Raw genomic sequence first — 140657 nt, forward strand, 5'->3', positions numbered from 1 at the left:
GGTAGGACTTACCAAAAATTTCCTGCACTGAAAACACGCTTCTATAAGCATCCCCTTATTCCTCCCACGTTACTACAATATAATTCCACAAATTTACAGCACTCCAAAAGAATAACAGGGAATCAATGCAATATTTAATAAAATGCGTCCAATACAGTATACAGAGCATTTTACAAATAAATATGGAATTAATACAATGACAGATGAAACAGTACAAGATGAAGAGGAAAAAGGAAAGGAAATACTTTTTAGACTTTCGGCAATGAACTGAGACGTCGAGCTCTCCCCGAATGATCAAAGTCTCCCAACCTGGACCTAGGGGAACGGAATTTAAAAAACGTGAGATTCTAATCATCTCAGGGAGTGACCCTATCTACTGAACACCTTTAATATTTATCATATAACAAATAAAGGAATTTAATTAATACCAACAATTAAATAAATAAATAATAATAACAACTGAAGTAATATTTTCTCTCAAAACCCTCACTATTCACTCCGTTGGAAATGTTCCCCTTTTAAAACATTTTCACAAAACCCGATATTCGTATTTCCCGAAAACTAAGGGATCAATTAATTTAATAAACAATAAATAAATACCCAAAATATAAATAAAATGTAATAAGATATAATAAATAAATTTTTAATACTTTGGGGTTTGAAATTTCTGTATCCGAAAATTTATACTTGACGCACCACACCATATACCAGTGATGCCCTCCGATACCCAGCGTCCCGAGCACCGACTGGCGGGAGATTAAAGAGAGAAACTTGCATACGGCACTTCGGCGTCCCGACAGTACCGCTGCTGAAACCGTCATCCCGGCCAAGGAGGGGGGCGGCTGATGCGCAATATATAAGACTTGCCTGCCTTCGGTCCAATGGCAACTCACGGGAGACATAATACTTGCGCGCTAACCACATATACACCGGAACACCAATACTGTATGAGTGCGTCTAAAATAATTATTAATTAGTTATTACCGTACCGATTTTCCAAAAATCACCATGGGAAATATACTAGTTTTCAAATTTACCATCCCACATATTTTCCTTTAACATACCTGGTACGAAAACATCGATAACAATATACAAATAATTTTTCTCGTAACACGAGGTTTAACAAATAATATTCCACTGGCATAATTATAAAATTTAAACCACCAATTAAACAAATAATTTTCTTAAAATATTTAAACCAATTATGCCCAAAAATAATATTAAAACCACATACGATTTATTTCTGAAAATACCTTGCTCATGCGTAATAAATAAAATTAAATCACCATAATAAAAATCGGGGTTTTTAGATAATCCAAAATTTCATTTAGCACCAATAAACGTACACGTACTTATAAAATAATAATTTTCCACAATTATAATTAAATTGCACCACATGAGCATAATTTCAAATATCAATTAACCACCAATTAAGTATAATTAATTGCCCCAAAATATTTTTAAAGGTGGGTCACTCACCTGGAGCACGCAATTAAACCACGATCCACCATGGGATCAATTCCACAACTCACCCGTGCTCCTAGAACACAATTCACACACAGTCAAATAAATTAATACTTTATTCGGGTAAATAATACCCAGTACCCGGGGGGTTAAACACAAACGTTATCCAAAATTGATGAGTAATATACCGAATCGAAGCTTGAGTGACGAGGATCACGAATCCGGTCTTACTTCCCGGAGATCAGACCGGTGGTGGCCGGAATCTCGCCGGAAAGCTCTCGGCCTTTAGAGCCTCGATTCTCCCAAACCGTCGTGAATTGGAGGAAAAGGACACCGGATTTGGATTCAGGGGGTCAAAATTAGTGGAGAGGAACCGGCGGTGCAACTGGGTACTCGCCGGAACAGTGATTTCCAGCGAGCCGCCGCGGTCACCGGCAACCGTCACCTGGGCGGTGCGTCCGATGGCCGATGGCTGAGATTTTTGGGGGTTTTGTAGATCAAGGGGAGAGGGTTCCAACGGGACCGGCGGTGAGGTAAACGGAGGCCGGACGGCGAAGAGATCGGGGTTTGAAGGTTTTCGGCCCCTTGCCGGAAAATACTCCGATCCCGGCGCGTCGGAGGTCCAGTGGCCGTGAAATTTGGTGGGTAGGCCAGAATTCCCACGTGTGAGAGACCGTTCAGGCGTGTGTTGCTTGAAAGTGGCCGGAAATGGGTCAAACGGTGGTGGCCGGCGGTGGAGGGGAAAATCGCCGTCGAGCTTCGCCGGCTCGATCTGGGCGCGTCCGGTGACCGGTGGTCGTGAAATTTCGGGGTTCGGGCGAGAATGGAGAGGCGCTCCCATCTGGCCAGTGCATGTAGCAAGAATCGGTCGAAAAATTTGACAATTCCGACGGCTGGTCGTTTCTCTCTCTCCCTCTCTCTCTCCTCTCTCTCTTTCTCTCTCCTCCCCATCGTTTTTGCCAAATAAAAGCCACCGTGGGTGATACCGTTCACCCACATGGACCAATCAGGTGACAACACATGGCATTTCACTGTTTACCGACTCAAAAATATTAAAATATTACAGTATCCGGCAAACTTCACGCGTCCATAACTTTTTAACCGTACGTCCAAATTAGGCGTGCCGCTAGTCTGTGAACTCATATCGACGAGCACTTTACAACCATGCATGAGTCAAAGCTCAACTTTGCATGAATAAAAAGTCAACTTCGGCACCCCTTGGACAGTTTGGACCTCAACTTGTTTTGCTCATAACTTTCAAACTGTAGCTCCGTTTTCGACGTGCTACTAGTCTACAAACTCGTGCCAACGTGTACTTCATAACGGTACCTCAGTCAACTTAGAATTCCATCCAAGTCAAAAAGTCAACTTTTGACCTCTTGGTCAACGGTCAACGATCAAAGTCAACGGTCGACGGTCACCTCGGTCAAAGTTGGAAAATTTCCGTTATACTTTGGGACGGGGTGTTACACAATATATATCAAACCTCTATATCTATTCTTTAGCGTAGTTCCATCGACAGCTACGACTCTCCGCATATGCTGAAACCCTCTAATGCTAGCTCCAGGTGCCATGAAAAAATATAAAAATCTATTTTGATTGTCAGTTTCAATTCGAGTAAACGTGCCCGGATTTTTGCTCTTTAAAACGTGACTCCATAAAGGAAGTTTTGCATATGAATCTTCTGGCGTGCCCCACAAACCTGATAGTGCAACTTCCTTAACGGCCCATGCTTTGTTTTAGCTTATGTTTACTCCGTAATTAGAGCGAATGTCATGCATGATATCTCGGGGTTTGTATTGCCGTGAAATCCCATCAAACGTTGGTTGGATGATGTCTCTGATAACTGAACTTGTTGCTTGACGATGATCCCTTTTCATGATATTTAAAGAGCAAATATGCTCATCCTTGAAGGCCCTAATCATGAAGGCCTCTGTATTATCACCATGTAGCTTGGTAGCACACATTTGCCACATGCAATTGTTGTTTACACATACAACCTCATATCGGACCCTATCTGACTTCTTGACCTTGAATTCAAAATTTCTCCTTAGTGCATAAAGACTAAGCTTCTTCTGTAGCGCATTCTTACTCACAAAAAGTTAGTTGATTCGAATGATTTCATGGGCATTGATAGATGAGAAGCGACGGTTAACCCTATGTTCGGCCATGGATGCGGTAGAATCCTGTCAAATGTCCAAATGGTTTTCGATATAAGGAGAAGCAAGCACATCATCATTCACATTATCAATTGGTCTATTACCATAAGGAGAATCACTATGTCTACTATCACCAGCTGAAAGTCCCAAATGTTGGGTCCAACAAATGTCACGTAACCCATCTTCATTACGATCAGTGTTGACCTCAACCTCAAATTGTTCATCTTTATCATAATTATGTCCACGATATTCATTCATATCATTAATCTCAAAGCACTCATTATCATGATCATGTTCCACAGATTGCACATTGTTTTCACAAATTTGATTTTTGGAGAATCCAGGTTGAGTTTCCGGCACATGAAGTTCGATCGCTGGGGACTGCATGTCAGCATCAGAGGTACATATAGCTGTCTCTGAAACTGCAGATAGTCGGTCAATAGTCATAAATCCTGAACTTGTAGGTATCCTATTCACAACGCATCCAACAGTATTAATACTCTGTGGAACCCTGGATAACACATCAACAATAAGTGGAGATCTGTCTTGAGGTCTGTGTGAACTATACTCTTCTATAAAACTTTGTAGGTCTTCCTCATTTTCCACAATGTACGGCTCACATGACAAACACACATGGTATATAAACTTGAAGATTAATTGATGTTGTGTAGAATCTAAGTTAAGAGCGTTATAGACAACATCTTCAAGTTCTGCCAGCGTACAATTCCTTTTGATAGACATTGAGCACAAAGGGTTTACCAATTCAAAACATAATAAGTATCTCCTTGTCACAAGCTTGTGGTAATTCGTGAGGTCGTATGACTAAAAATAATTGCAATCGTAGAATCTTTACTAGAAGGTTTAACTATAATCCTGAAGCAAAAGTAATGAAAAAATACAAATACATTTTCAGTAAATGAGTACAGAAAATAAGCCAAACAATTATATTTAAATGTTGCATATTAACTCCTAGTAGAATAGCTACTCCTGACAGACATAGTGGATCAAGTAGATTCAGATGTCAAGTTTGTGGCACATGTGCTAAATCATAATATAATGTTAGCTTGAATGGATGCAATGTTGATAATGTGGTGTTCTGTGGATTATTTTGTTCAACATCATAAGTATAGTTACATTTAGCATGTCATTCGTATACAATAACATTATCAAAATGAACAAATTCGATTATCCAATCGGTTTGCTTTCAGAAAATGGAAAAATTAAATATTCCGATGGAACCGCAGTTAAATTTTCCAACAAGCAAGTGTTTCATAATTACCGATGGACGGTATGTAACAAACAAAGGTTGTAATTTTCAAATGGAATTTTCCGAACCATTTATGGATTGTTTTACATAAAATAGCACCAACATAGAACTTGCACTTATATATCATGTAAAAACGTGACAAACAATGAATCCAATATAAGGGAAAAATATATACATATCTGTACATATATTTATATATATATACACATACCAAAAAATCTTTAATCCTGATCCGCACAAACGTACACTTTAATTACACCCTTTTGAAGTCTATGGGCTCCACAATGAAGATTTTTAGTCTTGTTGTTATCACAAAAGATTGGGGGTATGTAGGGAGAGTGAACTGAACTGAAGGTGATATTGTGTTTTCTGCAATGGTTCGTCAGTGCGAAGAAAGGCTGAAAGGTACGTAACCAACAAAAGAGAAAGAGAGAGGGAGACACACAGGATTCATTGAATGTGATAGCAGGGAGAGTAATAGAGAGGAATAGAAGTTAATGAGGGTAAATGAGAAATAGGAGATGGTAAAAAAATTTGTTTAAATATTTTCCACTTTATTCGACAGTTAATGAGAAATGAAGGTAGATGAGAAATAGGAGACTGTTACATTTATTCTACACTTTCATATCCATTTATTTGAATATTTTCGACAAGTGCACAATTAATTCCCTCCTGACAACTCTCATTTGGACATACTGCCATGGAGCCGCATTTTAAAAGCGATTGGAAGAAGCTTGCAAGCTGGGAATAGTCTACAATATAAAACTAACTACATTTCAATGCATACCATTCAAACAAGTTCAAATGGTCAGAAATTAGAGAGCCAATATTTGAGAACTCAATTACCATCCATTTAAATTCTCATCCTTCTTATTTATTGCTTTTCCACATCTCAAATAATATGGAGAATTTAATAATGAAATTGGGTCCTTACACATCATCTTGATATGAGAATCATGTACAAAACCTAAAAACTAAATCTGAATTAGCAAGAGAAAATTGTACAAGTGTTTTATGAATAAAAACTAGAGAATATTATAACTCCTACAAAAAGCTCTGTTGGTATCAATCCCGAATTGACCCAATGTTCCCCATCAATGTCAAAATCTCAAACACCAACTGGCAACACAATTGGTATAATGCCAAACTTTAGTGACAGCATTAAAAGCATACGGGGCACCTCCACTAAAACGGAGACCGATTTGATACCTAGATGAAATCAAATGAAATATATGCAGTTAGTTACAATATTTAGCATATAAGTTTCAAAGAAAATAATTAAATACCTAGAGTATCCATAAAGAAGTATAAAGGTTCAAATCTAACAACTGAGGCAATAGCTCATACCCAGTAATATCCCTTGCTCTCTATGAATTGTATAGAACCAAAATCCAATCTCATAGACTGATTTGCTAAAAGATGCCCAAATCTAAAAAACAGCAAAAAAAACACCAATTTCAATCAATACATTGAGTAGATGGCCAACCTTCAACAAATATTAATCCAGACTGCCAGAAAAATATAAATATTAAAAAAAGACACTCAAGTCATTTTTAATTTTTTTTCAAGGATAAAATAGGTATAAGAGGGTAGATAAAAAAATTTTGAAAGGGAGAAGGTATATTTCATTAACATATATACATATCAACACAAGGGAGGGTATTTTTCATTAAAGCTTTCAAAATAGGGGCATTCACCCAAATTTGTTTCAAAAAATAATATCTAATTTCATACATATTCAGGAACAAAAAGAGTCAGAAAAATATGCTAAAAGGATGTCCGCAGATACATTCTATGAATTTCCTAAAGGCAAGACAAATAACATAAGATATAATTAAAAGTAACACAGGAAACATTTCCATGTCAAGTAACACCTTCACACTTGTAAACATGTCAAATTCAAATAACAGTGAAAAAATTCCATTAATGGCATGGAAAATGCTATAAATGTTGAAAGATATCTACAAATGAGTATAATGAAGGAAAAAACACTCAAAAATAAAATACACACTTACCATGAAATAAAGGAATGGAAACAGAGATGCTATTGGCAGCACTGCAAATAAATTGAGAAAGATAGTCAGTCATAAACAACTAATAAGCTGAGAAAATCATATAGATCATACATCATACAAGTGGTCCTGGACATATGTGATTCAAGCAAGAAATGAAGAAGAGATCAATTCTTAAACAAATTCTATAAAAACATGGTATAAATAAGATTGATCCAAGTAAAAAGTACCAAATGATGAAAAATATCAGTGTGATGCACAACTAAATTCTGTTTGAAAAGGAAAACAAAAGGCAATAATAAATGTCTAAGCTATTCACAGATAAAATAAAATAACTTGAAAAAAAAAAAAGAAGGATGAAGAAGAAGAAGAAGAAACAAGGCTATAAGTCGGACTTCAAAAAGGTTAACAAAACTGAATTAAAGTTAAAGATGTTTGTTGGATCTTCATTCAATCCTACTTCAAAGCATGTCTATCAAAAACAGAGTGTCAAGAAGAAGGAAGAATGTGAAAATGTTTTCCATCAAATTCTTTTGCTACTTCCTTGTCAACCTCTGCCAACCTTCCAAAGTGCAGTATCAAATTCATCCACCAATAATCTAACAAGTACAAAACATATAGCAGAGAGCAAAATACACATCACAGATGCAACAAATCAAACAAAACATCAACATGATCAATATTCAACAATACTTTGGAATGCCAATAACCAAAAATTAATAAAAATAAATAAATAACAAACAGTAGAAGAATAAGAAAAAGCATACCATTACACAACACAACAATCCAAATAAAAAGAAGGCCTCGAATTGGTAAACCATGTTGTATCTCTTTATACTGTTCCACCTTACAACCTGGGCAATTCTCATAGTAAACCACATTCTTCAGCAGCCTCTCTCTACTCTCTTCTGCCAACTTTTTTTTTCTTTTAACTTACTTCTTGGGTTTTCAATACTCTCACAGATTTCTCGTTTATATTGAGAGATTGAGATGAATGAAACTCTATTATTGCTTCACCATTAAATGGATTTTAGTAAAGCACCGACTAAGCATAGCCAATGAAGCATGGCAGACAAACACAGAGACACCTTGCTCATCCTTTATTAAGTCCCAACTTATCTGGTGAAACTATAGCAAATAACGTGTGGTTCTAACTCCTAACAATGTATATAAACTTATTCGTCTTTTTTTTTTTTCCTCCCATCTTTGTCTATTCCAGAAAGTCATATCTAGTAAAAAAAAAAATTATATATGTATATATATACCAATAATAATAATACATATTAAACACATTTTTCATTTCCTCTTTAACTATCATCATTCAATGCGTCAGCCAATTATAATTTATACAGAACCGATGGCAGATAAGCAATGGCACCAGGCAACTAAGTAAAGCAAAGACATACATTAAATAAGTATCACATGCTACTACGTAAAGCAATAAATTAAATAAGTATCACATGTAAAACCGTGACTAATGAACCCTTATTTTGCAAGAGCTCATTTGTTCTATCTATGGAGAAACCACATACATTACTTAAATTTAATAGCATCTAGCTACCATTTTTAAAGCTGTTAAGGAAGAAGATTCATACAAATCTAAAAGACCCAAGTATCCATGCAAAACAACGTACACCTAAATGCAGATAAAAAAATTGCCACTACAGTATGCATCATTTCCAATACCAAATGCAAATTATCAAACACGCAGGAACCTTAAAGGCAACAGATTTTGCATCATAATTAGATGCATAACCATAAGTAACTAACCATCATTACTTAATCAATCTTTCATACCAACCACAAATTTCCAATAAATGGACAAAATTATTCTAAATTTCATAAAATGTTTTAGAGCCTTTAGCATATATGTTGAAACATTCCTTACATAATTGACAATGAAGAGTTCACGTTAATATTCAATTTCATTTCTGCCTTGTCATTTTCCAAATAGACCTTTCAACAAAATACCAAACAAATTTTGGGTTCTTATTCAACACATATTCCACTCATTAGCCTAAAGCCACTTAAAAAAATGATTAGATAACCTTCTGCACCTTGATGTCAATGGAATAGGGTAAGCCGTAAGTCTCAATAGCTCCAAAATTGTCCATGACCCTCCAAATAGAAGTTTGAAACATCCATCTTTTAGACTAACTATTCAAAGGGCAATCTTTTCTATTTTGGAGTTGAGGAACCATATTACAAACCCCCAACTTTAACCAGTTCAGCAATCAAGCTCAATAGGAAAAAACGAACTCTTGTCCTAATAAAGTTAAAATTACTTTTACATATATATATATATATATATAATGAACAACAGACAACAAACAACAAAAACCAAATGCAACCCCTAAATCATCATAGAAGACGCTTTTGATGAGTGAGAAATAAGAGATATGAGAATCTAAACCTTTTGGTCGTTGTCTTCTCTCCTGAGATAGAAAAAGAACTCCGTGTAAAGTGAACAGCATGCCCAATTCCAAAAACTCCAACGGTCACATAAAGCGATTTACAATCATGATTTTCTATTTCCTTCGACATAAAAACAGAGGGAAAACCTCGTAAAACTCTGACTGACAGGCAAACCAATCCAAAGCTTTTGCACTGGAAGGCACAGCAACTTTCAGAAATCCTCACAAAATCACATATGAAATGAAAACCAAACAAAACGACATAGTATCAAAATAGCAAAGTCTTACGAAATTTTCCAGTACCTGAAACCGAAAGAACCCATTGGAGGTAGAAGGAGGATTCAACTTCAACTTCCCCATAGCATCTTTGATACTCTCTAATCCCTTCTCAAGCGTCAATGCCGGGGGTAGAGTATGTGTAATGCAAGTCTCCACCACAAAATCCCCGTCCTCCATTCCCGAATCCTTGCCGATTTCCATTATTAGACCGTCAAATCGCACACTGAACACTATCTAAAACAAAAATTACAAAAGCATAAGGAAAAAAATTACAGAAATAGCAAAAAAAAAAAAAAAAAAACATAACTCTAATTTCGATTCCAACTTATCCCAAAAGCAATTAGGAAAAAAAAAAAAAAAAAAACACCCCACAAATGTTTTTAAAAAAACCCTAGAAACCACTCAAATCGAAAAGTTAAAGAAAAAATGAAGCAAACAGACCAGGCATTTTATCAGAGAGGCCAAGTGAAACAGCAAGCTTGGGCATCTGCTTCCGCCATATAATACCACCCTTGAGCTTCGTATACAAATCCACGTCCTCCTTCTTCACAATACCCTAATTTCGAATTCCAAACCATCAATTTCTTTGTATGGAATTTTGGTAACCGGAGAGACGAAACGGGGCTGTTTGGCAAAAGGGCAACTAAGTGAAGAAAGCTTGATGAATGAGAAGAGATGAGCTTGATGAATGAGAATAGATGAGCCAGCTTTAGGGAAGGGTGATGAAGGAGAAGAGAACAGTCGGGTGAAGAAAAAAAAATAACATAAAATAAAAAAAAATAAAAATATTTAATTTGGATATAAGGGTATTTTGGGATTATTAAAAATTAAAAGGGTAGAAAAAAAAAAAAAAGATACCAAATAAAGGGGTAAAAATCATGAAGCTCATCCCTATGGGAGCATTGGGCCAAATTCCCAACAAAAAAAAAAGCCTAAATGAATTAACTATATTCGATTTAAAAAAAAAATCATCAGATACCTGAAAATATTAATTAAATTTTCTCCTAAATCCTTAGACCCGCGAATGCACTCAACTTTGAAAACCTACTATAATTTTACATCATCAACGAGGATTCAATAAAGATACGTTTTACTGTTTGATGAAGAATTGATGGATTCAATTATTTAAAGTATTTGAATTTGTTAAAATAAATACATGCATGAGTTGTTAGATTTTTTTTTTTTTAAAGAAATTATATTCAAAGATCAGGAAGAGGAAGGGTAAAAAAAAGGTACAAAGAATTATACTAGAAAATTGATGTCTTATTCACCCAAGTAAAAAATTATTAAACTATATAATATAACAAATCATTTATTATTGAACACTTGTAGATATTTAATTTTGTTAACTAGTTTGACATTATATATATATATATATATATATATATATTTTAAAAATGAATTACATAAAATACTTTTATTTGTTACTTTTAAAGACAATTGAATAACAAAATCATCATGTATAGTAATCAAGGTTCACAAAATCGATATTGATGAAAATATCGAAAGTTTAAAATACGAAAATTTCCATGGAAGTATCGAAAAATATCAAATATCGATAAAAAAAATTATAAAAAATGATGAAAATTTATTTTAAAAAATGAAAATTTTTATTGAAACTTTAGAATTAGCTTATTTAATTCATCAATTATCAAATTGATTATAAAACTTGCTAAAATATTGAATGGATATTATATTCTTCTTAGTGAATTTATTTATAATAAGCATTAATAACCATAGAAGAATTATTATTAATAAAAATATGTCAAAAAATACATGTATGATAAAATTATTTATGAACTAAGATATATAAAACAATTATTACAATTACATTGTAATTCATAAATATCATCTTAATACCACATAAAACTTCTGAATGGTTGAAAATCATCAGTTTCTTCCTCATTTTGATTTTAAGATGTGAAATGTAAGAAGTAGTTATTAAAATATGTATCTCCCTGATAATTTTGCATATAATTATTAATATGCCAACCATATGGATCTTGCATTATCAATTGACTATATGCATAATTAGTACTCTCTGATGGTTAAGTTTGATATGGTATCCATGAGTTGCTATTTGATGACATTTCATAAATATTTATTGAATAAGGGTTATAAAAATGACTTCCAACCCGCATAGATCCAAAATTCATAAAAATCGAATATTCTTCTTGCTGTGACATCTTCATTATAGATTTCTCTTTACGTATATAGTCTTTTCCAATAATACCGAATCCTTGATCTACATCTCTACTCTCATGATTTTCATTTTATGTTATATATGTGTAATATTGTTTACCAGTAAATGGACTTAATCCATCTTTTCGACTTGATGATTCCCTTTGGCCACTACCTCTTCTAACTTCTTCAAAAATGTTAGGAAAAAAAAAAAAAAACTTGTGAATTGTCAAGAATTTTTTTTATTTTTCAAACAAACATTATTATTTCACATGTATATATTTCATCATCTATTTACCTACATTTGTAAAACAAATATTCCTGACAATAAAATTTACCAAGTTAAAAAATATAATATACAATTTTTGTATTTTTGTTTTATCGATATTCAATAAGTAAAACTTATTAATGTTATTAAATTCAATTCATTTTATTTTATTTAAATCACCAAATGTCTAAAAAGCAATTAAAAGGTAAAAAAATAATCAATGAAGTTAATTTGATAAATTTTTTTATTGAATATCAATAATATTTATGAATTTTTAAAAAAAAATTAAAAAATTCTCTGGATATTTTTGAAATTTCAGAATTTTCATACAAATTATAGATTTTTTAACTAAATCGTTAAAGATTTGATGTGGATATTTTATAAAAATTTCCATAGAAATTTTATTGAAATTTTAAAAATTTTAATGAATATTATAGAAATTCTATCAATTTCTATTTCGAATCTAAATTTTTTTTTAACCTCATCAAAAAATAAAAATATCAAAAAAAAATTTTAAAAATATCAAATATTTTAAAACTTGACAGTTATTAGGAACTTAAATTTCAACATCTCTAACCTAACAAAACATAATAATAAATTATTGTTGAATATTGGGTGAATAGGAATGTACTCTATGTGCCAGAAATAAGGACAAATCGACTTTTCATTCACAAATTTTCCTCGTGCTCGGATAAAATTAATTAAAAAAAAAAAAAAAAAAACTCCTCGTGCTATGCATTTTTATTAGATTACGTGAACAACAAACACGGTCCAAAAATAAAAATTAGAAGCAATTTTTATAATAATTTTTCATTTGACTGGAAATTAAAAGAAAATTATCGTAATTTAAAGTTACTATTTGAAATTTGGATCCATTAAAATATTTTTGTATTTTTAAGTAAAATAGACTGTTCCTTTCTTTCTTTCTTTCTTTTTTTTTTTTTTTCACATTTCTATGTTAGTATTTTCACATCCTTTTTCTTTTAACAAGAAAATGAGAATTCTTTTTACAAGTTTTCTTTTTAATTGTCGATTTCATACTTAAAACAAATTTAATTAGATTGAATTTTCTTATGCATATAATACCAACAATAAAACAAACCGTTATATTAAATTATAATTTTGGGAGAAGCCATTAAGCAGCTGGCGTGTCACTTCAAAGCTTCACGTGTGCTAACATCCCATTTTCAAGCAACCAAAACAAAAACATATCTATCTTTGTAAATCTTAAAAGATCTGGAGGGTCTACTCACAGCAATTTAGATCCAAATCCCAGTATATATATTTATATAAATTATATGTATGATCTAGAGCCCAATTGCACCGCTTCTTATTAATTTTTGCTAGCAGATGAGACATTTGATTTTAATTAAAAAATGACAATTCAACCCGCACTCTTTATTTCTCTTTAATTCTACCCAAAGATCTATTTATCATGGAATATATATATATATATATATATACTATTTATGATCATTTTACTAGCTAATTTGGACTGATTAAAAATAAAAATATAATAAACTTAATTAAAAAGTACACACTTCAATTATTAACCACATTCTTTATATATAGACGTGTAACTCTTGGCCGTAATTTTGTTAGGATTACAAAATTCAAGGGGCCGGATTGACCCTAAAATAACTGGACCACATTCATATGATCAATATTATTAATGTTGGAGGCTACATTTCAAATGATCCGCATATATAAATATCTATATATATATATATATACATATATTTCTATCAATATATAGATTGTTAAATAAATTCGCCATGCACCGAACAATAGCTAATTTTATGTTTTCACGCATTTCATTACATTTTCGTGGGCTTAATAAATTTATTGTTTTAATCAAGCAGATAGGTTAGATAATCTGTATGTTATTAAGCATATTTATGTATATACTAATGTTTTTGGGGCATTGGGCAAGAAGACTATGGAAAGTAAAGTGAAAAATGAAGTTTTTTTTTTTTTTTTAATATATATATATATATATATATATATATATATATATATATATATATATATATATCAGTCATTTTCTCTTTAATTTTTTTTCTCCTCTATTGCTATTATTATTTTTATTGATTTTTGACAAGTGACCAAACAAAAGATAAAATAAGAAATTTCAAGGACAAATAAATATTAAAAGATGGGTTCACATTGGGTTCTGTCCATTTCCCTCATTTTACACGACTTAAATTAATTATGTACACTGTAATACAATGGGATATGATAATTCATTTAAAAAATAAAATAAAGGAGGGTTTATTAATTATTTATAGCAGTGAGGGCTTTTTAAAACTCAATCATTGCATTTGCCTTTTTCTTTAAACAGCATATTTCTTCTCTTTATCCTCTGAGCATGAACTGGCACCATCTCTCATGGATTTATTAATGTATATATGTACATGTTATATTTATAACATGACTAGTTAGCAGCTTCTTTCTTCATGCCCGTCACTTTTTCAAAACTTTCACCTTCTTTTTCATATTAAAACATCATCGATCCATGGGAAGAAAACCTTGCTGTGATAAGATTGGGTTGAAGAAAGGTTCATGGACTATAGAAGAAGACCGAAAGCTTACAACTTTCATTCTCAACAATGGCATTCATTGCTGGAGGCTTGTTCCTAAACTTGCAGGTACACATAATTTAATAACATATATATTCCCAAAAATATATCTCTGTTTTTTGAATTTCTGTCATACAGAGGAGGCTCTAATATGGACTATCCAGTTGAATATCTTATTACACAAGTCTAACGTCTTATTAGCGGCTATATGAGCTTATTACACTTAATAGATTGTTAATGGACATTATATTTAGTTCAAGAATCTGCATAAGAATTTTCCTTTTTTTTTTTTTTATATATATTATATAGATGGACTAGCTAATTAGTAGTTATACAATATATATACAAGCTCAATTATATGCTTGTTTGGTATTGATGGAAGATTTGAGGAGATGTGGAAAGAGTTGTAGATTAAGATGGATGAATTATCTGAGACCGGGTCTGAAAAGGGAAGCCATATCAGAAGAAGAAGAAGCTAAATTAACCCAACTCCAGTCTTGTCTCGGTAACAGGTCTTTAATTGTATATGCAGATTAATTTTATTAATTTTGGCTACGAAATTTCAATGCTAGTTATGATAAGGTAGAATTTGGTTGATATATGATATGCCTATATATAGGTGGTCCAAGATTGCCGCACATTTTCCAGGTCGTACGGACAATGAGATAAAAAACCACTGGAACAAGATCAAGAAAAGAGTAGTAGTAGTGTACCCTGATGATGTTGAACAGAGCCAAAAGTCCATTAATAATACACTAGAGCACCATGTTGATCAGGAAAAAACTATGGAGGGTAAGTCCAAGGATGATGATGGTGGTGGTGGTAATGGTGATCATCATGATATGTCAAACATTATTGCAGAAAATAATAATGGAGGTGATGGGAATACTAATATTATTAATATGTGTGGCTACTCAGTGTCAATGAGTGACAACACCAGTAGTGTAATATTCCAGGATGAGGCACAATCACAAAAAAGCTGGTCTGAGATACAAGTTGATTATTCTTCTTCTTCCAATACTACTACTTTTCCTGTACAAATCCCAGACTCTCTTTCCGATAAAGAATTCCATTATTGGATCGAGAATAGTCTTGAACCCATTCTGTCCTGGGATAACTTATTTTAGTCACAATCTTAATTTATTAGTGTGTATATTCCACCTGTAAATTAATATATGCCTCTGTCATTTTTTTTCATTTTTGAGTTTTTTTATTATTTTATTTTGCACCATTTATATATATATATATATATATGTAGAGATATTTTACGGTACAGACCATCTGTATACAAATCGTAACAAAAATCAATGCTTTTTGAAAAAAAGAAAAAAAAAAGCATTGACTTTTGCAGTGTATATGTATACAGCATACACAGTAAATTTGATATTTTTTTTGAAAAAACATCTTGATGCGGTCTGCCTATTGATAATCCATACTGAAAAATTACTTTATATATATATATATATATAACTTTAGTTATTTTAATATTATAGTTGGCATATAAACTTGATTTGGAATATATATATATGTAAAAGATGAGGTATATTTATATTTAGATTGCTAATTATAAACTCAATGATTTTTGCAGTTATACTAGGTAGGTTACCTGGAATTATGAGAAATACGTATGGCTGTATTGACCAACTCTTTGATGATTTAGATTACTTAGTCTTTACCATAAAAAGTAAAATCTTTTCATACATGATTCTAATAGTTTTCCAAACAAGGATGATATCTAATTCAAATCTTCACATCTTTGTATGATAAATAATTTGTGTTGAGCTGAATTACTTATTACACAAAGTTGCTTAGTTTTCTATAGATATTTGGCGCCTATGCATAGAAACAAAGACTTTAAGCCTCGTCAAACAACCTCCATGAAAATATCGAAAGAATGAAGAAATATATCTTTAAATAGTGGTAAAAATAGTCCCTTTGAAACAGCTTAGGCAAATCCACTACACTCTTGACCAAACAACCACATTGGAATCAGACCCCATTATCCCCAAACAAAAAAAAATAAAATAAAAAATAAAAAATTGGCTTAGGAATAAATATATTACTTCTTTAGCATTATTTGGCAAACTAATCAAAGGAATAAAAGGATACGGCAATTTGGCAGAGCCTTAACAATACAAAAGAAATCTTACTTTTCACTCTTTCTTTCGGCCCAGCAGAAAGCAACCAATACACTTTTTCGTCATTAGCCCAACCAGACCAATTCAATTCAAATTAAGCCCACGACTATATGTGTCTATCTCTTGGCCCACGTCAGATCTCAAAACGGCAAACCAACATATAGCGTATACAAATCAAATCAAATCAAATCAAATCAGGATGCGGTTGTCTACGATAACTATCCAATGCAGTAGCACGGAGAAAAACAACCTTTCCTGTATAGATATTAAACGACGTCGTATTACTTTTAAAATTTTTGCCCACCAAATGTCCCCATCAGGCTTTGCTCATTAGATTTCCATTTCTTATCCATTGCAGTTTTCTGGATTCCTCCAGAAAACCAATGTTCCTTCCATTCCTTTTTCCAGAATCGTCTGCAGATTCCTTTAAATACAAGCAAACCCATTTTTCTATTCACTGTAATATCTTTCTCTCTTACTGAGCCAAGCCACAAAAAAGAAAAAAAGGAACCCTCCTAATCCCTCGCGATCCTGAGAAAAACCAAGTACGAATTAGCAGAGAAAAAGAAAGATGTCGCAAGCTCTGTCAAACTTGAGCTTAGTCCTTCCTTTGTCATCTGGAAAAACCAGTAATGGAGCTAATAAGTCTCTCTATTCTTGGTATCCATCGAATACTTTCAAACCAGCTGTTTATGGAGAGGGTAGATACCGCAAGAACAGAGTCATAGCCATGGCAGGGGAAAACAGAGACAACCTTGATCACTTGCAGAGAATCAGCAGCCAGCAACCCAATCATCAACCTCAACCCAAGAAAAGGGTAGCTCCGACAGCCCCAGTAGGTAAGAAATCGAAAACCCGTCACGAAAGTTTGAAGTTTTTTCAACCATTTTATACAATGAATCGAAATTAATATTTATATATTTCATTACAGGGTTGTGGGACAGGTTTCCAACGGCAAGGACGGTTCAGCAGATGATGGAGACAATGGAGAGGATGATGGAGGATCCATTTGCGTACTCCAGTGGGTGGCCGTCGCCATCGACGAGCGAGACCGGTGGGTACAGCAGGGGAAGAACGCCATGGGAGATCAAAGAAGGTGAAGCAGAGTTCAAGATGAGGTTCGATATGCCAGGGATGACCAAAGAAGATGTCAAGGTATGGGTGGAGGAGAAAATGCTGGTTGTGAAGGCTGAGAAAGTGCCCAGGAAGAAAAGCGAGAATGGAAAGGGTCCAAATGGAGAAGAGGAGGAATGGTCTGCTAAGAGCTATGGCAGATATAGCAGTAGAATTGCCTTGCCGGAGAATATCCAGTTTGAGAAGATCAAGGCTGAGGTCAAAGATGGGGTTTTGTATATTACCATTCCTAAGGCTGCTAATACTTCAAAAATTTTGGACATCAATGTTCAATGACAATTTTGTATATTGCCAGTTTTCAATTTTGTTTCAGAGGGTTGTAAAAGACATTTTAGAAAATTCTGCTTCTAAAATGTTTGATTTACGTTTGGAAGTGCTGGAACCAAAAATGGCTTTCAGATTGACTGTTTTTTAACCATGGGCCATATGACAGAAACAGAGAATTCAGCTCCTTTACAGTCTCTTTTTACTGGAGCTTTCTTCGCCTGTGCATGGTCAATCAGTCCTTTGCTTGTTTGCACCGCGTTGTTTACTTCTTCCCTTTGGTATTAAAATATAGTAATAAATAATTCACCAGGCCTTGTTGAAAACCAAAAAAAAAAAAAAAGGAAAAAAAATCCTCTTTTAGTTCATATATATATTTATATATTTATAATTAGAGACTTGTTATCCATAGATATTGGAAATAGAATTGCTTTTTCTTTTTTTCTTTTTTTCTTTTTTTAATGATATTTTTGCTAGCGTACCCACACACCTAAACAGAAAATTGTAAAGCCCTTCAAAAGAAAAAAGAAAGAAAATGTTATAAAGATGAATATGCATAAGATGGAACGACTTTGCTCAACTTTACTTTTTTGTTTTTAATATTTAGCATTTAATCTTGTTAATTAATTTGCTTAATAAACTTCCTATAATGGAGGAGGAAAAAAAATGAAAAAGAGAAAAGGCAAACAAGGCCTAAATATCATGTGCTTTTTCTTTTTTCTTTTTTCTTTTTTCTCTTTTTTCTTGTTTTAAAATATATCTGTAACGATTTTTTTCATGTTTTTTCTTCTCTTTCAGATGGGGAAATCTCCCTCGCTTTGTACAAGAAAAATCGAACTTTATATACAATGCCGAAGATGTTTGGATCAAAGTGAAAATAAAATAAAAAGACAAATACATTTTGATATTCTTTATAATTAAGAAAATTTTAATTAAATTTTTTAATATTAATTTGGACACATTTATATACTGTTTAGGATAAAATTTTTTCCATATGGTTCAATTAAATTAAATATAACAGAATCCATCCCATTGGGACATGTGCTTCGCACGTGATCTCAACTTTCCTTTTTTATTTTTTTCATTTATTTGTCTTTTTCCTGAAATTTCTAATGGTCAAAGTTAAAATATATATATATATATATATATATATATATATGTTATATCTTAAGTTTACGACACCACAATCAAGTTGTGGATGGATGTGTTGCACATATCGCTGCCAAACTGGAGATAATAGAACCCTGCTCTTGTGTGAAAGACAGGTTCGCTTAATTTTTTTGTCATAGTCGTTTTTTACTTTTATCCTAGTGATTATGATGGTTAGCATCGTCTGCATGGTGATGACCCAAAAACTGTGGGTGTTCCTTTTGATAATTTCGGATACATCCTGATTAGCATTCTAATTTTCAGATTGGTTATGGCATGATTACGGATGCTGAAGACAAAGGCCTTATCAAACCTGGACAGGTAGTAAGGAAACTGCTCGAATAGGGGTTCTAATGTGAAGGATGTAGGCAATATAATGTGTATATATAAAGTTATATATAAAGTTATATATAAAAGAAAGAAAGGCAATCCCCTCAGTGCAGTTGGATTCTGGATAAATACACTGCCATTTTATTTCTCCAGCAGCATGGTTTTGTTTTGAATTCCTTTAGTGGTGAAAGAAAGGTTACCCAGTTGCCTTCATTTGGAATGTTTTCAATTCAAAACTCGAGTTGAATGTGCTCAATGATACGTGTGTAATGAGCTCATTAGACAGATTGGAGTCTGTAGAGAAAGTCCATATATTTTGGTTGTTTCAGTGATTACAAAATTAAAAGATAAAAATGATAAAATGAAAATTTGAGCTGTAAAATCCCCCTTGATTTTGACTGCTTAATATGTATTTGCTGAAGAGTGTCCTCATCGAGCCAACAAGTGGTAACACACGCATAGGATTAGCTTTCATAGCAGCAGCTAAGGGTTACAGGCTTATCATTACGATGCCTGCTTCAATGAGTCTAGAAAGAAGGGAAGCCATGGTGTCGTAAACTTAAGTTAAGATATAGTATTTTGCTTTTTTTTTTTTTTTTCTTTAAAACTCTGGCCACTAGAAATTTTGGAAAAAAAACAAATAAATAAAAAAAAAAAAATAAAATTGAGGTCATGTGCGAAGCAAGTGCTCCAATTGAACGGATTTCGTTATATTTAATCTAATTGGACCGTATTAAATATATCTAAATTAATATTAGAAGATCTAATTAAAATTTTTATAATTTTAAAAGGTATCCAAAAGCATTTATATCTAAAATAAAATAAAATAATATGTGATTTTCCTTCTTGTAGGCTTTGCAGAAATCTTCGCAGCAACTTGAAGAAAGATTTGGCCTTAAAAGGGTGGGTCCAGAACAACCTTTCTTATGGAGACAAAAGCCGTTGGAAAATCTCAATAATTGCAATACATTTGTCTGTCCCTGCCTTATTTTTCTGGTTTAAAATTAAAAAAATTACCAATTAAATAAATAAATTATAAAGAAAAAGTTTAGAGATTCTCTGCATCTGCATCCAAAGAAATCCACGTATATTCTTTTCATATATAAATCACAGCCATGTGTGTGTGTGTGTGTGGCTGTGTTCCATTGAAAGCTCAAAAGGAAAAAACTAGACGTTGGGATAAAAGCCTTTTTTAAATTCGAAATTATGATTTATGGGACCCAGCACGGTCTCGCAAGTCACAAAACCCTCAGTCCATAAAAGAGTTTCATATTTTTCTTTCGTGGTTGCAAAAATTTCCTTGGAGAAAGAGAGAGAGATAGCTATCCAAGATAATTGAAAAAGAAACGTACTTGGGATTTTTGAAAGTCGAGGCAGAAAAACCCACATACAGAAAAAGATTCTTCTTTGTGTTTCTGTCAATTCCTTGAAATGGACCCAAGAGGGAGCCTCTGATTTTTCCAAGTGTGGAAGCCAAATATATATTGAAACGGAGCCATTCAAGAGCTTGCATAGAAGAAAGCAGAGCGTCTGAGAAACACAGAGGGAAAAAAAAAAAGAAAAAAGTTACCGTGCTATTCTTTGTAGGAAGTTATAGGAGATGGGTGAATCAGCCTGTCTTGTGAGATCGTTCTCTCATCCTTCTGAGAGTTCGCGTGAAGCCAAACAGGTTAGTCTTTCAACTGGGTATTTTGAAAATTTTACCTTTCTTGGCTTTTCACAGGTTTTCAGTTAATGGGTTTTTGTTACTTCTTAGAAATCTTTAATAGGGTCTTGATTAAGCTACCTTGATTTTATGCCTTTTTTCCTATTTTGGGCCTAGGGTTGGTTTTGGTGGTGAGAGATTGTGGGAAAATAAGTAAGAAATGGGTGAGGATTGAAATGGTGGTTGTAAGCTTCCTAAGCTTTTCTGCTATTTCTATATGGGTTTGTTAGGAACGAAACTGCGCGTCCTGTTATTGCTTGGGCGGTGGTGGGTATTCTTTAATCCCTTAATTTTGCCATGGCAGAGAGAGAGAGAGAGAGAGAGAGAGAGAGAGAGAGAGAGAGATGGGAGATGGGACATAGCATAGTGAGATGAGAGATTTATTATCCTCCATGGAACAAAAGTCCCAGCTTTACGTTCTTTTTATTTCTTATATTAGACAGAAGAACCAAGAGGACTATTTCCTTGGCTTTCTATTTGTCTTTGTGTATATGATTTTATCATTCCTGCCCACTGATGTTTGGGGTTCTCGCATGTTCAATTTTTGATTGGCCAATGGTATAGTACCTCTGTTAAAGTCATGAACTTCTGAAATTCTGCATCACATTTTTTAGGATTTCTGCTGTGACCAACTTGATAGGTTATTGTATCATGGGTTCTCTCTCATTTGTCTTGTTAAGACCTATGCAGTTTTTTATTTTTGATTGACTTTTATTATATATTTTAGTACTTGATTTTCCAAGAAGCTTTCATTATCATATACTTGATACTGATCCTCACTTTTTTAGATTCTCTATTATGATCTTGCTAAGAAAGTTTGATGTGATTTTAATTGCAGGGCGACCCCTTTCATGCACTGGGAGAGTCTGTCTCGTTTGGTAGATTTATGACAGAACCCTTGGCTTGGGAGAAATGGTCGGCATTTTCCCATAATCGCTACTTAGAAGAAGTTGAGAGGTTCTCCAAACCAGGTTCTGTTGCTCAAAAGAAAGCTTATTTTGAAGCACATTACAAGAAGAAAGCCGCTGAAAGAGCGGCAGCTTTAAGTGAGACTGTAAGTGCTGTCGCTAGTAATGTTTTGGGGTCGGTGACTAATAACAGAAGTTGCAATAACTTTTTGCCAGACTCGGATTTGGCAAATGGAGAGAATCATGTGGATGGACAATTGGAGAAAGATGATCCAAATGATAAGGTAGTTTACCCAGCCAATATGAGTGAGTGCAACTCAAACGTTGAGAGGAATGACTTGGATGTTGACGTGGCTGAAGGAGCGGAGATGGTAGCTCCAGAAGGTTTTAGTTTGGAGAATTATAACAAGGTTGAGATTTCTAATCAGTTTGTAAATGAGGAAGACCATGACAAAATTTTAGCGAACATAGAAGAGAAGATTGTTAATAATGAGTTCGATGTTCCCAAGAATGATGGAGCAGAGATGATAATTCAGGAAGGTATTAATTTGGAAAATTCTAACCAGGTTGAAATTTCTAATCAGTTTGTAAATAAGGAAGTCCATAACAAGATTGCTGATAATGAATGGGATGTTGCTAAGGTTGAAGGAACAGAGGTAGTAATACAGGAAGGTATTGATTTGGAGAATCCTAACGAGGTTGAAACTTCTAATAAGTTTATAAGTAAGGAAAAGCATCAGAGAATTGTAGCCAACACAGAAGAGAAGATACTTAAGAAGGTAGAATTCATAGCTTTCCTATTTTTCATGCCCTCTTGTACCTCTCCATTTGTTTGGGTATAATGTTGATTCTATTTTGTTTGTTCTTCAGTTGTTATTAATACATTGGTTACTGCAGGAAACTGCTGGTCAGGAGAATGGGTTTTTATCTTTGACGAGCAAGAAAAGATTGGCCAACTCTTCCTCAAAGATATCAACTCACAATAGACCATCCAAGGTCTTGTTATCTTTGCGCAAACAATCGAACAGTATTGCTCCTAGGAGTAAGAAATCTGTGGAAGACCCTATGGACAAAAAGAAATCAAGTGTCAAATCATTCCAAAAGTCTGTTCAGTTTTCTTCTCACTTTGTTGAAAGCAATACAACTTCATCTGCTATACGAAAGTTCGGAAACTCAAGAATCTCTACAACTTCACTAAACATGTCCAAGAGTACTTCAAGTCCTCTTAAAGCAATAACCGGGGTATGTACTTATTTTACTCACATTCCTCTTATTCATTATTCTTCTTTCGTCTGCTGTTTTGTCAATATGCATATATATGAGATCATTTATTTTCATTGGAGATGATTTATTTGAGAGCTAACAAGAGCTTTATGGGCCAGCTTCAGGCATCTGTTAGCAGGGTACTGAAGAGACCTTCTGTAGACATACAGACTGAAGATAAAAGGTGTCATACTTTCTATTCAACATATTATTTAATTATCAGAGACTATTAAAACTTTCTAACTAGCTGTTCCATTAGCACTTTTATAAATGCTCTCTCTGATATATATATATATATATATGTATCATACAGGTCTAAATCACTACTTAGCAAGTCAGTTGCTGGAGGATTAACAGCAGATCAGAAATGGAAATCTCTCTCAACAGAGTAAGAATTTTGCTTCCTGAGTATATGTTTTTCTCAGTAACCCTTGGATCTCTCTAAATTGATTCTGCCATTGCTATGAAAAGTTTGGTTTTCAGCAACTAGTTGCTTAAGGAAAATTGAGGCTTGATTGATTCGTATACTTGACTAATATATGAGTTAGTTTATAAAGTCATAATATTATAGAGCTCCACATATGTCATTTGTAAATTTCTTTTTCCAGTTCCATTTTCCAATTTGGATTGAAAGTAATAGTTGATTGCAGAGATATATTGCCAGCATTTCTAGACAGAAACTCATGATCATCACTAAAAAACTTTTTTTCTTTGGCAGCTACTTGAAATATCCTAGTGGAAATGGAAGTAAAATACGATCTTCTATGACATGCTCTCCTTTTAGCTTCAGGAGTGAAGAAAGAGCGGCAAAGCGTAAAGAGGCAAGATTAAATCATGTTGTTGCTTTCATTTGACTCTGTCTCATGCTGTGACAATAAGCCCATTTTTTGGTCATTATTTGTCATTCCAGTTCTTTCAGAAGCTTGAAGAGAAAAAAATTGCAGAGGAGGCTGAAAATAAGCACCTGGAAACAAGAGTGCAGGTTGGTATTAATCGTACTTAAGTATGAAATTGATATGGTTTAAAATGTGTGAAAATTAGCAAATGGTTCTTTTGATAATTGCTTTGATGCATAATTATTACTTGCTCTATACAAACTTATGCCCGAAAAACAAGTGTAGGATGTTAAGAAAATGAGGCAGAGCACCGGATTAAAAGCCAGACCAGATGAAGATATGTGTTCTGGATCACACTTGCCCAGCAATCACATGAAGAAGGTACTTAATTATCTCTAAGCTCATTTATTTAAAATGCTATGTCACTCTAATTGGATAAATCCTGTATTGAAATTGTAGTAAATGCTTTTTCTTTTTATAAAGTCCCCGCTGCAAATTTATTATAGAGGCAGAGTTCTTAGATGGGCATGCCCTATTGTTTGTTTAGCCACTGTTTTTTGGTAGTATTTTCTTTGTAGTTTCAGGGACGTAATTTGTTTTCTCCTATCACTAGACTTAAACTTTTTATTTTATGCCATTTTGTTGTTTTCTGTTCATCATTTTTTTTATTTTTTACTATCACATGTAATGCAGATTCCTTTGACACGGCCTCGATCACCGAAGCTTGGTAGGAAATCCACTTACAGCAAGGTCCCGGATTCAAGTTCTCGGCCTTCAGTCAATGCCAAAAGTCCCAAGTGTGTTGTGGAGAAAAATAAACAGAGTACAAATAGGTCAGCCACCTCTCGTTTGCTGAAGAATGCACATGAGAATGCCTCTCCCAATATCCAGAGTTGAAGCATATTGGGATGATGTAGAGAAATTTTTTTTTTTTTTTTTCGAAATGTTAATTAACCAATCACCACCTAGAAGCTACTTCTGTATCTAGGGGAGTATGTGATTTGTGTTGTGGCCTGCCTTTCTACTTACTGTACTAGAAAATTTTGTAGGATTTATATTTCTTTGCGGAAATATTTAGGATGTTACCAGTTATGGCATTAAGATGTATTCTGGAGTAAATCCTGTAAAGATTTTGTATCGTGTACTGGTAACTGAATACGACTTTGCAATATTACCAAAAATAATAATAATAATAATAATAATAATAGGACTTTTCAATAAAACAAATTTTATTATATTTTGTGATCCAGAACTCTGTTTCCATGCCAAGCATCATTTTTGTATCCCTTAAGTAGTATCTGAATGATACTGTAGCTTGCAATATTACCAAAAAAGTAAAGAAAGACTAATGAGTATAACCATGCTATAACCATGATTTTCCACACTGAAAGGAAATGCACCTTGATTTTCCACGGTGAAAGGAAACGCCCATTTTCAAACCCTGCTATAACCTTGCTTTTCCTACACGCCAACAGATACGAGATCCTTTACTTGCTGCAATATAGTAAAAGCAAGCTTAAGTATTTTTTTTTTTTTTTTTTTATAACTCCGAATCTTGAATATGAGAATGACTAATGATATATAATTAGTCATGTCTGTGTTAACTTTTAACTTTTCCTTGGGGCCCCAGCCCGACCATATACATAAGCCAAACAGTCATTTTTTATTTATTTTTTTGTATGTATAAATACCCTTATATATTATCCATCCACGATGCAATTCCCAATGCAAACCTTGCTTGAGCCAAACTATAAATATCCTAAATAGTTATCTTCTCCTCATTTCCGTATTTTTCAAATTTTAAGAATCAAAATCACTCGAAGTCTCTCCTCTTTCTCTAAATTCCTCTATGACAGCTGATGAGAAAGAAAATCGCTTAACTATCCAAGGTTCAAAATTTGATACTGATGGAAATTTTAAATGTTTTTGAAACACATTACAATAAGAAGTTATTAGCTTGGAGGATTCTAACAAGGTTGAGATTTCTAATCAGTTTGTTAATAAGGAAGTCCATGAAAAAATTGTAGCCGACATAGGAGAGAAGATAGTAATGAATTATATTTTTCCCAAGGTTGAAGGTGATAATTCAGGAAGGTATTTGATTTGGAAAATTCCTACGAGGTTGAAGTATCCAATCAGTTTGTAACTAAGGAAGTCCATAACGAGAATGTTGCTATAAAGAAGAAGAGAAGATAGTTAATAATGAATGGGATGCTATTAAGGTTAAAGGAGCATTGTGGGTAACAAGGTTGAAACTTGAAACTTCTAATCAGTTTTTAAGTAAGGAAGACCAACACAAGATTGTAGCATATATAGAAGAGAGGATAGATAATAAGGTAAAATTTCTAGCTTGCCTATTTTTCATCCCTATTGTACCTCTCCATTGTTTGGGTATCATGTTGATTGTATTTTTATTAGTTCAGTTGTTATTAATTCATTGTTACTGCAGGAAACTGCTGGTCAGGAAAATAAGATTTTAGCTTTGACAAGCAAGAAAATGGTTGGCCAACTCTTCCACAAAGATATAAACTCAAAACAGACCATCCAAGGTCTCGTTATCTTCGTCCAAACAATCGAACGTTATTGCTTCAAATAAAGCAAGAAAACTGCGCAAGACTCAATTGACAGAAGAAATGAAGTGTCAAATCACTCCAAAAGTCCGTTCAATTCTCTTCTCACTTTGTTGATACCAGTACAACTTCATATGCTACACAAAAGTTCGGAAACTAAAGAATTTCTACAACTTCACTCAACATGTCCAAGAATATTTCTAGTCCTCTTAAAACAATAACCAGGCTTATGTACTTTGTTCACTCACATTCCTTCCATTAATTTTTCTTCTTTTGTCTACATGTTTGTCAATATGCACACTATATGAGATACCATAGTGTTATTTTCACTGGAGGAATGGTTTATTTGAGATCTAATAAGAGTTTTATGTGCCAGCTTCAGGCATCTGTTATCGGGTACTAAGAGATCTTCTGTAGTCCTGAAGACTGTAGATAAAAGGTATCATGCTTTCTGTTCAACATACTGCTTAGTACTTTCATAAATGCTGTCTCTGACATGTATATATATCACACAGGACTAAATCACTACTTAGCTAGTCAGTTGCTGGAGGATTAACGGCAAATCGGAAATGGAATTCTCTCTCAAGACAGTAAGAATTTTAAAAATTTTAAAATTAACTTGTTTAATTAATTAATTATCAAATTAACTATTAAAATTGTAAAAATATTAAATAAATATTATATTTTTTTAATTAATTAATTTAAAATAAATGTTAAAAATTAAAAACATACTATTATTAATAAAAAAATATATGCAAAAAATACAAATTTAATAAAATTATTTATTAATTAAGATATATAGAATAATTATTATAATTTTATTATATTTTATAAATATTATTTTAATACTATAAAAATCCATTGGTGGTTGAGAATTGTTTATATCTTATTTATTCTCATATAAAATATAAAATATAAGAAATAATTGTTAAAAAATATATCTTTTGATAATTTTGTACGTAATTGTTAATATACTATCGATATTAATATTTGCTAGTTAAGTTTGTATAGAATATATTCCTTGTCTATCTTTCAATTTTTATCTATGTTCTAATTTTTATCTACTTTATAATATTTATATTAATATTAAATTTATTACTGTAAAAAAAAATAATAATTGATAAATAAACTTGTAACTTGTGATACTAATTTTCTCTAAAAGTATGATTGGTAGATTTGTTTAATATAACTTTGGACATTGTTTATTAAATGTAAATTTTTTTATTTTTTATTTACTTAGTTATTGAAAGACAATTAAAAGTGAAAAAAAAATCAATAATATTAATTTAACAAAAAGTTTTATTAGACATCAATAATATTTTTAAAAATTTTTGATAAAAAAATTTAACAAAAAAATTATAGGTATTTCAAAAATTTCTATAAAAATTTATGAAAATTTTGAAAATTTCCATGAAATTATAGATTTTTTAATCAAATTGTAAAGGATTTAATGTGAATATTATGATGGCTAAAAAATTTTGATGGATATTATGAAAATTATATCCATTTCTGTTAAAAATTTAATTTTTTTTAATGTATTTAAAAAAAAATTAGAAGTTTCGTAATAAATTTCGAAATTTTAAACTATGAATACTACTTTGCAACATTTCCAAACAAAAAAAGAGTACAACTTTGCAATAAAACAAATTTATAATTTTTGGTGATCCAAAACTCTGTTTCCATGCCAAGCATCATGTTTTTCTCCCTTAGGTGGTATTTGAATGTTAATGTATCTTGCAATACCATGATCATGTTCCAGTTATCCATGATTCTAATTGTGTTTCCATTATGAGAGAGAGAGAGAAAGAGACAGAGAATAACAGTAATAATAATAAATAAATTAAAAAAAAAGCACCCTGATTTTTTGCAGTTAATTTACTTCAGGATTAATGGAAGAAACGCCCATTTTAATACCCTGCTATAATAACACTCTCCAGTGGCATACTTTTCCTACACACGAACAGATACAAGAAATCTAATGCAGATCCTATAATGGCTGTCATATAATAAAAGCAAGCTTATTAATGTTTGCCATCACTCCTATTTATACACATTCCAACAGCCAAATAACAGGTTAGAGAAACAGTGTCCCAAATCCATTAACTTGACTCTCTCCGCTCGAATACTGGTCTTTACGGGTCTAGGAAACAGAATAGCAAAACATCATTCTTCATTGAAGATGTGCAAAAAGGATTGGGAAGTGCAGGATCATGTCATGCTATGAATGAATAATCCTTGATCTATTACAGAGTATTCCGTTGGGTCACATGGATACTCGTAGCCAATCCTCAGTGAATCACACAGGTGACTAGGAACTTCATTGATGAGCCCAGCAGCATTGTACTCTGAAAATTCTACATTATGAAGTCCAAGATTCATGCCATAACAATCGTTTTGAAACAAAACTGGCAACTCATCATCGAAAGAGACATACGGTGACCCATTTCCCAAGGTTTGCGTTCTCTGGGTTGATTCCAAGTCAGTAAGGCAACTCAGGTTGAAGATTTGAGTTTTCATGCTTGATGAATTAGTGTAAATGGGTTCCAGAGGTTGATGATTTGCCATATCTGGTCTAATCTGAAAAGAGTCAATTGTACTTACTGTCGAGCTTACACAGTTCACTTGATTGCTTCCATACTCAATATTCTGAGGTTTACTCTTAATGGGTCCAGTAATGCCTCTCTCTATCGTAGTGGGCTTCGAACTAATGGATGGAATAGATTGAAGTTGATCAACATGGATGTGAGGCGGAGGATCAAGAACTGGCAGCTTGCTGAACCCATTCTCTGGCTGTATAAGTGGCTTATGTTCTTGCTTAAATTGGATATCAGGAACTTCACTCCAAGAATAATTTGTTGGAATCGTGGAACCAAATGCTGTGAGGTTCACTTCAGATTCCAGTGGGGCAAAAGAATGGTTGAAGACCATTTGTGAATTCTTGGTCTTGAGAGGGTCAGGAAGGCGACTGGCTGAGGCTCTCTTAGGTTCTGTTGTTGGCTCTGAAACAATGCTTTCACTTTCATGGTTGGTAGGATCCACATTCTGAACTAGTACATTATTGACAGAAAATTTGTAACCACCATTTACAACATCATTTTGGTGTGTGTTCATTAAGTTCTGAAGGCCAAAGCTTCCTTGAGGATCTTTAGGATCATTATGCTTCATTGCTACAAAAGAAGATTTCAGATCATTCTCCTTTTCCTTTTGTAGCCTACTCAAGTAGAGGCGATACTTCTGCAAAGGTGAAAACTTCAGAATGAGAATCCTCATCACATGCAAAACATATAGTTAGCTGTTATTAGGATCAACACTTTAGTGAGATGTCTACCTGCAAGTGGCTAGCAACATTTTCTCTTGTCAACCACGGCACATTCATCAGGTCGAGTATTTTCTTGGGACCAACTTCTGCCAAACAGACATTAGACATCATCGCTCTGTAGAAGCATAATAAAGATGGTGGCTATATCATTAAAAACAATATAAATGGAAAACATGCATTTTATATATGGCATGATATTTATCAAGATTTCTTCTTTATCATGATTGAGGACCAAGCTTCAGAAATAATTAAATAGACTTACTGTCGAATCCAATCTGATTAACTGCCTTTACAAACTTCTGATGGAGATCAACAGACCATACTACCCTAGCTTTTTTTGTAGAAGAAGTATCACTAAAGTCTTTGTCATCATGCTTGTTCTCAATATCTTTTCTTTTCTTCACCGAAGTCAGGTCTTCCATACTAAGGAACTGCACATCATCAGAATGATCTGTACCATTTCTCATCATTTGAACAGCGTCTATGCTTTCATGACTTTCCATATCTCTTATCTCATGTATCTTCTTTCTGAAGACATGTTGCCATATATTCCGCAGTTCTTTCATTCTTATAGGCTTAAGGAGATAATCACAGGCGCCGTGTTGAACACCTTTCATCACTCGACTCGTTTCACCATCAACGGACATCACTTAACAAATAAAGAAAAATTTGTCATAAAATTTAGTTAGAAAAAATATTAGGCATTTAAGACTAAGCATCTTGGCTAATAGCAGAAAACTCACTAATGACAGGAAGATCCATCTCAAGCCCAACATGCTCGAGAAGTTTGAATCCGTCCATGTCTGGCATGTTTACATCGCTGATCACAATATCATATCCATCTTTCCGTTCCCTAAGCAAACTTAAAGCATCTCTTGCTAAACCACATGTAGTCACTGTGACACACAAATGGGAGAAAGATGTCAAAAATGAGAGAACACTTGCATTTTCAGTGTAAAGCAGGTTGAAAAGCTGAAAATAAATCTTCAGACAGGATAAAACATCTTGTAAATAATTAGACAGAAGCTAAAAGTGCTCTAACAACTACTCATTCATTGCTAAATTCCAGTATTGTATGAAGACCGGAAAAAATAAATACACCACTTTTAGATTCCATAAATGTAAAAGATCAATCAATACAAACAAGTAGTTTCAATAACAAGTACAGAACATGTATTGAAAGAATACCAGAGAAAGATTACACCCATTTGCTGTAGCAGCGAAGAAATTTGTTTACATCAACAACATGGTAAGAGAAATAGGGTTTATTTAGACAACTGCTTTCTTAAAGAGAAAGGTAACAGCTTGAAAGGTCATAATAGATGGTTAGATTGAATGAAGTTTTTTGCATCATCAGAGGTACTACCCCAAATAGAAGAATATTGAATGCTACATTTGTGAAGCCTATACTATGGTTGCAAAGAACTTATAATGCATTCTGCAATATCTCAGACTCATTGAACTAATCTCACACTAGGGTGGCCAGGTTTGAGTTGGTTTATGTATGTTTTGCTGACTGCATGCTGCTTCTTGAGCCAACTTATTTTCTTCACTATCCTTGTGTTACATATATTCAGTTCCAGTTAGAATGAAACATTTTTATGAGATGCATACAATTATCCCTATCTCGAAATCTGATTAGCAGGAAATAAAAATATGCAACTATTTCTTCTCAACCATACTAGGTTTCTTTATTTCCCAACCAATAAGTTGGCTATTAGCTCAACAAGAGGTCACAATCATATTCCACAGAAAACTAGAGCTAGTGTTATTCTCCCTCGTTAATATCTTTATGTTCCCATCTCTTAAAAAAATAACATATCTTCATTTGCTTCAGTTTGCCGTTAAAACAGCCTAGACTCAAGGTTAAGCTCAAATTCAATTGAAGGTAAAGCAGCTTGAGTAACTATTATTGAGCTAAGCATTCAGCACAAATATAAGCTCGGTTTATTTTCTACGGGAAACAACCATCGTTTTATCGTTTTTTGGGTGAAATTACACTGGATCTGATCAATCATTCTTAACAACTGCAAATTGACAAAAGCAACACTTTCGAAGTACTGCTATATGACTCATGTATAGTAATTATCCTCCAGCTTACTAGCCAGTAAAAATGAACCCAATATGGGTCTGACTGTGAGTGGTAATGGATCAACAATCATCAGAACTGAAACATTTTAGGACGCCCATCTAATTAATAACGGCGGTCATGTATTCTTATGAACCTGGCCTATTTGATAATCAAAGTTCACCAATAAATGAAGCCTGAGCTTTAGCTTCTGAAAAAGTCGTGCACTTCAAGAACCTATTTACCTTTCTAGGACAAGAACCCATACTGTAAAGTTGTCAAGTAAGACGAAAACAGAGAGAGAGAGAGAGAGAGAGAGAGAGAGAGAGAGAGAGAGAGAGAAATTCAAAAGCAAACGCAGCATTAACTCACAGAAACAACATTGTGATCATCTTCAGACCAACTTTACGTTCCATTTTCACTCTTGAACATGAGATATTGTCTTAATCTAGGACTTAAACCATGTGCATAAATTCTATCTCATAAAGTACCAAGATTTTTTTTGGGTGAAACACAAAGTACCTAGATGAACTTTCCTGAAGAAAATTTATAATATAATAAGAACCAAAAATAGAAATGAAGCAATACCCACATACCATTTTCACAAAAATAGTTCAAATTAACCATAACTCAACAAACCCACCTCAGAATCAACAATTATAGCAATAGAATTAAGTAAATTCTAAAACAGGAAATAAAGGAGAAGAAAACACAAGGAATAATTCAGTACAACAAAAAAGCAGTGGCAAAGTTTATAGCTTGTGTGTGTACGTGTGTGTGTATAAGATAACCTTCATAAGAGCACTTTTTGAGCATCTTCTCTAAAATCTTAAGCCAAGTTGGATCATCATCAACAACGAGAACACGAAGACCAGCCGGAAAAGTATCGTTGTTTCTTGGGGAAGAGAAACCATTCTCCATGATGAAGATGGGAAATTGAAGTGATGGGGTGAACTCGGAGCAGATTTAAGACTATACTTCTAGAGTGTGTCCCTTGAGTTTTTGAAAAAAATGGGTTGGTTTGGGTTTTAAGAGAAGCGTTGAGAGAAGAATCAGACAGAGAATATTGGCGCCGGATAGCTAACTGTCACTGTACACAACGCCAGCCTTTAACAACCTTTCGGTTTGTCACATTTTCCTTCTGTGGGTTATTTTTTCACCATCAAAGAAATGTTAAAGAAAAGGTTTTTACAATAAAATAATATAAATATATATATATATATATATATAGAGAGAGAGAGAGAGAGAGAGAGAGAGAGAGAGAATGGTAATCTTTTCGGCTAAAAATGAGTGGGAAAAAAAAGAAAAAAAAGAACAAAAACCTGGGTTGCAATTACTTTCCGATGTGGAGGTAGAATCTTGGGTTAAAATCAAATAAATAGGTAGACTCAAAAGTTAGGGAGAGAAAAAGGTTGTGAAGGAATGTTTGAATGAATAAAAAGCATCTATTTAGGTAGCTTACTGAAGCAATCTGATCTCCCAAGTATTTTTTGACACAGAGCATTTTTTACCTCTCACTTTACTTGAAAGCATTCCAAGTTGGTTGAAAAAAACAATGAAAAAAAGGTTTGGGCTGGTGGGTTTATTGGATCTGGAGCAAAGTGCAAGATCCAATTAAGAGATGGAGGACCAGCTATCTTTTTGTTATATGTTCTTTATTGGGTACCATATTGTACAACATTCATCACTTTTCCTTCAAAAGCTTGATCATTAGCTTTCAACTTTATGACCAAATTAGGAAATTTACTATAAATTCATCCAATCTTATAATTATGAGAAAAAGGCAATCAAAATGGTTTTGAAGACTCGTGGCAACAAATTTATCAAAAAAGAAGACTGGTGGCAACAATATGGCAGGCATATTATATTTTTGTTATACAGTTTGCGCCCTTTTTTTTGTTTTTTTGGGTTCATTTTCAAGGGACAAATATGATGTGACAACATTATTTTTCGAGATATTATTAAAAAAAAAAAAAAAAAAGAAGACAAAATTTTAGACGAGCTATGCATGTCTGAAATTATTAGTTTTTAACTAATAAAAGTAAGGTGGTGCAAATATAATTTGTCATATGTATGCTTATGATCTAGTTTTTTTATGCTTATGAAAACAAAAGTCTAATAAAGAAGATTGTTTTTTTTTTTTTTTTGGCTTAACTAGTAAAGATGATTTTAACCATAGGAATTATTCTTGAAGATATTTCTAGTTAATGAATTGAAACTCCAATATCGAAATGAAAAAAGAGAAAAAGGTCAAAAATGGTATAACAAAGTGTTGAGATAATATATAAAGATAATAATGACTTATCTTCTAACAGTTTAATCTTTAAAAAAAAAATATGGTTTCTACCAAAATAAATAAGAAAAAAAATACCAAACATAATCTTTTAATTCAAAATTTAAAAATTTTCATTAAAAAATAAAAAAACATATATAAAGATCGAATTGGGTTTCTACCAAAATAAATAAGAAAAAAAATACCAAACATAATCTTTTAATTCAAAATTTAAAAATTTTCATTAAAAAATAAAAAAACATATATAAAGATCGAATTGAACTCATAACATGATCGGCCTACATGTGAAGGACACCTCCACACATAAGGAGAATAAAGAAAAAGTAAATGCTAAATAATTATTTTTTAGATATTTTATATTTTTGGTTGTTGACCACAAGTGAAAAATGAGACAAAACTGAATTACATATGGGTGAAAAGTTTGGTGAAGGGCACGTGGAATGCATTAGAGAGGCAAGAATGAAAGTTGTTCGAAGAAGAGTAGTGATGTATGAAAGTCAAAACCATCTGAATTTGGATTGATAAAATGAAACTCCATTAATGCAAAAACCAAATTTTTAATTTTATTACACATAATCAAACCCTCTTTTTTGACCTCCAAACAATACATGCATGGCATTTGCTCAAGCTCATGGACTTTATCCTAATCACCCATTTTTCCAATCCTTCAAATAAACCTTTAAATAATAGAAGTGGATGGAAGCATGAAAAACCTTTTTATTGTCCTTGATGCTCAATAATTCATATTAATTTAAAAAGCAATACTTGTGTACTTAGGGGTGGTTAATTTTTTTCAGCTAAATATTTTATTGAAAATGGATTGTCAATGTGACTCAAAAGGCCAAAACTGCAGCCTAATTAAGAATTTCCTCCTTCCTTTTTTCAGCAGGTATACTTATTGGAACCATAAAAAAGTGTCCAAGAACAAAATTCCAATCAACGAGGGACAAAACATCCTTGTCAAGTTACCAATCTTTACACAGTATGTTCTGTCCCCATATTATTGGTGCGTGATCTTCACGCCTTGATCATTTTTATCCTTTTAGGCATGAAAATGGAGCTTTAGAGAGATTCCAAAATTTTAATTGGTTAAAATTATGTACTAATTTTTTTTTTTGGTTTTCAATGATCAAGTGCATGATATTAAATGCAAAGTAATATTTAACTTTTAAAAGGTAGAAGGTTCTTAGCTAGTTTCTAATTTACTCTAAATTAGGCCTCTTAGCATATGACATCCAGTCTAATGACATAAGGTTTCATGCGTAAAATTGACCAAATTATAAGATTTTTATTGAAATATGCAAAACTCCTTAAAAAAAAAAAAGAAAAAAAAAGAAAAGAAAAAAAAGAACCGTTTGAAGGATTGATTATAAGTTAGAAATAAAAAATCACAAATACTTTGTCTGTTTGAAGCAATACATATTTATACAAGAAAAAATAAATTTAAGCTAAATATATGACAATTTTCTCCATATTGGTTCCAGATAAAGATGCAACTTCTTGAACGCTATGTTAAAAGAATTAATTTCAATGTGCCAATGATCACTAACTAAATTTAGTTTCGTGACCAACAAGAGCAAGTTTGCTAGCGCACTTTGTGATACATCCAGAGCTAAAGAATGGGATTGATTTAGGGTCAAGAACATCTTGAGCCTCATTAGTGGCAAACCCATTCTACTTTAATATTATTAATAGACTAATGTTGGTGTAATTATTTATTTTTTATTTTTTATTTTTTATTTTTGCATTTATTTTTTCTGGGTTATTGATAATGCTTATGGAGGTTTCAACTCTCAACAACAGGGGTTTAAAGGTATAGTTTTTGGGAGTGGGGTAGAGAAGCGGTTTCAAAGGAAGGAAATAAAAAATAAAAAATAAAAAAAATCAGACACTAAATGGCTCTAAAAGGAAATGCCCACTTACAAATTCTTTATGGCAAGGAGCATTATTACTTAAAAAGAGAATGGGCATGATTGGTGATTAACAACTTGGAAGGATTAACATCCATGCAACTTCTCTCAAGTGGAGTATGCTTTTTGATTAAATTATTTAAAAGTTAGAATATGGCCCTGCCTTATGCTCTCCTATGATGCTTCAGCTGTTGTTCTTTACCTGTTTATTCTTTAACCTTTTATTTCTAAATTTTTATATTTTTTTCCCACTCTTTCTTCTAACTGGTCTATGGATGCTGAGTAACGCAATAAGCAATTTGTTCCCCAGAATATGCCAAAGCCAAAGCCTAAGTTTTTAGACCCACTTATGGCCTAAGAGGGTGTTTAATTAGCATGAAGCCTTCTAGATATTTTTATTCCTTCTTTCACTCAACTTCATAGCCGTTTGAGATTAATGGAGTAAATAAGAGACTAATGCTCATGTAATGCAGGGCAAACATGTTCGGAAAACATCATGAAAGTTCTTATGGGTTTTTTAGACTTGCAAACTCGAAGTCAACACACGGATAAACTTTGGTGAGTTTATGGTACGACTTGCCTCACTAAGAAACTTTGGTGAGTTTATGGAGTACGACTTGCCTCATTAACAACTAAGTTAAGAGGCCCAAGTAAAATTCTCGTGGCCCATGGAAACCCCAATCAATCCTGTTGGAGTACCTTCCTATTGAAGACTTGCAAAAGAAACCATAAAAGTAGTAACTCAAGGAAAGTACTTATGCATGTTGCCAAAAGCGACCTTCGTTTTAAGCTTTAAAGTGAATTTCTTCCCAGGTTACACCTAGAGTTCCTTAGAGATACGGTCAGGGTAATTCAAGACATCAAATGAAGTTAAACAGCAAAGATTAAGGTAAAAGCATCATTTTTTTGCTTACAACTATGGGGATAATAATATTACTCATTGGGAAGGTAGGCATCAAAAAAAATTTTGTAAGCAGCATTTTGGAGTATCCAAAACGTTATTATGAACCAAAAATACAACTGCGAGTGAATTTGAAGGTGATATTAAAATATTAATGATGAAATCGTGGTATTGCTCAACAAAATAGATATACGATCCTGTCATATATGCACAAAAAACCTGAATTTTCTAATCTAGGTAAGTCAGTGACTATGAAAATGGAAGTTTTAGATAATTCTAATCCATTCATAAAGAAATTTAATTTCCTGTTATATAGCTTCTTACCTGCAATCGATACAACCATAGTTTCTGATGATAGCGAAACCAATATCTTTTTCTGATGATAGCGAAACCAATATCTTTCCTCAATGCCATCGTTTCTCACAAGTGGGAAAAGAACAATCAATTTTTATCATGAAGGTCAATTTGTTCATAAAAACTCAGCAAAACTACAATGCAATAGTATTTCAACAAAGAAGACTGTAAAAGGAAGTTGGCTTCCAACAGCAAACCAATTCACAATGATCAGTAAAATATTGGTTTTTTATTTATTTGAATCATGACTTTAGTAATACAATGTAAATACTAAGCATAATCCCAGAAACAAGCAAATTTCTTGCCATTTCCATTCCAAACTCAGGTTCTAAAATAGCTGAGTTGAATGCCAGGCATACCTACTATATATTTTTACACTAGATATTACTGTTTCCACAGACTTGCAATCCTAATAATCCTTGCTTTTGGGCAGGCTGATCTTTGGGGTAATGTATAAACTTCAAAGCCGCCTGCTGTGTTAAGTTCAGGATACAGTCAATCCAGGATTTTAACTGAGTATATACAGCTACCATAAATGAGCTCTTCAACCATCCATGAGCCACATAGGTGCGAATTCAATCAACTTCCCCATAACAGTCTATTTACGAGAGGTTAGTCAGCATTTTGTATAGTTTCAACCAATTTGTTCTTCTATTGTAAGTCAGAGCATGTAATCATATACAACCACATGCGAGTCCGGCACAAGGATAGGCAGGTTTTCAATATAAAGATAGAAACATCTCAGGTTTTCCTTTGCAAGAGTTACTGCATCAATAACATCAAAGGTACTAGTGAGAACCCACAAGTCTTTAGAGCTAATTTTTGTTAAGTTTCCGCGGCAAAAAGGGCAGGATTGTGATCGTGCATTCCTGAAATTCAAGAAAATATCTAAGTATATACTTTCAACTGGTCATCACCAGTCAATCTACAACTGTATACAAATTTCAATAATTGGAAAAAAAGCTGACATGGAAAATTGAAGGTAAGGTACCAGTCATGGAAGCAGCAGATGCACATGGAGTGCCCACAGCTGGGCAATACCATCTTTGTGCAGTTTTCCATGCATATCCCACATTCATCATCTCTCTCTGGATCTTTATCAGAAAGCTTCCTCTGGTTTTCCCCGCTTTTCTTGCTTAAAACATCTTGGTATTGATTTCTTGTATTAAAATCTTCTAGTTCGATAAACTCGCCTTCAAGCTGCCTAAGTGAAGGATATATTACGGCTGAAACAGTTTTCCAGTTAAAGACAATCAGAATATAAATATAAGGCCAACAGAAATTGGGTTTGGTTGTTAAATAAGATCATGAAGAGAATAACATACCATAAAATTCCCTTAGACTGGCTTTCCTTTCTTTCGAGGAAAGGGATGGCATTCCATCAACATATACCTGAGCATTAATGCAAGACTTGGTTTCAGTTTCTTTAGAGAGCGGAAGAGAAGAGGAAAGAATATATAACACATAAACAATAAATCCTTACTTTTATAAGATTAACAAAATAACAATGAAATGAAGCAAATAATAATACCTTGTGGATAAGTATGTGTAGAAGGCCTAAATAACTGGGTAGTGCATCAGTGCAACTATAATCCATCCATTCAATCAAATACATGAAAATGGGTGCAAATGGGCTGTAAGCTAATCTCATCTGTATAAAATCCCCACTATAATCTCTGGGGACAGCAGCAGCCCTGCAAAAAACCCCATTCAAAAAACTCAATCAATAATCAAAAGATCAAGTCTTTTTGGTCAAATGCCCAGCTAGGAATAGTAAATGCAACATAAACTTCATTTAAGATCCTACCAAGCACTGAAAAAAAAAAAAAAAACAATCTTGAGACTAAACCAGTTTCTACCAATTACCACAAAAATAAACTGTTTTTTAAAGGGAGCCATTAATAAATTATATAGGATTGAGACATCTCTCTCATCAAAATGTTCCTGAAGCCTGAAGGAAGCATCTGCAAAACTCATCACCATTCAAGCAACTACACACCCTTCTTCTTATAACGAAATATACCATCTAACTACCACGATTCTATTGAATTACAAGAAAACTCAATTACGCAGAAATAAAAATTACGGACTATCTATAACCCATTTCATCATTTAACAATACGGCAAATTGAAAATGGGTTTCATTTAGTTTTAAAGAATTTTAGCAATAAAAGCATACAAAAAAAACTTTTTATTTTTATTTTTATTTTTTTGGTTGAAAACTCACAGGTTGTTGGCATGTTGAATATCAGCTTCAAGGGCCTTAACAGATTCTCCAAAAGAAGATTTTTTTGCCAGTTTTTGCCGCATATGTTCCTTTGAGAGAAACGGCAAAGAAAAAGAAAAATGGAAAATGCACCAACAAGAAAAAAAGAAAAAAAAAAGGAGAAGAATAAAAGGAATAACAGGAAGACCAAAAAGGAAAAAGATGATAAAGATTTAAAAAAAGAAGAGTGTGGCTTTGTTAGAGGGCAGTGGTTGGAAGTAGCTTTTTTTTTTTTTTTTTTTTTTTTTGGTAATACAAAAGGAAATGATGGAGAGGTGATTCAGTTGTTGAGAGGATTTAAAAAGGAGAAAAAAAAAATGGAGGAAGAAATTGATAGTTTTTTTTTTTTTTTTTTTTGGGTAAATAAGAAGAAGTTGATGGTTGATAAAGAAATAAGAGAGGAGAAGATGGCAGGTTTTGTTTGCTTAATGCTTAGAGTTTCAAACCTTTCACACACAGTAGAAGAAAAGAAAGGGATACCTTCTCTTTCCCTCTTGTACGTACCTTGCCTTGCCTTCATTATTTTCTCAACCGCAATTTTTTTGTTTCTGGGCCTTTTTCCATCGCCCCTAAATTTGACATTTGCTTTTTGCCACCTTGGGCCGAAAGAAAGACCAAAGCAATTTTTTCCACATTAATTATACGCACTTTTTTTTTGGCTTTTTGGATGAATTTAGTTATTTATTTATACACTCTTTAATAATAATAATAACAATAATAAATTAATAGATGTTGATGCATAGATTTTAGCTGAAGGTTTATCCTTCTCTAATATGCGTGTTGACTAGTGGAGAATAATGCCCGGTGGCTATAAAGAAATAATAATAATAATAATATTGGAGGTGATGGTACGAAGATTTTGTTTTATTGTATACAGACCTTTTTGTGGATGTTTCTGTTTTGGGTCAGTAAAAACTAAGACTAGTTAAGGCTTTTAGGCCCATTATAGGAAGTGGCTCAGAACTGGAAAGGCTTTGATTGTTGAGACTTGAGGTAGGTGGTGCCCAAGAGGCCCAAGACTGACGCTAAAAAATTGGTTGATTTTGTAGGAGCTGGGAATTATTATAAAAAATGACGGACCCCATTTTTTTTTTTTTAGCTGAATTTAAAAAAATAAAAATAAATAAATAAATAAAAGCAACAACACCAACAACTTTTGATTTACCAGAAAAAAAAAAAAAAAGGCTTTTCCATAAAATAAAAAACAAAACAGAAGACAAAAAAACCCAAAAAGAGCTTCATGCATTGTGCAAATGTCTAGTCAATTGGACTGTATAGCATTTTGGACCTCTTGTAATATATATTGGTATTTGCCACGTCCCAATTGATGAATGAAAAGTTCAAATCCTCAATAAAAGTCCCATTTCTTTCTAGAAGTTCTATTCAATAAACTTGACTCTTGAAAAATAGCCATTTTTTTGAAAATTGTCCAGGAACATTGTATGCTTTAGGCGTCTGCTCATGAAAAATCAAACTTTATCAATCCCAAAATGCAATTACAGTAAATTAAGTAAACTCTAATCTAAAATGTGTAACTTTGGTTTTTATAAAAACAAAAAATAAACATTGGATGCCTAGCCAAACACAGCCTTAGAGGACAAAATTCGATAAAAATGGTCCCCTGCGACAATATATATATATATATATATATGTATTACTAGGGGCAAATAATCAGAAGGCTGCAATTAATTTTGCTGAAGCGAAGCAAGTTTGATATGACCGATTGAGGGCTATGTTTTTGGCGTGTGGGGACACATTTTTTTAATGACAAAATTTTGGTCTCGAATCTTGTGGACCCTCTCACTACACTTTCATCTAATCAAAGCACATGATTACTAATAACTTAGCTTAGCCTTCTCTTTGTTATTACTATATATGATTATATATGATAGCAGGAGAAAAAGAAACTATTTTTGAAGGAAAAAAAAAAAAAACACTTGTATTTTTATTTTATTTTTTAATAATAACGTTACAATGGTTATACTATTTTTTATTTTTTATTTTGTTGTTGACAGGAAAAAATAGATCCATGATAATTGCTTTGGTTCAGATTTTAGGAAATTATAAATCATTAACAGTTATAGTTTTATAACTATATAAAAATCTACAGACTGTTCTGCTTATCATAGCATAATTGTATTTATCCTCTTCTCCTATAGTATTCTACTTCGACTTGCTACTTTCTGATCTATCCTTTGGATGTAATGGTTATACTATTTCATTGCACAACAATTAACAATATATATTAAAAACTAATATTTCTTAGAACATAATCCAAATTCAAATTTTGGTTAAACATTTGTGTTTAAATTTTTCTACCTTTCACATAAAAAAAAAATCATATACATAATTAAATTTATGATCGATAATTATTCACAATTATAAATAAAGTATGTAATCCCTTTTTTTTTATATATACCTATAAAGTATGTAACCCGTAAAACTATTTATTGCATATTCGATTATAAATTGCCTTATATCACTCCAACTGTATATAAGTTCTTTCCAATAAAGTGGTCATTCCCATGCATGGCCAAGTGCTTGGTTGTCATATTATTTATTATTATTATTTTGCCGGTAGAGATATTAATTATTTTTGCTTTTTAAAGAAGGCAAAAAGTTGTCATATTATATTTAGTAGTTAACATCTACTTTCAGAGTGCCGTGCAACTGACAAAACACCATAAATGTGATTTTACAGCTCCACTCCACACAATATTTGGCTAGTGCTAAAAGCCAAACATGTAGATACAATTTTAATAAAACTCTAAAACAATCAAATGTAATTTTTTCTCTCTATATAATTTTTCAAACACAAACAAAAAAATCTGAAAAAGCAAATCCACACAACTCTACGAGTTCAGCATGATTCCACAGGATGTGAAATTCCCAAATGAGTTTTGATTGGATAGCATCGAGGAGGAAGTAGATGGGGACCAGCCAACATTCTGTCCAAGAGAAAAGGGGCATCATCTGCATACTTTCTCAAAGTTAAAAAAGCTGAAATACTAGTTGGTCCAAAGGGGGTTAGAAAAGAGATTATACTGTATGAAAGAGCAAAAAGAAAAAATTAAAGCAGAGAATATATTAAATGCCTCTTAATTGTTAATGTGATAATGTTACTCCTTTTTCTTTCTTTACAGATTTGCTTTTTGCATGGTCTATATCTCTTTGAAGGTTACGAAGCAAATAATAATAATAATAATGATAACGATAATAAAATTACAAATACAATGCAATAATTTTATCTGGTGAAGTGCTTTTTCATTTATTTTATTTGATTGCTCCTTCCCTGTCTTAGTCGTTTAGTGTTCTGCTTTTGTTCATTTTACAACCAAAACAGCCACTTTTGAAATTAACTTTTGCTTTAGTTTTGTTTTTGTTCAAGGTAACAGCTACTTTTTTTAATTTTTTATAGTAAAAACAACTGAGGTTCTGTTCAAAGTTGATTTTTCCACTTTTCAGCTTGAGCTTGTGCCACACTTTTTTTTTTTTTTTTTTCCAAAGTTAAAAGGAAAGGTTAACTTGAAATGAGCTAGAAACCATATTTTGTTTTAGGAAAAGAAGATTCCAAAAAATCACAAAAAGATACAAACGTGAATGAACATTACACAAACTCATCAATCAAAAAAAAAGTGAAAGGTAAGAGTAAAGATATGTTGACATGTTCAAGCTAACAAACAGTATTGATTTCATCACTCACAGAAATTCTAAAGCATTTGAAAAATAAAATTCAGAACCAATATTGGTTTGTCTTCCTCATCCTCAATGGGTTTATATTTTCACCACCTGTTTATTTTTCTTTTCCTTGTACCTTCTGTTGTGTGCCAAATTAAAGGTACGTTTTTTCATTTTTTTTTTTAATTATCTCATAATAATCATAAAAACCCAGATAAATTTTTCCAAACCCAAATCCTTTTTTTTTTTTTTTTTTGGGGGGGTATGAGTTATGGATGTTGAAGAATATGTTTGCTGTAGAATAACTTGTTTAATGGGTTAACTAGGAAGAACATGGATCAAAAAGCACTGATTTTGCAATAACAAATTTATAACATGCAGATTTTATCAGCATAGACTGTGGAGGTACCAGCAATTACACAGACAAAAGTACAGGTTTAATATGGATTTCAGACGTGGGAATCATGAGCCAGGGCTCATCAGTAGAGGTAGAAAATCCACAAGGAAACTTGGTGCAATATCAAAGACGCAGAGAGTTTCCAGTAGACAACAAGAAGTATTGCTACACTCTGAGAACCCAGGAGAGAAGGAGGTATCTAGTACGGGCAACATTTCTGTATGGAAGCCTGAAAGACGAAGAGACATACCCGAAATTCCAGCTCTATTTGGATGCGACTCAGTGGTCTACGGTGACCATATTTGATGCTTCAAGGACATATGTGAACGAAATGATTATCAGGGCACCGTCAGATTCCATTGATGTTTGCCTTTGCTGTGCAACAACTGGGTTTCCATTCATTTCCACTGTTGAACTTCGTCCTCTGAATCTTTCTATGTATGCCACAGATTTTGAGGATAGTTTCTTCTTGGAAGTAGCAGCTAGAGTAAACTTTGGTGCTCTAACCAAAGATGTCTTAAGGTAGATTAAGTTACCCTCTAATGAGCTTTTTTGAGAAGAAGATACTAACATTTCAATGTTTTCTTAAAAAAAATTTTTTTTTTTTTAAATTCAGGTACCCAGATGATCCTTATGACAGATTTTGGGATTCAGATCTTGATAAACGGCAAAATTATTTAGTAGGGGTCGCTCCTGGAACAGAGAGGATTCAAACTTCGAGAAATGTAGAAACAAAGTTTAAGGAATTCCCACCTGTTAAAGTAATGCAAACTGCCGTGGTTGGCACAAAAGAAAGGATTAGTTACAGATTGAATTTGGAAGGTTTTCCTGGAAATGCTCGAGCTTATGCATATTTTGCAGAAATTGAAGACTTGGGTCCAAATGAGACCAGGAAGTTCAAATTGGAGGAACCTTATATACCTGACTACAGTAATGCAGTTGTCAATATTGCTGAGAATGCCAATGGAAGCTACACTCTTTATGAACCCAGCTATATGAATGTGAGTTTGGAGTTTGTTCTCTCATTTGCCTTTGTTAAGACCCCGGATTCTACTCGAGGGCCGCTTCTAAATGCGATGGAAATATGTAAATATGTAAAGATTGCTGCAAAGACTGAAAGGCAAGATTGTAAGTCCTTGTTCTCATCTTGTTTTGTTTACATTGAACCTCACATTTTGTAATGGATAATTATTAGTATACAATTTGGTTGCGTTACCTGAAATTTTGAACTGATTAGTATTTTGTGTATAAATTAGTGGCTGTTGTCAACGCCTTTCGCTTCATGTCTGCTGCAAGTGAGTCTAGCAATGAAGGTGATCCTTGTGTTCCAACTCACTGGGATTGGGTGAATTGTAGCTCCACTGTACCACTGAGAATTACCAAAATGTAAGTCTTTGCTCATAAGTTTTTGAATGAGAACCCTGCTTCATATCAATATTTAATGAATATTTTGAAGAACTTTCAGGGTCTGGAAGTGTTTTTAGTACGTTTAAGAGAGTCTAAAGAGAATGAAACTGAATTCTACGGGGTTTGACTAGAAATGTCAAAAGTGTCTTTCTTATTGAATGTTCCTACAAAAACATTCCCAAACGAAACCTTCCAACTGGAGCAAATACTTTTCTGTAGAATTTGACACAGTAGTGTATCCGTTAATGAAATGTATAAACTTAGCTGTTAATTCCATGTCATAAAGAAAGCTGAGGTTTAATTCTGAAAGCTACACTAAAGGTGGAACCCTCTTAACGTGTTGTACAGTGACCTCTCAGGAAAAGATGTGAAGGGTGCAATCCCATCTGAAATCAACAACTTGGATAGTTTGACAGAGTTGTAAGTGCTATTTTTCTCTGTCTAAACTAACATTTCCTCTTCTTAATCAAATCTTTATGCAATTAATTGGAACTTGTTTTCATTAGATGGTTGGATGGTAACTCTATTACAGGACCACTCCCTGACATGAGTAATCTTATCAATTTAAAGATCCTGTAAGCTCTTTAGTTTACTTTTTTTCAATATTAACAATGTTCAAAACACAGGGAATTTTTTTTTATTTTTTTATTTTTTATAACCAATGCTACCAAAACCTTATGGGTGACATGCAGGCATCTAGAGAACAACAGATTGACTGGTTCTTTGCCTTCTTACCTGGGCAGTCTGCCAAGCTTACAAGAACTGTAAGTAGATATGTTCTACTTTTGCTGCAAGACAATGGAGTTTGACGCCTCATAAACCTCATAATTATATGAAAAATTTACATCTCATCTATCTAATTCAACAAAAGCATGTTTCCTCTTAATTATATATGTTCTGACTAAGCAGTAAAGGAAAAATCTATATTCACAGGTACATACAGAATAACTCTTTCAGCGGAGAGATTCCTTCAGGATTATTAAGTGGGAAAGTCGTTTTTAGGTAAGTGTGCTTTCAGCTGATGATGTATTTTGGGCTAAGGTTCATACATGCCGTTTGCATATCCAAATCTAAAACATTAGCATGTACGCACAATTTTATTTACCGAAGCATGATTCCAAAATTGTCTACACTGGGAGTCTAAGAAACAGTTGTATTGTTTCATCTTTCCAGATATGAGGATAATCCCAGCCTACACAAGGGGACACAAAGTAAGAACCATGTTAAGCTCTTAGTTGGAACTTCAGTGGGGGTACTTGTGCTTGTATCAGTTCTATTCTTGGGAAGTTTGCTATTGTTTCGTAATATTCGGAAAAAAGCATCTCATGGAAAAGGTGATGAAAAAGGTTTGTTCCTGCCCCACCGGTAATCTTTTAAATAGTGTTCTGTCTTCGTAATTGCAGTCCAAGCTTATTTGTGTATATGCATGTGGTAGGTGACTCTATGAGAGTCAGCACCAAGCCTTCAACTCCCTATTCAATTTCCAGAGGTGGGCTTTTGATGGATGAAGGCATAGCTTGCTACTTCACACTCTCTGAGCTGGAAGAAGCCACTAATAATTTTTCAAGGAAAATTGGCAAAGGAAGTTTTGGATCTGTTTATTATGGAAAGATGAAAGATGAAAAAGAGGTGGCCGTTAAGATCATGGCAGATTCATCTAGCCATGGGGACCAGCAATTTATGACTGAGGTAATGTCGTAATCACCATTTTTAATTTTGTGTACTCACTAGCCATATCTTGAGTACTCAATAATCAGGGAAATTAAGCATTAAACAAATAGGTGGCATAAACTTCCACAATTTTCCATTTCTCCATGGTAAAATTTCACACTTCTATTTGCATCAGAATGTGAAACTCACAGAGAATGGTTAAGAATAACGTTTTTAACAGAAGATAGGGATTTACTGCAACATGAAATTGCTGAAACAAATTTAAAAACTTGAAAACTAGTACACGAGTAAAGATTGCTAATATACCTTAAAAAGGTTAAAATCCTTATTAATTAATGAGTGAAAACACATATGCAGGTAGCCCTCTTGTCAAGGATTCATCATAGGAATTTGGTTCCTTTAATTGGATACTGTGAAGAAGAAAATCAACGTATTCTTGTTTATGAGTATATGCACAATGGAACACTGAGGGATCACATACATGGTTAACTCTCATCCCTTGCCTTCAGAAGTTATGCATTTCTACATATCTTCTTATTTGAGATCGATATCAACTTGACAGTATCAACCACATGCATGACATGATTTAATTGCAGGTATCAACCAGAAGCGCTTAGACTGGCTAGCTCGCCTTCGTGTTGCTGAAGATGCAGCTAAAGGTTTAGTATAGAAACTTGTAGCTACTGTCTGCATACTTTTATATTCAAGATGTTTCTGTAAACACAAGTTTAAATATCTGTAGGCCTTGAGTACTTACACACTGGATGCAACCCCAGTATCATCCACCGGGACGTGAAAACAAGCAATATTCTCCTTGACATCAATATGAGGGCAAAAGTGTCTGATTTTGGGCTGTCAAGGCAAGCTGAGGAAGATTTAACCCATATATCAAGTGTGGCACGAGGAACTGTAGGCTACCTAGACCCTGAGTAAGCCACATTTTTCATGATGTGTATATAGTTAGTTAAATATACATTCCCTCCTGCATGTACTTAGCTAATCATGTCTAAATGCTCTAATATAGGTACTATGCTAGTCAGCAACTGACTGAAAAAAGTGATGTCTATAGTTTTGGGGTTGTTCTACTTGAGCTGATTTCAGGAAGAAAGGCTGTCTCGAAAGAAGACTATGGTGCTGAATTGAACATTGTTCACTGGGTATGCAATGTAACAATTTCATTAATGTATAACCAAGTTTTGGTACCATTCCACTCAAAGAACAAGTGTACTATACATTAGGTCAATTTAGGATAAGCAGTAAGTCAACCAAAACACAGATGACATCTTAGCGAGGAAGATGATGATCAAGGGATTGATTACTTGCACAAAATTTAGTTCTGGATTCTAAGTCTCTGTGATTCAATTAAAGATAGTTATCTGTCCTACCTTTAGTGACGGTATATAGTTGCTTAAGACTTTGACCTATCTGAATATTCATAGGGGAAATCTGATCTCACTGCTTGTTTCTGGAATTACTGATCGGAAATGATCATAACCAATGAAAAATTTCATTTTGCAGGCAAGATCTTTAATTCGAAAAGGGGATGTGATAAGCATCATAGATCCTTTTATAGCAGGAAATGTGAAAACAGAATCCATATGGAGAATTGCTGAAGTTGCAATCCAATGTGTTGAACAACATGGAGTTTCAAGACCAAGAATGCAGGAAATAATCTTGGCTATACAAGATGCTATCAAGATTGAGAGAGGAACTGAAGGCAATGAAAAATTATCTTCTGGTAGTTGGAAAGCACAGTCGTCTCGAAAAACTTTACTAACAAGCTTTCTTGAAATCGAGAGCCCTGACTTATCAAATGGTTGCTTAGTCCCATCTGCAAGATAAATTCTATGCCATCACCGCCACCACCACCACCACCACCAAAGATTTGAAGATGTGGAAGTAATATATGGTGGTCCTCGATCATATGAAATACTGTTTTGCTTCTAACACACATGAACACTAGCTTTTCTCATACAAGAATTGCAATGCTTTTGCTAAGTATAAAATATGAACCAGCCAGAAAAATCAGCTTTCTTTCTTTCTGTTTGGACATAGGAAAATCAGCTTTATTTGCTAGTTGAAGTTGGACATGCATATTTTGGTTTGTAGTTTGCTGTAAATCTGTTCAACTTATATGTAGCAAATTAAGCCAAGCCAAGTTGTTTATAATTACAGTTGGTTTTGGAAATTGTCAGCAATTTGCTATTTCTTATTCCTTACGATTTCTTTTTGAGGAGGTAACATTAACATCTCTTCCAAGGGGAAAACAAACAAATTTTATTAATTCCAACCAACAGTCAAACAAGAACATCAATCAACAGCATAGGGGGCAGGCCCGCCTAAGGCATGGGCCATCATGGCCAATGCCTACGCCCCCGGCCCCCACTATGAAGCCCCTAAAAAAGAAGTATATTAAAAATATATATATTATTTAAAATATAATGTAGAATAATTTTTTCTTTGGGATATATATGAATTAACTTTTTTTTTTTTTAAATTCTACGTTAACTCAATTTACTATTTATATCCATTAATATCTTTTATTTTTGGAAAATAACATTTAATCACTCTTCATTTATTTTAACAAAAAGTTAAAAGGGTAAATTTTACTATAATCATCCTTATTTTATTATTTTTCACTGCTGTATTTCCGTTATGAAAAATATTAATATAACCTTTTACATTTCATTTTTGTTTTAACATACATTATTTTTTTTTTAAACTCTTAATGATAAAGTTAGATTTTAATTCATTTACCCTTTATTTAATGAAATTCTTTTACCCATGGTAAAAATCAAGAATAATGAAAATTAATAAATAAAAATAATGTCAAAAAACTAATAGTTAACTCTTTTTTTTTCTTTTTGAATTTAAAAAAGTTTCAAAATGTATTTAATGTGAATAAGTTTAACTTTTGAAGTTGTGTTTGAGATAATTATAATTATTATATATAATTTGTTACTTTTTGTTTTAAAAGAATTGGAGAGAGATATTTTAGCAAAGTATTTATATATATCAATTATAATTATTATATATAATTTGTTACTTTTTGTTTTAAAAGAATTGGAGAGAGATATTTTAGTAAAGTATTTATATATATATATATGTATTTGTCTAAAGTATATATATGTATTTTCTATGTGTGTTTGTTATTTATTTATTTATCTAAGTTCTTAGAAATCATTAAAAAAAAATAAAAGCAAAAAAGATCTTGTCAAAGGAAGGGTAAATGAGTCCAATTCTAATTCCATTAGTTACAATTTTAAAAAAATATGCTATATTGAAACAAACTCTGGAAATAGGTTGTAGTTATTATTTCATAATATAAATGTAGTATTCAAAAAAATAACAGACTAGAGGGTTACGGTAATAATTACTCAAAATTAAATTATTTATTTTCTATATTTGTATTAAGTTTTTAATAGTTAAAAAGAAAAAGATAGGTTGAAAAGTTTTCTCATCTTATTTTTATACCTTTTTTTTTTTCATTCATCCAATTTTTATATAAATTATTTAATCTTTTCCAATACACGATATATAATTTACAATTTTTTTTTTCAAATGACTTATAGAAGAAGGTAATCTTATTAGTTATTAGTAAGTAATCTCATTAGTTATTAGCTTTTTTTTTCACATATTACTTATTATTTATTAAATGATTTTATATTGTTTATTCTCATAATACATATATATATATATATATATATATATATATATATATATATATATATATATATATATATATATATGTATATATTTGTTTTCTATAAATTCATGTTCGTAGTTATCAATTTCCCTATAAACCATTTTTTATCATTTAAAAATATATTACATATGTTTTAATGTGTATTACTTAATTTATTTTAAAAAATTGATTAAAATTTGCTACTTGTATAATTCATTATCCATTTTAAAAAAAAAGTTTATTATCAAAATTTCCCTCAAAAATTTTAAAATAAAAAAGGTATATTTAAAATTGAAAAAAATTAATTTAAAAAAAAATTATTAACAACATTTGATAAAAGTCTTTCAACAATTTTTGGCCAATAACTTCACTAAGAGTTGATACGGCTCTGTTAGGGGGTGGCTATTTTGTCATCTGCTCTAAATTCCTACTGCCATTACTGTGGACTTTTAGTCTAATATATGAAATTAATCCCTTCGGTTTTTGTTGAACTTCCCAGCTAAAAAGGTCAAGAAAGTTGGATTATCTTTTAAATAAGCCAAAGCGCTTAGTTAGATTGTTCATTTTTTTTCTTTTTTTGAACATTAGTTAGATTGTCTTGAGAGTGGAGGAAAAGAATAAAATGTTTTATTGTAACACGCTTTGTTGATCTACATTTTATTATTATTATTATTATTATTGTTCAAAAAGAAAGGTTATTTTATGCTTTAAAGTATGGTATTCTCAACCATTTTACATATAAATTTGTAATATTAGTACAGATACTTAAAATAGCAAAATAATAATCATTGCCAAGACCTCTTCTTCATTGTTTTATTTCTTTAATAACAATAATAACATAAAACAAGTTTCAATATGATACTTTGCATCTATATAGGCGGGTGTAGAAAGTAATTAAACCTTTATAATATCATAAACAGATACCCTAAAATGATTCCTTAAATAAATAAATAAAAGTTTGACCTAATAATAAGGGATTTCTCAATATTTTAAATAAACCCAACTGTCATCAATAATACTCCGTACTCCATGATGCAAAATTTTCAAATTCTTTCCTTGTGGGATTTCCACCTAATGATGATGGATCAGTGGATAAGACCCAGGTGACAAATGGCCCTGTGGGTATTGGATAAAATTTGTATTGAGTGAGTCATATACATGGAATTAAACTCACCATAATAAAGTAATGGATGGCCAAAAAGACTAATTAGAATTGTTCATAAATAAGCCAAATCATATAAAAATAATGGTACAGGTAGTATTGTATTTTATAATATAAGTGAATTATTATATAAAAATAATGAAAAACCAGTTTGGCAATATTAAAAGCAAACCAAATTGCAAACGCAAGATTATGATAAAGAACTATTCCCCCCCCAAAAAAAAAAAAAAAAAAAAAAAAAAAAGATCATGATAAAGAAGCCTGAAGCCATACATTTTATTTTTTGGTGAATAGCCAGAAGCCATACATGTTGAACGAGAGGCATCCAAACAAACACAAAGTCCATCGTCATCATAGGAAAAAACGCCTTTTTTATTTATTCATTTCTTATACGTATTTGTTTCTGTGACCACAAAAGGCAAGCAGAAGCAGAAACCAAAAACAGTCAGTCTCTGAGCCGCCTCCAAAATTCATAAAAAGGATAAAAGCGGGCAAAGGACAATTGACTTGTCTGTCTTTTCTCTCTTTTTGCTTTTTTGGCCTTCGGTGGAGATTAGGTTGTCTTAGTCTCGGTGAAAGAGAGAGAGGGAGAAAAAAAAAAATTAAAATAAATAAAAGAAGAAAAAAAAATAATAAAGGAAGAGACTTTGTGGTTCATCTACTGAAATTTTTAGGGGGAGAGTTGTTTTGGGGCTCTCTGTATTCTTAGTTCTTGGTTACCCAAGAAAGAGAAAGAGATGGAGATGATGTGTTACCAGCTGGCTAGGTCTTCGTACCAGGACTTTTTGAAAGTTCTGGAGGCAGATGTTCAGTATGCCAATTCTCTGTGAGTTCTAACTTCTTCTTAGACTGGTTTTTTCTGTTTCTTTCTTTTTTAAAGTAATTTTTTTTTTCATAAGAAAAAAGTTAGTTCTTTTTTTTTTTTTTTTTTTTTTTTTTTTTTTAAATTTCTTTTCAAGTGGGCTATTTTATGTTTCCCTTCTCCTTTATGGGTTATGCCTTCTGATTGTTACTGTGATCAATCTCATAATCTGCTAACTGAAGGAAAAAGTAAAGGAAGAAAGAGTGAACCCATTTGGGAGTTTGTGTTGAATTTTATTTATTTATTTTTATTTTTACCTGTGGGATTTTTTTTGAATTAGAGCCTATTTGGAAATTTCGTTTCTCACCTAATTGGGTTTTTGTAAAGCATTCCTCTTTTGTCTAGTGTAAGGACTTTGTTGGAGGAGGAAATACCATCTCTTTTTTGGCGTGTCTTTCTACAATTTATGATATGTGATGCAAAAACTTTGATTCTATCTGAAACTTTTCGCTATTCTTATTGTAATTCTAAGTTTAGTTTGAATTCTGGACAGTGCTGCTGCAATTCCGAGAGGAAAGGGTGGAGCACGTCTTCAAATGAAATTGGTTTATAACAATTTGGCTCCCTTGTTTTTATTTTTGTTGCAATGGTTGGATAGCTCTTGCACATGTCTACTTCCGAGATACCTAAATTTTTTCCACATACTTGTTTACAAGGTTGTTTCCTCTTCTTCATCCTGTTACTCAATTTTTGGAAAAGTTGGCTTCTTTTAATTCTTGTTGGGGGTTTTCTTTCATTATTTGATCAAGTTTTAATTGGTTGCTGTTTTATAACTTTTATTGAAAACAGGTGTACACAGATGGAAGGCCAAATATTTCCACTCATGGAAGGAAGGCAACTATCAAGGATTTCTATGGTATGATATATAACATATCTTTGGAACTCTTTCGGTGGATATTCATGGGTTTTGCATTCTGACTTGGTCTCTTAAAACCTGAACTTACAGCTATTGCATTGCCATCCCTATATTCATGGGTTTTGCATTCTGACTTAGTTGGTCTCTTAAAAACTGAACTTACAGCTATTATATTGCCATCCCTTGAAAGGCTCCATGGAGACTTTGAGAAGTTGGATGATGCTAAAGAAGGGCATTCAAGCATTGAGAGTTCTGGCAAGAAGATGATCATGGGAGAAGGTGGTCTTGCAAATGTTGATATGGAGAGGGAAGATGAATGTGGGATTTGCTTGGAGCCTTGCACCAAGATGGTCTTGCCTAATTGCTGTCATGCTATGTGCATCAAATGCTACCGGAATTGGTAACTATGAACCATCCATCTTATAACTCTTTATATGCTCCTAGTTGCTTTTTGGTTTTTGCCATGAGAGTTTGATGCTAGAGAGTCAAACCTTGTAAACACTCATAAGGCTTACTTTTTAAATTGACACAGGAACACAAAGTCAGAATCCTGCCCTTTTTGCCGTGGTAACATAAAGAGAGTTAATTCAGAAGACTTATGGGTGCTCACTTGTAACGACGATGTGGTCGATACTGAAACGGTTTCGGAGGAGGACTTGTTGCGCTTCTACCTCTACATCAACAGCCTTCCAAAAGATCACCCGGATTCCCTTTTCTTTGTTTACTATGAGTATCTAATTTGATTTGAAGAAAATGAAGAATGTTGTACAGATAAAAAATGCCGACCCTCAAATGTAAATAGAGTCTGGTAAGGAAAATTCTCTTGGAATTTTTTCACAGAATAACATTGTCCAGTTTGCTTGTATGAATTTTATGAATCAATGCAAGACACCTTTACGAGTTACATAGAAATTATCTTTTTATGATAGTTGAGCTCTTCATGCACAAATCTGTTGGAATTTTATTAAGATGTTCATTTTTTTGGATATATAATGTTTGTCATAACTTAAAACTTATCTTATAATGATTGGTTTGCCATATTTGGTTTGGAATTTTTTTTTTCCCCCCTTTGTCTCTGTCTTTCTTTCTTTCTCCCTTGCTTAAGCTATTTGTGAAACCGTTTCCCCTCACACCACGCACCACTCGTTTAAAATTATTGTATTCCAAAATTTGGTTCTTTCACAAAAGCCTACTTTCTGCATACTTTAATAGAGAATGTGATATGTGAGAATGGCACTGTTCAGTTCACTGATGGATGATTGCAGAAATTGCTTAAACCCATTATTACAAGCATTATCAGATAGAGATATTGAAAACTTGACGGTTTTAATTGAAAAGTTACAGCTTCTTTTTTGGAATTTAAGGGCCATAAGATTCTTAAAATTTCGCACTGCCATAATGTTAAGAGCAGAAAGTAGTGAATTTGTCCGTTAGCATCAGTACCTTATTTCCACTCACCTTATAGACCACTGTGTCTTTGGTGGGCGGGGGAAAAGGAAAAAAGTGCCAAACATCATTGGCTGAGGAATGCTCGTGGGCAACTTGAAGAGCAGAATGATGCACTCTGCTAAATCCACTTTCTTAAGAATGTGAATGAACCGATGAAAAAGAATTAAACGTGGGGAAAATATGAACACAGTGAAAAACTAAATAAATAAAGAAAAATGGATTTTGATTCTTTAGAGGGTAGATGAATATCAATTACATCAAGAGAAAAACAAAAAGAAAAAAATAATGAAGAAAATTTATTCTTCAGCTCTTGGATTCATCCTTCTGGAGCTACATCTAAATCCTGAGGGAAACAGGCAAACAGCAAAGCCTTCACTGTATGCCTTTCTTCTTTCGAATCAGCTGATCGAATGAAGGCTTGCAGTAGCCTTGGTGGAAGAAGAGATCAGCAAGGTTTCGGTGCATGGCTTCCGTGAGGTGAACACCATCCCAGTTAATGTATTTGTTGGGGTCTCTGCAGGTTGTTGAACCAGCAGATCCACAAAGGGTATCCAAATCAAAGTTAAAAGCTCCTTGCCCAGCTCCACAGCATGCTTTGAATGGCTCTTCGAATTGGTACTTTTTATGATTATTCAAAATGGTTTGGTAAGCGTTCCAGTAATCAGCATATACAATCATACAATCACTGCGTTTATTTTGAATTTCTATCAACCTCTTCTGGAGAAGCTCATTATGAGCTCTTATCACGGAGTTTGCACTTGCTGAACAACCCATTTGATCACGGTCTGTCAATTGACACAAAGACATGTCTAATGGAAGACAACCTGTTGGGGGTAGCCCTTGAATCACTACATATTTGGCTCCTTTGTCCAACAATGTCTGTCAAACAAAGTAAAGTTAGGGGGAAAAGATGATCTTCATATTCTTAAAAATCGAACTTATAGGAGGTGGATTGAGAATGATTTACAATACGTACCGTTAGAAATGAGCAGATATTACCAACAGCTACCTCGGTTAGTAGCCGAGAGGCAATTGGAGATCCATATATGCGAGCATAGTCATTGCCTCCCATCTCTCCAATCCAGAATAAAGTGTCATTCATATTGACTTTGCATTCATTTTCTCCCCTTGACTTGCATTCAACATCTATAAGAAACTTGTTGAACCAATCTATCTGAGTCTTGATACTCACTGGGTTTCGTTTCCACATGAGGGAGTGACTCCTTTTGAGATGGCCAAAGAAGTCGGTGGAAAGAAGCGTTGATCCGGCGATGGCAAAGTTTGCACCATTGGAGAAGGAAGTGCCTAACTCATAAGATGGCAAATGGGGTATGGAGAGAGATTCACATAGGAAATCAATGACCAATTTTCCATTACAAAGTCTATGGCCAGGCAAATTAGTTGTTGAACCATAGAATGATCTTGAGGCAAATGCATGACCAAGAAAGGATTTGAGGCCACCTATGGAGTGAGCATTGCCAGTGTCAGTATAGGAGTCTCCAAAAGCATAGATTTTTGAGAAACAACCTTTGTAATCAACATTATTGTTCTGTCTGGGAGATGGAATGCTCTTGCGGCTTTTGTTGTGAGCAAGTGAGAAAGAGAAAGATAGGAAGAAAATGAGGATTACTACATGAATGAATAAGTAATTTGAGCTCGGCATTTTTGAAGGTTTTGGAATTTTTTTTCTTTTTTTAGTGACTAAATTTGGAATTGAAATGGGTATTATTTATACAATGTTGTTTGGTCTGTTTTTTAGGTGAAGAGGTTGTGTTGGGTTTTTTGTATGTACCTCCATAGTCTTAGGAGTAGGGGGACAAAAAAGCACAAGTGGTGGTTGGTCTAGCCGTGGCCATGAGCATGGATCATAAAGCCAAGTTTGAGAGGTTTTGACAGTCAAATTGACTGTGTCTTGGCCTGAGAACCCTCGAAGACCATGCCATGGACAATGCTAGACCATTTGGGGACCAGCCCTTTATTCTAGGAAACATATTCCACATATATATAATTTTTTTTTTCCCTTGATCAAAAATTCAAAATGCAAGTAGAGTTTTTTTTTTTTTTTTTTTTTTGCTTAAAAAAATGCAAGTAGAGTTATATGATAAGAATAATGGAATAAAGTTATGGGTTTGTATTCATATGAATGGACAAATACATAATTGACAAATGCAAAAAAGTGTCTAGAGGAGTTTTAAACAAAAAATTTACAATCATTAAATTAGTCATCGACCATTACCATAATAATAAGGATAATTTTAACTTTCTCTTGACTACCTAGAAACAGAACAAAATTGTTTAACCTAGTTTTCTACAAGACGTTGTATATTTATTTCCTTCCAAGGTCATTAAATTTGTAAGATGAAGCATAAGAATTACTCTCTCTCTCTTCACCCCTCTCCCCCCTTCAAAATAAGAGAATCGTGTATATGTAGTGTCTTATGCTAACAAAACTATAAGAACTTTGGGCGTGCTTGTTTCACCGGATTGGGCAGGTCAGGACAGGACTGTATCCCAGTCCGGTGTTTGGAAGCAACATTTAGAGAATGGGACAACTTGACCTGTACAGTGAAAGAGTCCCACTTCCGCAGGATTAAACTGACCCGTTTTCCACCTGGGTCAGTTTTGTCCCAAACTCATCGTCCCATTCTCCTCTCTCTCGCTGGTGTCTCTCGCTGGTATCTCTCGCCGAAGCAGGTCCACCAGATCGTCTCAACAATCGAAGCAGCTCTTCCCCGGTGAACGTCCATGGCCTCTCGAGCCCTCTGCATCCCTCTGAGGAAGAAACACAGCCGATTAGTATGATTTCTTCTTCTTCGTGTTCTCTCCAATGTCTGTATTTTGATTTACCGAAATTAGGGCTTGTATTCAATCACCTGTCCATCTATAAAGCCACAATATATGTGATTTCTTTGTTCAATTAGAAGATTATTGACATCCGAAAAAATAATTTTTTTTATTTAGTTTTGATTTTTTTTTTTTTTTGGTTAATGATGATTACGAAAATGTTTGACATCTTTCCTTTGATGTTTGAGATGAGTCCAATAAGATTTTGAAGAGACCAAATGTTGAGGGTGAATAATGCATCAACTACAAAATAGTCCAATCCAGTCCAATCCTGCACCAAACATAGGACAACTAGTCCATCATTCAGTCCAGAACTATACCAAACACAGTACTGTACTATTCGATCCTATCCGATCCTGTCCGATCCGAACCTATCCTGTCCGATCCCGTCCGATCCGGACCTATCCTGCGTACCAAACGTCCCCTTTGAAAACAAATTACCAAATAAATATGTATTCCAATAGTTACATTCTCTCAAATTTTACGTTTTATAAAAATATTTTTAAATGTTTAGAAATTATAGAAACACCCATCCACTTTTCAATTTTAACGGAATGTCACCCTTTTTGCGCACATGGACACACATATAACTTTCACAAGTATTTATTTTATTTTATTTTATTTTATTTTTTGTGTATTTCACGTATCAAATTGAACATATATTAAAACTGTGCAAACGTTGATTATAGTTTAATTGATTGTAAGTAACAAAAAAATGTGATTATTCACAGGTGAAAAAGCACAAAAATAAAATTAAAAGGTGTTCATGTAATTTTAAAAAATATGGATACATTTCAAAAAAAAAAAAAAAAAAAAAAACAACTATCAATATCTTCTAGGCTTAACATACGTCGCGCAGATTATTTCTATCAAAAATATATCATTCAGATTATTCAACTAAAGTTGAGTAGAACTGCAAATAAATAGTAAAATAAAGACTTCTATTTTAATAAAGAAAAAAAATATATAAAGATTGAGAAGTTTAAAAGTGAAGTAAAATTTAAGAAAGTATTCAATCTTTGCTGAAATAAGAAAGTAAAGTATTCAATCTTCTTTTGGTGGGTCTGAGATATTTTTTTAAGAAATTGTCAACCTGAAAAACATTTTTAAGAAGTATGATTATGCTTTATGTTTATGTTTGACCTTATGCTTACGTGGCGGACTCTCAGCAGCTCCCAGCTTTGTATTTCACTGACGTGGTAGCACAACCAATGAAATCGCAGCAACGCTTCTCAATCCCAACCCCACTCAACAAGAAAAACGGAAAAACAAATTAAAAATTAAAAAAAAAAAATCTGAAAATTGTATTACTCAGCTTCGTGAACTCTGCAAAAATTTCGACCGGCAAATAGTCGCTTTCTGATTCGGATCGAAGCAAATTTTATAAATCTCGAAAACTGTGCTGAAAATTCAGACATAAACCCCCAATTTATCCTCGGGTTTAATCTATTAATCCCCTCTGTGTCCCTTGAAGGCTCAGTTGTTCCCATTTCTAGGGCTTGTGTGTATGTGTGTTTTTTTTTTTTTGGGTTTTTTGTGTTGATTTGTTTATTCGTTGCAAGATTTGGAATTCCCAAAGTCGGAATTTTTTCGGGTTGTTTAAAGATCCGAATCTTGTTCGTTGAGGGAAGTGATTCGGGTTATGAGCCATTGAAATGTCTGAGAATCGTGATACTGTGAGAGGTTTTGGAGCTGTGGAAGACCGAGAGCAACCACCGAGCCCTTCGGATTCGGATCATGTAGACTCACCCGATGATCCGAATGGGTTTGTCCATGTCAAAACTCCGTCGTTCACGAACGAAAACGATGTCGGTGGATCGCTTTATCAGGTATATAAACCCAAGTTATGGAAATTGCAATTTATGAAGTTTCGGAGCTTTTCGGATTTCTTAGTTTGCGAAATTTTGATTACAAAATAAGCAGGAGGATCGCTTCGGAGACGATAATGGTGGAGAGGTTCCTTCAGGAAGAGACCCAGATGAGGGAAAGGTAACAGAGGATGCGGCTAAAGAAGATATGTTCGTGGATTGCCCGGACGAGTTGGTCGGAAATGCCGAAGGCAAAGGACCTGTGGAAATGGAAGAGAATTCGGAGGAAAAACTTGATTTTCGACGGGAAAATGTGGAGCAGCTTGGTTTTCCAGCTTTTGATGAGTTGGAACGCATTCGGGCTATGCCGGAAAAGACGGTGGGTGAGAAACAGTGATGAGGTCGAATGCGTCATGATCTGTTTTAGTTAGAAAGATTAATGCTTTTTATTTTAAGTAAGCATTTGATTTTGATTGAATTTTCTTGTGCAGGAAGAAAGAGAGGCTTTCGCTAGAGAAGTTGATAACCTCAGGAACCAGCTTAAGGCTCTCACTCATCAACTTCCAGAGTTGGTCAGTGAGGATAAGACCTCGGAGTTGGTCACTCATGCTTCGTTGTCTGTCTTGATGAATGAATGTTCAAGGGTTATTAACAGTGTTTATGAAGAACGGTTGCAGACTGAGGCCACTATAAGAGAACTTCAGTCGGTTCTTGTTATGAAGGACCAGGAGATTGAGGATCTGAATATGAAGGTTAGTGAATTCTCGGCATTGAATAAGTCCATTGAAGTGTCTTCGGAGGTTCAGCGTGAAAAGGCCATGTACTTGGAGATGGTAACAAATAGGGTTTTAGCATCTCTTGCTGGGGTAATAGGTCAACAAGGACTGTTAGATGATTCCATTGGTGGAAAATTGGATTATGTTGAAAAAGGAACTTATTTTTTGGTTGAGAAGTATAGGGAGATACTTTTTGAAGTGGATCAACTCAGGTTGTGTTTGTCTGACGACAGGGTAAATGTTGGAATTCAGGAGGAGTTTGGGACAGTTTTTGCTGCTGCACGTGAGGAGTTACTTGAGCTCAAAAGAAAGGAATTGGAATTTGCTGAGAAATTGAGCAATCTAGAAGACGAAAATAGGAAATTAGTTGAACAACTTGACAACCAGAGAAGGATGGCTGAGACAGTGAACGAAGAACTTGGGAAAACAAAAATGGAACTCGAGCAGGAAAAAGTTAGAAGTGCTAATATGAGAGAGAAGCTTAATATGGCTGTGACAAAAGGGAAAGGATTGGTACAGCAAAGGGACTCGTTAAAAAAATCCTTGGCTGAAAAAACGAGTGAGCTTGAGAAGTGCTTGGTCGAGTTACAGGAGAAGTTGAGTGCGCTGGAGGCTGCTGAGTTGAGTAAAGAGGAGTTAGTTAGGAGTGAAAATACGTTGCAAGAAACACTGTTGCAGAGGAATATTGTCATTGAGAAATTTGAAGAAATTTTGTCGGTCACTGATTTACCTGAGGAAGTTTTATCAATGGACATTGTAGAGAGACTAAGATGGCTTATTGATGACAGTAATAAATTGAAGGGTGTTTCCCTGGAATTTAACAAAGTAAAGGATGCGCTATCTCTAATGCATCTACCAGAAACTGTTTCATCATCCAGCTTGGAATCTCAAGTATGCTGGCTTCGAGAATCATTTTTGCAGGCTGAAACTGACTTAAATGTACTGCATGAGGAAATTTCTGCCGTTAGGGAGGTTGCACAAAAAGAGATAGGCCGCTTAACTGCTTCACTTTCAGCTGAACTACAGACAAAGGATTATCTTCAAGCAGAGTTGGATAATCTGACTTACAAATTCCAAGAGATTGTTGAAAAAGAGCATCAGCTTTCCCTAGAAAAGGATCAAATAGTAAAAACATTGCTTGAAGTCTCAGGAACTGCAGTGGACAATAAAGGGGTCTACCAGCCTTCTTCTGACATTCCAATGCTCATAAAAAAATGCTTTGAAAAGATGAAGGAACAGAGTGATGCATCTTTTGGTTCTTCTCATTTTGACGTGGAATTGTTTGAAGAAATAAAAAACCATTTATATTTAAGAGATCTGGAATTGATGCTCTGTGAACTTATATTGGAAGAGGAGATGGTGGTGAGGTCAGAGGTGAATAATCTGTCAAATGAGTTGAGGATGGTATCTCAAGAACTAGTTGCATTGAAGGAGGAAAAAGTGTCTCTACAGAAGGATCTTGGTCGATCAGAAGAGAAATCTGCTTTGGTGCGAGAGAAGTTAACCATTGCAGTGAAGAAAGGAAAAGGACTGGCTCAAGACCGGGAAAGCTTGAAACTTCAATTGGATGAGAAGAACTCAGAAATTGAGAAGCTAAAACATGACATCCAGCAGCAAGAATCAGCACTTGCTGACTGCAGGGACCGAATTAGTAGTTTGTCTACCGATGTAGAGTTAATCCCTAAGTTGGAGGTGGATCTTGCTGCCATAAAAGAACAAAGGGATCAAATTGAACAGTTCTTAGTTGAGAGTAATAACATGTTACAAAGAGTAATTCAATCTATTGATGAAATTAATCTTCCAGTTGATTCAGTTTTTGGAGAACCTGTAAGCAAGGTGAAATGGATTGCAGGATATATTCGTGAATGTCAGGATGCCAAGACACAGGCTGAAACAGAGTTAGTTAAAGTACAAGAGGAAGTGAGTACTCTGGCTAACGATCTAGCAGAAGCCCAAGAAAGTATAAAATCATTGGAAGTTGCATTGTCAGATGCAGAGAAAAATGTTTCTCAGCTTGCTGAAGAAAAGAGGGAAATAGAAGTTCTTAAGAACACTGTTGAACAAGAGTTGCAGAAAGCCATGGAAGAAGCTTCTTTGCATGCTAGCAAGTCTGCTGAGGTTTATGCCTCTAAGAATTCACTTGAAGAGGCCTTGTCGGTTGCAGAAAATAATATTTCTATGCTACTCAGTGAGAAAGAAAGTGCTTTAGGTAGTAAAGCTGCTGCTGAGACAGAGCTAGATGAGGTGAAAGAAGAGGTTGCTACTCAGAGCGGGAAACTAACAGAGGCCTACATGACCATAAAGTCACTTGAGGATGCATTGTCTCAGATGGAGAGCAATATTACTTTACTGACCAAACAAAATGATGATGCCCAAGTTGGCAGAACTGATTTGGAAAATGAGCTAAAGAAACTACAGGAGGAAGCTGAATCTCAGGCTAGCAAGCTAGCAGATGCAAGTTTAACTATAAAGTCACTGGAAGATGCATTGTTGAAGGCAAATAATAACATTTCTGCACTTGAAGGAGAGAAGAAAAATGCTGAAGAGATATCAATGCTCAATTCCAAGTTAAACACCTATATTGAGGAGTTGGATGGGAGCAAAGGCAGCATGAAAAGCCGGTCTGTAGAAATTACAGCTCACCTTAATGATCTTCAAGTACTTGTCAATGATGACACTCTGTTGTCCAAAGTGGAAAAATACTTTGAGAAGAAATTCAATAGCCTGAAAGACATGGATTTCATTCTTATGAACATAAGGGACCATTTTGTTGGCATGGGTTTAGAAGGGATTCGAAAACAGCAAATCATGGAGGTAAACAGATTTTTGATGAACATCGTTGTTTTGTTTGTCAAATGGTCTCAATTGTTTTTCCATTAATGCATGCTATTCGCTTCTTTCTTTTGATGTCTGCAGCTCCTTTTCTTTTGATGTTTGTCCTAAGTTTTTCTTCTCCGCCTTTTTCTATCTAAATTCATCTACTATGGAAGCACTGCTAAAATTATCTTCCTTCATGGTTAGGAATATAAGTTTCTCAGTAGTGAGTACTTTGCTGATTACCCATAAAAACATAATATGTATCTTCTCGTATATGTTGTAGATCTCTCTTTCTCGATTCCTTGCTTTTGCTACCCTTTCTTTTTTCTATTTTAACCTATAAGGCTATAACACAAAGGTTGATCTTTTTCCTCTCTAATTAATTTTTTAATTGATTTTTTTCCCCCTAATACCTCCTTTTTCATTATTCCAGGAAGATACGTATGTGACAAAATCTTTCTCAGATCATCTTAGGGATGTTTTTAACCTTGAGAAGGATAATGATGAGATCAGTATTACAGATGGTGATGATTTCTCATCTTTTAGAAAGACTGTGGAAGGGTTTCAGCTGCGGAACAAAACTTTTGCTGAAAAGTTTGAACATTGCTCTTCCTTTATAGATGACTTTCTTGCAGTTCTGTCGAGGAAGTTAGAGGCAACAAGGGATGAAGTATTGTTGATATTTGAGCACATTGAAACTTTGAAAGACAAACTAAATGACCTGGAGATCTCTAAAGAAGAACAGAAGAATACCATAGCCTTCTTAGAAAGTGATGTTACAACTTTGATTTCTGCTTGTACAGATGCTACTAAAGAACTGCAGTTTGAAGTTAAAAACAATTTACTGGAACTGAGCTTGCTTCCTGAGCTTGAAAAATTGAAACATAGCTTGTCACTAGAGATGGGAGAAATTGGGGGAGATCTTTCAGAAAAGGTTGAGCAACGTTTTAATGGCAGCAAATATCTTAAAGAAGTGGAAATGTTGCTACTTGCTACCAGAAAAGTTCGAGCTCTGAGCAAACAGTTTGAGAGCACAACTAATTTGGCAGCCTCTGCAATTGTTGATTTGCAGAATACATTGAAAGATGCTGAAACTGGTTATGAAAAAGCCATTGAAGAAAGGGATCTGAAACAGAATAGGATTTCTAAATTGGATGCTGAGCTAGAAGTGTTACAAAAGTCTTGTAGTGATTTGCAGAGTACATTGGAAGAAGCTGAAATTGGTCATAAAAAGGCCATTGAAGAAGAGGATCTGAAACAGAATAGGATTTCCAAGTTGGAGGCTGATGTAGAAGTGTTGCAGAAGTCTTGCAGTGAGTTGAATCTTATAATAGAGGATTTGAAACAAGTCGGAACTAATTATGAAAAAGCCATTGAAGAAAGGGATCTGAAACAAAATAGGGTTTCCAAGTTGGAGGCTGATGTAGAAGTGTTGCAAAATTCGTGCAGTGAGCTGAGGCTTAAGCTAGAGGATTACCAAGCTGAAGAGGATAAGCTAAAGGAAAGAGAGGCAGAAGTTTCATCATTGCTTAATTCCTTAACTAGGAAAGAACAAGGTCAGCCTTTTTTTGTTATATGTTTTTCAATTTTCCACTTTGTTTATCTGCGTGTAGGGGTTCTGATGAGTGTTTTTTTTTTTTTTTTTCCTTCATAATATTTGTTGCTTTAGAAGCAGAACACTCCTTATCAGCATCCCAACTCAAGGCCCTCTTTGACAAGATCAGTGGGATTCAGATCTCTATGGCTGAGTCAAAACTAGCAGACTTGGAGCCCCATAGTTCAACTCACGTAAAGAAACTCTTCTACATTATTGAAAATGTTCCTGACATGCAGCATCAAATAAAGCTACTATCTAATGAAAATGAAGAGCTACAGGTTACGCTTGCAGAACACACTAATGAAATACAGCATCTGAAGGAGGAGGTAGAAACACATGTTGGAGATAAACTAGATTTGGAAAAGATGAAGAATGAACTATCTGATGCCATATTTACTTTGGAAAAGATTATAGAAAGGTTGGGAGGTGATGTTTTAGTTGGAGACCAAATATCTTCTGGTGTGAAGGGACTTCTGTCGGTGCTAGAGCATCAGGTTATGGCTTTGCTTTTGGATTCTGAAAGTTCAAAATTAAAAGCCCAAGAACTTGGTGCTCAGTTGGTTGGGAGCCAAAAGGTTGTGGACGAATTATCAACAAAGGTTAAATTACTTGAAGATTCACTTCAAGGTAGGGCTGTGCAGACAGAGATCGTCCAGGAAAGGAACATAATTGAAGCACCTTCTTTGCCAACTGGCTCAGAGATATCAGAAATTGAAGATGCGGTAAACATTAATTTATCTCTTTTCTCCAACTATAAGTTTCTTATATTATTGCATTGTTGTTAATCATTCTATTTTGATGTAGAAGCCCAATGCATGTTTTCTCGGTCTTAAACTAGGGTGCGAAAAGTAATTTAATTCTACGTATGTAATTGTTACTATGGAACTTAATTATTTAGTTTCCATAGTCGTCAAAAAAATTAGTCTTCTAGTAACAGTGTGGAATTGGTCAATGCATGTTGGAAATTTTGACGTTGTCTAGCAGAGTGTTGTTCTAGTGATCTGTTCACTCTCTGTCTGGATAAGCTTGCTTGTATGCGTTGCTCATGCATTGATCATTATTTTCCTATGATTCATGAAAGAGACAGAGGCTTCATATGCAAACTACTGTTTTTAACGTTTCTTCAGGGATCACTTGGAAAACCAACGATTTCTCCAGTCGCATCAGCAGCCCATGTGCGGACTATGCGAAAGGGTTCAACTGACCATCTGGTTCTTGATATTGATTCAGAATCTAGTCGTTTAATCAACAATCAAGAAACTGATGAGGACAAAGGTTTGCATCTTTGATTACTCTCTATCATTCCAAGTAGTCTTTCACCTTGAAGAAATCACAACATATCTATAATATTTTCTTTTTCCAGGTCATGTATTCAAGTCTCTAAATACATCAGGTCTCATTCCGAAGCAAGGAAAGATGGTTGCAGATCGAATTGATGGAATCTGGTAAAGTGCATACTTGTCTACTTTTGCTAAAAGATTAAAAAACGAAAATAGAATATAGAGTTGTCCAAAACCTGCTTCCTTTAATTTGTTAAAGGTTCTGCAGATTATGTTTGAAACATAGAATAGGAAGAGAAATCCTAACGCTAACATCCATGAAGTTATCTTAGTAGGATTGAATTAGAGTTGTTTATTATGATGGCTCATGATGCTTTATAATATTAATAACCGCTTGAACTAAGCTTCTCTGTGCATATTGTGCAGGGTATCTGGTGGTCGAGTTTTAATGAGTCGCCCCGGGGCAAGGCTTGGCCTTATTGGCTATTGGTTATTTCTGCATATATGGCTATTAGCAAGCATTTTGTAACCGAGTCTTTGATCATCTACACCTTGATCAACAGCTCAGCATTTCATGTCTGCAAATTGTATCATAGATACATGACTATAGTGCCCATTTTTCCATTTTTCCACTTTTCTTTTTTCTTTTTCTTTTTTCATTTTTTTTAATACTTTAATCATTTTAGATGTGTCCGTATATAGATGTTCGTTCCCCCATTGATTCTCTGCGATCACATTTTAAGGTTTCAGAGAATGTAGCCCCGTTGCTTGTGGATGATGTTCCATATTCTTTTGACTTGTTCACTATTGAGCTATGTAGTTTCACATTAATATAGAAGAAGATGAAGAAAAATCATCATAGACAGTTATTTTTTTGACTTGCAATATCTGTTTTATCCTCCAAAAAATAAATAAATAAATAAATAAATAAACCGACCAACCGGTAATGTGTGTTTCATCTATCGAACACTTAAATTCATGTTTGATTAAGTTCCTCGAGATTTGCAACATTTGGAATCCACTTTTATATTCCATTTTTTATTGTTTGCCTTTGCAAACTCATGCCTTCAGACAGCAATTGCTAACCAGAAAAATCACACACGCACACACACACATTTATATATATATATATATATATATATATATATATTTCAAATTTATCATTTAGAAAAAATAAGTCAACAGAAATTTGATCTAAAAACAACCTTAGTAATAAGCAATGCAGATTTTACTTCCTTAATTAGCCACCATGTCTAAAGTTCTGTTGTTTACTTTTTTTTAAAACTAGATTATATTCTTTAGTAATCTACCAATTGCAGGGCAAAAATCAAGCCCATTATTCGCTATTTTACCACATGATATTGCAGTATAATATCCACCGTTTTGGTTTAAAACTTAAATGGAACTAAGGGACAACGATCCCATCTTCTTCAAATTCTCTAAAATAATCCAAATTATGACATGTCCACATAACCCAATCAAATAACTAATTTTGTTTTTGACGAAGTGGTCCAGCTCGGTTGACCAGCGTTACTATCCGTGCCAAGAATGGCACGGGCTCGAGTCACCGGATAGGGCATAGGAGACAAGCAAAAAAAAATAATAATAAATTTGTTTTTTAATCATTCAAATGGCTAGTTTTATGCCACATCTTATTCAAAAAAATATATATATATATGTCGCATCATCATTGTTAAATAGGCTTATTAATTATCAAATATTGTTAATTTCCTTTTATAGTTGAATTAAAAATAAAATAATAAAATGTGACAACTCAAAATAAAATTCTTAGTTGATTATCTAAGAAAAAAATATATGCCTAAATAATATATATATATATATATATAAATTTTATACGTTTGCAAATATAATAATTTTTGAAAAAATTATCATTTTTGTGTAATAATTAAATTTTATACATTTGCAAACACGATAATTATTCAAAAAATTGTCGTTTTTGTATAATAATATTGACTGATTTATTCAAAAATCATATTTTTTAAAATATTTACACAATTTTACGTTATAAACAAATTCAATATATATATATATATATATATATATATATATATATATAATACCTCCTCGGTCATTATATTTAAGTAATATTAAAAATTAAATAATAATATAAGTAAAGGCCAAAACGATGACAAAAAAGATAAAAAAATTATAATGTAATAATTGATAAAAGTTTTCACTTGTTTAATTAAAATTTTAATATTAAAATACTAATTTTGGTTATTATTAGCATTTGATATATCAGTAGATATCTATCTTATATTGAAATCGTATTATCAAAAGATCGTTACTTTAGTTTACCCTTATTTTTATTTTGAATTTAAACCACGTTTTTATTATTATATGCCAAAATCTTTTAAAAAAAATAATCCAAACTTGTATTTCATTTTATTGTATAATCTTAGTATTTTTTATTATTATTTAAATTAGTACGAAGGGTATTACTTTCTTTAAATTCGTTCATTTTTGGATGTGAAAAGAATAATCCAGCTTTAAGTAAAGAGTGTTAACGAAATGTTAGAAATATAAAAGGTGTACTAATTAAGATTATTTAGCAGGGTGTCGACGTAATTTACCCATAAAACAATGAAACTACAACATCAAATCAAACAATCTTGTATATTGGATCAAGTGTGTTGCATAAAATTGTTAAAAAAAATGATCAAAGGATGAAAGTGCCAAAAATAAATAAATAAATAAATAAAATTTTGAAGATTAAAATGCTAAAAGATAATAAATCAGCGGGTAAAGTGTAATAAATGAGAGGTTTAAAATATCAAAAAAAAAAAAAAAAAAAAATCAGGTCACGGTCATCACTCATCAACGGCTCCCAGGCTTGAGCTGAGCTCTGGATTTTGTGATGCTTACGAGTTCTTAGCACCGCAGTTTTCTTCTTCTTCTTCTTCTTCTTCGTTTCAGCTCAGTACACATAAAGCTGCAGAATTCACCGCGAAAAGTGGAGCCAAAAAAAAAAAAAAAAAAAAAAAGGCTCTGTTTCTCTCTGATTCCATTTGTTTAAAACTCTGAAACCATACAATTTTCAATTTTTTCCTGGTCCAGTTTGAAGTACCCACTTGGAGTTGAACGCTGTTCTTAGACTTGGTTATGGGTTCGCTCTCTGTAAACGGTTGGTGGACCAGAACAACTTCAAAATATGCTTCTTCTTCCACAAACCCCTTGCGTTTGGAACAATCTTCCTTCATCTGTTAGTATTTCTATTTGCTTTTTCTGGGTAATCTTACTTTCTAGAAGGAGGGTTATTCATATCCATGTTGTTTCTAAACAATTTTCATGACTAAATTGAAACCGTTGTTGCAAATTGTTATCTTATATATGTTTTTACTTATGACAACTTTCAAACCCGTGGATAACTGTTTTATCACTTGGATTTGTATGGGCATGTCCTTCAGTGCTTGTCATTTGGTTCATACTTTAAATTGGAAGTTGAAATTAATATATTTCAGGTGGGAATCTCATTGGCCTATATGGTGTACAAAATGTTTTACCTTCCAAATTATGCAGTGTGAGATACTCATTTCTAATTCGGAAAATTGTTGAGTTTTTCTATTTATTTCTCTGAAGACATGAATATATATTTAAATATATAAATTATGCTTTGTTGTTTGCAGGGACTCAAATTTAGCCCAAGGGCTTTTGCAAGCCGGAAATCATTCAAGAAATTGAAAAAGGATGGAACACAAAAACGTAAAAGCGTTACTGATAGTTCTTCTAGTAATGATTATGGTCAAGATGACAAGAAAGTAGATCCTTCTGAAAATTTGACTGAGCAGAAACTGATTTCAATCCCCTCAAGGAGTAGTGTGCTTCAGGCATGCACTGTTACTTCGGGTCTAATAGCTGCTTTCGGTATAATAATTCGACAGGTATAGGCTTCAATGAGGAAATAAGAAAAATGTTGATCTTTTCCATTTGACCTAAATGTCATTTTGCTTGTTCATTCCAGTTTCATTTGTGATACATGTATCCACTGTAGTCACCTTAATCTGCTTCCCTTGTGGAAATTTTTGTGTTTTTTCTTGGTCAAATCATTTGAATCGAGCAAATCTTTTTATTTGAAGAAGGATGTATTTAGATTACTATTACTACATAACTCTTCCTTCCTTTTATCACTCGCAAGAAACTGCTTGTGTTCACACCACACATCAGGAATAAGAAACCGAATGATGAATAGAACTGTAGGAGTCTATGATTAGAGGCCTTGGTTCTTGTTTCTAGTTATGACTTCTTAGTGATCTGGTGTAAAATGCTACTTTTCATTTTGTATTGATAGAAAAACAATGGTTTCTTTTAACTTTGTAAATTTGCATACTTTAGAATGTCATCTCCTTATTGTTTCTAGCAGGTATCGCATTTGGCATCAGTGGAAGGATTGCCAATACTTGACTGCTCATCAAAAGTATCGTGTATGGAGATTCAAATTCTCTTATTGCAATAAATTCGATTCTAAAGTTACCTTTTATACTTTTCCCTGAGAAGGCACATCGTTGCATCACTGTTTCATCAGAACCACCTTCTAGTAGAAAGCATTTTTTGTTTTTTTATTAAGAGCATGATATTTGATGCTTTTCTGCTGTTGACTGGATTAGAGTTTTTCATTACTTGAGAGAGCATCACTGTTTCTCCCCTTGTGTACAGTTGATTTTGAGATGTGGCATCTTGAGTTGATTACAGGACTAGTTTTACTGATATCGTCATGCCGATATCTTCTATTGAAGACATGGTTAGATTTTGCCGAGTCTAGTGAAGCTGCAAATCAGCAGGTAGCTCCACTTCCTATTCTAGCAAGGCTTCTAGAGTAATTCGAGAGAGGATGACATATGAATAGTAATAAGAGCTGGATAATCATTATATATGCAGAAATGATTTAGAAGAATAAAGAAATTTGGAACTGTCTGATCAAAGAGAAAGGCTCTTTATGAGAGCATTTAAATTGAATAACTTAGACCATGTTCTACCTACTGCCTTTGACCATCTCTATAAATGGTACTTAGCTGCTTTTGTAAATTTTTAAGTCATTGTTTTGCAATCCAATGATGCAGGTCCTTACATCTCTGGGGCCATTGGATTACATGGTCGTTGCATTTTTGCCTGGGTTTAGTGAGGCAAGCCAAAAAACTACTATCAGAACAGTTTTCTTCATTTATGTTAAATTTGTATTCCATTGTTACAGTATGTTGTGGGTTCACCAGGAACTTCTTTTTCGTGGTGCACTGCTACCGCTTTTTGGATTTGACTGGAAGAGTGTCTTGGTGGTTGCTGCCATTTTTGGTGTTCTGCACCTAGGAAGTGGACGGAAGTATTCCTTTGCTGCCTGGTACTCGTCTTCTTGGCTTATTGTGCAATGGAAAAGTTTCTTCTACAATTAAAACATGATTCAACTGCAGTTATTTACTGGCTTTCCCCATATTTCGATTCCATTACATGGTCTCTGAAAAAGAGAATGTGATTCTTCAATAGTCTGTCAGTCTAATGTTAAATTAGTATGACAGAGTAATTCCTCATTTTATGTTCGCTAACAGTCAAAAGAGTTTCCATTTCTAAATTTCTGTGAAGTTTACCCCTTATAACATGCATAAAATCAAATGGTGCACAAAGAGACACTATGTAAGCTCCAACTTTTGGAAATATGGTTAGTTTGTAATGAAATTGTCATGAAACTGTTTCAGCTATAATTAATGATTATTTGATGGATTTCAGGGCAACTTTTGTTGGTATTGCATATGGTTATGCAACAGTAATGTCTTCTAGCATTATTGTACCGATGGCTTCACATGCAGTGAACAATTTGGTGGGAGGGATTTTGTGGCGCTATGAATCGAAACCATCAGAACAAAGGTGAGAAACTGTCATCTACCTGATTTGCTATGGAGCACCAACATGGTTTCTGTTAAGAAATGGTCAATTTGAGGTAGCCTGTGATGTATCAATGCCTACTATGTTGTAAATATCAGACACTTTTTTCCCCCCTTTGGGAGGATTCTCATTTTTGTCACTGAAAAAGATACATAACGCGTAAAATACATGTAAAGGTATGTTGGTAAATTAAAATGTATAAGACTGCAGTGATTCAGAGTTTGTCTGTCCAGTTTCAATCTGATCATCAATCCTAAGAGATATGGGCATGGATATTACACGTTGTTTCAGCTCCTACGCATAATTACTCATAATTTGCTATTCAATTTCTAACCATTCTCTCATCCAATATGATTCACTTTTACCAACTCTTAAGAGCCACTCATATCTGGTCTCATTTCATTCAAAGCAGAATAAATTATATTCCATATCTCATTACCAATTTTGGGCAAGGAATGAAATGATTTGGTTATTCAATCCCCAGGACCCAGCACTAATTTTTATTGTATTTTATTTTATATTATTATTTCTTTTTTCTATCTGAGAAACCAAGGTGATGAGTATAGTAATATAATAAAAATAAGACAAATTCGTGATCATTAATGTTTACTAAATTTGAAAAATTCAAAGATAGAATGTATGGAGAAACCGAAACCTTAATTGGTCAACAATTTTTTTTTTGGCTGAAATAATTGGTCAACATTTATGTTCTACATTTTGCATCCCTTGCATGTTTCCCATTATCTCATAAGTATTTATTTTTATTTATAAAATCTGTTGTCCGGTGTCAATCTTTGAACATTTAAGGTAGTGGTTGTGGTTTTATACAAGATCTATGTGCCATTGATATTAATTAATTTTAGAGTATGAAGGATGAAAATATTTAAGTCTTTTTTTTTTTTTGGTTGAAAAAAGAAATTAAATATCTAGTTATGAAGATAAATAGATAAGTTTATGAAAAACCCTTCATATTTATTTATTTATTTTGAAAACATTGCATATATAATGTATTTATTGAATCGTCATATTTTTAAATGCTTTCTCCTACTATATATACTCAATAAAAAAATAAAAAATAAAAACTATAAAATCCTGTATTTAGCTTAAAAATTATATAAATTTATAATTAAAATGAAAGGACGCGTGGGCCCCATTGATATCCCACGGTTTGGAAAACGACACGGCGTTCAAAAAATACCGAGTGGGTGCCAGGTTGGATATTGGAAAGTTCTTTTATATTTATATATTTTTATTATTTAATTATTTAATTATTTATTTTTGATACAATTTTTTATTTATTTGAATTTGTGTTATTTTTGATATAAACATAGAAGAAATATAGTGTGTCCCGCGTATGAAACGAGTCCGATCTCCTTTAAAATAACTCCCTCTTTCTATCTTCTTAGTCATTGCAAACAGCGTCTCTTCCATATTCTGACTCCGTCGTCCGTACGCTTTTTCTTGGAGTTCTGAATCTGCTTGAAATTTCTCATTCATGGCATCGGTAATTTTCTTCCTGGCCTTCTATTCCAATTGATTTCCATTTCATCAGAAAATAGAAAAAAAATGGGTTCTTTTTGTTTGTTTTTAAATAGGAGAACCAACTGGTGTGTTGGATGGCAATGGGGGTCGTTATCAATGGTGATATTTGCTTTCATTGTCTTCCTTTTCAACAAAGCTTTTGTTTTTGCTCTGTTCTAATGGATTTTGGTATATGGGTTAACGTTTTCTGATATGAAGAATTTGTCGACTAGAGGAAGAAAAATCACTGCTTTCTTGCCCCATCAAAATTTCTGAAATGCACTAAAATGCATTTTCTAGAACCCAACATTTTATGGAATTACAGCATTGTTGTTTGCAAATGATGTCCGTTTCTTTTTCTTTTTTTTTTTTTTTTTTTTTTTTTTTTTCTTGGGATATTCCCTTGGACTTGGTTTATCAGTGTTGGGAAATAGTGCCTCAGAGGTCCAGATTTTTTAAAATTTCTATTTAGAATTATTCATTCTGGTAAAGTAAACGCATTTTTGGTTTCTTTACTTGCAGTATGAGAATGATAGGCCATTACCAAAATTTGGAGAGTGGGATGTGAATGATCCTGCTTCAGCAGATGGATTTACTGTCATATTCAACAAGGCAAGAGATGAAAAAAAATCTGGTGGGAGCTCTACAAAAAGCATGTTGAAATATGAAACCCATAAAGAAAATGATAAATACAAGTACCCCAGCAAGGTATTTTCCTCAAAGTTCAAGTGTATTTGTATTTTTACTTTTTTTGTTCATTTCTTTTGAATCTATTTGAGGCTGAATTGAAATTTTTGGTTTGGGTGCAGAGGAAGTGGTTTTGCTGCTGTGGTTATAAGTTCTGCTAAAGATTCTTTTGTCAAGCCCAAAAAGTTCTATTTGGAGGCTGCGTAAATTTTCTCTGACATTTTTTTTTCTTTTTGGGTCTGCAATTTTCTCTGACATTACCTTGGATGTAGAGAAATTAGTTTCTAATTTTTCTGTTTTTGGGATAGAGAGAAGAAAAATCTGTTCCGTTCTTGTGTATACACTGCATATACTATGGTTTTCAGTTGTGATGCATACATAATAATAACAATAATAATAATGATACAAAACACAAAGGAAGACCCTGAATTGTGTTTTGCTGTTCTTTTCTGTTTTTTGCTTTAATTTCTATTCTGATTCTATGGTCCAGATTAGATTTATACTTCTGAATTAACCTCAATGTTAATTTTTACCCAAAATAGTTAATAAATTTTTATCAATATGAACAAACAAATGTTAAACTCTGAGATTGACATTGATTCTGATTTGAGCCAAAATAACAATTAAGATACATGATACATCAATTTTCTAGGACCAGTTCACAATCTACTATTTTATTACGATTTATATCATAATGCATATGAACTGGTATTAAATAATGGAAAGTTTTAATCTTTGATAAAAATTAAGGGGGAAAAAAAAAAACTACGGAGATTAAGAAAATAAATAATTAAAATAATGTGCTTTTCCAAAGGAGGGACGTGGCTATGAAACAAAGTTCTTGGTATTGTCAAACAATGACCAAAGAATTTTCCACATTGGACCCCATTTGTCAAACATCATATGGAGATGGACTCCTCCTTTGAAGTCGAGGAGGGGGAGGAGAGCTGTACGGACGGCAACCACAACAACAACCTCAAATTCACGTTTAGATTTGAGAATCCGAATCAGATATATAGAAAAAGCTTGCCCATTTTTTCACACCTCAGCTTTGATTATTTGGAGTTTGGACAAGGGAAAGAAGATCTAAATGCTAGAGTAGAATGACGAGCTGTGCGGAGGAAGGTGGTTGTCCCAGCGACTACATAGCTATTTCCATCTCGGCAATCTGCATGATTCTGTGCGTTTTTCTTTTTTATGTTTTGATGGGTCTCTCTCTCTCATCAAGTTTTTCTCCTTGCAAGTTTTTGTACTGAGTTGGTTATTTTCTCTTCATGAGGTAGCTTTTTGTACTTACGAAGGTCATGGGTATGGGGAAAAGAAATTTTTTTTTTTTTTTTCTGTAATAGTTTTGGGGGTTTTGATTGATTTGAGATCAAAAGAAGGTCTTGATGCAAATTGGGTCTGTGTTGGGAATCGTATATAAGATTGCCCGGTGTCTGTTTGATATTACGTGTCAGTGAATATGAATATAAGCAGAAGATTAGTCACTGACCGATTCCAATCTGTTCCATTACCAACCTTTCTTGTCGTTAGAAAAGTTAAGAGCTTCGTTGGGTTGAGGAATTGCTGAAATTTCACTGTTTAAAATCCTTTGTTGACTGCTATAGAGTTAATTATGCAAAGCTCTGCTTTTAAAAGAGAAATGATAGAAGATTTAGTTGTTGAGGACGCGGTGAAATTAGCTGGTGAAAGGACAGAAAAATTTAAAGGATTTATTAGCTGGTGAAAGGACAGAAAAATTTAAAGGATTTATTTTATTTTCAAGCCACATAATTAGAATGTTCAGTAGAAAATTATTATAGAGCTAAGGATATCATAAGCTGGTACTTGAAAGGATCAACTGCTCTATTTGCTTGTGTGTGTGTGTGTGTGTGTGTGTGTGAGAGAGAGAGAGAGAGAGAGAGCTAGTCGTGGTACTGTGTTTTCACATTTGAATTGCTTTCCATGTTGTTCCGATGGGTTCCATTTGGGTACTAAAAACAATTTGCTGAAGACAGTTAAGTTTTACAACCGCATATGTACTCATCCCAATTTTGAATTGCTTCTTTTTTTTTTATTTTTTTTTATTTGCTCAAATAATAATTATATGCTTTTGTTTTCGGCTTTCCAGTGAAGAAAAAACAAAGCATCCTCTTTTCATTTTTTTTCTGGTGTTTTTCTCAGGCTCCTGTCAAGATTAATATCACCATTTGTGGTTCACAAGGTTCCTCGTTCGAAAGGCAGTGGCTTCTGGATTCCAGTAATTCAAGTTTTTGCCAGCTGTAACCTTCTATTGTCAATTGTGGTAAATTTTGATTTTTGATCAGTCAACCGATCTTGAGTTATCTTAAACTTCATCCACCAAAAGCTTGTTTGTTTTAGCTGTCTATTATAAATAAGTTAGCTGCGTTTTATGCAGCTATCCGTCAATTTTCTGGATTTCAAGAAGAAGTATTGGTGGCAGTCTTGCTATGTATGGGCAGGTTATCCACATCTTTTCTTGTTATCAGATTCTTTAAAATGACTTGTATGGTTTGTGATTAGTATTTTCTCTGTAAAATAATTTACATGGAAGTTTTGAAGTATCTTTTGCTTCCAGTCTGGGTTGAAGGTCCACTAGGTTTTGGTTTGCTGCTGAGCTGTCGCATATCACAAGCCTTCCAACTATATTACATTTTTGTCAAGTAAGATACATTTTGCATTTATTGTTAAGTTGTAGGCTGCCTGCTATCAAATCTTCGATTTACACTAGTGAATCATCCTTGACATGCATAATGGCATAACCCCCCGCTCCAAAGTGATATGAGCTATAACTGATTAACAAAGATTCTATTGGACTTTAGTTGAAGTATTGTCAATTTCTTTATTTATTTATTTTTTCTCTCCTCTTACTTCTCTATTCCTAACTTTTGCTTCATTTACATGCCATTAATTTTTCAGGAGGTGCCTACCACCAATTAGATCTTATATTTTTCTTCCTCTACTTCTCTTTCCATGGATAGCTGGGGCTGCATGTAAGATGTTTTGGTGTGATATTGCATTTTTATTCTCATTATCATTTTCTATATTCTTTTTGGAAAAAAAGATTTTGACTTTCATTATCAAAGTAAATGCTGTTTATGATTTGTTCAAAAAGCCAGGAGCTTATTGGAACTAATCATTGTTGGTAAAATTTTGAATAGTCCACTTAACTTTCAGTGCGAATAGTTTGTTTGTTTTCCAACAATTTTATCTTTCTGCTGTAGTTATACATATCAGAAAACCTCTAAACAATCTGTGCCACATGGGGACCTGGTGGATAATTCCAGTTGTGTGCCTCCACACATTGTATGTTGCCACTTTGGTTGGGTTCACTGCGGCTATTCGGCATATAGAATTCAGGTTTGATGAACTCAGAGACCTGTGGCGGGGAATTCTCATTTCAGCCTCCACTATTGGTATACTTCTTTTCTGGATTCAATACAAGGCTTAATCTGTTTTGCATATAATTATGTCATGTATGCTATACTTCTTCTTCTTATTATTATTGATGAAGGGTTTTGTATCTGTTTTAGCTTTTAGTCCTAAGTAAATATTACACTTCCTAATATATGGTACATCTCACCTCTATGTTGGCCTTTTAACTGAGGTTTCTTAATGCTTACAGGAGTGTGGACTGCAGCTTACATTTTGAATGAAGTTCATGATGATGTCTCATGGCTTCAAGCTGCCTCCAGATTTCTGCTATTGGTCACAGTATGAATTATTTTGTTTTGTGCTGCATCTTACTCTGTGGTATTATAGTTCCACTTATGAGTATTTGCTAACATGTGTCAGGTATATTCCACAGGCAAGTATTCTTATATTAGCTTTGTTCTCTCTATCAAGTTCACAACCTCTACTCTCACAAATCAGCTTGAGGAGAAGAGAACCTCTAGAATATGAGACAATGGGTCAGGCTCTTGGCATACCTGATAGTGGATTGCTATTGCAAAGAGAAAAAGCTTTAGTAATAGATCCTAGTGAACCACTAGATAAATTACTTCTGAACAAAAGATTCCGCCACTCTTTCATGGCATTTGCAGATAGGTATCATATATCTCCATAATTCCCTGTTTTTTGAAGTACTCTTTTTGTTTTTTTTTTTTTTGGATAATAGTTTTTTGAAATTCTTGAGAGGAAAAAAATGAGATTTAAGTTTGAAGGTTGTATGTTTGCTAAATTTAGCAAAACGAATTGCCTTTGCATAAGGTAGATTTATTCATATAAAATTGAAAACTAGAGAACATATATTAAATAAGTTTTCAATTTCTATTTTGCTGTAGAGCAGTTGGGAGTAAGTAGAAGTCTTATTTGATTTGTTTTCCTTAATTGCAGTTGTTTAGCTGGGGAGAATGTGCATTTTTATGATGAAGTGCATGAACTCAGTAAAATACCTGTAGAAGACACCGTGAAAAGGATTTACATGGCACGGCATATTATTGAAAAGTACATAAGTGCAGGTCTGTGATATTACTGATGTTTTACATAAGAAATTGTAACTAAAAAGGTCCACCTTGTCCTATGTGTATTATCTCTTACCTCGAGCCATGCTAACTTAATTTTCATCTGAACTTTCTATGCTGATAACCTCTCGGCTACTTTTGTCAGCACAGTTGATCTTGTTTGGAAAAACTGGCTAGAAAAAGCAAGCTTGTATTTATTTTGCTTTTTTAATTATTTTCATTTTAAGTTGAACACTTTGTTTTTTTACTGATGTTTTATGTTTATCCATATTGCAGACTAGGGGAAAAACTCATGTTCAGTTAGTTATTAAAGTAGACGTAGTTTGTTTGTACTTTTACCATTTATCTTATATTTTTACTGATGTTTCATCGTACAGGAGCAACAACGGAAGTAAACATATCTCACCGAAGCCGACAAGAAATTTTGACCACTTCTAATCTGGCATGCCCAGATCTTTTTAATAATGCATTAAATGAGTTGATACAATTGATGAAAACAGTATGTGTTTCCCTTGCTCTCTGTAACTTTTACTGGATTGATTCCATTCAAACAAGTATAATACTAAGTAAATTGGTTATTAATTATGCTTCTCTCTGTTGGTTTTGTTTTTAATTTTTGGGTCCTGCCCATCTTGAAGAATTTGGTTAGAGATTACTGGTCGTCAACGTTTTACTTGAAGTTCAAAGAAGAATCGAGCATGCGATCAAATAGCCATGAGCTGGAACAAATGAGAGGATGGAACTACTCTCCTAGGTTGAGTTCTGTACATGGTATTGATGATCCCTTTCACCAAGAACATTTTCCCAAGGGCTCTGGATGCAACTAACATTCATGACTGAGAACTTAACAGTGACCCAAGAATCCAGAATTACTATGATAGTTTTACTGGGAATTTGGTTCGTGACATGGGTATGATTTAAAACTCAACTACGCCGATATATGTTTTATTATCCTCGGCAGAAAGCACTTGGCAAGGGCAAGGAGAGGTTAGACCATATAATGCAGCCAAGAAGGTGAACGTTTTGCATTTATCAAACTCAACTGCGTAGAGATGGATGTGATTTATGCCATCAGCGGAGGGTTTTCTGATGGTGGTCTATCAATATAGCCACTTACGCATTGTACAATTATTGTTTTGCTACGCCTATTACGCAAAGCTAATAGTCTTTATCTGCTCCCCTCCCGACTCCATGACTGAAATAATTTTTGAGTAATTTGTATAAATGTCTATTGCAGTCAGTCATGACTTTGTAATTTTAAATAACGTCACCTCGTTTCTCTTTGGTGGGGATCACCTCTTCCTTTTGATCAAATAAAGCTCTTCAATTTTTCAGAAGCAAACAAAGCACCAAAATGAGTAATCATTGAAAAAGCAGAGTTAGTTAAATAGTGCAATACAATGCTGCCTAGGGAAAATGGTAGGTGTTGCTTAACTTTCTGTTGTCGTATTAATTGAAAAGCTGAAATTTTGATTGGATTCACTACTACACATACCAAATCTATTTGTTGTACAATATGCACACCTTATGGGGAAATGTACTTTCAAGAAACTTGGGATTCGTGCTATTGTTTAAGATGAAGGACCAAAAAAAAAAAAAACAAAAAAACAAAAACAAAACAAATTGTAATTTTGCCATGAATATATTCATAAAGCTGTAAATAATAATGGGGGTTGGGTCTCCAAGTCTGTTATCATTACTTTTGCTATGCCATTCAAGATTTTAATGGTTAATATGGCAATTCTATTTCCAATTCCAATGAGGTGCCAACTCAATCCCCATCACATCTAATTTGAATCGGTGCTTTCAGCTTTTAGGTGTTGAATGCAGTTGGCACGAAAATGGCGTTTTATCTCTGTATCGGCAATGTAAGAAAACTGCACTAAGGATTGAAAGTCTCCATTAATTTTCTCAACAATATATGTGTGGCTATATACCTATTACATTAAATACCTTTTCCCTTTTATTCGCCATATTGAAAATTGGCTAGTTATACTTGGTACCATAGCTCTTGCTTGAAATTAGATCAAATTGATAACCATCATTTCGGCATGCCATAATATGGTAACCAATTTTTGTACCATCAGTGCCTCAACTTGCCATCAATGAAAATAACATCAATTGGACATGTTAGCTATTTATATGAAATCTGTCTTTTTTTATAATCCAAAGTAGATTTATCATAGGAGCTAGGTGGTAAACATAAAACTTTATGTTGCATATTAGGGGCAAACTGAGCGCCCGCTTAGTAATGTCTATGCCTTTTTTTTTTTTTTAATTTATTTTTATTTTTTATGTTCTGCTTTTTATTTAACAAGAAAAAAAATTACTTTCGTTATATATAAAAATGCTGAATCTTTGAAAAAAAAAAAAAAAAAAAGGGAAAAATATATAGAAAAACGAAAAAACAAAAACTTTACCAAACAAGCTAAAAAATGAATGTATTCCATCAACCAAAAAAATTAAGAAAATTAAAAAAAATTAAAAAATAAAAAAAAAATTCATAACATTAGGCAATTGAACAACAGGGCAAATATTAATTCATAACGTGCCTTTCACTTTTATTTTGTTTTATTATTATTATTTTTTCTCGTTATAACAAGCATTGATTTCCCTGCACTGCTATATGGAGAAACTATTATTAAAGTTGGCGGTGGACCCAAGAAATGCATGGGGAATTTGCTAAATTTTTTTTTTTTTGGTAGATGGTTTGGGAATCAGAAGCTGATCCATTTGTGTTTGGATAATCTAAAACTCTAATGCATGATCCTCATAGCGACAGAGCTACAAAGTAGAAAGATAAACCATCTCACCAAACAAACAAAAATCAAGAAAATCCCTTCTTCTATAAAGTCTCTCCAAGTCTCTCAAGCTTTTCACATAAGCAGCGCCGCATGTATAAAAAAAAAAAATGTTATTTACTACATGTATTGAACATCTCAGAACCCAACCAATTTGGTTTCTTCTGATCTCATCCCTTGGTTTCTTCACCATTCTCAAAAAATCAGCTACTTTTCTCAATTGGGTTTTCATAACATTTATCAGAGACCCAAAAGATCTCAAAAGATATGGATCTTGGGCCATGGTTACTGGTTCTACCGATGGAATAGGAAAAGCTTTTGCATACCAACTTGCAAAGAAAGGGTTAAACTTGATTCTCGTCAGCAGGAATTCCAGCAAGCTCAAATCTGTCTCAAAAGAATTTCAAGCAGAATTCCCAGATACCCAGATTAAAACTATAGCTTTTGATTTCTCCAGCGATATCTTGGAAGGTGTGAAGGAAATAGAAGAGGGAATCAAAGGGTTGGAAATTGGGATTTTGATAAACAATGTTGGAGTTTCCTATCCATCCGCTGCATATTTCCATGAGGTTGACGAGCAAGTTTGGATGGATATTGTAAGAGTGAATTTGGAAGGTACAACTTGGGTTTCAAGAGCAGTTTTACCAGGTATGCTTCAGAGAAAAAGAGGTGCTATTGTTAATATTGGTTCTGGTGCTGCCATTGTTGTACCTTCACATCCTCTCTACACAACGTATGCTGCGACAAAATCGTAAGAACAAAATCATATTCATATAAAACATTTATATATATATATATATATGATCATTTTCTTGCAGATTTTTCGGGTTTTAACTTATAATTATGCAGGTTTTCAATTTTTAATTTTTAATTTTTGGATTTGATGAGCAGTTATATTGATCAACTATCAAGATGCTTGCATGTGGAATACAAGCACTGTGGAATTGATGTGCAGTGTCAGGTATATGTATATATCTATATGTAGGACCATGCATATTTGTATTATGTGGAAGAAAACAGGGCATGGAGACCTACAATGGTCAAAAATTGAAGGTGGTATTCAACAATTTATTATACATCTATTTTGTGCCCTACTATAAACCTGCATGTCTGCCTTGGTGATCTAGATCGGCTGCCCTGTTTTTGAGCTCAAGAAGATGATAATTACTCTGCCAAAGTCGAATTTACATATATACATATATATATATATATATAGTTTAATAATCTTGATGATTTGTGAATTTGCTTTCTTTGAATTAGTCTAAGCTGTTTAATTAATATTGCTATGATACATATTATTATATGGTTGTGTCTGAAATTCAGGTACCATTATATGTAGCAACAAAAATGGCATCGGATATAGCATCCATCAAAAGATCATCCTTGTTTGTACCATCACCGGACGATTATGCAGAAGCTGCAATACGCCATATCGGCTACGAAGCACGGTGCACACCATATTGGTCTCATTGGGTCCAATGGTGCTTCGCCGGCTTGCTGCCTGAGGCCATCCTTGACTCGTGGCGCCTTTCCATTGGTATCAACAGGAGGCAGGGAAAGCTACTCATCCCATGAGTCATCAGCATGTAATAAATTTTGTTGTTTGGTTTGTAAGGCACAAAGTTCTCTGCATATGTGTGTGAGAGAGATTACAAAATTTCATTAAACTTTGCATTAATTTCCAAAAAAAAAGTTGATAGCTATATGCGTGTTAGATAATTTGTAGGTAATATGTATGGTCGTAAGGTGTTTGTTACCAACAAAAAATCATTATCAGAAAAAAAATGCTAAGAGAGGGTGACAATTCAATACAGTGTTCTATTGGATACTAAGAATCAATTTATTGTTCCAACTAACTCTTGTGGAAATCACTTGTTTTCCTTTGAATTTACCTACCTGAATATATATATATATATATATATATATAAGACTGGTACTCTTAAAATCCTAAGACGATTAAAAAAATAATAAAACAAATAAAACGAAACAAAAATACTATTAGTCATAGACTCAAAGCACATATTTATTCAAGCAATTAGATATAAATTTTTTTGTTTTTTTAAAGAATTCAGTTATTAGTAAAAGTGACAAGGCATAAACTTCCGCACTGTAGATTTTTAGAGAAAATATAAATAACATGGTAGTGTATTTTTTTATTAATTTAAAATTTTAAAATAAATGACATTTCAATATAATATTAGAATTAGATTATCAAAAAAATCCTTAGAACTAAATACGAGGAAAAATATATATATATAATAATTCATTTTGGTAAGTTTAAAATGATAACTCAATTTGATATTGGAAATAAAAATTTAAAAAGATTTGAATTTAAAACTCAACAACTTAAAAAAAAAAAAAATTTAAAATCATTTTACTAGAAAACAAAAATCACTTATTTTCCTTCAAATTCTCATACCTCAATTGTAGTCTTAAAATCCTAACGAGATTTCAAAAAAAAAAAAATGAATAAATAAATAAATACTACAGTCATAGACTCAAAGCACGTACTCATTCAAGTAATTAGATATACATTTTCTGTTTTTGAAAGATTTCAGTTTATACTAAAAGTGACAAGTCATAATCTTTGGCAGTATGGATTCGAATTTAGGATCATTTCACCCCAACACAAAAATCTACTCTGTTGTTCCACATGCAATGCAGATAATCAATTCAGTGAATTTCACAATCAGTATTCAGTACTAAAACAACCAGAAACTGTGGATGCTTTTTTTTTTTTTTTTTTTTTTTTTGGTTTCCTTGGGTAAGTGTGGATGCTTAAATATCAGTAAAAGTGGCGGTTAAAAAATCAGAGATAAAATAGCTTTATAAAGCCTGATAGCATTTACCTATCATGGCAAGCTTAGACGTGATATATATATATATATATATATATAGCCTTGGACCCTAGGATTCCATAGCTTCTCATCGTATGTTTAGCTTCTAACATATTGGAACAAAGTTTAACCCCTTAAAAAGACAGTTCAGTGTGGTGAAGATCATACTGTTTGTCAGGTTTTTGGTGACAAAGAAATTAAATATTTAAACCATCCAAAATTATTATAAAAAGGTACTATTTGTTATATAACTAATAATAACTCATCGAAACGCATCTAAATTGGGTTGTTCTATATATATATATATATATATATATTTCTCTGGTGAATTAAATTGGGTTCTTTTAGGTGGAAGAGGCAGTTGACTAATCAATGATCTATGAATAACCTAATCAATGACTTCATTTGGGACCATGACGGTGGCACATGAACCACAACAATTTGAATGGTGGCAACTATGTACAATATGATCTAATTCATGCCCTTTTATTCATTTTTGCTGCCATATTACCGAAGTGGGAACTGCCAATTTCATGAAATTCTGTGCCTTGGAAATCTCATACCAATAAATAATGGAGAGGACATTGAGGTTTCCTTCCTTCCTTCCTCTCTCTTCATTCCGCAGTTCATCCTCTTCTTCCCTAAAATCCCTCAACCAACAGCTCACCACCCACCAGTTTTCCTTCTCTGCCGCCCAACAGCTTGCCGCAGCTCACCATCCTCTTCCTTCCTCTCTAATCTTATGTAAGTTTCCTTCTCTCTCACTCACTCTGCATTTTCTCTCCATTTTTTGCTCTGCCGCTTAGATTTTTTTTTTTTTTTTTTCCCCAAAAGGTGTGCCAACGCACCGTTTCATTAAAATGGAGAAAAGGAAATGGACGTCACTGTCCTCTCCATGTGGTACGGACGGATCCATTCTATAGCACTTCTGATATATGCATACAATTTTTGATATGTTAATCTAATTCTCAATATATGTTGAAAGTCTAGTAAAGTGATTTATAATAGTGAAATCAATACATTAGTACCACATAAAATGCTAGGATTACCACTTGCCATTTATGTTATCCATACCAAGCTTATCTCTTTAATATTTATTAAAGGAATGCATTTATAATACTTTAGGATCAAAAATTATATTTATATATATATATTACTCTGAAATTTTTTTTATTTTCTTTGTTTAATGTATGTAGAATTACTATTCAACATACACTGGAACAAAAGACTAACAATAAATTTTATAACGGAAGTCGTCGTTATTTGATCAACTGTCATCTAAAGAACTATATATGAAATATTCTCTCAGTAATTGAATTTCAAATACGTATGTCCTTGAAGAGAAAATCTCAAAAAAAAAAAAAAAAAAGGTAGTCTTTTTCAAATAAAATTGAATTGAATTTGCCACTAGCAAGCTTCTCTACATTTAGGTTGGACCATCAGGCAATGGCCGTCGGTGGTGCCATCCAATTTTAGCCCCTTATAAGCACGAACTCGCAGTTCCGTTGTTTTTTAATAAAACATTGATTTCCTGCACTGGTATTTATTTAAAGCTAGTGGTACGTGCAAAAGGATGCTTGAACACAATTAATGCATGAGAATTAGAACACATCAAAGTCAATGTTTTGTTTTTTTAAAACATCGATTTTTCCATATGTACTGTATACACATCTATAGTGTAAGAGTCGCACACACCTCCGCATTTTGATTATAAATACCAAGCGAAATTCATTCAGGGTCATTAGTCAAGCCCATGGTTACTTGCTTAGATTTCTAGCTTTTGTTACACAAAATAGTGCCATTATGATTTTTCGCATATTTTGATATGTATTTTTGTCGAAATGAAAATGACTCGATAAGCTCTTTGAAGGGGGATGGTTAGTCGGTGAGTTGTTAGGTTAGACCACTAGTATAGGTGAGAACTCTTGATAGCGTGCTTGTAAATCTCTCTGCTGTTCTCTCCATCGAGACCGAATAAAATGAACGCATTTCTATTTTATCGTATTGTTATCTTGTTTAGATTGTGTGATTACATGCTTTATTTTATTGCTTGTTTGGTGCATGCACAATACTAATATCGTGTGGGTTATTTGCTTGCGAGGGATATTAACGGTTGGCTTATTACCTGCTAGGGACGAGTAAGCACCGTACGATCCTGTTGTATGCTTAGAACGGTGGGACCGTGACACATAGCACATATGTCATAATTCAAATGGTCAGGCATGCCACATCAGCATATCCCACTTGTTACGCTAAAGTTTTTCTATTGCCACACTTCCCATGTACAACTAGTTAATTAATTTTTTGGTAAAGCGCAACTAATTGATTAATCTTTTACTATTGCTCAGCCATTTATATGGTTTGGTTGTTACCGAAGTCCAACTGTTCTCTCTACCAGATGGTGGATCCAACCAAGTAGTGTGAAAGAGGTAAGTATTAATCTATGCCCATTGTTTGCTGCTAATTTCTAGGTATGTTTCTGCAGAATTTCTTACTGATTATATGGAACTCTCATTTGGTTGCATTTTATCATCTAAAACCAACTTAAAATGCGGAAGAAAAGTTTATACGTTTTCTATGGCCGCCATGGAATTCGAAAACTTATTCATAATTACTACAGTAAGCGCTATAGGTTTCATCTCTGTTTTCAAATCCTTCATCAATTTCCTGAGATGGGTATGGGTCATGTTCTTGAGACCTTCAAAGAATCTCAAAGAATATGGTTCATGGGCTTTAATCACAGGTTCAACTGATGGGATTGGCAAAGCTCTAGCCTTTGATCTTGCATCAAGGGGTCTTAATTTAGTGTTGGTTGGTAGAAACCCTTTGAAACTTGAATCCACCTCGAGTGAAATACATGAAAAGTATGGTGGGAAAGTTGGGATCAAGAAAATTGTCATTGATTTGGCCAAATCTAGTGGAAAGGAGATTGCCCAAGTCATTGAGGAAGAAATAAAGGGATTAGATGTTGGGATTTTGATTAACAATGCTGGTGTGGCTTACCCTTATGCAAAATTCTTTCATGAGATTGATTCGGAGCTTGCGGAGAGCATTACTAAAGTGAACATAGAGGCAGCTACTTGGATCACTTGGTCTGTGCTTCCTGGTATGCTGAAGAAGAAGAAAGGAGCAATTGTCAATATTGGCTCAGCTTCCACTGTTGTTACCCCATCTTATCCATTATACACCATTTACGCTGCATCCAAAGCGTATGTTTGCTTTATCAATTTTTTTTTTTTTTTTTTTTTTAATGAATATTTTGCTGTTCATCATTTTTTCTTTCCAAGAATCCTAATGATTAACACCTTATATTGTGTGATCTTGATGAGCTCTGTAACAGGTACCTCGCAATGTTTTCAAGATGCATAAGTTTGGAATACAAGCAACAGGGAATTGATGTTCAGTGTCAGGTTTCTCTATTCTTCCCCTTTACCCTTTTTAATCTCTAGCTATTTCTTTTTTCAATAAGTTTTCTGATTTTTTCCTGATTACAATATATCATGAATGTATGGCTGCTTTGACCTGTGTCAACTTATCTCAAAGCAATAATATTCTTTCAAATAGAGAGTGGTTTTTTTTTTTGTTTTTTTTGTTTCTTTGTCTGAATATTTAGTAAATGATAGAGAAGACTTGATTCTACCATTTGTTGTTGGGGAAGATATTTGGGCACTTTGTTTGTTTGGTGGTGGTTGAATTAATGAAGAAGTACATCTGCATAAATACTGAACCAAAAGCAATGCCTCCCTGCTGCATCTCTACAGTTTGGATCAATGGACCTTTATGTACATGTATTTAAGCTCCTAATTTTAGATAGATTTGGAATTAAATAGTTTTGGATTACTGTAATGTTGCAGATTCCAATATTTGTGGCCACAAAGATGACAAAGTTGAAAGCAACTTCATTCTTCATATTATCACCAGAGATATATGGCAAAGCAAGCATAAAAAGTATTGGTTATGAACATTTCTGTTTGCCCTGCTGGTCTCATTCTGTGCAGTGGTTCTTGTTACGTTTATTGCCAGATGCATTGCTGAATTGGTACGTTTTTCGATATTTTCTGGGGATGCGCAAGAGAGGTCTGAAGAAGGACTCCAAGAATCAAAAGTTGAAGTAGCAGACAAAATCTATTTCTGGCAGTGTTATGTAGCAGCTTGAAGAAAACTCCTAATTTACGTTTATAATTACTAAGTGATATATATTGATCAAACTTAATTAGTGATATATATTGACCAAACTTGATTATCTGGTTTAGTGCCTGAGAACATTGTCAGTGCATTTCATGTGTTTGATACCAAACTCTCTCTCTCTCTCTCTCTCTCTCTCTCTCAGTGAGAAACAAAATATAATTTGCAAAGTTTTCCAATTTACTCTTCACTTGTACTTTTGCTGTATCAACCACTTTTCTTGTCACTGATGGACCTGTTCAATTTACCGCAGTGAATCCCACATACAAAGGCATAGAGATCGCTCTGTAAAACCATAATTCTTTCCTCATAAAACTGATGAATAAAATTAACCATGACGAGATGTGGATATGTCATTCACATGCATCAACATATTCTTCCTTCCACACTATCCATATACCCTTACAGAAAATCTGATGGGTTTCACCTACCTAATTTAACCTGATCTTGTTTATTCCACCTAATTTTAGAAAGATGCTTATAAGTTACCTTACCATATTATCTAGTTTGTACAAGAAATTGGCATGTATACTTTTTCTTTTGGTAAAATAGGATTGCTATTAAGCACAGAAGGACACCCAAAAAAGGGGAAAACAAAGTCACTCCAAAATGGAGGATTCAGACCTGATGATAGCTATAATGTTCAGGGAAAGTCTCAAAATTAAATTTAAACCCGTCAAAATGCAAATTAGCATGTTTACTTTATTCCAAGGAATTACATCTTTTACATTTCTAGCTAGCTTCACTTACCAGCTTGCATTCCATAATGTTTACCTGTCATGATCATAGGCTAGAGATCAAAACAAAGATGAACTATACCTTAATCTCGGTGCTTTCATCATCTCCATCCACTTGTCCCGTTTCCCCTCTTGGATCTACTTGTAACTTTTCTTCATTTTACAGGAAGCAACTTCCTTTTAATAGGCTTTTATAGGGCAAAATGGAAGGTACTTTTTTTAATTTTTAATTTTTTTTATTTTCTTATAAGCTATAATCCCCTATTTCACCACAGATAGGGCCATCCCACTTGGCAATTTTCAAACTTGAAAGCAGCAAAAATAATTTTTGTGTTTTCCATTTTTTGGGGCAGAACCAGTGACCAAACTCAAGGAAAATAGAGTTGCCTGCCAGTTAATTGAGTGGTCAGAAAGATAATGCTGCAAGCCAGGATATAAATGCAAAAAAGACCATACTTTTCAGGTAGGGCTAGGAGTTGAGCACTAATTGAATATGATAATCTTTAATTACAACGTAGAAGCTAATTAAAAAGTCAACAAATTTTAGTTAAACAAAACGTTTGTCTAATGTATATAGTATTTCATTATTATCAATTTCTTCTTATATTAATTTAGATAAACAATGAGCAAAATTTATCATATCCAACCATCCAAAAAAGGGAAAAAAAAAATTTTTTTTTGAATAGTTAAAGAAAAGAAAAGTTTCACTTTTTTTTTTTTTTTTTTCGTTTTTGCTAACAAAGGAAAATTCCATTTACATCTTTCAATTTTGCTTTAATTACATTTGATTGCCCTTTTAAAAATTTATGGTCAATCTTCTATTTGTAGTTAAAGACTAAATTATATTTTTATAATATTATTAAATTAGTTTATGTTACATCTTGAAAATATAGATGTATAATTTAATGTTGAGTATGTTAGTATATTAAACAACTTTTTTCTGCTCTTTTTGTTTGACGAACTTTTATGTAATAGGATTTGGTAATGAATTTTTTCAAGGACCATCCCCTTTGTAAATATCCATATAGAGGCACCCAAATATAGATACTTTGATTCGTTTCCACCTCAACTCCCAACTACTTCAAATTAAACCTTCTTTTCCTTCTCATTATTTTTAAAACTTTAAATACAATTACCTTTTATTTATATAACAATATTTATAAAATAAATCTAGATAAATTAAAAATTAAAAGTATAAAATCTCGAATATTTTGTGAAAAATTAATAACTTTTAATCAATTTTCAAAAAATTAGAACACATGCTACATTTTTTTTTTCTAATTTCCAACGATTTTTTAAATCTGCAAACATAACATTAGCAATAATTTTTAAAAATGCATGAAACTAATATGATGTGGTTATGATTTTTTATTTATTGTTTTACTTTGAATGAAAAGCAAAAGTAACAAATAAAAACAGAGCACGGCAATTTCGTCGAACAAAAAGAGCAGAAAAAAAGTTGTTTGGACGATGTAATTAAGCTGTTCCACGTTGAAAAATCATCACCGTCGTTGTAGTTCGTAGTTAAATGTGGTGGATTTCCGCTCATCAACTTCAACCACTTTCTTCCTCTCTGTCCATCCCTCTGTCTCTGTCTCTGTGACTCTGCTCTCTCTTAAATCCAACCCCTTCACTCTATCTTCCCACCATTATCTTCTCCTTCGGTGGTACTTTCTCTGTTCCTTCTTGGGAGCTCCGTCTTTTCTCTTTCTTACCCAACGTTCCCCAACCCAAAATCTACTCCGTCCTCTTGTGGGTCTCTCTCTTCACTCTCTTCCCTACAAAACCCACTTCTCGGATCGCTTTTTGTCCATCTCAGATCCGAACCACAACCATTCTCTGCAAAACATGGAGCTCTCTTTCGTAGATAATCTCAAAGCTCAGCCTTTCTGGGTTCTAGTGCTTTTCGCTTTTGGTTCTCTCTCGCTTCTCAAATGCTCTCTGTCCTTCCTCAAATGGGTCTACGTCAATTTTCTAAGACCCGGCAAGAATCTCAAAAAGTACGGTTCTTGGGCACTCGTAACCGGACCTACTGATGGTATTGGCAAAGGCTTCGCTTTTCAATTGGCTCGTAAAGGGCTTAACTTGATATTGGTGGGTCGAAACCCAGATAAGCTCAAGGACGTTTCGGATTCGATTCAGGCCAAATTCGGCAAGACCCAGATCAAGACCGTCGTCGTCGATTTCACCGGCGACCTTTCCGAGGGTATTCAGAGGATTACCGAGGCCATTGAAGGATTGGATGTTGGGGTTTTGGTTAACAATGTTGGAATATCGTATCCCTATGCTAGGTTCTTCCATGAAGTGGATGAGGAGCTTTTGAAGAACTTGATCAAGGTCAATGTTGAAGGCACTACTAAGGTTACTCAAGCTGTTCTTCCTGGGATGCTTCAGAGGAAGCGAGGTGCAATTGTAAATATCGGTTCCGGTGCTGCAATTGTGATTCCCTCAGATCCCCTTTATGCTGTTTATGCTGCCACCAAAGCGTAAGGATTTGCTTTACTGCTTCTGCTTGGTTTCTGAGATCAATATGTGTTTTTCGTTTGTTTTACATTATCAAATTAGTGTACAGAGTAATGGCTATGTGGTTCTGTTGCTTAAATTGGCTATCTTGTGCTTTTTTTCAGGTATATTGATCAGTTCTCAAGATGCCTCTATGTGGAATACAAGAAAAGTGGCATCGATGTGCAGTGTCAGGTATTGTTCCTTTTTGTTTTTCCAGATCTTATTGCTTTCAAATGGTTTGAATTCTCTTTATCTCTCTTTTTCTTGTTTTACTTCTGAAGTTTTAAGAACATATTCAACAGTAGTGCACCGTAAATATGATGAAAAGAAGTCCAAATTGGATTTGTTTATTGACGTTAGACTTTCTCTGTGATTCATCATAGTCTGTAAGGCATTTAGATATATGCCATTTTAGTGGAAAGGTGGTCAAGTCAGTTCCTGCATACTGCGAACTAGAAATATGAATTCAGAAGCTTAAGATTTGGTAACTAATCATTAAATGGCTATTTGACCATCTAACATAACTTTTAGCCACTTGAAAAGTCTGATAACGAAAGTTGTGGGGCCCAGGGGTATTTTGTTCCATGCTAAAAGATCGTGTGTGTTTGTGGATGTATAATCAAATTTTGTGCAACTTCACACTTCAAGTCTTCCTGATTTCTGATTTTGAAACTAAACTATAAATTTTTTGTATATAATATTTGTGTATTTATATATAAAGCATAACTTGCATTACTGAATTTGCTTGACAAACCAATTAGTTTGGGTTTGCATTAAATGTGCTTAGCAAACTGATTAGGTAGAATTTGTCTTTCGAACGTATTTCATATACTCTTCTATTTAATTAATGGAATCATGTGAAGAAAAGAAATTACTCTGTTCGCTAGAGTTTTCATTACTAAATGTGCTTAAGAAACCGATTAGGCAGAGCTTATCTTTCAAATCTATTTCATTTTTTTTTTTTCAATTTAATAATGGAAGCTTGTGAACAAGAGCAAGTGTAGCACACTTCTATCCATGTGATAGATGTCCATTAACATATACTTTGTGGGGTATTAGAATATTTGCCCGTAACAAACACCTCAGGGCAATCATATGAAACGATGGTGAAGTAGCTCTCAGATTACCTTTGCATCCTGCAATAATTTGTTGATACAATTCTGGGTTTATGACTAATCGATGAAAGGAGTTTTGGTGTTTGATAGACTGAGTTGAAAAGTGTTTTGGTGAATTAATACTTAATACAGGAAAAAGGAAGAAAAACCCTGTATGCCTTATAAGTTATGTCTGCTAATCTTTTCTAGTTTGTGTAAGTGATCTGTGAGTGTGAAAAGTTTGTTATGCAACCAAAATTTTCTTTTGAAGTTCATTTTTATTTGTTATTTTGGTCACTGATAAGTTTCTTTTTATTTATTTTTTTCCTTTTTAATGCAGGTTCCATTATATGTGGCAACAAAGATGGCATCAATCAAGAGATCTTCCTTCTTTGTTCCTTCAACTGACGGTTATGCCCGAGCAGCCATGCGCTGGATTGGCTATGAGCCTCGTTGCACACCTTACTGGCCCCATTCCCTTCTCTGGGGTTTGGCATACTCATTGCCCGAAAGTATAATTGATGCATGGCGGCTGTGGTTCTGCCTTGGAATCCGAAAGAGGGGACAGCTCAAAGATTCCCGGAAAAAGGAATAGACAGTCAGCTGCTGCATCATTTAGTTTTGGCTTAGGATGTGAGCAGAAGCAATGGAAAGTTTGTTTTTCTAAAATTTAGACTGAGGTTGGTCAGGAAAAGCGGTTTCAGTAGTGAATGAAACTTGAGTGAATGCTGATTTTATGCTAAGAAAACTTGCTTTTTATTTATTCCCTTTGAATTCAATGGCTCTCACAGAGTCTTTACTCCTATTCAATTTATTTATATTCTCTATCTTTTCTTGAGAATTGGTATACAAATAGGAGTTAGAGCATTTCCAATTGTTCTTTCTATTGGAGGTGGTATTGATTTTGGAAAGTGTTCATGCTTATATGATATTGTTTTTATTTAATAGATAATGTTTTGGATAATTTTTTTTCCAATGGGTTTTGTTTAAAATGTTCTGAAATATTAAATGTGTAATTTTTTATTTTAAAATTATATCTATTTAAAAAAATCAAAAATTCATACAGAAGTTATTTTTCTTTTATCAAAGTCAATTAAAATAAATAAAATTATAATTCAGCCTATCTAACAAAGCGTCCAGAAGTAAACAATGTCCTTCACAGCTTCTATTTTTTTTTGAAAATCTTATCTATTTATTTGATGTGACAAAGAATTTTTAAATGGATACAAAGCCATCGGAGATGTTCTTTGTATTTTATTGCTTATGTTGATTGTCAAACCTCTTGGCTATCAGGATTTACGAGGAGTGCCACTGTTTGGATCTTAAATCAACACCATGGAAATGGATCAAGTATAGACAATGAGACTTTATCAATGATTAGCAAGCAAGTTTTGATCTAGGGTGCTTGAAACACTATTTGCATAAACAAATAAGTGAAAGTTTCAATAATCCACTCTTATTACAAATTTAACAAAATATAAACAATAAATCAATCCAAAACTTTCTTACGTGAGTTAAGCTTAAATAATAAGTTTGACTCAAAGCAAAATTTGAAATACTATTTAACATTTTGCTGAGTTTAATTATTCGTTTGGACATGACCTTATACATTCGATTTCAATTCACTTTATATATTATCTGCTCCGAGATTTAAAACATTATATTGAAAATGGAATCTCCACTTAACCTTTGGAATTTGGGTTTTTTCGAAAAATAGCCACTTTACAACTTCATTTTAGAAAAATAGCAAAAAAAATTTTTTTTAAAAAAAATAACCACCTTTTAGTACATCAGGACCAAAATACTTTTTTGTACTTTTTTTTTTGGTCTATTTTCTCTACCGAAATGCAACTTTGTTTTAGTTTGTTGTTTTTGGTTTTTTTTTTTCCTCCATTCCCTTTTCCTTTCGAAACAGAACTAGGGCATAAAAACAAAGCTTTCCCTTTCCTTTTAGAAACACACCAGCAGCGCCATTTTCACTTCAAGCAAAAAACACACCAGCAGCGCCATTTTCCTTTTCCCTTTAGAAACACACCAGCAGCGCCATTTTTCCTTTCCTTTAGAAGCAGTGCCATTTTCCCTTTCCCTTTAGAAGCACACTAGCAGCGCCATTTTTCCTTTCCTTTTAGAAGCAGCGCCATTTTCCCTTTCCCTTTAGAAGCAGCGCCATTTTTCACGAACTGGCAGAAAAATGGCGGAAAACTGGTGGAAAATTGGCAGAAAATTGGCGAAAAACTGGCGGAAAATTGGCCGAAAAGCGGAAAATTGGCGGAAATTTTGTGAAAACTGACAAACTGGAGGAAATTGGCGGAAGTTCATCTTTTTTGCCAAATTTCCTCCGTTTTTACTGTTTTTTGTGATTTTTTAGTTTTACACAAAATTTCTCCCATTTTCAAACCATATGCCACCAAAGTATCTTTAAAATCACATATAACATCTCATAAATTAATTTCTTGCATACCCATATCAAATAAAAAGCTTAAAAAACCCTAACTAATAAAACTTACAAGAAAAAAGAGAAAGAGAAAAAACAAAAAAAACACATATTTCCTTACTTTCATCTAATAAGAAAAAAGATAAAATTTTTACCTGATTTTAGTTTGAGATATGAGAAAATACAAAAAAATGAGAGTGAGAGGCGATGAGATGCAAAGAGTGACCTTAGAGAAACCCCACGAACGACTGTGTAGAAACTCCACGAACGGTTGTGTAGAGGAAGAAAGGAAAGGGTAAAAAAAAACTTTTTGCGTAATTTTCAATTTTATCAAGGATATTTTTGTCCCAAGGTGGCTAGTTTTTAAAAAAAAAAAAAATTTTGTTATTTTTCTAAAATGGAGTTGTAAGATGGCTATTTATCGAAAAAAATCCTTGGAATTTTCCTCCAACTTGGGCCTAAAAAGGATCAAACATTGGGCTATAATAAGTGTATCGGGTTAAGACCCAAATTAGGCTTGTTTAGGAAACTGGGCAAACATTACCAACCCATTCGGTGTCGGGTTTTGGTATCATCTATTAAAAACCACCTGGCACGCACTGGCCAATCTTGTTTTCATTTGTCGTAAAACAATGATAAAATTAGTAAAGATTTAAAATTTTTTAAAAAAATAAAATTTATTTTTTTGATAATTTTTAAAAAGATGAATTTATAGTACAGTAAAAAATAAATTTTATAATGTAAAAAACTGAGAAGAAAAATAGATTTTTTAAAAAATATATCATTTTAAAATTCTCTAAGAAATTGATTTTAAATATTTTTTTAAATATAATTTTATATTTTAATTTTAATATATAAATTTATTTAATTACTTGTAAGTTCTATTTTTTTTTATAATTAATCAAATACTATAAAAAAATTCTAAAAAAATTGATTCTCTGAAAAATAAATTCTAAAAAATTGATTATTGGAAATTATTTTTTTTCAATATTTTTTTTTTTTTACCAAACAGCCCATTAGGCTAGAGAGTGTAGTGGTGATAGAATTGAAATTTCCTTTGCGGTTCACACTCCATAGAAAGGAAGCTCTGGGTTTTTTTATTTATCTTTTATTTTTATTTTTTATTTTTTATTTTAAACAGAAATACTAAATACTAACTAACGTAAAAACCTGGAGTGGTAATCATATATATATATTTTTTAATGATCGTTGAGCCCAAAAAAAAAAAAAAAAATTAGTGCTTTTTTGAGGAGACAAATAAAATACAAATTCTAGTAAGTGCTAGGAGAGGATTTTATTTATAACATAATATCAGTTACCAAACTAATGCTCCCTACTCACAAAAAATAATAATAATAATAATAATATCTGTCAAAGGCAAAACATATAGTCCAAAAAAAATTGTGAATCCTTTGTCACTTATGTCTAGTTTACTATAAAATTTATGGGGGAAAAAGCTTTCTCTACTTCTAATCAAATTAATAAAATATTTTATAACAAATTAAATAAAACACCATATAAATTATGGAAAGTTACAAACTTTCTCATAAATAACTTAAAACATGGAGATGTGTATAAAGTTACATTTTTTTTTTTTGAAAAGTAAATAGGATTTAAAATTGTTCATCGTATTTTCAATGGTAACCCACAAGATAATAATATATATTGATTTTTGTTGTACAAATCTAACATTTCTGAAAAAAAAATGAAAATGAAAAACCAAAGTGTTACCAAACAACACAGCAAGAATTTAAGATTGTCCTTTGTCAATGGTGCTTTGCTCGATCAAATGTTCACTTTGAAGTCATGTCTTGAAAAGATTGTGAAAGGTTCTTAAAAAGCCGAGGTCAAGAGTGTGGACTTTGTAACCAAGGTAATATATGTATATGTATTCTCTGTTTTTCATAGTATAATATCCAAAACTTTTTACTGCTGCATCAATTGAATTTTATGATTACCTATCTTAATTTGCTCATCACAGCAGGCCAAAGAAGTGGTAAAAAGAAGTGAATTCCTGGGCTGAAACAGCAACCAAAAGACTAACCAAAGATCTCCTCCCGATTTGTTCCCTCAACAATGATAAAGCACTCGTGCTTGCCAAATGCACTCTATTTTAAAAAGGAGCATGGGATCAAAAAGTTCCTTCATCGACTCAACTTCGAGAATGTCACCTTCTGAATGGGCAAACTGTTCAAGTTCCATCCATGCATGACCACTAGAAAGATATATGCGCCATCTTTAAGGATCATTTGAAGTTGATAACCAAGTTACTTCAAATTTCCTTACCAAAGTCGTCTTAAACATGGCCCAAAATTTTCCAAATGAAAAAAGATGGCTTGCACAATCTAATCCAAAAAGCTTTAAATTCAATCCTGGTTTTGTTAAATCAACCAATTTTAAGCTGTGGTTGGAGGATCTCCCTCGTTTTTGGATTCCAAAATTCAAATTCTCATTCGAGTTGGAAGCTTCGAAAAGCATCAAGGAAATGGAGCTTAAAACTACCATTTATGTAAGCAGGGGAGCTGACAGAAATGGTTGATACTCAGATCTCCCAACTTTCTTTTTTTATTTGATCCCTTTGAATTCAATGGTTTTCACTGATTCTTTACTTCTATTCAATTTATATTCTATTTTCTGTGTCTTCTTGAGGTTTTTTTTTTTTGACAAATAGGACTTATATTTGTTGGTAATGTTGATTGTCAACCCTCTTGGCTATCAAGAAGAGGGCACCACTCTAATTGGATTTTAACTAAGACCATAGAATTTGAAATGGGTCAGATGTAGGCAATGCGACTTTATCAATGACTAGCAAGCCAGCCTTGAGCTAGGGTGCTTGAAACACCATTTTCACTGATAGATTCGATCCAATTTCATCACCAATTTATCAAAATATAAAATGATAAATCAGTACATAAATTTTTAATTTGGTTTACACTTAACTTAGTAAATTCTCGAAACAAAATTCCAAATAAAATTAAACCTGGTTTTTTGCCAAGCTTAATTGTTCCATTAAACATGACCTTATACATGCAAATTCAAATCAATTTATATTTCATCTCCTCCGTGGTTTTTTTTTTCTTTTTTTTAATTTATTTTTTAAGGATACATTTAGAACATTATATTGAAATTAAAAAAAAAAAAAAAAAAAAAAAAAAAAAAAAAGAAGAAGAAGAAGAAGGGAAATCTCCTCTTGCTAGCCGTTGGACTTGTCCTCCAAATTTGGCCCAAAAAATATATTGGGTAGTGGCCCAAAATAGGCCTGTTTAAACTAGGGGAACATTCCCAATACGTTGGGTGTCAGGTTTGGTGTCAAGTACTACTGCGACACGGTGGAACGGTGCGTCTTCTCGTCGTGAAACCTTTGGGCTGGACAGTGTAGCCGCCATTGATATTGAAATTCTCTTCACAGTTCAAACATCACAGAGTGGAAGCTCTGGGTTTTTTTACAGAAATACTAGCGAAACCTGTAGTGATAATCATATTTTTATGATCGTTGACCCAAAAAAAAATCAATGGCGGAGATGCAGAGCCTCGTCTCCACTTCAGAAGCTTACCACGCGGTTTTCATCGACACCAGCCTCGACACCCACTTGGCCATTATCGTCTCCGACCTCGACACCGTTTCCGATCTCAAAAGTAATTGCTTCCTTTTTCTTTTTCTTTTTTTTCTTTTTTTGTTTAGTTTTATTTACTCCTAAACTGAACTAATACTGTGTTTGCTTTCGTTTTGAAGCTGAAAATTTCACACTTTTTTGAGGGTACAAATTTAGTGCTTTTGTTTTCGTTTTAATCTAACTGGGTATCCAATGTTCAAAGCCCTAAGTTTTCAGTAACTGGTCTGCATTACTTAATGACCTCCATTTTTATTTAGTTAAACATTTAAAAAATTTTTTTTGCGTGTGTGTGTGTTTGAGGTTTTTCTGATAACCATTTGGTTTTTATGTTTTTCTGGGGTCTGATTAGTTTGGGGTGAGAATGCTGGTATTTGTTTTGTCTTATAAAATGTGGTTGTCAGGACGAAATCTTGCTTCTTGTTCGCTCATAAGCAGTTGTGGCTGGTTGCTTTGTCATTCTTTCTTACTCAATATTGTTTTGTTGAAGTTGTAGATTATCCAGAGAGTGTTAATTTTCTAATTTGTCATCAGCAAAGGATTACTTAAATTTGTGGTTTTTTATTGTGAATGACATTGTGCTGTATATTGTTAATTTTCTAATTTGTGATCAGCAAAGGATCACTTAAATTTGTGGGTTTTTATTGTGAATGACATTGTGCTGTATATTGACAGGGAAAATAGAGAAGGAATATCCATTGTGCTTTCCTAACAATGGGAAAATAAAAGTTCATGCTATAAAGGTAATATTGTTTTTCCTTCATGATGAGCTTTGCTGGTTACATTCTTCTGATCAATAAGATTTTGTATGTCTGGCAGGTAAAGCGTAGAGGGCACCTTTATCACCTATCAGATTCTATGCTTGTAAAAAGTGCTTTTGTTGGGATGATTAACCAGAGCTGGTTTCTTAGAGTGGATCTCTCTAGCTTTGAGGAGCATGATGAAAATCAGCATCTGCACAACCCGGACTCAAATAACTTATTGACCTGCTTTGGCATTACCAATAATACATCTTTTGCAGGCGTTGATGTTTCTCTTGATGATTATCCAAAGGAAGGGACTAGCAATCAAAACAAGGAAATTGACATTCCACAGAATCACGTGGATTTGAAGGATAATAAATCTAAGCAAGCTGACAGCCAAAAACCTAAGAATGAGCATGGACTTTGGGATGAAAGTTTATTGAAGGAAAATATTGGTTCTGATAAAGAGCAGACTGGGGGGAATGAAGAGAAAAGTGACAATGCTGCCTTAGATAGTTTGACTGTTAACACCATGGATAATGACTATATATTGGAGAACAATTCAAGCAGTAAGAAGAGGAAAAAGAAAAAGAGAAATGAATCATCAAATAAACTTGAACAGGCAGTCAATATAGTTCCATATTCTGGGAAAGTTCTTCTGGAAGAGGATTCTATGGTAACCAAATCAATTAATCATAAAGATTCTGGCGAACCTCATATTGTATCTGTTCTTGAACAAGGGGTAACACCTTCCCAATTCTCTGGAATCCTCCTGAAGGAAAAACATGTGGATTTAGAAAATACATCTAAGCAAGCTGACAACCGAAAACGCAAGAATGAACATGGACTTGGGGATGAAAGTTTATTGAAGGAAAATATTGGTTCTGATACAGAGGCCTTCTCTCCGGAAGTTACATCTCAGCACACTGTGGGGAACAAAGAGAAAAGTGAAAATGCTGCCTTTGATAGTTTGACTGTTAACACTGAGGATGATGACCATATATTGGAGAACAGTTCAAGCAGTAAAAAGAGGAAAAAGAAAAAGAGAAAGAAATCATCAAATAAACTTGAAGAAGCAGTCACTACAGTTCCATCATCTGAGAAGGATCTTGGGGAAGAGGATTCTAGGGTACCCAAATCAATTAATCATAAAGCTTCTGGCAAACCTAATGTTGAATCTGTTCCTGAACAAGTTGAAGAAGGGATAACACCTTTCCAATTCTCTGGAATCTGCTCGAAGGAAAAACATTGCGATTCCATCCAAGCAGAGAAAAATGATACAAGGCCCTCTGCTATAGGTGAGTCTGTAGTTGTATTAACATGTTACTCAATATGGTGTTGTACTTTAATTGATTTCTTCAGAAATCTAGACAATATTCAAGATAAAAGTTTGTAATTGTTACTAATGGCTAATTCTTTTATAGATGTTGATATTACAAAGACAAATGCTGACAATGTGCTAAGCAAAGGTGAAGCAATTAAAGAACTTGAAATATCTGAAGTTAAAAAAAGGAGAAGTTCAAAGGACCAAAGTACTGTAAATGTTGAAGGTCATCTTCCCTGTGTTTTCAAAGATCCCAATAATCTCCAGATGGATGTTTGGCTATCTAGGAATGAGAATATTGGGACCGATCGGTCTGAAAGAGTGGAAGAGGAAACAGCATTGCCTCAGAAGAATGATTATAAAGGGCAGCGGTTAGAAAAGTGCAAATCACTTTGGAAGGATAAACCAGAGCTGAATATTCAAAATTTGAAAGTCACTTCTGAATCGTCAAAAGAAAATACACCTGGAAAATCTGGTAAAAGGAGAAAGAATACTAAAACCAGGGGTTCGGTTGGAGAAATTGTTGGTGGATCATGTGGAGACAATGTCAAAGACTCTAAGCCTGGAATTTCTTCGGAATTAGCTGAACGTCATGAAGCTATACATGGTGAACATCCTGGCAATGAATCTAAGAAAGAGGAAAGTAATTTTTCTCAAACAAATGATGAAGAAGTATTAAAAATGAATGCGGAAAGTACTTCTTTGGCTATGAAAAACAATGACTATATTCACAATGAGTTACAGCAAACCAGCGCAACACAGGGAAATGCAGAAAATAAGGAGGAGCAAGTGAGAAAGAAATCTAATAAGAAGCTCAAGTCAAAAGCAAAGAACCCTTCCAATTTGATAGCTGAAGTTCCAAATGTTTCTCATCAGCATTCAACAACATCAACTGATAATCCAAAGGAGGTGCTAGCTTCATCTAACAGAACAAACAGAACTAAATCGGAAGAAACAGCTTTCAAAAGCAATTCAAATGGAACGAAATTGGGGTTGGAGAAATTTGAGGTTGAAACTGATCCTGTCTCTGGTAGGTCAAAATCAGAATCTGCCAAGTCTACCAATGTACAGTCAGATACACTTGACCAAACTTACCAGGGGAGTCCTGATGAAGTTAATGTCACTGGTAACCCTTCCAATAGAAGTTGTGCTGATGAAGTTAATAACATGAAAATTTCAAGCAAGGATGATAAAATCAACATTGAAAATCATTCACCCAGTCAACACCAACGGGAAGTTGTTGATTCTGGTGTAGTGATCATTGAAAAGGAGACCAAAGGAACTAATGGAAACGAGCCAAAATCAAAGAAGAGACATAGAAAGACTGATGTACATTCAGCTGGCACCTCACCTGATTTGCAAAGTTCATCGAAGACAAATGATAAGCAGGGGATTGGAGAGTCACTATCAGTGGATAAATCTGATGAATCCATACTTCACTCTGAAAAGAAGTTGCCAAAAGCTTCTAAGGATGGAGCTAAAGCTCCTGCATTGAAGGTGTCTGATAAGTTGAACTCCGTTTCTGAAGAAGCCAGAAAGCAAAGTGTTGCCAATGTTTCTAAGACCCATAATGATTCTGATAAACAAAATAGTGAAGCTGTCGCAGTAGCAAATTCTGTACCAGTAAGATCAAAGAAGACAGTTCGCCAAAATAGAACAGTTAACAAGTCCCAGTTGGGCGTAGACCACTCTTACATGGCAGATGGAAAAGTTTTAGGTAAGGATAGTGGTGAAGTCGTGAACAGCTCAGAACAAAAGAAGAGATTGTTAGGTAAATCAGGGTCAATTTTCAAGGATGATAGTAGTGGGAGTTCTGAAGAGGAAAATGGAGATGACAGGTCAGATACGAGCACCAGGACACCATCGGATTACTCACTGTCCTCAGACTACTCAGATGGGGAAAGCAATGCAAATATGAACTCACCCCCTAATGGTAATTCAAAATGGTCCATTGTGAATTTATTTGCACATATCACTGACATGATTTTTTGGCTCACTGGGATTGGTTCACGTGTCCTTTAGCAGAGAAACTTAAGATGCTGAAGCATTGATCTTATATATTGTGTCACTTGATTTATACAAACCGTGATCTCAATTCTAGGTGGTCTAATTGACTTGCTACTGCATGCAACAGGTTCTCATTTCTCGGATAGAAAGAGAGATGGAAGGAGAAACATCACGAAATCAGTGTAAGTTCCAAAAAGCATTCTACTTCCCTCTTGGGAGAGATCTATAATACTTGAAATCCCGTTACATTGTGGATAGTTTTTCATCTTATAGCATGTATTAGATGCACATTTTTTGCATCCAAATCATGAATAAGCTTCATTAGGCTTTTTATTGTTGAAGTAAAATTTGTGCATGTCCTCTTAGCTCACATTTCTTTCTGGTTAAGAACCTCTTAACATAACTTCTTGTTCTCTAAAATATTTTCATACCAAAGTTGAAAGGTTCAGCTTAATAGTTTCATTATTGATCTTAAGGACCCTCATACATAAGTTGGTCTTCTCTAAAATATTTTCATACAAAAGTTGAAAAGTTTAACTTGATAGTTTCATTATTGATCTTAAGAATTCCAAAGCATAAAGTAGAAATTCGTCTTCTTTTTTCCTTTTATTATTATTATTATTATTATTATTAGTATTATTATTATTTTTTTTTATTAAGGTTTCTCTTTGTTTTGAAATTCTTTTGTGTATGCTTTTGTCTGTGGGGGTGAATTTCCTTTCTAAGCATCTCAGACATGCATGTGTTTGTTTTGGAGCAGCTCCTCAAACTTAAAGGATATGGGCTTTGATAAAATCCTTAGAAGTTCAAGCAGATACAAGAAAGCGAAAGTGACAGCATCACAATTACATCTAGAGAATGACACCGAGGATTTTGAGGTCGTTCCAGACAGTCAGGCCAACTTGTAGTCATTAAATTAATGATTGTTTGTGATCATTCATTTCATCTTTTTGTGGAATTGTAACTTGAAGATCAATCCAAAAAAGCTTTTTGTTTTTTCTGGGCAGTGATCTCTTTACTGTTTCGACAAGTCATATATATCACGTTAATGACGCTAGGAAGGTAGGGTATATTAAGGACAGGTGAATTGAACGACATGTCGTATGTCTCAAAATAAGTTGACTTAGGAGACAGGAAAGTTAAAACCCTACTGGGTAACAGTCAAGAGTTATATTAAAGTAAATTTCCACCTCCATGAAATGATGATCGGTGATGGTGGCAATACTCGATGGAAGGGTATCACCAAGTTTCTTTTATGTCTCTTAAAGACCCTACCAATTCCATTTTCTTTCCATTTAAGTGTTACTTTAGCCGTCTTATCTTTACGTTAGTTATACTCGACAACATTTCTCCTCTTTCTTTTTTCTGTTATCAAAATCATACCTAGGGACCCATTTTAATTTATGGATCCCAGCTTTGTTCCTATGTCATTTCAGCCTTATTCCCTTCACGTTAAAGTCTAACCCAAACATTTAAGCAATTCTTTTAAGAAAATAAAATAAAATAAACCCTGGGAAAATATATATATATATATATATATTGCTTTTGCAACAAAAAATATAATTAAAAAACCTCTCCACTTTTGTTTCCATGTTGCTCCTGCACTTCCAAAGTTGACAATGGCATATTCCAACACCTATCTAACATTGCTTACTAATTCCCACCATTGCAAAAGAAATAAATGAAAGGTAGGGTATATCTTATGTGGCTCTCTTATATAAATTACAATTTAATTTCTCAAATTTTAAAAATTATAATTAGCAATTTTTTTATTTTTTATTTTTTATAGGGGTTGTAAATGATATTAATCTATTAAGGGATATATTATGGATGAGAGAAGGGAGATTGATTATGGATGAAAGAAGGGAGATTGATGATGTTTTGAAACCTATGGGATTAAATTGCACTTATAAAAGAAAAGCTAAGGGGAAGTTGCAATCCTTAAATAAAATATTATTGGATGCATATAGATATAGATATAGCTTCCCAGTTTGGTGGTTTTGATTGCAACATTTCCATTTATTAATGTTTCATCTAGAACGTCGCAAATTAATAAATACAAGAAAACAAAAAGCAGGTTGCAAAGTTGTTTATCCTAGAGCTTATCAAATGCAAACAAATTAAGAAAAGAACCCAATCTATCCATGCATATATATGAAATTATGAATAAGCAACTCTTTCTGTTTCTTTTCTATTTGGAAAAAAATAATTAGTTAGTATTCTTGCAGGTAGATGATCAAAATAATTTAATTTTCATTGAAATATATGTATGAAAAAAAATAAATAAATAAAACAAACAAAAATTGGAAGCTTAATGAACAAAGAGGAGAGGAGAGGAGAGGCCAAAATAGGAATGACAAAAGACTTAACGGGTGAGGTTCTTTTTACGGAAGACAACCTCGGTGTCCAACCCGAACCCATCGACCTTCCTGACGTGGACAACCTCCGACTTCCTGAACATCTCCACCAAGGGTTTCACACTGTACAGGTCGTTGGCCGAGTATTTATCGGAACGACGAGACAACGCCACGTGTAGCACGCAAACCCCACCGGGTTTCAACGTGCGTTCGATCTCCGCAACGAACTTCTCCGGGTACAGCGCATGGTCGAACACGTTCGAGAACTCGAAATCAAAAGTTCCGTCACCGAACGGCTGGTGGTGGAAATCACCTCCCACCACCAGCGGCGGGTACGGCACCAGATCCATCCCCACCGAGTCCTTCACTCCTATCCGACGCAGCGCTTCCACTTCCTGACCCACTCGGGCCCCGATGCACAGGCTTCTTGACTCGTTCCACAGCAGCTTCTTCTCCTTCATCTCCTGGAAAAACCTGGCGAACACTCGGATCTTCCGGTCCCAATCTCGGGTCGTCCATATTTGTCGGAGTTTTGGATTCAAGGTCTTGTTGAGCTGGCGTTGTATGTAAGCGTCGTAGGACGAGTATCCGGGTCGGATTCTAAGACCTTGTTTTTCAGAGGTGGTTTTGGTGCTGGTGGTGGTTGTGGTACGGCGGAGCTGAAAGTTGAAAGAGAGAAGGATAAGTAGGAAAGGGATAGAGAGGAAGAGAGATAGAAGGAAGAATTTGATGATTGTCGTTCTCTTCGTTTGAGAAAGTTTCATGTCTGCATGAAGCTTGCAAATTCTCCTCTCTCTCTGTCTCTCTGTCTCTCTGTCTCTCACTCCAACAGAGACGTAAACAGATAACCGTTTTCCTTTCTCTAACCCCGAGAAGGAAAACGAAACAGAATAATACAAATCCCTTTTTTATTACAAAATCGGGTGTATATGTATATAAAGGGAGAGAGAGAAAGAGATTGAATTCTTATAGGAATTGAAGTATACATATAAGATTAAAATCCTAATATATATATATATATATACATGTATACATATATATGTAATTTTACGGCCGGTCCAAAGTTGCAGATGCACAAGGAATTAGACAATTTATGGTCCATTGCGAAATTAATATAATAATATTATATATTAATTATATTAAAACTCTTGGCGTATATACAGTCAAAAGCAGTTTTTGAGTCTTGCTTTTGAAAATTATTTAAATAATTTTAAAAAATGCTTTGGATTTTAAAATAACTTTTTAACCATCTTCAAAAACGCATTTCAAGAAGCAGAAACAAAAATTAGATGTATGCCAAACAGAGCCAAGAAGTTGGCATTTTTATTTTTGGTTGTGTAAAATATTATTAATTAGCATGCATGGCAACGGTGAATGGTGACTGGTGATCCTCTCTTCCATGTCTCCACATCCTCCATTGATCTTTCGCTGTCAACAGCCACTGCAGGTATTGCGTTGTATTGGGACCAAAACTATGGTTTTAGAAAGAAAAATAAAAAAATTACCGTGTTATTTTACAAAAATGGGAGAGCAACTGGGCCAGCAGCCAATGAGAGAAGAGCACGTGGTGGGGGTATTGCCCATGCTCGAGTCAAAGTGGCGTTTTCTGTGTTGATTACCCCATAAATATAATAACAAATTTCAAGCTCCATACTTTGGTTTCAAAGCACACGGACGGCTCTGCCTTGGGCTGTGATCAGGTATGTCCGTCTCTGCCTGCCCCATATCATATTAGGATCGTTGGATTTTATTATTACTTAATGATTATTAGGTTAATATGACAAGAAACTTACTATCTATTATATATATATATATATATATATATATTGCATATCTAATTTATTTTATATAACCAAAATCCAAAATATAGTGTTTTTAAGGTTTTTCAAATAAAACGGTCACTTTCATTTTGGTTGAGAATAAATACCGGCTACATCACACATTATGCATGGTTTATTCTTTATTGGTAAATATATAATGTTCCAAATTGGATGGATTTAATTAATATGAATGCTGTACCAATTATTTTGGACAATAATGTTATTCTATATATAAATATATATATTTTGTATATTAAATTCACTAAACAAATCCAAAATCCAAATATAATGTTTTTTTGAAGGTTTTTCAACTAAAAGGTCACTTTCATGTTGGTTGAGAATAAATACCGGCTATATCATACATTATGCATGGTTTATTCTTTATTTGGTACATATATAATGTTCCAAATTGGGCGGATTTAATCAATATGAATGTTGCACCAATTATTAGGGACAATAATATTATCAAAACTTTTATATATTAGGTGGATGACCTTCTGTCCATTCTCTTTTCCCTACATTGGATGAATTCTAGTTTCCTTTAAATAGATAATATTATATATTCCTTTACTTTAAACAACTTAGAGCTTTTGTTAACTAGAAAAATAATGAATAGGGATTAGAAAAAATAATTAAAACATACACCAACCACATCTGAAAATAATAATAATAATAATAATAACAATAAAGAGAGGATACACAAAAAGGGCAAAGGTCATGTGGAATGCTCTAGAGATTGAAATTGGAGAGAAAACGTGATTATGAGAGTGGTAGAATAAATCCACGAGTCGTTCAGCAAAAAAGTAAAAATAAATAAATAAAAATAAAACTACAAGCCAAACACGAAGTTCCCTATCCGTTGGAGGAAAAAAGAAGGATCAATATTTCTCCAAAGTGGGCCAGACTCGCGGACCCGATATTGAAAGGAACATATTGTTTACACACACACACACCCCGAACAAAAAAAAAAAAAAACCCTAGAATGTCGCTGAATTACCTACACATTAAAGGTTTGATTTAATCTTGAAAGGGAAGGCAAGGAGTAAAAAAGTTCTCTTCTTTTTAAAAAGTAAAATGTATAAATTTTTAATATTGAATATATATCTATATTATATGTTTTATAATCTCATGATTTGAAATCACGCTTTCATAGTGGAGCGGTGAACTAACTAGTGGTTGATTCATGCATGTGAGGCGTGGTCATTGGTAAGGTTTTGTTTGGCTTGGCCTTCCATTTTTTGTTGAGAAGAAGCTTGCAAATTCTCTCTCTCTCTCACTCTATACATATATATATATATATATATATATATCGGTGCTACAGAGAGACGTAAGCAGATAACCATTTCCTTTCTCTACACGAGAGGGAAAACAAAAGAGAATAATACCCCTTTTTATTACAAAATCAAAAGTATATGCATATAGGGACAGAGAGAGAGACTGAATTCTTATAGGAATAGAAGACTTATACACATAGCGCAAATTCCTTCTATAATATAAAATACATAATTATACTGTGCTGAGTCGTCGGGACAATTTATGTTGTACTATATGGTTCAGTAAAAAATTACTATGTATGTATATATTATTTTATTATTAGGTGTGGACATTATTATTAAACTGCATTAATAATATCAAGATATTATCTATATATATATGTATATTATTATGTCAAGGAGTTGAGATCTTAATCTTTATTTTATATTGTGTAAAATTAATTGTCATGCATGACAATGGTTAATGGTGATCCTCTCTCTCTCTCTATATCTTCTCTCCACACCCTCCATATTGATCTTTCGCTATCAACAGTCACCGCAGGAAATGTGGTGTATTGGGACCAAAAATATGGTTATAACAATAAAAGAATAATAAATTAATTACGGTATGAATTATTGTATAAAAATGGAGCTCATGTGGACCGGCCAAAGAGTGAAGAGCACATCGTGGGGCTAGTGCGCATGCACGAGTCAAAGTGGCGTTTCTTTTGTGGTTGGCTTTACTCTCAAATCAATAAACAAGCAGAAGATCTCCAGTGTCCATTACGTTAGTTTCAAAGCACACGGACGGCTCTGCCTTGGGTTTGGTCCTCTATGTCTGTCTCTGCCCCATATCATAATAGGATCATTGGATTTCACCATTAAAAATTGCATTTTCATATGAATATTTTATATCTATATAGCATAAATAATATTTTTGTATATTCTATAAAATATATGAATATATATATATATATATACACATTATTACTTGATGATATTATACTGGGTCTTTGATGACAGCAGTTTAATTCTAAAGGGCTGATCTAAAAGGATTTAAGTATAATATTAGTAGGTTAATATGGTAAGAAACTTACTATACATATATATTATATATTTCTGTATGTATATACAATTACTAAACATATCCAAAATCCAAATATTTTGCAAATGTTTTTCAAATAAAATGGTCACTCTCATGTTGGTTGAGAATAAATACCAGCTATGTCATACATTATGATTTCTTATTTATTTATCAGGTACATAATGTTCCAAATTGGATGGATTTAATTAATATATATGCAACCAACCGCAATGCATGGTGTACCAATTATTATGAAACAACAATGTCATCAAAACTTTTGTTAGGTGGATGACCTTCTGTCCATTATTTTCCCTGCATTGATGATTTCTAACATTTTCCTTTTAAAAGATTATAATACATATTCCTTTTCTTTAAACTGTTGGAAAAAAGAAAAAGTAATTACTAAATACACCCACCTCAGCTTCAAAATCTATATATATACACTTACCACATTTAAAAAAGAAAAAAAGAAAAAAAGATAATGATAAAAAAATAATAATAATAATAAAGAGAGGATACAAAAAGGGTAAAGCTGGTGTGGAATGCTTAGAGCACTGAAATTGGAGAGAAAAAGTGATTATTAGAGTGATAGAATAAAATTACAAGAACCCTACCCGTTGGAGGACAAAAGAAGGAATCCAAATTTCTCCATAGTGGCCCAAACTCGCCGACCTATTCAAATAAAAATACTAAACTGAAAAAAAGAAACAACTCTACTTTGTCGCTGAATCACCTACACATAAAAACTTTGATTTAATTGGTGGCAAACATGATTATAAAGAATTAAAAAAATAATAAATTAAGAAAAGAAAACCCAAAACTTGAAAAAGAATTAAAGGACAAAAAAAAAAAGTTTTCTTCTATCTAAAATGTTAATTTTTTTAATATTGATATAAAAAAATAAAAAAAATAAGGAGAAGGAAGGGGTTAGTGGGTGTATATATGTATATACATAATCTTGTGATTTGTTCACTAACTAGCTAGTGGTTGGTTCATGCATGTGACGCATGGTCATTGGTAAGGCTTTGTTTGGCTAGGACTCCAATCTTTTTAGTCTATTTCTAGACGCTTAATTAGCTACAAACCTATATTATATATGCTTATTTCTCTCTTTTCATGTATAAAAATACTCGTTTATGGTCACCAACTAATCTCCTTCATAACCTATCACGACCATGTTCAACATGGGATTGTTGGAAACAATCTGTTGGACCAGGATTGCAATGTCCACTACATCGATTGGGACCAGCACTTACTCTAGGCGGTGCTGGCAGCTGCCAAAGGCTTCATTTTGGTGTGGCCTATAAGATTTAAATACTTGTTAACTTTTATAAAATAGCTATTATTATTATTATTATTATTATTATTATTATTATTATAGTCTTGAGTGTTTTCATTTGATAAAAAAAAATATTGTTTTTTTCATTGCATGGAATTTTATTCAAGTATTTATAAAAAGTTAGCACATAAAGCTGACCTAAAAGCCTCCAAAATCTTAGGACCGACTTTTAGTTATGTTTTTGTACCTTTTTATATTAAAAAATATGGAGATATATCGTAGTTCTCCTTCTCGTCTCAATAAAATCTTTTTTCTTTAAGGGATGATGAACCAAAATCACCAAGAATGTTGTTACCCTGATCTTAAACATTGGCATTACTGAAGGAAACATTAAGTTCAAAACGACTGTTTCTTTAGTCACTTTTTATATATACAAACCATTACGTCAAAATGTTTGCTCTCCAATCACTAAATTCGAGTTCATGCAAAAATCAATAAATTTGCTCGCGGAACATAAATCTTCCTTGCTTGCTATGGCTGATCCCCGCCTTGTCCATGAAAAAGACCATCTCGAGAGTAAAGAAAGAAAACCATTTTCGATGGAGTTATAGGGGTCGCTAGCCCAATCCAAGAATGTCAACGTTGAGTGATATTAGAATACTGAATTTGTTCTCCAAATTTTGGATATAAATGATATAGTTATTAATTTTTGAATATTAAATGATATGACATTGTTTTTATTGGCTTTCATTTTCATGATTGTAGGTTTATATTAAATCTGAGACATCATTTAGAATTGAAAATTTAATAAAACAATCCAATGACTAGCATTACTATCAAGACAAGTCAATAAAAGCCTGAAACCAGCCATCCTTTGCACTCTTGAGGCCCACTAGTTGGTTTAAGCCCGATGGCTTTGTTATTCTAAACAGGCCCATAGAATCTTAAAAGCCCATAAACAATCTTGATCCCTCCTCTGTCGTTTTTGGATTGTTTTCTCCACTGACGTCCCATTCACATTATATATATATATATATATATACAGTCCGTTTATGGTACGGACGGTCCTCATGCGGACTACAGTATTGGTGACGGTTTTTCATAGTATTGGTGACGATTTTCTAAAAAACTGTCGTTAATACTATGAAAAACCGTCACTAATACTGCGGTCCTCATGCGGACCGTCCTCACCATAGAATTTCCGTATATATATATATATATATATATATATATATATATATGGGAACAGTACGGAATTGCAGAAGCAAAGAACTGAACTCAAATGTTTTTATTGATCAACTAACTGACTGAACTCAAATGTTACTAAACCTTAATCGTTACTAAAAGTATTTATATTATCTTTCACTCCAACATTGTCCACCTCCCACTTAAACCAAAACTATCCAATTTGTTCTACTTAAAAATTTTCCAATCCCCAACTCTGTAATTGGACTATTTAATGAGTATCTATTATTAGATTGTCTTGATATGAACCTGACTATATATATATATTTGCATGCATAGGCACATATTGTCTCATAGTTGACATCTTTTTTTATTGTTTCCCCTTGTTTTTTTTTTTTCCCTTTTTTTGTTATTTAATTACCTAATTAGTTCATTTTTTTTTTTATACTCTTTCAAGTTTCAACCAATGGCTTTCTACATATATGGTTAATTCAAAAGGCTGATTTGACTTTGTGTAAAATGCTGCCTAACCCGCTAAGTTTATAAGATCCACCAAGTCTTATTCATGTACGTATAACTGTTAAACTACCTGATTCTCCCACATTATGTAAACGCAATTATCTCGATTGTGGCAACAGTCTACTAACAAACCTACAATTCTCCACCCCCCATCAAAACCAATCAAATTGGATATATGCCGATGATCTAATTAGAATTAGTTAGTTTCTATGACTATAATAGTTTTCTTTTAAAGTTATAACCACATCCAAACAATCAGATTTTTTTATAAGATTTGAAAATTTTGAAACATTATCCAAATCACGCTATCTCTTTTATAAACATTAACCCAATTACACTATCTATCTCTTTTACATGTATTATATATTGGAAATAATGTATGAATATATATATATATATATATATAGATACATGTGGAAATATTAATATAAAATAAATAAAATTACATAAGATAATTAAAATATTTAGAACATGTATTTCCTTAAGACGATTTCCGTTCCATCGGTGCAGATGTTTTCTGGTAATCATCTCTCAGGATACAACGTTTGCAAAAGTTTTCAGATCTAGCACCTCAGAAGTTTTTCTCTTCGAACTTTCGGCGTATCTTCACTTTACCACACTTATCTAATTTCTGTAATTTTTCTCTCTGTGTTTTTCATGTATTTTTCTTTTTCTCTGAAAAACCCTATTTTCTATGTGTTTTCTACAACTGAAAAATACATTGAAAAGAACGTTGAAAGAACGTGTCATCTTCCACCACTTATCCCAGAGTTTTATTACCTTAAAACTCTAAACCTCTACTTTAAAATATATATATATATATATATATATATATATATATATATATATATATATATATATATTTAAATTATTTATTAAAATAAAACACTATTTTCTTCATCAACCGTATGGTACAAAAAACAAAAATAAAGGCCCAAAAGTCCATTTACAAATCATTCAAATTTTTGGCCGAAAATACAACAATCCCCCACATGAATGATTTGATTTCTAAAACAAACATAACTCTTATGGTATAGCTCTGCAGTTGGAACCTGCATAGGATAGGTAGATGTTACTCTTTAAACCTTCCTTTGTGAGACTAAATTTTCTTTACTGACTTATGGTAGATACGATATCTTTGAATCATTTCATTTTTTGTATAAATGACAACATAGCCCACACATGATTCTTTCTTGGTACACTTCATTTCTCACTGTTGTGTTCATTTTAGTCCTGAACATCTCCCTGGTTCTGCGAGAGTTTTTAAAGAATTGCACCTTTAACAATTTTTTTTTGAAACGGCCACTCTTCTCTTTCACATAGGTGATTCCTATTACTATTGTAATCAGCATGACTATGCATAGATTACCACACACACTTATAGGAATCATTAAAAGCATACTTTATGCTTAGCCTTTTTCTATCACTGTTTGTCTTAGGAATGGACGGAGGATTAACCCCCACAGTGTTCCATACCAGTCTTTACAATTGCGTTATCCCATTGAACCTAGATCTTAGGATCTCCAATCAACTACATTGGATTTCCATTGTATTGACTTTACTTACGAGCTTCAATTCCATTCCCCTCGATGACTTTTCAACTGATTCTCTATTTAACCCTTTGGTTCGTGGATCCATAATGTTATTTTTTAACTTTACATAGTCTATTGAGATAATTCCAGTTGAGATTAACTGTCTTATGGAATTATGTCTACGACGAATATGTCTAAACTTTCTATTATTCATAATATTCTATGCCCTACCAATTGCAGATTGACTATTACAATGTATACTTATTACTGGCACAGGTTTAGGCCACCTAGGAATGTCCTCTAAAAATTGATGTAGCCATTCTGCCTCTTCACCACATTTATCTAATGAGATAAACTCAGATTCCATCGTGGATCGAGCTATTACAGTTTGTTTTAAGGACTTCCATATCACGGCTGCACCCGCTAATATGAACACATAGCCACTAGTGGACTTTGAGTCCTTAATATCTGATATCCAATTTGCATCGTTGTATCCTTCTAATATAGTAGAATATCTTGTATAGTGCAAACCATATTCAAGAGTATATCGCAAGTATCTTAGTACTCTGACGATCGCTTTCCAATGATCTTCATTTGGATTACTCGTGTATCTACTCAGTCTACTTATTGCATAGGCTAAGTCTGGTCTGGTACAACTCATCAAGTACATTATACTTCCAATCATCCTAGCGTATTCTACTTGAGATACACCTTCTCCTTTATTTTTGGATAAGTGTAAACTCATGTTTATGGGTGTTTTGGCTATATTAGTATCATCATTACTAAATTTAGCCAGTATTTTATCTACATAATGCATCTAACTAAGAATGATTCCATTCGAAGTTCTCGTGATTTTGATACCTAAAATCACATCTGCAAGATCCATATCTTTCATGTCAAATTTAGGATTTAACATGGCTTTTGTAGTTCGGACTATATTGTTGTCACTACTTACTATGAGTATGTCATCTACATACAACATAGAATGACATATCCATTCTCTGTATCTTTTACATAGATACATTTGTCACATTCATTTATTTTAAATCCATCTTTTAGCATGGCATTATCAATTTTTTGATTCCATTACTTTAGAGCTTGTTTAAGTCCATATAATGACTTTACCAATCTACATACTTTCTTTTCTTGTCCTGGAGCGATGAAACTCTTAGGTTGCTTCATGTAGATCTCTTCATCTCCATTCAGAAAGGCTATTTTTACATCCATTTGATAAACTCTAAGATCCCGCAAAGCAGCGATCGCCAGTACCATCTTTATAGAATTTATTCTTATTACTGGAGAATAAGTGTCAAAATAATCAAGGCCTTCTTTTTGCTTGTATCTATCTATTGTTCCATCTGCTTTCATCTTCCTTTTAAAGATCCATTTGTAACCCAAAGGTTTACAACCTGGAGGAAGATCTACTAATTTTCAAGTGTGATTCTGCAAGATGGAATCAATCTCACTTTTTACAGCTTCTTTCCATAAATTCTCTTCATGAGAATTTACAACTTTTTGGAAGCTTTGAGGTTCATTTTCTAGCATATAAGTAAGAAAATTCAGACCATAGAATTTTTCGGTTCTTACTCTTTTACTACATCTAATCTCATCCCCAGTCTCATCTTCATTCTCTTGCTCTCGATCATTATCGTTATCATCATTACTAATAGCATCGTAAGCTCGTTTAGATGAACTCGGTCCTTCTTCCACTTTATACGGAAAAATATGTTCGAAAAATGATGCATTTCTCGATTCTATTATTGTGTTATTGTGAATATCAGAAATTTTTGACCTATACACAAGAAATCGATACGCACTAATATTCTGTGCATATCCTATGAAGATGCAATCAACAGTTTTGGAACCTATCTTCACCTTTTTAGGTGTAGGTACCACTACTTTAGTTAGACACCCCCACACTCATAAATATTTGTAGGAAGGTTGTCTTCCCTTCCACAACTCATAGGGTGTCTTTACCTGATCTTTCCGGGGCATCTTATTTAAAATGTCATTCGCCGACAAAATGGCTTTGTAACACCCTGTCCCGAACCATGTCGGAATTTTTGCACGTTGACCGAAGGGGTCAAAAGTTGACTTTTTGACCCGGTTGGAATTTTAGGTTGACTGAGGTACGGTTATGAAGTACACGTTGGCACGAGTTCGTAGACTGGTAGCACGTCGAAAACGGAGCTACGGTTTGAAAGTTTTGAGCAAAACAAGTTGGGGTCCAAACTGTCCAAGGGGTGCCGGAGTTGACTTTTTATTCATGCAAGGTTGAGTGTTGAATCATGCATGGTTGCGAAGTGCTCGTCGATACGAGTCCGTAGACTAGCGGCACGTCCGATTTGGACATGTGGTTTGAAAGTTATGGACCTGTAAAGTTTTTCAAATACTGTATTATTTTATATTATTTTTACACGCATAACGATGTGCCACGTGTGACTCAATGAAGGTGACCATGTGTCACCATGGTGAAATGCCACATGTCAACCATGTTTAAAATCAAATTATTTTTATTATTATTTTAAATAATAATATTATTATTAATATTGTTTAATTATTTTTAATTTTATTTATTTTTCTTTTTCTTTTCCTTTTTCTTTTCTTTTTCTTTTTCTTTTTCTTTTCTTTTCCCCACGTGGGAAAACACCTGTTTTTCTTTTTTTTCTTTTTTTCTTTTCCTTTTCTTTTCTTTTTTCCCTTCTTCTTCCCCGAAATACAAACACGCACAGTATTTTTTTTCTCCCCACCGGCCGTCCCTCTCTCTCCCCCGTGTTTTCTTTTTCCGGCCACCTACACAGTACACGCGCCGGCCAGTGACGTGCGGAAGGAGGAGGCGAGCTCGGCCACCAAGTTTCACGGCCAACCGCCGCCGGACGCGCGCCGATCGGGCCGGAGAAGCTGCCGGCCGCCGGATTTTCTCTCTCCTCTTTTCTTGTGTTTTCCGGCCAGCCCACTCCCAATTGAGCCTCCTATCCCCCTATTTTGGGTCCTCCGAATCCAAAAATGGCCTCCAATCCCAAAAATTCAAAGCGGTTTGCGAGATATGGAGAAGTGAACACCGGCCGAACCTTTCCGGCCAAATTCCGGCCACCTCCGGCGGAATTGGGGTCGATGGAGACTGGATTGGTGATCCTCGTTCCACGAGCTTCGATTCGGAGCACCGGTGAGTCGTGAAATTGATCTCGTGGTGGATCATGGGTTAATTGCGTGCTCCAGGTGAGTGACCCACCTTTAAAAATATTTTCGGGGTAATTAATTGTATTTATGTGGTATTAATTTGGTATCTGTAAAATTGTACTCATGTGGTGTATTTTAAATATAATCGGGAAAAATATTATTTTATATATATATTTACCATTGGTAATAAATGGAAATTTTGGGATCATTAAGAAATTCCCGATTATTATTTTATGGTGATTCAATTATGAATTATATTGTTGTTTAATTTATTATGCATGAGCAAAGTGAATTTTGGTGGTATTTGTACGTGGTTTTAAATTTGATTTTTCGGGCATAATTGGGTTAAATATTTTACGAAAATATTTGGTTATATTTTATAAATTATGCCCGCGGTATTTTTATGGTTGCATCTCGTATTTCGAGGAAAATTGTGGTTTGCTGATTATCGCTGTTTCGTACCGGGTTATTGGATAAAATATGTGGGATGGTGTTTTGTGAAATTTTGGTATACTTCCCACGGTGGTTTTTGGAAAAAACGGTACGGTTGGTTACTTATGTTTATTTTTAGACGCACTCATACAGTATTGGTGTTCTGGTATATGGTGTATGGACACGTGGTAGTGCGCGGTTATTATCTGGTTTAGCGCACGGTTTTTACTTCACCCGTGAGTTTCCATTGGACCGTGGGCAGGCAAGGTTATTGTTGTGCACAGCCGCCCCCCTCCTTGGCCGGGTGATGGTTTTTAGCAGTCGGTACTGTCGGGACGCCGAAGTGACCACTGCAGGTTTCTCTCTTTAACCCCCCGCCAGTCGGTGCTCGGGACGCTGGGTATCGGAGGGCATCACCGGTATATGGTGTGGTGCGTCAGGTGTAATTGTCGGTGTAAATTGCAATTAAAGTTTAAAACCCCAAAGGTGTTCGAAAAATTATTTATTATAATTTATTACAGAATATTTATATTTGGGGTATTTATTTATTTGTTTATTTGTTGTTTATTAATTCATTTGGTTCCTTGGTTTTTGGGAAGTACGTACAAGGGTTTTGTGAAAATGTTTTAAAAGGGGAACTTTTCCAGCTGAGAGAATTGTAAGGGTTTTGAGAGAAATTATTATTTTCCAATTAATTATTATCTATCTACTGTATTACCGTGGTATTATATTGTATAGTAGATAGGGTCACTCACTGAGATGATTAGCATCTCACACTCTTAAATTCCGTTCCCCTAGGTCCAGGTTGGAGACGTTGATTGTCCAGGACGAGCCCAACGTCTCAGTTCGTTGCCGAAGGTTCAAGAAGTTTTTCTTCCCTTTTTTCCGCTCTATCTTGTATTGCTTCTTTATCTGTCATTTTATAAATTCCACATTTGTTGTATAATGCTCTGTATACTGTATTGGACGTGTAGTTGTTGTTTATGCACTGGACTGTTGTTGTTTTTGAGAAGTGCTGGAATTTGTGGAATCAGTTTGTAGTTTGTGGGAGGAATAAGGGGATGTGTTTAGAAGTGTGTTTTCAGTGCAGGTAGTTGTGGTAAGTAAATCCCTTAGGGGAGGCTCTGTCGGATTTTCCGTTGGAGGGTCCGGTAGGGTTTCCCTGGGATCAGGGCTGTCTAGGGTTCCGGGGAAGGAATTCTGGACGGGTCCTGACAGTTGGTATCAGAGCTCTAGGTTCTAGTATTCCTTAGGGACTGTGCATTGTTGTGCATCCCATCCGTGTCTATTCTCTCGTGTTACCCGTCTTAAAGCGTTCTTTCCGTTTGTCTCGAAGTAAATTCGTTACCCGAGTTTGAATAACTCTAATCTTCGAGGGTAAATTCGTTACCCCATAAATTCTAAGGTACTTCAGAACTTATCAGCATTGCATTCATCATTTCTTTTAAAATTCTGTTTTTCCGTTCATCCACACCTTTTAATTGTGGTGAATATGGTGGAGTAACTTCATGTATTATGCAATGTTGAGCACAATACTCTCCACCACAATCAATTTTGATCACTTTAACTTTCTTGTTGAGTTGATTCTCAACTTCCGTTTTATAGAGAATAAATTTCTCTATAGCCCCATCATTGCTTTTTAGCAAGTATACATAGTAATATTTTGTGCTATCATCAATAAAGGTAATAAAATACTTATTACTACCTATAGTCGATGTGAATTTCAAATCACATACATCACTATGTATTAAATCCAAAGGTTCATTATTTCTATCAATTGTTTGACATGATAACCTCGTTAATTTTGTTTTCACACAAGTTTCGCACTTCTGATTGCAATCAATTTCAAACATGGGAATATAATTTAAGTTAATTAACCTCTGTAAAGAATTAAAATTAACATGTCCTATTATACCATGCCACAAAATGGAATACTCAAGCAAGTAAACAGAAGAAGTACTAACTTTGTTCATTTCTTTTGGTTTTACAGTCATTACATTGAGTTTAAATAAGCCATTGACTATATAGCCCTTTTCCCACAAACATCCCAAATTTGGACAAAATAACCTTATCTGACTCAAACACTAAGCGAAAATCATGTTTACTTAGCAGCGATCCAAATACCAGATTCTTGCAAATGTCTGGAATATACAGTAAATTATTCAGAGTCAACTTTTTTTCCGAGGTCATTTTCAGAATTACTTTGCCCTCACCTTGGATTTCTGACGTAGCGGAGTTCCCCATGAACAACTTCTCCCCATTCTTCTTGGGTTCGAAGGAAGTGAACATATTCCTATCTGAACACACATGGCAGGTCGCACTAGTATCTACCCACCATTCTCTGGGGTTGGATCCCACCAAGTTCACCTCAGAGATCACAGCACTAAGGTCAATGTCATCAACATCTCGAGTGATGTCCTCCATCACCTGTGCCTGGTTCCTCTTTTTTTTTTGGCAGCCTGCATTCCGTAGCTCTGTGACCCATTTTGTCACAGTTAAAGCACCTGCCTTGAAACTTGGCCTTCTTGGAGATTCCTCCTTTAGGCCCCAACTTGGAAGCTTTTCCAGTCTTCTTCTTGTTCTTGGAGCTTTGATCATGCTCCACAACATTAGCCTTCAATCCGACCTTTGAAGCTCTCTTATCAGACTTTCTATCGTCATCTTCAATGCAAAGCTTGCCAATAAGAACCTCCATATACATCTCCTTTCTTTTGTACTTCAGATAATTCCTGAAGTCACTCCAACTTGGAGGTAGCTTTTCAATCATACAAGCCACTTGTAAGGTTTCATTCATGATCATCCCTTCAGCAAGCATTTCTTGAATCAACACTTGCAACTCATGTACTTGATTCATTAATGGCTTCGTATCTACCATCATGTAGTCCAACAATCGGCCTGTAATAAACTTTCTTGAACCCGTATTCTCAGTCCTGTACTTCCAGTCCAATGTTTCCCATAGCTCCTTAGCAGAGTTCGTTCCACAGGATACACCATACAGGGCGTTCGACAAGCCATTCAGGACATAATTCCGACATAAATAATCGGAATTATTCCATGCATCTACCGCCATGAGTGTCTTCTTATCACTCTCTTCATTACTGGGTGGCACATCTTTAGTCAAGTACTTCGCAAGTTCCTAGGGTGGTTAAGTAAAATAGCATCTTCTGCTGCCACCTCTTGAAGTTTGCTCCATTAAATTTCTCAGGCTTTTCTGCATGATATGCAGAAAGAGGCATCTGAATCCCAGAAGTCTGAGTAGGCATAATCCTATTGTCTCCACTTGCCATTTCTGTAAAATTACAAAGCAAAAATCAATTAGTTATTATTTTCTATCTCAAAAAACTAATTATAAGCAATTTTCAATAGGAAAATACAAAAAATGCGATTTTTAGAGCTTTTGTATACACCATAAAAATTACTGTATATATCCAAAAACACTTTCGCATGCTACTGTTCACCCATACTATCCATACCACGTGTCACCATATAATATAACCACATGTCACCGTAAGACTTTGCCATGTGTCACATTTAAAGGCCGACACGTGTCACGCGAAGTAGGTCGACACATGTTCATCTCTGGCCAAACACGTGGCATTCTCATAAGCTGACACGTGGCACACCCAATATCAACACGTGGCACGTTTACAGGCTAACATGTGTCATGCGCAGAACTGACACATGTCATGATCTAGAACCGACATGTGGCACTCGTATAGATTGACACATGTCAACTGTAACAGATAGACACGTGTCTCCACTCAGGGAGCGACATGTGGTTGAACTTTTTGGACACGTGGCCTTGCCACGGTCCACCACTTGTCGGATTTTTATCTCGCCATGTGGCGCTATATCATCACGACACGTGGCGAGCCGTTTCAATTGGGCCTTTCTCGTGGGCCTGGGTCTGAATTGAGCCTGATTCTTGGGCTGAACAATAGCCTATTCTAACCACGAACTGGGCTTTGAAACTAGACCAGGCCCAAGATAATTTAAAATTAGGCCCATTAATCCAGAACCAGCCCAAACCCATTTTTTATCCTTCTTCAACCTTCAAATGGGTCGATTTTGACCCGTTTTTCTGGTAAACGGGTCACCCGATTCGGTTGTAATTTTCTAGCCAATTTTTACTATTCCGGCAGTTAAAAAATTTCCAAAAAATCACCAAAAGGTTTAGAAATTCATGGGCAAATCAATTTTGGAAACAATTTTTATTTAAAACAAAAATTAATAATTGCCCAAAAATTTTTAAACCCCACGGGTTTGATGCAATTTTTTTTTTTTCAATATGAAACAAACAGAAGCACATATCCCAAAAAATAAAATAATAATAATAAGTGAATAAATAAAATGTATACATATAAACGTGTACACATGTATATGCATTATAACCACAACGATCAATTAACATAATAAATAAATCAAATCTCTACATATATAAAATTTTGAAATCATCTTAAGATTATTGGAAATAATGTATGAATATATATATATATATATATATATATATATATGTAGATACATGTGAAAATATTAATATAAAATAAATAAAATTACATAAAATAATTAAAATATTTAGAACCTGTATTTCCTTAATTGATCTGCTTTCTGGAAGTCTAATCTGTGTGGTACCCATCGGTACAGATGTTTTCTGACGATTGTTTCCCTGGATACAACGGCTGCAAAAGCTTTCAGATCTAGAGCCTCAGAAGCTTTTCTTTTTGAACTTTCGGCGTACCTTCGCTTTACCACACTTATCTAATTTCTGTAAATTTTTTCTCTGTATTTTTCATGTATTTTTTTTCCTCTGAAAAACCCTATTTTTTATATGTTTCCTACAACTGAAAAATACGTTGAAAAGAACATTAAAAGAACGTGTCATTTTCCACCACTTATCTTAGAGTTTTATTACCTTACAACTCTCAACCTCTACTTCCAAAAAAATATATATATTTAAATTATTTATTAAAATAAAACACTATTTTCTTCATCAACGGTAGGGTACAAAAACAAAAATAAAGGCCCAAAAACCCATTTACAAATCATTTAAATTTTTGGCCTAAAATATAACATTATACACATATCACAATCAAACAAATTAATTAATTACGTCCAAAAAAAGAAACAAATTAATATAATTAATATAGAATCCTTTCATAAATTTCAGTTAACTAACAATACAAATATACGTTACCTAGAATAGATCTATATATATATATATATATATATATATATGTTATGCATATGTGTTATATATAAATGCTCCCAGAAACATATAATAGGAAGGCCAGAATTCACACACAATGATGGATATATAGTAAATAGGAGTTGTTAATATTAACAAAATGGCATATTGCTTAAGCTGACTACACAAACAATGAGGCACGTGCAACTTGACCCTATCATATTCAACTGCAAGTAGTTTTATTTTATTTCTTTTCAAGTCCAAAATTATGTTGAAAACGAGATTTTTGGTGGTTTTATTATTCGTAGTAGGTGTGGAAAAAGGGTATTGGATATTAGTTCCAGAATCCAAATTCGCTAAGCCATGTTGGTAATAAATAATTCATTTCAGAACCTTTTCTTATAAGCAAAATCCCCTTAGACATTTAAGATTGTGGAAATGGAAGAAAACCCATCATAAGAATTTTACCAATGATTTACCAGAACCAAATAAAACCCAAATAACCTATAAAATTTCGGGGGAAGGAGGAAAACAACCTATAATTAGATTTCAAGCATATACCTCTACCAATGACTAAACTTTTAAATCACTATCAAATACCCATTTCATTTTTGGATCTGCAGGGTTTTGCAATCTCTTTTTCCTAAAATTCATTAAGCTAAATGTTATCAATAATAATAATAATAATAATAAGTAAAATAAAAAACTAGGGTATTAGCCAACACCATTTGTTGCGGCTAAAAGTGTTATATTTTGTGCCTAAATGTTTTTAACCAGTGCTGTTATTAAGTTGTGGTCAATAATCCTTTTAGCCATAACCATTATGTAATTGCTATGTATGGTTAAAATGAATTGTTCTGGTCAAAAATAGTTTGAGCTATAATAGTTTATCATAGCTAAAATTTGTGGCAAAAACTAAACGTTTTTGTGTTCTGCTATGTCTATTACAAATGATCTTAAATATATAGATTCTGAAAATAACAAATAGATAGAAGGCAAAAGATAAATTTCTTTTGGAAAAATTTCATTTAAATTTTTTTGATTTTGCCTTAATTACACTCAAAACAATCATTGCTAGCTTTTTTTAATTTTCTATATAATTTATTTTCTTATTACGTTATTTATTTATTGTAACTAATTTATTTTTCTTTCAACAAAAAACTATAACATTTTTAATTTTTTATATTGATTATTTTAATTTCTATTTTCTTTATAAGAAAAAAATTCAAACATTTACTATTCAGTTCAATTTTTAAAGATGGTTCTATATGAAAAAAAAAATATTTTTTTTTAGATTTTTATAATTTGGAAAAGATTTTTTAAATTTTAAATTATTTTTGAAAGAAAATCTTTCAAATTTTTTATTTTCAATAAATTCAATATAATTTCTTAAAATATTAAATAATTATTAATTTTTTAAAAAATATTTTTCTTTTTGAAAAATATTTTTGACTTTTTTGATGCTTAATGCATGTAAGATTCCATAATTACGTTGAAATTGCACTTTATTCCCTCCTTTTTAATGGAATCGATCATGAATGGAACACAGCTAGGAATTACTAGTGCAAAAGAAACTAACTTTCCAGAAAAAAAAAGAAAAAAGTTGCCATATATATATATATATACATATATATTAGTGCTAAGTGTGCAAAACGCTATCAATAATCAATTGTATAAATAACTCTATATACAATATACACGCACAATACAGTTAGCTTTTATTGCCGTCGGTTTCTTTTTCATTTTGCCGTTTGCTCTTTCTATGGTTTTCTCTTGCCTCTCACATTTTACTCCAACTGTTAAATCATCTAGAAATTTATTTTTTTTAAAAATTGTAAAAATAAAAAACAAAAATCATCTAGAAAATTTTAATTCCCATCCCATGGAATGGTTCCCAATAGCAGCCATCTACACAATGGATGTACCTTTCTCACCAAGTTCTAGAAACCCATAAATAGAGAAGGGAAAAAAGAGAAAGCAAGTGGAAAAAAACCCCCACCATAGAGACACATTGTTATACTAGTGCAAAAAATAAAAATAAAAGAGATAAAGAAAATCATGGATGTGTTATATAAAGGAAGAACGAAAATGACTTGCAAATCCACTTTAGAAAACGTTTGCAAATTTAGCTGCGAAAAATCAATGCAAATAAGGAATTTTAGTAAAAATTATGCAAATGGCAAACGGAAGAGAAAGCAGGGCAGTGAAAATTATTTTACGCAAAATTCTTAAATGAGGTGGCAATACAAATTGGCCAAGCCGTGTTGGTGGATATATGGCACGATCTTCTTTTTAGAACTTTTTTATTTATTTATAAGCGATTAAAAAAAAATAAAAGAAAAAAAGAAGGAAAGAAAGAAAGAAATCACTTTAGAGTCATTTGGACAGGAACAAATGGAAAAAAGCACCGGCTGCTAGAACTAAATAAGGCCCCTTATGACATATATACCTCAATTGGATCTGGGTTTTGCCATCCCTTTGTCAAAAATTCATTATTAGTAATATATAAACCATGTTAATAGAGCAGCAATTGTTTCAAATGTAAGAAACTCGATCCCCTGCATAATATTACAAAAACACTTGCTTTGCGGATTATTTAATTCAGATGAAAACACCATCCAAGAGCTTCCTTCTTGTTTGTTCTGTTGCTGCTGAGCATGAGAATTGTACATCATCCCGTATTTTTCTTTTCTCATTATTAATAAATTAATACGTTAAAAAAGAGATGAAGCAAAATGGGCCCTGAGAAAATAATTGTCCAGCATCCGTTTGAGCTGTCGGCTGCAGGCCCGCTCATTTGCCGCCCAGAAGTCATCACCAGCATGAAAATCCCAATTGATTTCATATGTATTTTTAGCCACAGGCCCACGGTTTTGTCATTAACCAAACGGAAAAACAAATCCAGAAACCAAATGTGAAGTTTCAGCTTTGCATGTATCAGAGATTCCATCTCTCCCAAAAAACCTTAGGTGTCTTTTATTTTTAACCTTAAAAAAACCTTAGTAATGGATATGAAAAGCGGTGCCCTCTCAACACAAACTGAGCCCATGTTCACCCTGGCAATCACAATATATGACATGATGATTTGCACCACTTACAGAGAAGTAACCACTGTCTCATTCTTTTGGTCCCCTGTATATTCGTCACAAAACAAACTCATTATCTTAGATTTTGAAGCTGGTATGTAATACATAATAACTTTACATGAGTGATGATAGAGAAATGTTACTCTTAGAGAATCTCAAACAAGTGCATTATGCAAGGGAAGCAGTAAAAGGATTAGGCAACTCACTCTCCTACCAAGACAAGTTAAAAAAATAAAATAAATAAAATAAAAATTTTAAAAAATCATCATAATTAAGCTAGGAATAGAAGCCCAGAGGTTTTTAGTACAAAGCCACCAAATAGCGCAAAAAAAAGATGTAAAATGAAATAACAAAACTATTTGTCCTTTTTTTCATTTTACATGCTATATCTCTGGCTGAGGCAAAATGTACATTGAACAAATGAAGAAAAAAGTAGTAGTGCACACTCCTGGATGAAATTGGAGAAAACAGAGAAGTCACAATTGCACAATATGCAAATCATATAGAATCAAAATTGAGAGATACACGAGAAATGTGAGCAACCTTTGGTCATTTTTCCATTCTCTTTGGTTACACTGATTTAAAAATGGACATCCATTGATATGCAAAAGAGATAGAGGTGTGGGTAGATCTTCTTCTGGCAAACACTGAAGCTGACTGCAGGAATGAATCTCTAGACGTTTAAGGGATGTGAGTAGCTGAAAGGCCTTTCCTTTTAATGGTTTTTAAGATTTGTAAGTTTGTAAAACATAAGAGAAAACTAAGTGTTAGGCCCTTCCTCTGGGAATGAACCCACTATGTCTTTAGTTCCAATGATCCGTAAGGTTGTAAGGGAGGTGAGTTGTTGCAGTTTCCATTGCGTGGTTTGGGAAAAGAGCTTGCAATTCCTAAAAAACAAAAACGTTGCATTTGAGGGTAGTTCCCCCTCTGAGATTGACTCCATTGAACAATTATGGATGTAAATATTTTGTAAGAAGTGGAAATGCGGATCCATGTGTTGGCTCCTTGGAAGTGAAGTAACTAGCCGTTCACATCCCATGATCTCAAGTTCTATCAAGGATGGAAGATAATCAGGTAAGTGTACCCTGTTTAGCTTTGGACAATGGTTCAGATAAAGATGCTGAAAATGAGGAAAAGCTCCACCTTCACGTTGATCAACTGGAGCATATAACCACTCCAGCCACCCTTAACATACGTGAAAATCTTAGAGTTTCTAAACATCTAAATGGTTTCCTCACAAAACCACCATTTGAATAGAATTCTTTACCTATCTCTCCATAATAAAATTCTTTAATGCAAAGGTTTTTAAGAGAAGGTAGATTTCCAAGCTGAGTTACATGATAACAATTTGTACAACCAAATAGCTCCAGATTTACAAATGAGAAAGCAAACCATTCGTTAATCAAATTGGGAACGTTGTACATCCATACCCTGAAATGTTTAATCTCTTGATGTTCGTATGTGGTTTGAGTCCTCCAATTATTTCCTTTGCCTTGCGTTAATCATCGGTATTACTGTTCCACAACAACCTTATATAATAAATGTAATTTTTTCTCTTTTAATTTCACCTTCACACAAACTCCAGCAGCAACAACATTTTCAAGCCTTGAGATACACAACAAAAGTTGTTATTGTTTGCAAATTTTTCATGTCAAATATATGCGGTGGCATCTCTTTCAAAACAATGTAGTCATCAATATCAAAACAACGCAAAGTCTGTTAGATTTGCTATGTTGTTTGGTAGTATCAAAAGTTCAGAATATTGACACAATAATGGTGTTCGTAAATTGTACAAACTAGACTATGTATCAGGTCTCTTTTCAATTTTAGTACTAGATAAATCCAAGCACATTAGAGTTTCAGATTACCAATTGAATCAACCACCTGAGTCAAGTCTTCACATTCTCTCAACAATAAAGTATGCAAATTGTATAAAGCACAAATTGTATCTGTCAACTCTTTGAGCGCAGTGGAAGATAAATTTAGATTCCTTAAAAATTTCAACTTACTGATTGAATTAAGAAATTTTGAGATAGAAATTCCATATCCAGGTAGAGAGAGCATCATTGTAAACAAACTGAGCAAGGATGGCATTTTATGTAATACTTTCATTTCTTGTTGTCACAGTGACTTTATTTCCATATGCTCCGTATTCAGAAGTGCCCTTTAAGGCACTCCAAACATCATAGTTCTCATTCCAAACATCATCTAGAACAACTTAACAATCTGATACCAAAAACTTACAATGGCCTCTTTGTTAGCTACTTTCCATAAACATCAAAATATTCCACCAATGTTGGTGGTAATCTATGTGAAGATCTTCTTTCAACAACTTCTTTCAGACCAAGAATGGTTTTTTAGTTTAACACATAAATTATAGTCTATTAAGAATCCTCACTGGTTTGGTTTTCACTGTGTTATTAAATTCAATGAACCAAGTTGAGATGAGATTCCATACCGGACTAGCGTTGCTTTCATGTTCACCGTCCTTCTTGCATTGCAAAGCTTCAGTGCTGATTTGGTCTGTCAGGTCCTCTGCATCTTAGGTTGCTTCTTTGAGCTCATCAAGCCATTTGCTTCATAGCTTAATTCCTGATTTGCTTCTCCTCGGCATCATTGACCACTACATTAGCAGACCGCAACATAATCTTCAACTTTTTTTAGCAGCCCATCATTCAGTTTCTTTCCCTTTATCAAGTCAGTGACCTCTTGAGATATCAAACAATGACTCTAGAGAAGCAGAGAGGAAAGCTCGACCCACCAGTTCTGCAGCCATGTGAGAGCTGGAAATGAAGGCAAGCTCTCAACTGCAAATTAACAGAGTTATGATTATGTAATCTGAAATCCAGAGCAATAGATTTTTTTATTAATAAACTAAACAATTGTTGATAAATTGGGTTCTCATGGAGTAGCAAGGAGTTGACAAATAGATAATTAATAGAATCTTGAGAAATAAAAAAGTAAATAAAAAGTTGGCAGTCAGAGAGGTTTTTCAAAACTGAAGAGTTGAGAAATGTATTTTAATCTAGAAGAACTCAAATACTATGGATTAGAAGGTGTTTGAAGAGTTGAGAAATATACTTTAATGTAGAAGAACTAAAATATTATGGCTTAGGAGGTGTTTATACACTCGAATACGTATTAAAAATAGATATAGAGGCTGGTTAGAAATTCCTGGTTCATGCACCCGATAAATGAAGCAGATAAAATATGATGGATAGAACAGAAATAGCTAAAAATGTGAGCCTGCACCAAGCCAACCCATTAAGGTGTTGTTGAAAAGCAATATTACTAAACATTATATGCTGTTCAAGCCATTTAGTGATATACCAAAAAAAAAAAAAAGTGAGCCTGCACCCATTAAGTGTTGTTGAAAAGCAGTATTACTAAACATTATACATTATTCAAGCAATTTAGTGATAAACCAAAAAAAAAAAAAATGCAATTTTTGGTACCTTTATTTTTTAAACCATGTTTTTTCTATTACAACATTCGTTTTGACACATATAATGTGTCACGATCCCACCGTTCTAAGTGTACAACGGGGCCGTGCGGTGCTTACTCGCCCCTCGCGGGTAGTAAGCCAACCTTTAATGTCCCTCGCAAGTAAATAACCTACACGATATTAGTATTGTGCAAGCACCAAGCAAGCAATAAAATAAAGCATATAATCAAAATCGTTAAAAAGGGTTAGTAAACAAGGCAACAACATAATGAAATGGAAATGCATTCGTTTTATTCGGTCTCGATGGAGAGAATAGCAGAGAGGTTTACAAGCATGCTATCAAGAGTTCTCACCTATGCCAGTGGTCTAGCTCAACAACTTGCCGACTAGCCACCCCATCTAAAGATCTTATTGAGCCATTTTCTTTCCGACAGGAATATATATCAAAATATGTGAGGAATCATAATGGCTCTATTTAGTATAACAAAAGCTAGAAATCCAAGCAAGTGACCATGGGCTTGACTAATGACCATGGATGAACTTGGCTTGGTATTTACAATCAAAATGCAGAGGTGTGTGCAACTTTTACATCCTCCCCCACTCATTTTATCGACGCCGTCGACGACTCAGCTGCTTTGAACTCCTCGATCTGCTGCTTGTAGGGTGCCAAGTTGACTTCCTTCTCCCAGCTGGTTTCTTTTTCTCCTAGTCCCTTCCACTTGATGAGGTACTCTCGTACTGGCTGTCGATGCACGCATCTGGTTCTTTCTGCAAGGATCTCCTCCACTTCCTTGGTTGTCTTCGGTAGCTTGGTTTTGACTTCGGGTCTTGCTAGAGTGTTGTGCGCTGGATCCTCCTTGTCAGCATAGTGTGGCTTGAGGTTGCTGAAGTGGAATACCGGGTGCACTTTCATTTATCCTAGGGTAACCACCTTATACGACGCCCTCCCTACTTTGGCGATGATCGGCATTGATCCTCTATACTTTCTCATCAACCTGGGGTCTCTATCCCTCAGCCAGTGAAATTGCTCTCGAGTTAACTTAACCATCACCATATCCCCCGCATTGAACTCTAGGGGTCGCTTGTCTTTGTCTGCCCATTTCTTCATTCGATTTGTCGCCTTCTCCAAGTAGGTCCTGGCTATTTCCATGTTGTTCTTCCATTTTTTGGTGAAGTTGAAAGCTCTTAGGTTCTTGCCTTGATACTCATCGACTGTGTGTGGAAGTAGAGGCCTTTGGTCGTTGACTATTTCGAATGGGCACTTACTTGTGGGAGATCCCTTTTGTGCGTTGAAGCAGAATTGAGCTACATCAAAGAGTTGCACCCAATTCTTCTGGTTGGCACTAACAAAGTGTTGTAGGTACTCCTCCAACATGCCATTGAATCTTTCCGTCTGCCCATCCGTTTGCGGATGATAACTGGAGGAAATGTTCAGCGGGGACCCAAAAAGCTTGAATAGTTCCATCCAGAAAGATCCCGTGAACTTTGCATCTCTATCGCTTACAATGTGTCTGGGCACACTCCAATATTTCACCATAAACTTGAAGAATAAGCAGGCGGTTTTCTCAGCCGTATAATACTTTGAGGCAGGGATGAAGGTAGCATATTTTGAGAATCGATCTACAATAATCAAAATACTCGAAAGATCCCTGATCTTTGGGAGGTTGGTGATGAAATCGATTGACACACTCTCCCATGGGCGTGACGGGACGAATAGAGGTTCCAATAGCCCTGGTGGTTTCTACCTCTCAACTTTGTCCTGTTGGCACACAAGACAGGTTTGGATGTAGTCCATAATATCGTCGCACATCTGAGGCCAATAATATCCCTGTTTGATTAAGGCATACGTCCTTTGCCACCCAGGATGTCCAGCCCACAGAGTGTCATGGCATTCTCTAATTAACATCTTCCTTAGGTCTCCAGCCTTTGGGACAAACAACCTACTTCCTTTTGTCCACAGTAAGCCATCCTCCTCCTAAAATTGACGAGTTTTTCCCTCCTTTCACAGTTTGAGGATATTCTGTGCACATTGATCTTCCCCTAGATGCTGCTTTATCAGCTCTCGCATTGAAGTCGCGATAGTACTCGCAACCATGTTAGCCAACACCCTTAGTGCCGCAAGCTCCGTCTTACGACTTAGGGCATCCGCCGCTTGGTTTTTGGTCCCCGCTTTGTGTTCGAAATGAAGGTCAAACTCCACAATGAATTCCTGCCAACGAGCTTGTTTTGGGGTTAGTTTTGGTTGTGTAAGGAAGTGACTAACGGTTGAGTTATCAGTCTTTACTACAAAGCTTGACCCCAATAAGTAGTGCCTCCAGGTTCTTAAACAATGAATTATGGCAAGCATCTCCTTTTCTTGAGCCGTATAGTTTCTTTCTGCCACTGACAACTTCCTGCTTTCATATGTGACAGGATGACTATCTTGGAGTAGGACTCCACCTAAAGCAAAGTCGGATGCATCGGTTTGGACTTTGAAGGGTCTTGTGATGTCCAGCAGGGCCAGCACTGGGTCTTTTATCATAGCTTCCTTTAGATCCTCGAATGCGCCCTCGCATTCCTTGCTCCACACCCAAGAAATCTCCTTCTTTAGCAATTCTGTTAGGGGAGTTGCTTTCTTCGAGTACCCTCTTACGAAACGACGGTAGTAATTTGCCAATCCCAGAAATGATCTAAGTTCTTTCACATTGGCGGGAGTTTTCCACTCTTGGATGGCTTTGTCCATATGGATCTTCCCCTCCTCAATAATGTGTCCCAGAAACTTGATTCTTCTCTTGCCAAATGCACATTTTTTCTTTTTCACAAATAATTGATTTTCTCGGAGTCTTTGGAATACCATTCAAATGTGTTCAACATGTTCTTCCAAGGTAAGGCTAAAGATTACAATGTCGTCAAGGTACACCACCACAAATTTGTCAAAGAAGTCTCGAAATACCTGGTTCATGAGAATGCAAAATGTTGCTGGTGTATTCGTCAACCCAAAAGGCATCACCAGGAATTCAAAGGCTCCGTATCGTGTAACGCAGGTGGTTTTCTCTTCATCTCCTTTAGCAATTCTCACCTGGTAGTATCCCGATCTCAAATCCAATTTAGTGAAAAATTTGGCTCCACTTAGCTGGTCGAAAAAGTCAGCTATTAAAGGGATCGGGTATTTGTTTCGCACCTTAACCTTGTTCAGTGCTCGGTAATCTACGCATAGGTGCAAAGTTCCATCTTTCTTCTTCTGGAATAATACTGGAGCTCCATAAGGTGCCTTCGAGTGTCTCAGAAACCCTGCTTCCAAAAGTTCCGTAAGTTGCTTCCGTAGTTCTGCCAGCTCAGGAGGGGCCATTCGATAAGGTGCTTTTGCTGGAGGTTTCGCTTCCAGTATCAGTTCGATTTTGTGGTCAATATCTCGAGGAGGTAGGTTCCTCGGTAAGTTGTCTGGCATCACATCGTCGAATGATTTCAAGGCATCTAGCACCATAGGAGGGGTAGTTTCATCATCTTCACCTTCCCTCGCTACCACCAATGCTATGTAAAAGGGTTCTTTGCGTCTTACCCCTTTCTTGAATTAGAGAGCCGATAGAAGTTTTGGGTTGTTCAGTTGCTTCCTCTGTATAGGAACTACTCCCATTTGTTCCCCCATCATCAATAGGCTGTTAGCGGCGAGAATAGGGATTGCCTTCTTCTTCACTAGGAAGTCCATTCCCACGATTACATCAAAGTCATCCATTGGTACTACAATCAAATCCACCCAATCCTCCCAACTTCCCAACTTCAGAGGCACTTGTTTCGCCAGACCCACTGTAGGTAAGGCTTTGGAATTTACTGCTTTCATTTGCCCCACGTCCTTTTGTAAGCATAGGCCTAACCTTCGAGCTTCAATCTCAGAACAAAAGTTATGGGTGGCACCTGTGTCCACCATCACACTCTTTGCAACCTTTCCATTTATCGCCGCATCCATGAACATAAGACCTTTCTCGATGGTCTTCCTGGCCTGAACGACCTGTCCATTAAGGGCATTCAAGAATCTCAGTGCTCCCACTTGTGCGCCGTCTTCTCCTTCTTCTATTGCCTCCTCTCGCCCTCCCTCATGCTCTTGGGAGCAAATAGATGCTTGTAGAGCACTAAGAGCGGTCTTATGGGGGCATTCGGACACTCTGTAGGGACCATTACATAGGAAACATGTCATAGGTAAGGGTCTAAATCCGAATGCATTGGGGTTCTGTGGTGGAGGCTCTCTCGTGCTCGAAGGTTTCTTATTGTCGCCTCCCCCAGGTCTTGTGAGATTGGTAGGCCTGAAGGGTCCACCGCTATTGGCATTCGAAGGAGGCGGTTGGGGCCTTCTATTGATGGGGCTCTCTGTTGAGTAGTCCATTAGGCGCTCTGTTGCTCCTAGCGCTGAGGCTGAGTCTTGTACTCTCTGTCATTAAAGTTCTATCCTAGCCCAAGATTTTAGCCCTTCCAGGAAGTAAAAGAGCTTATCCTTCTCAAACATGTCATGTATATCGAGCATGAGTGCCGAGAAAGCTTTCACGTAGTCCCTTATATTACCGGTCTGTCTCAGCTCTCTCAAATATCGCCGGGCAATGTAATCCATGTTCTCGGGAAAGAATTGGTTTTTGAGTTCCTTCTGTAGTTAGTCCCATGTGTCAATGATGCATCTATTGCTTTTTGTATCTTCGTAGTTAGGTCGCCACCTTTGCGTCATTGGTTCGGTACATTGTAGCCATGGTCACCTTCGTTTCCTCTGAATTCGGTTTTATCGCTCGAAAATATTGTTCCATGTCAAACAAAAAGTTTTCGAGCTCTTTCGCATCTCGTGCCCCTCCAGACGCTCGGGGCTTAGGCACTTTCATTCATCCATAGTCCCCGCCCATTGAGACAGCAGGTCGATTTTCTACCGCTCGCATGGTGATGGCGAGCTTGGTATTTATTTGCCCCATTTCCATCTTTAATGCTTCCACGGTGGCTCGAAAGTCCTCCATCAGTTCTTTGACCGTAGACATCAACCTCTCTATGGCCTTTTCCACGACTCCATCTTACTCTCCAACAGTAGAGCTCGAAGGGCCAATATTCCCCCACGGGGTTTCTTTTCTCTCGAGTGCGCTCACTCAACTGGCTATGTCATCGATTGTCTCCATCTTTTCAAATATCTCTTGCCAGTTGTGGCCTTTGATATGTGCATCTACAACGCCAGCAAGCTGCCCGAGCTGCTGGTCGATGGTATCGAACCGCATTTCGTTTGTCAGCTTCGGCATCCTGTGCGAGTGACTCCCAATCCCGCTCTGATACCAACTATCACGGTCCCACTGTTCTAAGTGTACAATGGGGCTGTGTGGTGCTTACTTGCCCCTTGCGAGTAGTAAGCCAACCGTTAGTGTCCCTCGTAAGCAAATAACCCACACGATATTAGTATTGTGCAAGCACCAAGCAAGCAATAAAATTAAGAATGTAATCACAATCGTTAAAAAGGGTTAGTAAACAAGGCAACAATACAATGAAATGGAAATGTGTTCATTTTATTTAGTCTCGATGGAGAGAACAGCAGAGTGGTTTACAAGCACGCTATCAAGAGTTCTCACCTATGCCAATGGTCTATCCCAACAACTCGCCGACTAGCCACCCCCTTCTAAAGAGCTTATTGAGCCATTTTCATTCTGACAGGAATATATATCAAAATATGCAAGGAATCATAATGGCTCTATTTCGTGTAACAAAAGCTAGAAATCCAAGCAAGTGACCATGGGCTTGACTAATGACCCTGGATGAACTTGGTTTGGTATTTACAATCAAAATGAGGAGGTGTGTGCGACTCTTACATAATACATATGCATCTCCACAGAATAAATTCGTTTTCTTGCTTTCATTTCTTCTTGAACCTTCCCTTCATTCAGAGATTTTGTTTTGCCGACCTTTCACTTCAGTTGTCCAATTCACCTATTCAACAAACTTCCCCGCACCTATTCAATCTTCTAACGTAAATTTTCATATCACATATCCAAGTTAATGGACTTCGGTATATAAGGCCTTGATTAAGCTAAAGATTGGAGGATGCAAAGCTATGATGATATATAAAGCAGTCTCTTTGAGTGTTCAACTATATCTAATTAAGCTCACAAAAGATGTAGAAGAATAGGTATTTAAAGGTGTCAAACTTTTACATAGTAAGAAACTGCCTAACCAAATAGAAAAACAGACGAAAAGGCAAAAGAGAGAACTTTGCTATATGCAATTCAACTGATAGTTAATTCTCCTATGGTATAACATTTACGTGGTGAACATGAATATTTAAAAAAAAATGTGTAAATTCACACACAATCTTAAATATATATATATATATATATATGCACATATACAAACTAAACCAACCTGAAACATATGATATACATTGGCATTGATAAATGGCTTCTCTGCATAAATCACCATGTCTTTTCCCGCAGATGAGTTATAAAAGCTAGTAAAAGTTTTTTTTTTTTTTGGGTCAAAGTAAAAGTTCCTTTTGTTGTTGTATCACTTGTTGTGTTAATTAGACAGTCAAATTTACGGTGATTCAAGTGTCCAGATGTCATTATCCCATTGGTCACTTGATCATCTCCTAAGTGGTCCTACTGAAGAAAAGTTTCAGTCTTACTTGTTCCACATTGAATTCTGATAATATTGCTAAATCCGCCAATTTAAGTTCTCGTTCGTCTTTATACAAGTTCCAAGCCTAGTAATTCAAGCAAGAAATATGTATTGATAAGTCCAGTATAGTTGTCAGATATTAACACAAATATTGTAAAAGGTTGATGAACATAATTGTCAAATATTAATGTAAACAAGAAAAACTTACGGTTCTTGCAAGTTTAATAAATTTCCCAGTTCCAATGGCAGAGGATCGGGGAAGTTGTTTTCATTTCTTCTTGATCCTTCCCTTCATTCAGAGACTTTGGTATGCTGATCTTTTACTTCAGTTGTCCAATTCACTTATTCAGCAAACATTCCTTCTGCACCATATTCAATCTTCTTAAGTAAATTTTCACATCACATATCCAAGTTGATGGACTTCGTGTATATAAGGCCTTGATTAAGCTAAAAATTGAAGGATGGCAAGTTGTGATGATATACAAAGTAGCCTCTTTTGGGTGTTCAACTACATCTAATTAAATTCACAAAACATGTAGAAGAATACGTATGTAAAGGTAACAAATTTTAAATAGTTAGAAACTGCCTAGCCAAATAGAAAAACAGACGGAAAGGCAAAAAGAGGAACTTTTCTATATGCAATTTAACTGATAGTTAATTCTCGTATGGTATAATATTTACATAGTGAACACCAATACTAAAAAATCATGTGTAAGTTTACACATAATCTTACATGTGTATATATATATATACACGTATACAAACTAAACCAACTTGAAACATAGGATATACATTGATGAGTTATAAAAGCTAGTAAAAATTACTTTTGTTTGTTTTTTCGTGTATTTTTTTTCTTTGTTTTAATTGATTAATTGTTTTTGTTTTCCAATTTAATTCTCACTTTTCTAAAAATGACCAAATCTTTGGCTTCTAACAAATATTATGTTGGTTCTACAATTTGACTGAATCAAAATAAGTTGTACTCAGGAGAAAAACAAAGGAATTTATACAAACATATATTAAAAAGAAGGTTGGAGATGTGTATTGTAATCTTTTTAATCTAAGTCAAAAGAAGTCTAACCACTTGCCTGGCTGGCATAAACTATATGACTAATGACCATTTCATATGAATACTAGAAATATACAAATGGATCTAATTTTATAAAAAAATAAAAATAAAAAATCTAATATCTATAATATTTCTACATGTATGATAAAATCAATAAAGTTCCTAGAGATTGCAACATGTTTGAATTAAATTAAATTGCATGCATTATAGTAAATCAAATTGCTTTGATTTGCATTAAGGACCCTCCCCGAAAGGTAATTTTAATGTGGCCGATTTCCTTAATTCTTATAAAGCAACTTAATTAATTTTTACCAAAAACCAACCAAAAAAAAAAAAAACTCCGTTAATTAATTATAGAGAGGTATATATATAAAGGTTATAGAGAGACATGATTGTGACAGATTTTGAGAATGGGAGGTATTACTTATGAGGGGTATAGATAGAGAAAGGTCGTTATTTTATATACGGCATATATACACAGAGTCTTGCAATAAAGCATATAGCTGGGTCAATATTATAGAATGTCTTTGTACCAACCCCTAAAATTAAATCGAGTTTTAATTTGGTTTTTTAATAAGGAAAAAAAAAAGACTTTGTGATAAAAATGCGAAAATAATAATATTATAATTTATTATTATTTAAAGAATTGCTTCTCTTTTCTTGCGTTATTTCCGACATATGTACCTGTTGGTGAAGGGTCACACCCGTCCATCAACCCGACTAGCATTAATATAGATGAAGGAGAAATTTGGAGTTGACGCTGGGATTAACTAGTTCTCTTTGCATTTTTTTTATTAAATATTACAAATATTCTAAGTTATAAATATTCAAAATTTATCTAAGTTTAACTCCCACATTGATCATAAATACCTCCAACGTTTAAAAAAACATTATAAAAATCTATAAAAAGAGGGCTCTTTAAAAAAACCTTATAAAGAATGGTTGCACATGCAGTGGGTCAATGGTCAAAAATATTTACTTTACAAAAGGTCGCCGGGAAATATTTACGGCACATTGGAACCTAACCTGTCATAAAAAAAGGTCGTCTGAAAATATTTACCGCAGATTGGAAGCAAATTGGAAGGTCCTTGGAAATATTTACAGCAGATTGGAACCTAATATGTCATAAAAAATTGGAACTTTAAGGGTCCTAAAAAATTGGAAGCACATAAAAAAGTCCTAACATGTCATAAAAAAACTCCATTAAAACAGAAACACACAAACAATTGGAATCCTAGCAACATTAAAAAAATATAACATATGATCAGCATTGGAATCCTAACAACGCGGTCCTCACATCTTCCAACGCTTTATATTTTCTTCTCTGCTTGCGCACAGCAGGGAATCGAAGTTTTCTATTTTCCACGAAGAAATCAAATATTAGCTTAGTTTTATATTTCCTATTATCCCTACAAATATTATTATGTCATCTTGTTCATTCAAAAGACTTGATAATACTCAAGAATCTGTGTGATGAACCCGTTTGGCCTCTAGCCAAATCAAATGGTAGCACAACACAGTGGCTGCTTCAGACAATAGGTAGCTTCGTCCTTCAACCTGGTGAATCCAAAAATTGGAACCTAACATGTCATAAAAAATTGGAACTTTAAAGGTCCTAAAAAATTGGAAGCACATAAAAAAGTCCTAACATGTCATAAAAAACTCCATTAACAGCAGATTGGAACCTAACGTGTCATAAAAAATTGGAACGTTACGGGTCCTAAAAAATTGGAAGCACATAAAAAATTCCTAACATGTCATAAAAAACTCCATTAAAACATAAACACATAAACAATTGGAATCCTAGCAACATTAAAAAAATATAATATATGATCAGCATCGGAATCCTAACAACGCGGTCCTAACATCTTCCAATGCTTTATATTTTCTTCTCCGCTTGCGCACAGTAGGGGATCACAGTTTTCTATTTTCCATGAAGAAACCAAATATTAGCTTTGTTTTATATTTCCTATTATCCCTACAAATATTATGTCCTATTGTTCATTCAAAAGACTTGATAATATTCAAGACTCAGTGTGATGACCCCGTTTGGCCTCTAGCCAAATCAAATGGCAGCACAAGACCGTAGCTACTTTAGACAACAGGTAGCTTCGTCCTTCAACCTGGTGAATCCAAAAATGGGAACCTAACGTGTCATAAAAAATTCGAACTTTAAGGGTCATAAAAAATTGGAAGCACAGAAAAAAGTCCTAACATGTCATAAAAAACTCCATTAACAGCAAATTGGAACCTAATGTGTCATAAAAAATTGGAACTTTAAAGGTCCTAAAAAATTGGAAGCACATAAAAAAGTCCTAACATGTCATAAAAAACTCCATTAAAACATAAACACATAAACAATTGGAATCCTAGCAACATTAAAAAAATATAATATATGATCAGCATTGGAGTCCTAACAACGCGGTCCTAACATCTTCCAATGCTTTATATTTTCTTCTCTGCTTGCGCACAGCAGGGGATTGTAGTTTTCTATTTTCCATGAAGAAATCAAATATTAGCTTTATTTTATATTTCCTATTATCCCTACAAATATTATGTCATGTTGTTCATTCAAAAGACTTGATAATATTCAAGAATCAGTGTGATGAACCCATTTGGCCTCTAGCCAAATCAAATGGCAGCACAACACCATGGCTGCTTCAGACAACAGGTAGCTTCATCCTTCAACCTGGTGAATCCAAAAATCGGAACCTAACATGTCATAAAAAATTGGAACTTTAAGGGTCCTAAAAAATTGGAAGCACATAAAAAAGTCCTAACATGTCATAAAAAACTCCATTAACAGCAGATTGGAACCTAACGTGTCATAAAGAATTGGAACTTTAAGGGTCCTAAAAAATTGGAGACACATAAAAAAGTCCTAACATGTCATAAAAAAACTCCATTAAAACATAAACACATAAACAATTGGAATCCTAGCAACATTAAAAAAATATAATATATGATCAGCATCGGAATCCTAACAATGCGGTCCTAACATCTTCCAATAATTTATATTTTCTTCTTTGCCTATGCATAGCAGGGGATCACAATTTTCTATTTTCCATGAAGAAATCAAATATTAGCTTTGTTTTATATTTCCTATTATCCCTACAAATATTATGTCATGTTGTTCATTCAAAAGACTTGATAATATTCAAGAATCAATGTGATGAACCCGTTTGGCCTCTAGCCAAATCAAATGGCAGCACAACACTATGGCTGCTTCAGACAACAGGTAGCTTCGTCCTTCAACCTAGTGAATTCAAAAATTGGAACCTAATGTGTCATAAAAAATTAGAACTTTAAGGGTCCTAAAAAATTGGAAGCACATAAAAAAGTCCTAACATGTCATAAGATACTCCATTAACAGCAGATTGGAGCCTAACGTGTCATAAAAAATTGGAACTTTAAGGGTTCTAAAAAATTGGAAGCACATAAAAAAGTCCTAACATGTCATA

General features: G+C 34.0%; 16 protein-coding genes across 32 annotated transcripts; 12 read left to right on the plus strand and 4 right to left on the minus strand.

Annotated features, from left to right (window-relative positions):
• Positions 1–14419: 14419 nt before the first annotated feature.
• On the plus strand, positions 14420–15810 carry LOC107428494 (transcription factor MYB20). Its single transcript, XM_016039031.3, has 3 exons — positions 14420–14692; positions 15006–15135; positions 15243–15810. Exons 1-3 carry the CDS (start codon positions 14560–14562, stop codon positions 15748–15750), a joined length of 771 nt encoding a protein of 256 aa, XP_015894517.3. The 5' UTR covers positions 14420–14559; the 3' UTR covers positions 15751–15810.
• Positions 15811–17168: 1358 nt separating this feature from the next.
• LOC107428481 (small heat shock protein, chloroplastic-like) lies at positions 17169–18381 on the plus strand. The gene is made up of 2 exons (XM_016039017.4): positions 17169–17600; positions 17693–18381. Exons 1-2 carry the CDS (start codon positions 17333–17335, stop codon positions 18169–18171), a joined length of 747 nt encoding a protein of 248 aa, XP_015894503.1. The 5' UTR covers positions 17169–17332; the 3' UTR covers positions 18172–18381.
• A 2471-nt stretch (positions 18382–20852) lies between these two features.
• On the plus strand, positions 20853–25480 carry LOC107428493 (protein WVD2-like 3). 3 transcript variants are annotated; one of them, XM_048463184.2, is made up of 9 exons: positions 20853–21307; positions 22182–23030; positions 23149–23493; positions 23640–23698; positions 23828–23902; positions 24233–24335; positions 24425–24496; positions 24636–24731; positions 25044–25480. In XM_048463184.2, the coding sequence occupies exons 1-9, from the start codon at positions 21239–21241 to the stop codon at positions 25245–25247; spliced, it is 1872 nt and encodes a 623-aa protein (XP_048319141.2). In that variant the 5' UTR covers positions 20853–21238; the 3' UTR covers positions 25248–25480. The 3 variants fall into 3 exon arrangements, with proteins under 3 accessions (XP_048319141.2, XP_048319140.2, XP_060669711.1); XM_048463183.2 differs by having other exon boundaries at positions 20857–21307; positions 23634–23698; XM_060813728.1 differs by lacking the exon at positions 20853–21307 and adding an exon at positions 21794–21901 and having other exon boundaries at positions 23634–23698.
• Positions 25481–28737: 3257 nt separating this feature from the next.
• On the minus strand, positions 28738–33517 carry LOC107428463 (two-component response regulator ARR11). The gene is made up of 5 exons (XM_016038994.4): positions 33099–33517; positions 30983–31135; positions 30502–30888; positions 30249–30325; positions 28738–30154 (listed from the first exon to the last, which is right to left on the minus strand). The coding sequence occupies exons 1-5, from the start codon at positions 33226–33228 to the stop codon at positions 29129–29131; spliced, it is 1773 nt and encodes a 590-aa protein (XP_015894480.1). The 5' UTR covers positions 33229–33517; the 3' UTR covers positions 28738–29128.
• Positions 33518–37965: 4448 nt separating this feature from the next.
• On the minus strand, positions 37966–40517 carry LOC107428473 (E3 ubiquitin-protein ligase AIRP2). The gene is made up of 5 exons (XM_016039008.4): positions 39993–40517; positions 39297–39459; positions 39091–39157; positions 38757–38991; positions 37966–38634 (listed from the first exon to the last, which is right to left on the minus strand). Exons 1-5 carry the CDS (start codon positions 40073–40075, stop codon positions 38427–38429), a joined length of 756 nt encoding a protein of 251 aa, XP_015894494.1. The 5' UTR covers positions 40076–40517; the 3' UTR covers positions 37966–38426.
• A 3120-nt stretch (positions 40518–43637) lies between these two features.
• On the plus strand, positions 43638–49372 carry LOC107428454 (probable LRR receptor-like serine/threonine-protein kinase At1g67720). Of its 2 annotated transcripts, XM_016038981.4 has the most exons (15): positions 43641–43869; positions 44091–44628; positions 44723–45234; positions 45363–45492; positions 45862–45933; positions 46020–46088; positions 46206–46277; positions 46447–46515; positions 46687–46859; positions 46949–47202; positions 47542–47668; positions 47781–47843; positions 47927–48113; positions 48209–48341; positions 48703–49372. In XM_016038981.4, exons 1-15 carry the CDS (start codon positions 43800–43802, stop codon positions 49024–49026), a joined length of 2793 nt encoding a protein of 930 aa, XP_015894467.3. In that variant the 5' UTR covers positions 43641–43799; the 3' UTR covers positions 49027–49372. The 2 variants fall into 2 exon arrangements, with proteins under 2 accessions (XP_048319076.2, XP_015894467.3); XM_048463119.2 differs by lacking the exon at positions 48209–48341 and having other exon boundaries at positions 43638–43869; positions 48703–48863.
• Positions 49373–52294: 2922 nt separating this feature from the next.
• LOC107428462 (E3 ubiquitin-protein ligase AIRP2) lies at positions 52295–54661 on the plus strand. Its single transcript, XM_016038992.4, has 5 exons — positions 52295–52857; positions 53387–53549; positions 53683–53749; positions 53915–54149; positions 54282–54661. Exons 1-5 carry the CDS (start codon positions 52769–52771, stop codon positions 54490–54492), a joined length of 765 nt encoding a protein of 254 aa, XP_015894478.1. The 5' UTR covers positions 52295–52768; the 3' UTR covers positions 54493–54661.
• A 732-nt stretch (positions 54662–55393) lies between these two features.
• On the minus strand, positions 55394–57222 carry LOC107428492 (GDSL esterase/lipase At3g48460). The gene is made up of 2 exons (XM_016039028.4): positions 56175–57222; positions 55394–56077 (listed from the first exon to the last, which is right to left on the minus strand). The coding sequence occupies exons 1-2, from the start codon at positions 56859–56861 to the stop codon at positions 55571–55573; spliced, it is 1194 nt and encodes a 397-aa protein (XP_015894514.3). The 5' UTR covers positions 56862–57222; the 3' UTR covers positions 55394–55570.
• Positions 57223–59311: 2089 nt separating this feature from the next.
• On the plus strand, positions 59312–67205 carry LOC107428501 (trans-Golgi network-localized SYP41-interacting protein 1). 4 transcript variants are annotated; one of them, XM_048462839.2, is made up of 8 exons: positions 59312–59871; positions 59963–60229; positions 60342–63440; positions 63877–64999; positions 65119–65762; positions 66168–66315; positions 66404–66485; positions 66747–67205. In XM_048462839.2, the coding sequence occupies exons 1-8, from the start codon at positions 59698–59700 to the stop codon at positions 66847–66849; spliced, it is 5640 nt and encodes a 1879-aa protein (XP_048318796.2). In that variant the 5' UTR covers positions 59312–59697; the 3' UTR covers positions 66850–67205. The 4 variants fall into 4 exon arrangements, with proteins under 4 accessions (XP_048318796.2, XP_048318795.2, XP_015894523.3 ...); XM_048462838.2 differs by having other exon boundaries at positions 59313–59871; positions 65113–65762; XM_016039037.4 differs by having other exon boundaries at positions 59314–59871; positions 59966–60229; positions 65113–65762.
• A 1909-nt stretch (positions 67206–69114) lies between these two features.
• On the plus strand, positions 69115–74435 carry LOC107428466 (uncharacterized). 7 transcript variants are annotated; one of them, XR_009635095.1, is made up of 11 exons: positions 69116–69543; positions 69803–69861; positions 69968–70222; positions 70702–70762; positions 70995–71119; positions 71399–71461; positions 71549–71673; positions 72057–72194; positions 73619–73716; positions 73808–73853; positions 74256–74349. XR_009635095.1 is itself a non-coding variant. In XM_048462430.2 (10 exons), exons 1-9 carry the CDS (start codon positions 69444–69446, stop codon positions 73683–73685), a joined length of 915 nt encoding a protein of 304 aa, XP_048318387.2. In that variant the 5' UTR covers positions 69116–69443; the 3' UTR covers positions 73686–73716; positions 74256–74396. The 7 variants fall into 7 exon arrangements, 4 of the variants coding, with proteins under 4 accessions (XP_060669395.1, XP_048318387.2, XP_060669394.1 ...); XR_009635097.1 differs by having other exon boundaries at positions 69117–69543; positions 73632–73716; XM_048462430.2 differs by lacking the exon at positions 73808–73853 and having other exon boundaries at positions 69116–69465; positions 74256–74396.
• A 141-nt stretch (positions 74436–74576) lies between these two features.
• Positions 74577–80232, plus strand: LOC107428507 (regulator of G-protein signaling 1). Its single transcript, XM_025078109.3, has 11 exons — positions 74577–75600; positions 76587–76707; positions 76822–76885; positions 77002–77086; positions 77343–77416; positions 77648–77839; positions 78049–78137; positions 78232–78470; positions 78759–78883; positions 79264–79385; positions 79525–80232. The coding sequence occupies exons 1-11, from the start codon at positions 75524–75526 to the stop codon at positions 79711–79713; spliced, it is 1377 nt and encodes a 458-aa protein (XP_024933877.3). The 5' UTR covers positions 74577–75523; the 3' UTR covers positions 79714–80232.
• A 1438-nt stretch (positions 80233–81670) lies between these two features.
• Positions 81671–83543, plus strand: LOC107428491 (very-long-chain 3-oxoacyl-CoA reductase-like protein At1g24470). Its single transcript, XM_016039027.4, has 3 exons — positions 81671–82438; positions 82579–82648; positions 83011–83543. Exons 1-3 carry the CDS (start codon positions 81798–81800, stop codon positions 83260–83262), a joined length of 963 nt encoding a protein of 320 aa, XP_015894513.3. The 5' UTR covers positions 81671–81797; the 3' UTR covers positions 83263–83543.
• Positions 83544–86767: 3224 nt separating this feature from the next.
• On the plus strand, positions 86768–88836 carry LOC107428468 (very-long-chain 3-oxoacyl-CoA reductase 1). 5 transcript variants are annotated; one of them, XM_060813722.1, is made up of 4 exons: positions 86770–87143; positions 87268–87733; positions 87865–87934; positions 88379–88836. In XM_060813722.1, exons 1-4 carry the CDS (start codon positions 87074–87076, stop codon positions 88637–88639), a joined length of 867 nt encoding a protein of 288 aa, XP_060669705.1. In that variant the 5' UTR covers positions 86770–87073; the 3' UTR covers positions 88640–88836. The 5 variants fall into 5 exon arrangements, with proteins under 5 accessions (XP_060669706.1, XP_060669705.1, XP_015894489.3 ...); XM_016039003.4 differs by having other exon boundaries at positions 86771–86953; positions 87083–87733; XM_016039002.4 differs by having other exon boundaries at positions 86771–86953; positions 87088–87733.
• Positions 88837–90836: 2000 nt separating this feature from the next.
• On the plus strand, positions 90837–93872 carry LOC107428452 (very-long-chain 3-oxoacyl-CoA reductase 1). The gene is made up of 3 exons (XM_016038979.4): positions 90837–91932; positions 92074–92143; positions 93386–93872. Exons 1-3 carry the CDS (start codon positions 91295–91297, stop codon positions 93638–93640), a joined length of 963 nt encoding a protein of 320 aa, XP_015894465.1. The 5' UTR covers positions 90837–91294; the 3' UTR covers positions 93641–93872.
• Positions 93873–98757: 4885 nt separating this feature from the next.
• Positions 98758–104170, plus strand: LOC107428516 (uncharacterized). Its single transcript, XM_016039062.4, has 6 exons — positions 98758–99115; positions 99766–99833; positions 99910–101131; positions 101258–103090; positions 103292–103346; positions 103925–104170. Exons 1-6 carry the CDS (start codon positions 98992–98994, stop codon positions 104070–104072), a joined length of 3450 nt encoding a protein of 1149 aa, XP_015894548.3. The 5' UTR covers positions 98758–98991; the 3' UTR covers positions 104073–104170.
• A 1227-nt stretch (positions 104171–105397) lies between these two features.
• LOC107428488 (uncharacterized) lies at positions 105398–106527 on the minus strand. Its single transcript, XM_016039025.4, has one exon. It carries the CDS (start codon positions 106283–106285, stop codon positions 105530–105532), a length of 756 nt encoding a protein of 251 aa, XP_015894511.3. The 5' UTR covers positions 106286–106527; the 3' UTR covers positions 105398–105529.
• Between the last annotated feature and the right edge of the window lie 34130 nt (positions 106528–140657).

Source organism: Ziziphus jujuba, chromosome 12, assembly GCF_031755915.1.
Source record: "Ziziphus jujuba cultivar Dongzao chromosome 12, ASM3175591v1".
NCBI lineage: Eukaryota > Viridiplantae > Streptophyta > Magnoliopsida > Rosales > Rhamnaceae > Ziziphus > Ziziphus jujuba.

Bases quoted from the DNA above. Each gene is read 5' to 3' on its own strand.
- LOC107428494 (XM_016039031.3), top strand. From the start codon at position 14,560: ATGGGAAGAAAACCTTGCTGTGATAAGATTGGGTTGAAGAAAGGTTCA. The intron at 14,693-15,005 runs GTACACATAATT...TATTGATGGAAG, and splicing joins GCTTGTTCCTAAACTTGCAG to ATTTGAGGAGATGTGGAAAG. The intron at 15,136-15,242 runs GTCTTTAATTGT...GCCTATATATAG, and splicing joins CAGTCTTGTCTCGGTAACAG to GTGGTCCAAGATTGCCGCAC.
- LOC107428481 (XM_016039017.4), top strand. From the start codon at position 17,333: ATGTCGCAAGCTCTGTCAAACTTGAGCTTAGTCCTTCCTTTGTCATCT. The intron at 17,601-17,692 runs GTAAGAAATCGA...ATTTCATTACAG, and splicing joins AGCTCCGACAGCCCCAGTAG to GGTTGTGGGACAGGTTTCCA.
- LOC107428493 (XM_048463183.2), top strand. From the start codon at position 21,239: ATGGGTGAATCAGCCTGTCTTGTGAGATCGTTCTCTCATCCTTCTGAG. The intron at 23,699-23,827 runs GTGTCATACTTT...TGTATCATACAG, and splicing joins ATACAGACTGAAGATAAAAG to GTCTAAATCACTACTTAGCA. The intron at 24,336-24,424 runs GCAAGATTAAAT...TTGTCATTCCAG, and splicing joins GAGCGGCAAAGCGTAAAGAG to TTCTTTCAGAAGCTTGAAGA.
- LOC107428463 (XM_016038994.4), bottom strand. From the start codon at position 33,228: ATGGAGAATGGTTTCTCTTCCCCAAGAAACAACGATACTTTTCCGGCT. The intron at 30,889-30,982 runs GTGAGTTTTCTG...TTATTTGTTAAG, and splicing joins GATGGATCTTCCTGTCATTA to TGATGTCCGTTGATGGTGAA. The intron at 30,326-30,501 runs GTAAGTCTATTT...TCTGTTTGGCAG, and splicing joins TAATCAGATTGGATTCGACA to AAGTTGGTCCCAAGAAAATA.
- LOC107428473 (XM_016039008.4), bottom strand. From the start codon at position 40,075: ATGCGGCAAAAACTGGCAAAAAAATCTTCTTTTGGAGAATCTGTTAAG. The intron at 39,460-39,992 runs GTGAGTTTTCAA...GGTTTTTTGCAG, and splicing joins ATTCAACATGCCAACAACCT to GGCTGCTGCTGTCCCCAGAG. The intron at 38,992-39,090 runs GTATGTTATTCT...AAACTGTTTCAG, and splicing joins CAGTCTAAGGGAATTTTATG to CCGTAATATATCCTTCACTT.
- LOC107428454 (XM_016038981.4), top strand. From the start codon at position 43,800: ATGGGTTTATATTTTCACCACCTGTTTATTTTTCTTTTCCTTGTACCT. The intron at 47,203-47,541 runs GTAATGTCGTAA...ACACATATGCAG, and splicing joins ACCAGCAATTTATGACTGAG to GTAGCCCTCTTGTCAAGGAT. The intron at 47,669-47,780 runs GTTAACTCTCAT...ATTTAATTGCAG, and splicing joins ACTGAGGGATCACATACATG to GTATCAACCAGAAGCGCTTA.
- LOC107428462 (XM_016038992.4), top strand. From the start codon at position 52,769: ATGGAGATGATGTGTTACCAGCTGGCTAGGTCTTCGTACCAGGACTTT. The intron at 52,858-53,386 runs GTGAGTTCTAAC...AATTCTGGACAG, and splicing joins GTTCAGTATGCCAATTCTCT to TGCTGCTGCAATTCCGAGAG. The intron at 53,750-53,914 runs GTATGATATATA...CTGAACTTACAG, and splicing joins AACTATCAAGGATTTCTATG to CTATTATATTGCCATCCCTT.
- LOC107428492 (XM_016039028.4), bottom strand. From the start codon at position 56,861: ATGCCGAGCTCAAATTACTTATTCATTCATGTAGTAATCCTCATTTTC. The intron at 56,078-56,174 runs GTACGTATTGTA...TTTGTTTGACAG, and splicing joins ATATCTGCTCATTTCTAACG to ACATTGTTGGACAAAGGAGC.
- LOC107428501 (XM_048462838.2), top strand. From the start codon at position 59,698: ATGTCTGAGAATCGTGATACTGTGAGAGGTTTTGGAGCTGTGGAAGAC. The intron at 59,872-59,962 runs GTATATAAACCC...TTACAAAATAAG, and splicing joins TCGGTGGATCGCTTTATCAG to CAGGAGGATCGCTTCGGAGA. The intron at 66,486-66,746 runs GTAAAGTGCATA...CATATTGTGCAG, and splicing joins GATCGAATTGATGGAATCTG to GGTATCTGGTGGTCGAGTTT.
- LOC107428466 (XM_060813411.1), top strand. From the start codon at position 69,444: ATGGGTTCGCTCTCTGTAAACGGTTGGTGGACCAGAACAACTTCAAAA. The intron at 70,223-70,701 runs GTATAGGCTTCA...TGTTTCTAGCAG, and splicing joins TCGGTATAATAATTCGACAG to GTATCGCATTTGGCATCAGT. The intron at 70,763-70,994 runs GTATGGAGATTC...CCTTGTGTACAG, and splicing joins CTGCTCATCAAAAGTATCGT to TTGATTTTGAGATGTGGCAT.
- LOC107428507 (XM_025078109.3), top strand. From the start codon at position 75,524: ATGACGAGCTGTGCGGAGGAAGGTGGTTGTCCCAGCGACTACATAGCT. The intron at 76,708-76,821 runs GTAAATTTTGAT...CGTTTTATGCAG, and splicing joins ACCTTCTATTGTCAATTGTG to CTATCCGTCAATTTTCTGGA. The intron at 77,417-77,647 runs GTAAGATGTTTT...TTTCTGCTGTAG, and splicing joins ATGGATAGCTGGGGCTGCAT to TTATACATATCAGAAAACCT.
- LOC107428491 (XM_016039027.4), top strand. From the start codon at position 81,798: ATGTTATTTACTACATGTATTGAACATCTCAGAACCCAACCAATTTGG. The intron at 82,439-82,578 runs GTAAGAACAAAA...TTTGATGAGCAG, and splicing joins ACGTATGCTGCGACAAAATC to TTATATTGATCAACTATCAA. The intron at 82,649-83,010 runs GTATATGTATAT...TCTGAAATTCAG, and splicing joins GAATTGATGTGCAGTGTCAG to GTACCATTATATGTAGCAAC.
- LOC107428468 (XM_060813721.1), top strand. From the start codon at position 87,027: ATGGAACTCTCATTTGGTTGCATTTTATCATCTAAAACCAACTTAAAA. The intron at 87,734-87,864 runs GTATGTTTGCTT...GCTCTGTAACAG, and splicing joins ATTTACGCTGCATCCAAAGC to GTACCTCGCAATGTTTTCAA. The intron at 87,935-88,378 runs GTTTCTCTATTC...GTAATGTTGCAG, and splicing joins GAATTGATGTTCAGTGTCAG to ATTCCAATATTTGTGGCCAC.
- LOC107428452 (XM_016038979.4), top strand. From the start codon at position 91,295: ATGGAGCTCTCTTTCGTAGATAATCTCAAAGCTCAGCCTTTCTGGGTT. The intron at 91,933-92,073 runs GTAAGGATTTGC...GCTTTTTTTCAG, and splicing joins GTTTATGCTGCCACCAAAGC to GTATATTGATCAGTTCTCAA. The intron at 92,144-93,385 runs GTATTGTTCCTT...TTTTTAATGCAG, and splicing joins GCATCGATGTGCAGTGTCAG to GTTCCATTATATGTGGCAAC.
- LOC107428516 (XM_016039062.4), top strand. From the start codon at position 98,992: ATGGCGGAGATGCAGAGCCTCGTCTCCACTTCAGAAGCTTACCACGCG. The intron at 99,116-99,765 runs GTAATTGCTTCC...GTATATTGACAG, and splicing joins CACCGTTTCCGATCTCAAAA to GGAAAATAGAGAAGGAATAT. The intron at 99,834-99,909 runs GTAATATTGTTT...TATGTCTGGCAG, and splicing joins TAAAAGTTCATGCTATAAAG to GTAAAGCGTAGAGGGCACCT.
- LOC107428488 (XM_016039025.4), bottom strand. From the start codon at position 106,285: ATGAAACTTTCTCAAACGAAGAGAACGACAATCATCAAATTCTTCCTT.